General features: G+C 39.8%; 4 protein-coding genes across 5 annotated transcripts; 3 read left to right on the top strand and 1 right to left on the bottom strand.

Moving 5' to 3' along the window:
* The first annotated feature begins 10,294 nt into the window (after positions 1–10,294).
* Positions 10,295–18,611, top strand: LOC140239427 (uncharacterized). The gene is made up of 3 exons (XM_072319265.1): positions 10,295–10,482; positions 13,978–14,242; positions 16,653–18,611. The coding sequence occupies exons 1-3, from the start codon at positions 10,396–10,398 to the stop codon at positions 17,288–17,290; spliced, it is 990 nt and encodes a 329-aa protein (XP_072175366.1). The 5' UTR covers positions 10,295–10,395; the 3' UTR covers positions 17,291–18,611.
* An 18,023-nt stretch (positions 18,612–36,634) lies between these two features.
* LOC140240272 (uncharacterized) lies at positions 36,635–57,642 on the top strand. The gene is made up of 18 exons (XM_072320057.1): positions 36,635–36,998; positions 41,924–42,027; positions 43,088–43,184; positions 43,577–43,718; positions 44,304–44,415; positions 45,066–45,154; positions 45,764–45,943; positions 46,736–46,812; positions 47,424–47,553; positions 48,542–48,592; positions 49,394–49,553; positions 49,960–50,136; positions 50,884–50,963; positions 51,452–51,674; positions 53,204–53,300; positions 53,974–54,157; positions 55,207–55,285; positions 56,131–57,642. The coding sequence occupies exons 2-18, from the start codon at positions 41,979–41,981 to the stop codon at positions 57,618–57,620; spliced, it is 3,417 nt and encodes a 1,138-aa protein (XP_072176158.1). The 5' UTR covers positions 36,635–36,998; positions 41,924–41,978; the 3' UTR covers positions 57,621–57,642.
* Positions 57,643–65,260: 7,618 nt separating this feature from the next.
* On the top strand, positions 65,261–121,574 carry LOC140239638 (uncharacterized). The gene is made up of 45 exons (XM_072319468.1): positions 65,261–65,272; positions 69,175–69,712; positions 77,605–77,717; positions 78,781–78,848; positions 79,636–79,868; positions 80,015–80,089; positions 80,693–80,929; positions 81,874–82,113; positions 82,623–82,862; positions 83,431–83,667; positions 84,067–84,303; positions 85,116–85,343; positions 85,995–86,231; positions 87,626–87,862; positions 88,619–88,857; positions 89,268–89,400; positions 90,214–90,450; positions 91,218–91,457; positions 91,640–91,876; positions 92,725–92,847; positions 93,411–93,606; positions 94,789–95,066; positions 95,805–95,944; positions 97,159–97,336; positions 97,905–98,140; positions 100,091–100,205; positions 100,932–101,291; positions 102,130–102,258; positions 102,990–103,166; positions 103,900–104,019; positions 105,233–105,580; positions 106,247–106,362; positions 107,971–108,032; positions 109,195–109,373; positions 109,821–109,874; positions 111,062–111,418; positions 112,221–112,337; positions 112,621–112,995; positions 113,697–113,792; positions 114,104–114,211; positions 114,768–115,127; positions 115,435–115,624; positions 118,958–119,217; positions 119,992–120,131; positions 121,225–121,574. Exons 1-45 carry the CDS (start codon positions 65,261–65,263, stop codon positions 121,384–121,386), a joined length of 8,994 nt encoding a protein of 2,997 aa, XP_072175569.1. The 3' UTR covers positions 121,387–121,574.
* A 5,999-nt stretch (positions 121,575–127,573) lies between these two features.
* LOC140240009 (uncharacterized) lies at positions 127,574–135,993 on the bottom strand. Of its 2 annotated transcripts, XM_072319819.1 has the most exons (4): positions 135,012–135,989; positions 131,737–131,787; positions 129,270–129,373; positions 127,574–128,280 (listed from the first exon to the last, which is right to left on the bottom strand). In XM_072319819.1, the coding sequence occupies exons 1-4, from the start codon at positions 135,801–135,803 to the stop codon at positions 128,175–128,177; spliced, it is 1,053 nt and encodes a 350-aa protein (XP_072175920.1). In that variant the 5' UTR covers positions 135,804–135,989; the 3' UTR covers positions 127,574–128,174. The 2 variants fall into 2 exon arrangements, with proteins under 2 accessions (XP_072175920.1, XP_072175921.1); XM_072319820.1 differs by lacking the exon at positions 131,737–131,787 and having other exon boundaries at positions 135,012–135,993.
* Positions 135,994–144,179: the final 8,186 nt, after the last annotated feature.

Here is a 144,179-nt window from a genome sequence, read left to right as displayed (position 1 = left end):
CTACAACTTCTATATGTTTATCTTGACATCAATTTAGCTATCTTCAAAGCGGAACGCTTTTTGGGCCTCTGACCCCTATCCGGCTATAACCCCATAGGCTTTGTACACCAAAATGACGGCTTATGACATTTCTCTTGAAATTATGAATTCTACGGACCTGAAACAACTTTATATCTCATGAAATCGATTAGAATGTGTTAAGGAGATATCAGACTACAACTTCTATAGGTTTAACTTGACATCAATTTAGTTATCTTCAAAGCGGAAAGCTTTTTTTTCCTCTGACCCCTCCCCCGTTACAACCCCATAGGCTTTGTACACCAAAATGACGGCTTATGACATTGCCCTTGAAATTATCAGATCTACGGACCTGAAACAACTTTTCGTCTTATGAAATCGATTAGAATGTGTGAAGGAGATATCAGACTACAACTTCTATAGGTTTAACTTGACATCAATTTAGTTATCTTCAAAGCGAAGAGCTTTTTTTGCCTCTGACCCCTCCCTCGTTACAACCCCATAGGCTTTGTACACCAAAATGACGGCTTATGACATTGCTCTTGAAATTATGAATTCTACGGACCTGAAACAACTTTTCATCTCATGAAATCGATTAGAATGTGTGTAGGAGATATCAGACTACAACTTCTATATGTTTATCTTGACATCAATTGAATTATCTTCAAAGCGGAACGCTTTTTTTTGCCTCTGACCCCTCCCCGGCTATAACCCCTTAGGCTTTGTACACAAAAATGACGGCTTATGACATTGCTCTTGAAATTATGAATTCTACGGACCTGAAACAACTTTATATCTTATGAAATCGATTAGAATGTGTGAAGGAGATATCAGACTACAATTTCTAGAGGTTTATCTTGACATCAATTTTGTTATCTTCAAAGCGGAACGCTTTTTTTGCCTCTGACCCCTCCCCCGTTACAACCCCTTAGGCTTTGTACACCAAAATGACGGCTTATGACATTGCCCTTGAAAAATGATCAATTCTACGGACATGAAGCAACTTTTCGTCTTATGATATCGATTAAAATGTGTGAAGGAGATATCAGACTACAACTTCTTTAGGTTTATCTTGACATCAATTTAGTTATCTTCAAAGCGGAACGCTCTTTTTTTGCCTCTGTCCCCTCCCCGACTATAACCCCATAGGCATTGTACACAAAAATGGCGGCTTATGACATTGCTCTTGAAATTATGAATTCTACGGACCTGAAACAACTTTTCATCTTATGAAATTGATTAGAATGTGTGAAGGAGATATCAGACTACAACTTCTATAGGTTTAACTTGACATCAATTTAGTTATCTTCAAAGCGGAAAGCTTTTTCTGCCTCTGACCCCTTCCCCGTTACAAACCCTAAGGCTTTGTACACCAAAATGACGGCTTATGACATTGCTCTTGAAATTATGAATTCTACGGACCTGAAACAACTTTATATCTCATGAAATCGATTAGAATGTGTGAAGGAGATATCAGACTACAACTTCTATAGGTTTAACTTGACATCAATTTAGTTATCTTCAAAGCGGAAAGCTTTTTTTTCCTCTGACCCCTCCCCCGTTACAACCCCATAGGCTTTGTACGCCAAAATGACGGCTTATGACATTGCCCTTGAAATTATCAGATCTACGGACCTGAAACAACTTTTCGTCTTATGAAATCGATTAGAATGTGTGAAGGAGATATCAAACTACAACTTCTATAGGTTTAACTTGACATCAATTTAGTTATCTTCAAAGCGAAGAGCTTTTTTTGCCTCTGACCCCTCCCTCGTTACAACCCCATAGGCTTTGTACACCAAAATGACGGCTTATTACATTGCTCTTGAAATTATGAATTCTACGGACCTGAAACAACTTTTCATCTCATGAAATCGATTAGAATGTGTGTAGGAGATATCAGACTACAACTTCTATATGTTTATCTTGACATCAATTGAGTTATCTTCAAAGCGGAACGCTTTTTTTTTGCCTCTGACCCCTCCCCGGCTATAACCCCTTAGGCTTTGTACACAAAAATGACGGCTTATGACATTGCTCTTGAAATTATGAATTCTACGGACCTGAAACAACTTTATATCTTATGAAATCGATTAGAATGTGTGAAGGAGATATCAGACTACAATTTCTATAGGTTTATCTTGACATCAATTTTGCTATCTTCAAAGCGGAACGCTTTTTTTGCCTCTGACCCCTCCCCCGTTACAACCCCTTAGGCTTTGTACACCAAAATGACGGCTTATGACATTGCCCTTGAAAAATGATCAATTCTACGGACATGAAGCAACTTTTCGTCTTATGATATCGATTAAAATGTGTGAAGGAGATATCAGACTACAACTTCTTTAGGTTTATCTTGACATCAATTTAGTTATCTTCAAAGCGGAACGCTTTTTTTTTGCCTCTGTCCCCTCCCCGACTATAACCCCATAGGCATTGTACACAAAAATGGCGGCTTATGACATTGCTCTTGAAATTATGAATTCTACGGACCTGAAACAACTTTTCATGTTATGAAATCGATTAGAATGTGTGAAGGAGATATCAGACTACAACTTCTATATGTTTATCTTGACATCAATTTAGTTATCTTCAAAGCGGAACGCTTTTTTTTCCTCTGACCCCTCCCCGGCTATAACCCCATAGGCTTTGTACACGAAAATGACGGCTTATGACATTGCCCTTGAAATTATGAATTCTACGGACCTGAAACAACTTTTCGTCTTATGAAATCGATTAGAATATGTTAAGGAGATATCAGACTACAACTTCTATAGGTTTAACTTGACATCAATTTAGTTGTCTTCAAAGTGGAAAGCTTTTTTTGCCTCTGACCCTTCCCTCGTTACAACCCCATAGGCTTTGTACACCAAAATGACGGCTTATTACATTGCTCTTGAAATTATGAATTCTACGGACCTGAAACAACTTTATATCTCATGAAATCGATTAGAATGTGTGAAGGAGATATCAGACTACAACTTCTATAGGTTTATCTTGACATCAATTTAGTTATCTTCAAAGCGGAACGCTTTTTTTTTGCCTCTGACCCCTCCCCGGCTATAACCCCTTAGGCTTTGTACACAAAAATGACGGCTTATGACATTGCTCTTGAAATTATGAATTCTACGGACCTGAAACAACTTTATATCTTATGAAATCGATTAGAATGTGTGAAGGAGATATCAGACTACAATTTCTAGAGGTTTATCTTGACATCAATTTTGTTATCTTCAAAGCGGAACGCTTTTTTTGCCTCTGACCCCTCCCCCGTTACAACCCCTTAGGCTTTGTACACCAAAATGACGGCTTATGACATTGCCCTTGAAAAATGATCAGTTCTACGGACATGAAGCAACTTTTCGTCTTATGATATCGATTAAAATGTGTGAAGGAGATATCAGACTACAACTTCTTTAGGTTTATCTTGACATCAATTTAGTTATCTTCAAAGCGGAACGCTCTTTTTTTGCCTCTGTCCCCTCCCCGACTATAACCCCATAGGCATTGTACACAAAAATGGCGGCTTATGACATTGCTCTTGAAATTATGAATTCTACGGACCTGAAACAACTTTTCATCTTATGAAATTGATTAGAATGTGTGAAGGAGATATCAGACTACAACTTCTATAGGTTTAACTTGACATCAATTTAGTTATCTTCAAAGCGGAAAGCTTTTTCTGCCTCTGACCCCTTCCCCGTTACAAACCCTAAGGCTTTGTACACCAAAATGACGGCTTATGACATTGCTCTTGAAATTATGAATTCTACGGACCTGAAACAACTTTATATCTCATGAAATCGATTAGAATGTGTGAAGGAGATATCAGACTACAACTTCTATAGGTTTAACTTGACATCAATTTAGTTATCTTCAAAGCGGAAAGCTTTTTTTTCCTCTGACCCCTCCCCCGTTACAACCCCATAGGCTTTGTACGCCAAAATGACGGCTTATGACATTGCCCTTGAAATTATCAGATCTACGGACCTGAAACAACTTTTCGTCTTATGAAATCGATTAGAATGTGTGAAGGAGATATCAAACTACAACTTCTATAGGTTTAACTTGACATCAATTTAGTTATCTTCAAAGCGAAGAGCTTTTTTTGCCTCTGACCCCTCCCTCGTTACAACCCCATAGGCTTTGTACACCAAAATGACGGCTTATTACATTGCTCTTGAAATTATGAATTCTACGGACCTGAAACAACTTTTCATCTCATGAAATCGATTAGAATGTGTGTAGGAGATATCAGACTACAACTTCTATATGTTTATCTTGACATCAATTGAGTTATCTTCAAAGCGGAACGCTTTTTTTTTGCCTCTGACCCCTCCCCGGCTATAACCCCTTAGGCTTTGTACACAAAAATGACGGCTTATGACATTGCTCTTGAAATTATGAATTCTACGGACCTGAAACAACTTTATATCTTATGAAATCGATTAGAATGTGTGAAGGAGATATCAGACTACAATTTCTATAGGTTTATCTTGACATCAATTTTGCTATCTTCAAAGCGGAACGCTTTTTTTGCCTCTGACCCCTCCCCCGTTACAACCCCTTAGGCTTTGTACACCAAAATGACGGCTTATGACATTGCCCTTGAAAAATGATCAATTCTACGGACATGAAGCAACTTTTCGTCTTATGATATCGATTAAAATGTGTGAAGGAGATATCAGACTACAACTTCTTTAGGTTTATCTTGACATCAATTTAGTTATCTTCAAAGCGGAACGCTTTTTTTTTTGCCTCTGTCCCCTCCCCGACTATAACCCCATAGGCATTGTACACAAAAATGGCGGCTTATGACATTGCTCTTGAAATTATGAATTCTACGGACCTGAAACAACTTTTCATGTTATGAAATCGATTAGAATGTGTGAAGGAGATATCAGACTACAACTTCTATATGTTTATCTTGACATCAATTTAGTTATCTTCAAAGCGGAACGCTTTTTTTTCCTCTGACCCCTCCCCGGCTATAACCCCATAGGCTTTGTACACGAAAATGACGGCTTATGACATTGCCCTTGAAATTATGAATTCTACGGACCTGAAACAACTTTTCGTCTTATGAAATCGATTAGAATATGTTAAGGAGATATCAGACTACAACTTCTATAGGTTTAACTTGACATCAATTTAGTTGTCTTCAAAGTGGAAAGCTTTTTTTGCCTCTGACCCTTCCCTCGTTACAACCCCATAGGCTTTGTACACCAAAATGACGGCTTATTACATTGCTCTTGAAATTATGAATTCTACGGACCTGAAACAACTTTATATCTCATGAAATCGATTAGAATGTGTGAAGGAGATATCAGACTACAACTTCTATAGGTTTATCTTGACATCAATTTAGTTATCTTCAAAGCGGAACGCTTTTTTTGCCTCTGACCCCTAACCGGCTATAACCCCATAGGCTTTGTACACGAAAATGACGGCTTATGACATTGCCCTTGAAATTATGAATTCTACGGACCTGAAACAACTTTTCGTCTTATGAAATCGATTAGAATGTGTGAAAGAGATATCAGACTACAACTTCTATAGGTTTATCGTGACATCAATTTAGTTATCTTCAAAGCGGAACGCTTTTTTTTTGCCTCTGACCCCTCCCCGGCTACAACCCCATAGGCTTCGTACACCAAAATGACGGCTTATGACATTGCTCTTGAAATTATGAATTCTACGGACCTGAAACAACTTTATATCTCATGAAATCGATTAGAATGTGTTAAGGAGATATCAGACTACAACTTCTATAGGTTTAACTTGACATCAATTTAGTTATCTTCAAAGCGGAAAGCTTTTTTTGCCTCTGACCCCTCCCCCGTTACAACCCCATAGGCTTTGTACACCAAAATGACGGCTTATGACATTGCTCTTGAAATTATGAATTCTACGGACCTGAAACAACTTTTCATCTTATGAAATCGATTAGCACAGTGTCAAAACTAAACGAAGTCACTGGTGTGTTCGCCATCATGCTATGAAATGCACAAGCCGAGTATACTCCAGCGGGAAGCGCGTGCGTTTTGTATAGTGACGTCGGTATGGCAACGTCTGATTGTCAGCCAATAAAAACGTTATTTAAAAACCACGTGATCCATCTCACCACGTGGTGTCCATTCGGCGGGAAAATCAGCATTCTAATTCAGAAGCGTTAAAACAAAATTAGGGAAGAAAAGAAAACGAACGAAAACAGAAAACAAAAAAGCAACAAACAAAATAACTAGAAAATGAAAAAAAAAACAGAAAAAAAGACAGTCAACAGAAAGTTTGGAGAGGGACATTCACAACCCATTCATTTGGGTCTGAAATGGGGTTTCTTAGGGACCTGTTTTTTGTTTGGTTTTCAGCCCATACCTGATTTGGTAAGGCATAATCAATTTTTAATCATCACGGCTAATCACACGCCAATTACGTACAATACAAACTAAAAAAAAAGAATATATACATTTCTAAACGATCCTGTACACCGGGTACATGAGACCTTGTTGCAGGTTAAAATACATGAGGCCGACGAGGTCATGGAAGTTGAACAACGCTATGGTTGGCAACCCCATGATCATCGTCCATGTAGTCAAACCCACTTTGAAAACTGTGTATGACACCCTGATGACATTCATCGACTGTGTCGTACACACAAAATGCAACCGGCATGTCATCAGCCATGAAAGCTCTAAACGTCAATGAAATAACAAGCAAATCTTTTGCCTGAATGTGAGCCAATGAAATCGTGATATGAAAACTTTACTGCATGTAGGAATTCATAGTACGATCCAAAATAAAATGTTGCCCGCGATGTCATTGTTTTAGTCAGTCCTCTCGTCAGAACGTGCTCAGTAAAAAATGCAACACACTCATAGGGACTAGTTCGCCTACAGGCACCACGTGACAAAACCCGATACTTGCGCATGCTTAGGGTTAGAAGTTGGTGAACCCAAAAGTTTATGAGTTTAAGATTAGGTTTCAAGTTAACCGTAAACCCTAACATGGCGTTACACTTATCCAAAAATAACTAGATGCTGGCCAGAACCTGGAATTTTATTATCAATTCAACCTTATAAGGTAACCCTGACTTTGAAAACACCAATGGCGTTAATTAATCTTCACCCTTCTGATTTTAAGGTTAGTTCAGGTTAACCCTAAACTTTAACATCATTTTGCACTTATCCTTAGAGATTAGTTAGATTGTCACCCGAAACTGAAACTTAGCTGAACATTGATCCTTAGCAGTTGACCCTAAAGTCGAAAATACCCAAGAAGTTTGTTAACCCTCAGTTTCTAAGTTTAAGTTGTAACCTACCCTGAGGATTAACTAGATGATGGCCGAAAAACTGGAAACCAACTACAAATTTAATCTCATTCGGTAATGATAACTTTGAAAATGCATAATTATGACTCTAGTTAATCCCTAAATGTAAAATAAAGGTGTATTTAAAACCTTAAATATACTCATTCCCAGAAATTAATTAGATGCTGGCCGAAAACTAGAACTTAACCATAGATTATAATTTTGATTAACGTATTTCGCAAATGCCATTAACACTAACATAACAAATAATTTCAAAATCCACATATTCTGACCTGAATCTCAATCTCGACTTTTTTACTTCTACATTTCACTATTTAACTTTAAAGTGATTGATCTACAATGAATTAGACTCTCCTTATTTACATATTGTGGTTACATTGACTTAAGTCCCACTCTTCAGCTTCCTCTATCCTTACCCCAATTTCTGACCTTATTTCAATCCAAATCTTGACGGGGACATACACCATTATAGTATATCATTGCTATATTGTCTTGTGATCAACACGCAGTAAACGCATGTAACATCATAGTAATTGTTACATTAGCGGTAAATTAAATACAACCACAACGCTTAGTGTAATATTTTTGTATATTTGTATATCTGTGTATCATGGCATATACTCAATCAGTCTCATGGCATATACTCAACCAGTCTCATGGCATATACGCTAGTAGCCTCATGGCATATACTCAATCAGTCTCATGGCATATACTTAACCAGTCTCATGGCATATACGCTAGTAGATTTAGATGCGGTAAAGACTGGATTCGAATCAGGTAAGTTTTATTGGTGAAAAGTGTTTTAAATGCCCATTGCCCATAAACAGTGATAAAACCCCCGCAACAAAAAAGTATATGCCATGAGGCTACTAGCGTATATGCCATGAGACCGGTTGAGTATATGCCATGAAACCGGTTAAGTATATGCCATGAGACTAGTTGAGTATATGCCATGAGACCGATTGAGTATATGCCATGAGACTTCTAGAGTATATGCCATGAGACCGGTTGAGTATATGCCATGAGACCGATTGAGTATATGCCATGAGACCGGTTGAGTATATGCCATGAGACCGATTGAGTACAGTGCACTCCCGTTATAGCGAACACGGTTATAACGAAATTCCGGTTACAACGAAGTAAAATTTAGGGCCGCAACATTGTAAACTCTATGTATTTTCATTGTTTATTCATTCGGTTATAACGAAATTTCGATATAACGAAAGAAAATTGCCGGTCCCGAGGACTTCGTTATAACGGGAGTCCACTGTATATGCCATGAGACTTTTAGAGTATATGCTTTGAGACTGGTTGAGTATATGCCATGAGACTGATTGAGTATATGCCATGAGGCTGATTGAGAATATGCCATGAGACTGATTGAGTATATGTCATGAGAACAGCAAATAAATCTAATAATGTAACTGAGAAGTTATACATTTCGTTGATTTTGAATACATTGACATAAATTTGCAAATTTACAAATTTCCCATTTCGGTAAGTAAAAGCTATTGACGCCTACTCCACGTCCTACCACTTTTATGAAATAAACCAAATCAAAATTGGCAAGAAAATGACAGAGAAATAGCATAATATATCATTGATTTGTCAAATGAAAAAAGAAATAATTTGCATACCGTCATTTGCATACTTAAGTATTTTCAAAGTTCTGTGCAAAAGTTTTGAAGCCCACTCAAGGGCCTATCAGATAACTTTAATAAACTGAATCAAAATCGTCGAAGAAATGACAAATTTAAGTAGCAATTTTCATTGATTTGGAATAAATTTGCATAAATTAGCATTATTAATGAATATCAAAATTCTGTGTAGAAGTCCCGGGTACGGTTTTGACGACTAGCACCAAGCGATCGAGCCATGTCATGAGATAAAACAAACATACGTGAAGAAAATTGACCCCAAAATTACAGAAATGAAGCATTTTCGTTGATTCGGAATAAATTTGCATTAATTTGCATAACATGAATTTCAAAATTCTGTGTAGATGTTCCGGGTAGATGTTTTGAAGCTTGTACCAAACCGGGGCCATATCAGATAAAACAAACATACATGTACTAATAAAAATGACCAAAAAATGACAGAGATGTAGCAGTTTTGTTAATTTTGAATAAATTTGCATAACATAGAATTTGCAAATTCTATGTAGAAGCCTTTGAAGCCCGCGTCACGTCAAAATTGGCAAGGAAATGACATCCTGAGAGACGTTTATTCTTAATTTCAAGTTCTGTGCAGCAGGTTTGAACCCCGCATCAAGCACTGTCAGATATAGCACTGGCGGATACAAGGGGGGGGGGGGGCCGAATACATCCAGAACATTTTTCATTGACGGAGTGGACACACAGACGGACGAACGGGCATGACGGGACGGACATCTATTTGATGACATGTATGTTTTAGTTCGGTGGTATGTCCCACATGCTAAAGGACAATTAAACCGGAGACGTTGGGCGATCTGTAAATAGCGCACTTGATCCTCAAATTGTACGCGTGTGAATGGGATTCCGAACAGTGTTGCCAGATGGTGATTTCGGTAACCAAAAAGGGTAAAATTTGGTGATTTCTGAAGTTGTTTGGTGACAAATTTTTAGCCTGGTAACCAAATCAAAATTTGGTGATTTTTGGTAATTTTTTGGTGATTTTTTAGACCAATGGAAAATAATCACACCAAAGAAAACGAAAATGCATTTTGCCCAAAGTTTTCCCCTTATTTCCCGTAGAAACAGAACATGTGCCCCTTTTTTGTCACTCAGCACCACTGACCACACACAGATATTCATCCATGCACATCGTGCACATTTTGCATTTAGTGTTTGACTACGGCGCGCGCGCCGTAAATTGCACCGAGACTAGCGCAGAGCTGTGTAGAGCAGAGTGTTTGATGAAGGTTTATTGACATCATTTTGTCTTTTAAATTGAAGCCTGACCCAGCGTTTCTGAATTTGGTGATTTTTTATGGCTTTTGGTGATTTTTCACATGCCTTTTGGTGATTTTGCTTTGTTGGGACCTGGCAACGCTGATTCCGAATCGCAGAATGGCCACCGGAAGAAAACGAACACGCTGGGAGTCATCACTAGAACCAGAAGACATGGAAGAAAACCGTTCCATTTTGGATATACGTGTAAGGGAGCGTTCATAATTTAGCGCGTCTATTACCGTATGGTCGCCACTTGTGTGTAATTCTTGTGCACGTCCGCGCTGGCGAACCAATATCGGCACTGAATTAGTTCGCCGCCCGTAGCCTGCCACATATTATTAGCGTGTGTGTTATACATACGCTTCAATGAAGGAGGCATTGTCGGTCACCGCGTTTGAAAATCTCCCTTAATCTGCCACCTGAAATCCATTCTAAATCTGACAGGAGATTTTGGCGCGGCGTGTTTCGCGACATTTTTGCAAGGCATTTTGACTTATTTTGTAACTTTCTACTAGGTATCAGAGCTCAAATATATTACCATAATCTTCTGGTCAAGTATAGTCAGGTATCCTATTATGTTACCGAACGGTATCCTATTACCGAACGCGTACTTTGTCAATGGAGCGCGTACAACAACTTGAATACGCATTCATTGCACTACGCGCTGTTTTCTCACAGCCACAGGGGAAGCCAGTGCCGAAAATTGCTAAACTGCATCAAAAAACAAAACAAAACGCAATTTACATCAAATTTACGTAATAATTGCTAAGATTTCGATATTCGTTGTCCTGCGTTAATAAACATTGACCGAAAATACAATGTATAATTTTCCCCATACAGAGGGCGCACGTTCGGTAATACAATACGATTTGCGTCGGTAAAAAGAGACAACTTTTGTGGAAGGGTTATTTGAAATACGGATTTTTTCTAGAAGTTGGCTTATTTTTCAAGTATTTTCTTTACAGCTAAAGTCATCAGCATTTCAATTATCTATAAGGATATTTTTGGCTGAATTATTGCATAATGTTGCCCGTTTGGAGCAATAAAACAAAAATCGTTCGGTAATAGGATACACCTCCATACATGATACATTAGTCATGAGGAGGGTTGGGTACACAGGGTCTGGGGGGTGTTTCACAAAGATTTAAGTTTGACTTAACTCATGCGTAAATCCCCAAACCCTGCGTAAATCCCAAAGTCCTGCGTAAATTTACGCAGGACTTTAAATCCTGTTTCACAAAGCTTAAGTCATGCGTAAGTCCCACCAAGTCCTGCGTAACTCTACGCATGGCCTGAAGCCATGCGTAAAGTCAGACTTAAATTCCAAAATGGGAAGTTCAAAAGCATAATCAACTCCTAATATTCATTAATCTCTTCCACTTTATCTTATCCTGAGTGAGATGGAAGTATTTTTAACAAACTAGAGAATCACTAGTTTCGTAGAGGGTCTACTCCTACACTATTCACTGAACAATGGTCCAAATTAAAAATAGTCATAAAAATAGATCCCTACCTACAAATGTACTGGTAGTTTGAACTTTTTTTTTTTTTTAGCTCATAAAGAGCTATATAATCTACATGTATCTGGACTTTGGAAATTAATTATATTTCTACTAATCCTTTCTTACCTGTGTTATCTTCTTAGCTGCTTACCCATGAATATTAATGCATGCCTATCCATTATAAATATCATGCATTCACAACAAATTAGAAAAACCCAACAAATTAATTAGACCTATACTTGTTAGAAATATCATACCTCTTGTGTACAGGACGGGGCTGTGTCTATCTACACTAACTGGTTAGACCGATAAATTTGTCTCTTGTTTGGTAGCCTAATTGTATCTGTACAGTCTGAAATACGGTCGACTGCATTAGCGACCGTATAAATACAATTAACAAGAGGCTACCCAACAAGAGGCAGATTTATTGGTCTACAGTACCTCTACACATGACTGCCAATGAAATTAGCCAAGTTCCATTTCTACGGTACCAGTAACATCTTAATGAATGCTTTTTTTTTTTTCCTGGAAGCAAAAAACAAAACAAAATAAGACATAACAACCCCCTCCCCCCCCCCCCAGCATTTTGTGTCAGTTAGAGGAAACGGTTAGCCAATAGACAGTCACCTTTGCCTCGCATCAAAGGCTACAGACACAGTATTAAACGTATACACGGAAAACGTTAGAGGTCTAGTAGTTTCTATGCCTAAACTTGATTGATGCAGTTCTCAAACACATTCCAAAATCCGAAAATGCATAAAGTCATCAATTACTTTCCAATTCAACTCAGGGCCCAGCAATTGGACTTTAAAATTCGACCAATTGATAGCCATAGCCATGATTTATTATGGTTCTAACTAACCTTACACATGCAGTCTAGGGCAATCATGCACTTTGTTTTCTTCAAAATCATGAAGATGTGGCACTGTGCCCCTATCTTGATTAATATCACAATGCACAGACTCTACACTATTACTGTTAGGCATAGCCATCCCATACTAAAACTAGAACTTTTATGCATACATAACTATACACAGCCCAGTTATTCGCACATCGTATTAACAGCGTCTGGTCGGGCTAATGTAGACACTGTCTAATGACATGTCGTAATGACATGAAATGAGCAGACTCTACAAATTTCAATACAAGTATCGGTACAACACACACAGAGTTCATAATATTCAGTCCCTTCCTAACTTTTCGATGAATCATCTCTTGCTCAAATTACATTTAATTTCAAGGACCTACCTAATGACTAACAGATTAAGCTACACTCACTTCTGTAGTTATGACCAACCCTAGCTAGCTGGAAAAGAAAACTTCTCCTCGTGTGCAAGAAGAGGCTAGCCAGAATCCTCTTCTACCAAGGTCCACAGTTACCAATTGTGCAATGTGAATGGTTGTACAGAATTTAGAATGCAGAGATCATATCATCAGTGCCAGCTAGCTGCTGCGAGCTGCGCGAGCAACCCCATTCATCCTAACTTTCACACAGTCCAATACATGTGGGACTGGATTAAAGAGGCCTCATGCACAAAACATCTGTTACATCAAAATAATCATCAAACGAGCGGCTATTCATGTACAAAAGAGAAATAACATGAGTCAGTAAATGAGCACTGTGAATAACGAATGATACAGTAATGTCATATGAATCGTACTTGCAGAAAATCAAAGCAATTTCCCTTCCAGAAATTACTCAAAAATCATCAGCAGACAACAAATGGCTAATTTGCATATTTTTGGCTCGTACATTATTATTCAAATCGAATAAGTCAGTCTTAACCTAAGATTGACTTTGTGAAACAGACTTAAAAAGTCGCACTTAGACTAAGTTTGACTAGCGCTAAGTCTGACTTACTAAGTGCGACCTTTGTGAAACAGGCCCCAGGCATAGCACTTGCCCTACTGCCCTGTGCAAGTTAAAATTACAAAACTCACTTCAGGCAAGTCAAAGGCCTTTGAATCAGATCGGAAAATATATTGAAAATAAATTGTTTACCCATAGCGTGTGTCCGCACTTCGTGAGGCCCCGCATTTCGTGAACCAGTCATGTAAATGAGTAAATACTTAAAATTTAACAAAGTGTTCCATACAGATGTTGTTGGTTGGTTCCATACAGCATGCAGACTCAACTGACAATTCTAGTTTTGTATGACATACACTATAACTTGACCTTACCCATTTTTGTTTTCAGAGAAGTCGATTCCCACTTTGCACAATAAGTGGCAATATTCGAGGCATGCCGGTAGTGTGGACTTGGAAAGACGTGACTCCTAGTTCCATCGAAGGAAACCAATTGGTGTATGATATAGAAGACTGGGTGTGTCTGTCGGCCAGTAAACTCTCAACTGATAGAACTGTTCCTGAAGAAGTTACAGCTAACATTGTGAAACTCGTGAGGCCACTTCAATCCTTGTACTTCGACAGTACTTCACAATTATGGGATTACAAGGAAAATTGTAAGTGTTGTCTTGCATCGTCGTTAGAAAAATTTGTTACTAATTCCGTTACCAAATTTAAAAAAAAAAGTTAATTTGTGAAATATTTATTTGAGTGTGAATAAAACTAACTATATATTCTCTGTCTACTGCCTAATATATAGTGTTCGGAATCGGTGTGAATTTTCAAGTTTGATCATCACTCAATCAGAGTGATCGATGATCGATTAATAATCACAGTTGTGGACATGCGGATTCAAGACCTCTTCTTCTTTGCTTGAATTCCTCCAGTCTGGAGAACTGCTAAAGTTGCAGAGTGAGGTCAAGAATGAACAGTCACAAGGTCACAGGATAACAACAGGCTAACAACGGGATAACAGTTAATAGAACTACAAAGCTGTACGTTTGTTATGTATGTCGAAAAGAAAGCTCAGAGATGCATTATGAAACAGAGAGGGACCATCCGTGTGTGTATACGGCTGTTTTACAATAAATGGTACAAAATTTTTTTTGGGTCGTTACGCAGCTTTTGATGGGTAGATAAAATTAACTGAAGGAAGTTGGTGTTATTTCTAATTGAAATGATGAACAACTTACAAAACGCAACAAGATTTATCCAAATCCGTAGAAATTTGACAGAGATATGACAATTTTTCTAACCCCAAAAAGGGCAATTTTGGTCGTTGCGAAGGGTCACTCACATTTTCACAATAATAAGCATGCGTGTTTCTTGTCTATAAGCATGAAAAATGCTGATGAATGTATATTCATTAGGAAGCAGATTGTGTTTAGCAATGATTCATTGCAATATGCAAGAGGCTTACAAGTTTTTGGACCACGAAACTTCAGATTTTCAAAAATATGCACTCGTTACGGATTTTTGTATTTTGAAGAAGGGTTCTTAATTAAGTGCCATACCTAGTCTGTACAGTGATGAAGTAATTGTTTATATACTTATGTACTTTTGGAAGAAGTATGTTTAATCACATCATATACTGGCATTGGATTCAGATGCTTTATGTTTAGTAAAATACACCCGTGAAATGTTAGTATCTATTTTCCACAAATTTTTGATGTCCGTACCCCCCCCCCTCTTATTTCTGACATGAGCAACCACTGAGAATGAACAGTTGGTACAAACTATAGGGCTACTTACACACTCCCCAGAAAAATGGCCATTAGGTATCGGTCTTTGTTCATGAGGCAGAACTTTACTATTATGTCAATTCAGTGTCCGTACCCTTTTTTAAGTGTCCGTACACCCCCCACAAAATGAATCAGGCCCTTTAACAGCAAAATAAATGTCAGTTTGCCTGTTGTAGCCATTACTGCTAAAATAACTTATCAATTCCAGATTTAGAAGCATAGTGTTTCAACTATTGTTCATATAGGAAATTTGTGCAAAAATCCAACAAAAGATAGCTGTTGTTGCATTGAGAAATTGGGAATTATTTATAATGAAAATTTTTGAAATGTTACTGGCTGAAATAAGGTGCATGTGGTATGAACATTCTTGATAAAGTGATAGGGGTACGGACACTGAATTTTGTGTGGTTGTATTCCAGATGCGCAACATATTCAGAATATATGCCTAATGTGGAATAAAATGTGGAATAAAAAATTTAGGTTTCAACCAAATTTCTAGGTAGGGCAAGGTAACCTGAAACACACTTTTTTGCCTAAACTCAATATTTGTTATATACACCTATTACTGCAGGGCACTAAACATGCCTTTTTCTTTCCATTCTAAAGTTTAATTCTAATATTGAACAGAAAGATCCTGCCTGACATCATAACTGCTGTAAGCAGGTAACTTCCATATAGACTTTCAGTGTCCGTACCTTTAAAGTTGATCTAACTACAACTTGACTCTTCTCAAAATGTTATAACCACTTTTTAAGAAGTTTACCTATGTCAGCATCAATTATTTTACTACACACATTTGACAACACTTTGTAAATTTTACCAAAAGTCTGGCCTAACTGTTTCATACACAACACAAACCTGTCCTCTTGACAGGGGTGTAATTTTTGTCATAAAGGCTAAAATACTGTTAGTATTTCACAGAAAAAAAAAATCTGCAGTTAATTGTTAATTGTTATTTTCCAATTTACTCTATTTATAATTGTTGAAGGAGCAAATTTTGCAGATATATACTTTTTCAGTGTCCGTACCCCTTTGATCTGACTTGTTAAAGGCATTTTTTCTCGGGTCAAAGCAAAGGTCTGGTAACCTTGGGTTTTTCTGATGTACAGAGGATCCATAGGGTTGTATTTATGTTGGTTAAAGCTATCTGTTATTGTTATTGTCAAATAAAATAAAGTGCAATACTCTTAGTATGCTTAGTGTTTTTCAGGAACCCTTCTTGATAATCGGTGTTTTGTTTGATCTTGCCAAATCATGTTTGATCATCTCTTTCTATTCTTTTCAGGTGACTTAACCCCAGAGGAACAAACTATCACACAAGGCTTTGTCGCGGAAATGGCCAGCTCCCGTGGCAGAGGAATGTGCGCAGGACTCATGACAGATCTATTCGCCTCAGAAAGCTCAATGAAAGTGGTGAATATTGGTGGTAACAGTACTGCCAATGAGCCAGCAGTTCGGGATACATTATTTAGAATTACATTTGAGGGAAGTGACAATGAATCCTCGTCATCAGAATCTCCTGCGAAGTTGCCACCAGAATCTCTGCCGCTAAAACGTTCACCTTGCAATCCTGTTCAGAGACAATTAGATATAGCCCCCTGTTCAGACTCAAAAGTCATCAAGTTCGTACCAGACATTGTTCTGGAAAGCGTAAGCAAAGAACACTTGGTAATTGAAGTCAAGAAAGGGAGGGTATTTCATCAGGAATATATATCTCAACTGAGATTTATGCTCATGCCTGCAGCACTCCATCAAAGAACATCTGTGGGTGTCTTGATTTCCGCGAAAAATGCAGTTCTAGAGAAATGCATCGCCAGTAATGGCATTGTGAGTTTTCAGAGAGGTGTCTACAAGTTCGAGCCAGATTCTCTTGTGGCCGGCATGCAAAACCTCTTGAAAGATATCTATTGTAATATTGTATAAGGGTGGGGACCCCCGTCACATTTTCTCTGAGTCACGTTACGTTCTGGAAAGCGTAAGCAAAGAACACTTGGCAATTGAAGTCAAGAAAGGGAGGGTATTTCATCAGGAATATATATCTCAACTGAGATTTATGCTCATGCCTGCAGCACTCCATCAAAGAACATCTGTGGGTGTCTTGATTTCCGCGAAAAATGCAGTTCTAGAGAAATGCATCGCCAGTAATGGCATTGTGAGTTTTCAGAGAGGTGTCTACGAGTTCGAGCCAGATTCTCTTGTGGCCGGCATGCAAAACCTCTTGAAAGATATCTATTGTAATATTGTATAAGGGTGGGGACCCCCGTCACATTTTCTCTGAGTCACGTTACGTTCTGGAAAGCGTAAGCAAAGAACACTTGGTAATTGAAGTCAAGAAAGGGAGGGTATTTCATCAGGAATATATATCTCAACTGAGATTTATGCTCATGCCTGCAGCACTCCATCAAAGAACATCTGTGGGTGTCTTGATTTCCGCGAAAAATGCAGTTCTAGAGAAATGCATCGCCAGTAATGGCATTGTGAGTTTTCAGAGAGGTGTCTACGAGTTCGAGCCAGATTCTCTTGTGGCCGGCATGCAAAACCTCTTGAAAGATATCTATTGTAATATTGTATAAGGGTGGGGACCCCCGTCACATTTTCTCTGAGTCACGTTACGTTCTGGAAAGCGTAAGCAAAGAACACTTGGTAATTGAAGTCAAGAAAGGGAGGGTATTTCATCAGGAATATAATCTCAACTGAGATTTATGCTCATGCCTGCAGCACTCCATCAAAGAACATCTGTGGGTGTCTTGATTTCCGCGAAAAATGCAGTTCTAGAGAAATGCATCGCCAGTAATGGCATTGTGAGTTTTCAGAGAGGTGTCTACGAGTTCGAGCCAGATTCTCTTGTGGCCGGCATGCAAAACCTCTTGAAAGATATCTATTGTAATATTGTATAAGGGTGGGGACCCCCGTCACATTTTCTCTGAGTCACGTTACGTTCTGGAAAGCGTAAGCAAAGAACACTTGGTAATTGAAGTCAAGAAAGGGAGGGTATTTCATCAGGAATATATATCTCAACTGAGATTTATGCTCATGCCTGCAGCACTCCATCAAAGAACATCTGTGGGTGTCTTGATTTCCGCGAAAAATGCAGTTCTAGAGAAATGCATCGCCAGTAATGGCATTGTGAGTTTTCAGAGAGGTGTCTACGAGTTCGAGCCAGATTCTCTTGTGGCCGGCATGCAAAACCTCTTGAAAGATATCTATTGTAATATTGTATAAGGGTGGGGACCCCCGTCACATTTTCTCTAAGTCACGTTACGTTCTGGAAAGCGTAAGCAAAGAACACTTGGTAATTGAAGTCAAGAAAGGGAGGGTATTTCATCAGGAATATATATCTCAACTGAGATTTATGCTCATGCCTGCAGCACTCCATCAAAGAACATCTGTGGGTGTCTTGATTTCCGCGAAAAATGCAGTTCTAGAGAAATGCATCGCCAGTAATGGCATTGTGAGTTTTCAGAGAGGTGTCTACGAGTTCGAGCCAGATTCTCTTGTGGCCGGCATGCAAAACCTCTTGAAAGATATCTATTGTAATATTGTATAAGGGTGGGGACCCCCGTCACATTTTCTCTGAGTCACGTTACGTTCTGGAAAGCGTAAGCAAAGAACACTTGGTAATTGAAGTCAAGAAAGGGAGGGTATTTCATCAGGAATATATATCTCAACTGAGATTTATGCTCATGCCTGCAGCACTCCATCAAAGAACATCTGTGGGTGTCTTGATTTCCGCGAAAAATGCAGTTCTAGAGAAATGCATCGCCAGTAATGGCATTGTGAGTTTTCAGAGAGGTGTCTACGAGTTCGAGCCAGATTCTCTTGTGGCCGGCATGCAAAACCTCTTGAAAGATATCTATTGTAATATTGTATAAGGGTGGGGACCCCCGTCACATTTTCTCTGAGTCACGTTACGTTCTGGAAAGCGTAAGCAAAGAACACTTGGTAATTGAAGTCAAGAAAGGGAGGGTATTTCATCAGGAATATATATCTCAACTGAGATTTATGCTCATGCCTGCAGCACTCCATCAAAGAACATCTGTGGGTGTCTTGATTTCCGCGAAAAATGCAGTTCTAGAGAAATGCATCGCCAGTAATGGCATTGTGAGTTTTCAGAGAGGTGTCTACGAGTTCGAGCCAGATTCTCTTGTGGCCGGCATGCAAAACCTCTTGAAAGATATCTATTGTAATATTGTATAAGGGTGGGGACCCCCGTCACATTTTCTCTGAGTCACGTTACGTTCTGGAAAGCGTAAGCAAAGAACACTTGGTAATTGAAGTCAAGAAAGGGAGGGTATTTCATCAGGAATATATATCTCAACTGAGATTTATGCTCATGCCTGCAGCACTCCATCAAAGAACATCTGTGGGTGTCTTGATTTCCGCGAAAAATGCAGTTCTAGAGAAATGCATCGCCAGTAATGGCATTGTGAGTTTTCAGAGAGGTGTCTACGAGTTCGAGCCAGATTCTCTTGTGGCCGGCATGCAAAACCTCTTGAAAGATATCTATTGTAATATTGTATAAGGGTGGGGACCCCCGTCACATTTTCTCTGAGTCACGTTACGTTCTGGAAAGCGTAAGCAAAGAACACTTGGTAATTGAAGTCAAGAAAGGGAGGGTATTTCATCAGGAATATATATCTCAACTGAGATTTATGCTCATGCCTGCAGCACTCCATCAAAGAACATCTGTGGGTGTCTTGATTTCCGCGAAAAATGCAGTTCTAGAGAAATGCATCGCCAGTAATGGCATTGTGAGTTTTCAGAGAGGTGTCTACGAGTTCGAGCCAGATTCTCTTGTGGCCGGCATGCAAAACCTCTTGAAAGATATCTATTGTAATATTGTATAAGGGTGGGGACCCCCGTCACATTTTCTCTGAGTCACGTTACGTTCTGGAAAGCGTAAGCAAAGAACACTTGGTAATTGAAGTCAAGAAAGGGAGGGTATTTCATCAGGAATATATATCTCAACTGAGATTTATGCTCATGCCTGCAGCACTCCATCAAAGAACATCTGTGGGTGTCTTGATTTCCGCGAAAAATGCAGTTCTAGAGAAATGCATCGCCAGTAATGGCATTGTGAGTTTTCAGAGAGGTGTCTACGAGTTCGAGCCAGATTCTCTTGTGGCCGGCATGCAAAACCTCTTGAAAGATATCTATTGTAATATTGTATAAGGGTGGGGACCCCCGTCACATTTTCTCTGAGTCACGTTACGTTCTGGAAAGCGTAAGCAAAGAACACTTGGTAATTGAAGTCAAGAAAGGGAGGGTATTTCATCAGGAATATATATCTCAACTGAGATTTATGCTCATGCCTGCAGCACTCCATCAAAGAACATCTGTGGGTGTCTTGATTTCCGCGAAAAATGCAGTTCTAGAGAAATGCATCGCCAGTAGAACCCCATTACCCATTTTCACCAAACTTGGCAGGTAGCATCCCTAGGGGGTTAGGAACTCAATTTGTTAAAATGGGCACCGTGCCCCACCCAGGGGGCCCCTAGGGGGCCCAAACCCCCCAAAATTAAGGAATCTGTAAAAATCTTCTTCTCTAGAACCAGAAGTGATAGAGCTAAGTTAATACTATGAGTTAGTTCATTGATGACTGTAGTTTCAAGTTTGTGCATGGCAGAATCAGGGGTGCCCCCCTTGGGACCCAGGGGAGGGGGGTGGGGAGGGGTTCTAATGGGGCCTAAATTGTACATTTTCATCTTCTTCTTGAGAACCCCATTACCCATTTTCACCAAACTTGGCAGGTAGCATCCCTAGGGGGTTAGGAACTCAATTTGTTAAAATGGGCACCGTGCCCCACCCAGGGGGCCCCTAGGGGGCCCAAACCCCCCAAAATTATGGAATCTGTAAAAATCTTCTTCTCTAGAACCAGAAGTGATAGAGCTAAGTTAATACTATGAGTTAGTACATTGATGACTGTAGTTTCAAGTTTGTTCATGGCAGAATCAGAGGTGCCCCCCTTGTGACCCAGGGGAGGGGGGTGAGGAGGGGTCCTAATGGGGCCTAAATTGTACATTTTTATCTTCTTCTTGAGAACCCCATTACCCATTTTCACCAAACTTGGCAGGTAGCATCCCTAAGGGGTTAGGATCTCAATTTGTTAAAATGGGCACCATGCCCCACCCAGGGGGCCCCTAGGGGGGCCCAAACCCCCAAAATGAAGGAATCTTTAAAAATCTTCTATAGAATCAGAAGTTATAGAGCTAAGATAATACTATGAGTGAGTACATTAATGACTGTAGTTTCAAGTTTGTTCATAGGAGATCCAGGGGTGCCCCTTTTGGGGGCAGGGGTGGGGGGTGGTTGGGAAGGTCCAAATGGGGGCCTGAATTGTACATTTTCATCGTCTTCCTGAAAACCTCATAATGGATTTTCGTCAAACTTGGCAGGTAGCATCCCTAGGGGTCAGGATCTCAATTTATCAAAATGGGCACCATGCCCCACCCAGAGGGCCCCAGGGGGCCCCAATCCCCCCAAATTAAGGAATCTTAAAAAAATTTGGGCCCTTATTGTACATTTTCATCTTCTACTTGAGAATGCCTGGTCAAATTTTGGTAGAGCTGTGAATAATTTAGATTAGTGACTGCGTGAAAGGTGAACTTGCGATACTCAGGTGAGCGCTAGACCTGCGGGTCTCTTGTTTCTGTAGTTTCCAGGTTTTAGCCTGATATTATACTCGTGTTACCTCTTATATTGTGCTTACTTACTGTATATACATCAATCCTACTATAGTTTTTCATGTGTATGATTATATACATGTACACATCATGACTTAGTTTTCTCTTTGTTTAGAATTAACACTATTGTATGTGAAAGTATTAAAGGGTGTGTACAGTTCTGGTCGAGGTGAAGATTTAGCTTTTAACGTTTTGTGAGATATTCAGAAACCACTATATGAGATGTCAAAGAGCATGCAGTTCTAAAGGGTATCAAAAGTTTATTTGATGAAAATCGGTTTTGAAATGGCTGAGATATCAAAAAACAAAGTGAAACAAAGAGATACTAATAAAGTTGGGGCATGTCGCCTTTTATTATTAGCACTTTTTTGGATATCTCAGCCATTTGAAAACCAATTTTCATCAAATAAACGTTGAAACCTTCTTAAAATTACATGCTCTTTCATATTTCATAAGAGGCTTTTCATTATCTCACTTAGGAATGTTCAAAACATGAATCCCTACCTCACCCAGTACTGTACAGTCCCTTTAATCTTAAGTCACACTGTCAGTCCTTTTTAGGTATACAGTATGTACATTTACCTATTCTTTTTCATTTTCTTTTGCAAGCACTTGTTCATTGTTTGATGTCATGTCAACTCTCATGTACAATGTAGTACGTACATGATGTGGTCGAAGATATCCATATATCATGATAACTTGTTTGTCTTAACCCCTCCCCCCCCCCATTTTAATATGCTCTAATGCCTTTCTTATTTACATCTTCTATTTTGTTAAAAATGCATTTTACTTGTACTTGGTACATGTACATGACATTAGGTGTGCAACCCTATACATGTTTGGTGGAATCTTTAACAGGAGATGTGTCCTCTTTCTCCAATGCAAATTTTACTCGCCAAGATGCCTGTTGTGTAAAATAGATATGGTCAGTCTACTTCATCCTGTATCAAGTCTACCTCTAAACAATCTTTGTTACATTGCTTGATCTCCAGATATACCCTTGGTCTTTTTCCTCATGCCTATTTGAATGTTTACGATGCATGCTGTGCATAATATGACATGATCAATTGACACATGTACATCTATTTCTATACTAGGCAAAGGCTTAATCTATGTTGTTGTATTACTGGCCATAACTTTAGGCGAGGTTTCACTGTACATGATTTTCTGGAAAAAAACGTGATCTCTTGTGGAAAATCGATTGAAAAATAAATACTTGTGTTTGAGTTTCATGGATATTGGCCATATGAAGTATTATATTATATACCGTTGACATTGGTAGGATCTCTGGAGATGAATACAATTTATTTGAAGAAAATTAGTGCATGCCATGAGACCGGTTGAGTATATGCCATGAGACCGATTGAGTATATGCCATGAGACTTCTAGAGTATATGCCATGAGACCGATTGAAAATATGCCATGATCCTAGTACAGTATATGCCATGAGACCGGTTGAGTATATGCCATGAGACTAATTCAGTATATGTCATGAGACTGGTTGAGTATATGCCATGAGACTGGTTGAGTATATGCCATGAGACTGGTTGAGTATATGCCATGAGACTGATTGAGTATATGCCATGAGGCTACAATTTATAGAGTACAGGGGAAACTCGGTATAACGAACACTGCTATAACGAGATATCGGTTATAACGAGGAAATTTTCTCGGTCCCAAATTTCCTTCCACACAAGTCTACGTAAAATGCTACTCTTATAGCGAGATCGGCTATAACGAAATAACTGCTATAACGAGATGAATTTTGTGACTTCCAAACAAAGAAAAACATAGTAAATCAAATCTGCTATAGCGAGGTAAAGCAAAATGCCTTCGGTAAAGCTTTATGTCGCCTGTGCTATCATCTTCCGAGATTGTAAAGCTTGATGCGCCAAAAACTGTCTTGTACACACATACATGTAATCATTTTCTTCAGTGCACTCCAGCTAGCACTGCATGTTGTACGTGTGAAGTGTGTGTGTGCACGCACACTGATACATGCAGAAAATGTGGTGAGACGGCCATATGTATACATGACATCATCATGATGTTTAGCAGGTGTGAGGCAATCTGATGCTGTGATTGGCCTTCTACTTTAAGGAATTCCCCGTCTTCACACACACGCAGTCATAATGTACATACAGTATGTGTCACATACACACACAGCATTGTGCAGACCATTATTCAAGCTTTCCACACAACACACACCCATACGATAACCACATACCAATCCACAGACGATCTTGATACAATCGCAAGCTATATAAATTTACAAATTCAAACATCTACAATTAATAAGAAACACATTCTTGATATTGGATTTCCTTGTCGAAAAACATCTTCTTACCCATAAAGGTGAGTAATTCCCTCACACACAATATCAAGTTATCAGTATTGATTGAAATATGATGGGTAGTCCCACATGTGCAAATTAATGTCTTTATTTTATGCCTTCTTTTATGCCTACTGATATAACGAGATATCGGCTATAACGAGGAAAATGACTCGGTCCCGACCATCTCGTTATATCGAGTTTCCACTGTATATGCCATGAGACTGGTTGAGTATATGCCAAGAGACCGATTGAGTATATGCCATGAGACCGGTTGAGTATATGCCATGAGACTACTAGAGTATATGCCATGAGACCGATATGCCATGAGACCGATTGAGTATATGCCATGAGGCTACTAGAGTATATGCCATGAGACCGATTGAGTATATGCCATGAGACTGATTGACAATATCCCATGAGACTGAGTATATGCCATGAGACTCGTTGAGTATATGCCATGAGACTACTAGAGTATATGCCATGAGACCGATTCAGTCATGAGACTACTAGAGTATATGCCATGAGACCGATTCAGTCATGAGGCTACTAGAGTACATGCCATGAGACCGATTCAGTACATGCCATGAGACCGATTCAGTACATGCCATGAGACTACTAGAGTATATGCCATGAGACCGATTCAGTACATGTCATGAGGCTACTAGAGTACATGCCATGAGACCGATTGAGTACATGCCATGAGACCGATTTTATGACATTGCCCTTGAAAAATGATCAATTCTACGTACATGAAACAACTTTTCGTCCTATGAAATCGATTAAAATGTGTGAAGGAGATATCAGACTACAACTTCTTTAGGTTTATCTTGACATCAATTTAGTTATCTTCAAAGCGGAACGCTTTTTTTTTTGCCTCTGTCCCCTTGTGGAGCCGGGAAATGTGCAAACGCCGGGAAATGTGCAAACGCCTGGAAATGTGCAAACGTCTCGCCGGGAAATGTGCAAACGCCGGGAAATGTGCAAACGTCGTGCCGGGAAATGTGCAAATCTCTAAATTTCATCAACGGGAAATGTGCAAACGTGACGCCGGGAAATGTGCAAATGTTCAATTTTGCCGGGAAATGTGCAAACCATTCATTTCACCTATATTATGTAGAGATGGAAGAGAAACTCTCAATCAAAGCTGCGCACGAACCATTACCATCTTTACCACCTGTCTTAGCGACCATCTGTCTTGTTTTGTTTTTTTTTTATTATTATTACATTTTCAGCATTTTCTTGCAAACCCTACAACGAATTTTCACCAGATTTGGCAGATAACATCTTAATGGTGATATGATCGTAATTTGTCAAAATAAGCCCCCCCCCCCCACACACACACACACACCAGTCCTAAGGAGGGGGGGGGGGGGGGAGTTGAAGCCTCAGAGTCCCTAAACGCTTGATTTTTTTTTCTTCATCAGTATTCTGTCGAACCGAAAAAGAGAGAGCTAATTAAGTTAGTGCTATGAAGACATTAATGACTAAAATTTCATGTTTGATTATGGCGGACCCAGGGGTGCCCTGATCGGAGGTGAGGGGGAGGGGGGGAGGGGGTTAAAGCTTCACTTTTAACATCCCAAAAATCTGGATTTAAAAAAAATATATATATTTTTCTGTCAAACCGAAAAAGATAGAGCTAAGTTAGTGCTATGAAGACATTAATGTGATTAATGAATGAAATTTCATGTTTGATTATGGCCGATCAAGGGGTACCCAGATCGGGGGGGGGGGGGGGGGGGAGGGGTGATGGTTGGAGGGGGATATTCCACATTTTTAGCATGTTCTTGAAATATCTGTGAGGGATTTTCACCAAACTTGACAGATAGCAAGATTATGGTAATAGTTATGATCTTAATTTGTTCAAATGAGGGGGTGGGGCTGCGGGGCCAGGTTTGAAGTTTCAGCGTCCCCAAAACTCTGGAATTTTTTTTTTAATCTTCTTCTGTCAAACCGATAAAGATAGAGTTTAGTTAGTGCTATGAAGATACAGCGTTAATGAATGAAATTTCATGTTTGGTTATGGCGCGGATCAAGGGGTCTCCAGATCGAGGGGGGTGAGGGCAAGGAGAGGAATTTTCCACATTTTCAGCATCTTCTTGAAAAATCTACGACGGATTTTCACCAAAATTGGCAGATTGCCTCTTTACGGTGATATGCACTTAATTTGTTAAAATGAGCCCCCTCCCATACACACACACACACACACACCGCTTAAGGAGGGGGGAGGGGGGGGGGGGGTGAAGCCTCGGAGTCCCTAAACTCAATTTTTATCTTCTTCTGTCAAACCGGAAAAGAGAGCTTAGTTAGTGCTATGAAGACATTAATGCCTGGAATGTTATTTCACGTTTGATTGTAGCGGATCGAGGGTGTCCGTATGGGGGGGGGGGGGAGGGGTGAGGGGGAGGAGGGGGGATTTTCACATATTCTGCATCCTCTTGAGAAATCTTTGATGGATTTTCACCGAACGTGGGAGGTAGCATCTCTAGTGTGATAGAATCCCACTTTGTTCGAAGGGGCAACAAGTCCCAAGTTGTTCCCCTTCCCCAAATCTAGGGATACGACCAGGGTAGGCCCCACGTCATTTAGTAAGCAGACGTGAAATGTCATCAAAGTATAGATCTACCTTCTAAAAATGTGATAAGAATTGTGTTTCTATTACTCTTGGTTGTATAGAAAATTTCTTTAAAAAGTACGTATTCCGGTTTTTTTTTTTTTCGTATGTATAGGGTTTTCAATAAAATTCTGTATTCCACCCGAACGACCCCACCCCCTCGTCTTGGTCCCTTTCAAGTTCAAGGGGCGGAGATGGGGTGGGGGGGGGGGGTCCATCTCCACCCACCTTAGGGGTTGGGGCAGTGCTCATCTAGACAAATTGGGGTCATTTTACCAGATAAATACGCTACGCTACGTTTCAAGCTTGGCAAATATATATACGGGTTTGAAGAAGACGCTGAATATGTGACAAATCCGCCTCCGCCGCACTTAACATTAATTCATGAATTAACTTACCATAACAGGCACCAGCACTCTATTAGCGCCATCATTTTTGTATAGGCTTTTTTTTTAAGCTGATATATGATTTTACTATCCGAGGGATGCGTCTTGAGTTTTCAGGAAAAAGACAAAAAATGTGAAAATTAAGCCTCCTTCCTACCCACTCCCCTTTTTGGGCATCCCTTCATCTGTCATAGTAAACTTGAACCTACATAATGCACTAACTGTATTTACAGTACTATCACCATAAAGATGCTATCTGCCAAGTTTGGTGAAAATTCGTCATAGATTTTTCAAGAAGATGGAGAAAATTTTGAAAATCCCCCTCCTCCCCCTGGTTACAGCTCGTTATTCCGAAGGTTCGTTATTCCGAAGACTGGTTAATCCGTAATGAGCCTTCGGAATAACGAACATTCGGAATAACGCCACAAATTTTCAGATTAACGTACCCTTTTTTCATTTTCTCATTTTCGGATTAACCCTAACTTACCTGGGCTATTTAGAGAGCTTGAATTCTTGGGGGGGGGGGCATTATGCCCCCCTTCAGAATGATCTCGGCCGTTGATTGCGCGATCGCCGCAAAATTTTGCATGAACATGAAGCCGGATGTAATCTACAAGATTGTTTAGTTAAAGTTTCAAAAAAAATTGCATTTTCTATTTTATATCAATTAATTATGCAAATATATACAAAAAAACCACATTTTCGTCTGTAATTGGCTTATAAAAGCTTATGGAATGCTGATTTTTGGTGTAAATATTCCTAGTGACATTTCAAACATTTGGGCGTTAAAAAAAATCAGTATCAAAATTAATTTCTTATGTTTTTTTATTGTTTTATCAATTCTTTATATATTTCCTCTTTTTTTTTTGAACTTCTGTTTTTGCAGTTTCTTTCAGTAGAATTTGTCATACAAATTTTTTGAAGCATAGTTATATTAAAAGAAATTGATTTCAGCCATTCAAATTAAAAATATGAATTTTTATATGAATTAATTGAAAAAACAATTTGTATTGACTTTGTACGCAAATCACGTTTCTGAGCAATTTTGGGGTTTACAAACATTTTTTGAAGGGGCGTGGCTTCTGAACGGTATGCCCGGGCGCGACAAATTTGGTCTCAAAAGTTGTGCGAGACTTGAAATTAAAAAGTCAGCTAGCGGCGCGGTCAAAAAAATTTGCGCGCCGGAATGGTCGCGGAATTCGTCGGGGGGGGGGGGGCATTATGCCCCCCCCCCCCAGGTAAGTTAGGGTTAACGAACCTCTAGGTATAGGGACTTTGCGTGTTTCAGATTAACGACCCTTCAGAATAACGAACCTTCCCATTAACGAACAGCACCCCCTCACCCTCACCCTCACCTACCCCCGATAAGAGCACCCCAAGACCCGCCATAATCAAACATGAGATTACGGTCATTAATGTCTTTACAGCATTAACTTTTTCGGTTCGACAGAAGTTAAAAAAAAAAAAAAAAATCAAGAGAATAGAGACTCTGAGGGTTCACCCCCCCCCCCTCCTTGTCGGCGGGGGGGGGGGGGGGGATTCAATTTAACAAATTAAGATCGAATCACCATAAATATACTATCTGCCAAGTTTGGTGAAAATCCGTCATAGATTTTACAAGACTATGCAGAAAATGTGGAAAATCCCCTTCCTCCCCCTCACACCCCTTATCAGGGCACTCCTGGACCCGTCATAATCAAACCTGAAATTTTAGTAACGATATTGTCTTCATATAACGTAGTTCCATATGCTTCGGTTCAACAGAGGAAGATTAAAAATTCCAGAGTTTAGGGACCTGAAACTTCAACTCCTCCTCCCCCCCCCCCTTGGCGGTGCGAGGGGGTGGGGCTCATTTTACCATAATTTATAAGATCATATCACCGTAAAGATGGTATCTGCCAAGTTTGGTGAAAATCCTTCTTGAGATTTATCAAGAAGATGCAGTAAATATTGACAATTCCCCTCCTCTCCATTACTTCCCCTCCCCCACCCCCAATCAGGGCACCCCTGGATCCGCCATGATAAAACATGAAATTTCAGTCATTAATGTTCTCAAGGCACTTACTTAGCTCTATCTTTCTTTTTTTTTTTTTTTGTTCGACAGAAAAAGATTTTTTTTTAAAATCCAGAGTTTAAGGACTCTGAGGCTTCAACTCTCCTCCCCCCTTTTCGGCCGGGGTTGGGGGGGGGGGGGGGATTGGGGGCTAATTTCAATTCATAAAGATCATAATATGATCTTTATGAATTCACCGTAATGAGGCTATCTGACAAGTTTAGTGAAAATCTGTCCTAGACTTTTCAAGAAGATACTGACAATGTAGAACATTCCTCTCCTCCCCTCATCCCCCCCCCCCCGCGATCCGGACGCCTCTGGATCCGTCATAATCAAACATGCAATTTCAGTCATTAATGTCTTCATAGCACTAGTTTACTTTAGGGACTCTGATGCTTCAATTTGAAGACTCCTCCCCACGTATGGCCCCGTGCCCTGCATCCCTGGATCTGCCATTAAACGTGAACTCCTGTCATCAATATCTTTAAAGAACCAACCTAGCTCATTCTTATTTGGTTATATAGAAGAATTTTGATAATACCGTAGTTCTGGGACTTTGAGGCCCCCTCCCCTTTTTCGGGGGGGGGGGGGGGTGGCTACTATATAAACAAATTGAGATCCCATTGCCATAATCGTACTACCTACCAATTTTGTTTAAAATCTGTCAAGGATTTCATTAAGAAAATCTAAATGGCGGAAGTTCATGGGCAGTTCTGATGTGGAGTTTATCTACTATCTTTATACACAATATCGCTAAAGTAAATGATTTGCACAATTTCCGGCGACGTTTTGCACATTTCCCGGCAAAATTGAACTTTTGCACATTTCCCGGCGTCACGTTTGCACATTTCCCGTTGATGAAATTTGCACATTTCCCGGCGAGACGTTTGCACATTTCCCGGCGTTTGCACATTTCCTGGTAAGACGTTTGCACATTTCCCGGCGTTTGCACATTTCCCGGCGAGACGTTTGCACAATTCCCGGCGTTTGCACATTTCCCGGCGTTTGCACATTTCCCGGCTCCACAAGATCCCCGCCCTCCCCTCGCTCGGTCAACCTCATATACAACAAGTAATTATTTATACACAGTTAAGACGCACACAGGAAACATGCAGAGAGGACAGATACTATGTGTCAAGACTAAGAAATGTCACATTTTCCGGAATATTCATTTGGTTTACTTTTTTTCTAATCCAAGATATTCTTCCAAAAGTGTGAGCCAGATCCACCAATTCTAAAAACACATTAATGCTCCCTAGCTAGCTCAATTTTTAGTGCGTGTGTGTGTGGGGGGGGGGGGGGGGGGGTAGGAGGGAGGGGGAGGGGGAGGGGGATACGATCTTCCCTCTCCTAGGCCTATATACACTCCCAGTCCCCCCCCCCCCCACACACACACCAGGGTTCAGTCCAGCTTTATAGTCTTCGCAAAAAGAAAGAGAGAGAGAGAGAGAGAGAGAGAGAGAAGAGAGAATATTTTCCGGACCTCTAGAATTATTTTGGGCAAAGAGATATTTTGCACCCAATATGGGAGGCGAGGTCAACTGCCAACAGTTACTACGCCCTTGCAAGCCCTCTATAGGATCAACTCCCTGCATACTAGAGAGCTTTTACATTTTAAGAAATCAAGTGAAAATATCTCGTAAACACATTTTGGGAAAGTGTTTGGGAAATTGTAAATCCCAATGTGTATTTTAAGTCTATAGATGAGAACCGTGCGGGGAAAGAGTCAATTGAAAGAGGATAATTAATTATATCCCCTCCTACACGAGGGACCTTACGCATTTTTTTTTTTTTCGTTGAAGTGATAGATCTAGCGCACACTTTTGATAAAATACTCGGATCAAAAAGTGTATTAAGTCTATAAAAGAAAGGGGGGTTGTGCGATGGTATCCCCCTTCCACGCGGGGGAGATCAATGATTTTGGACTTTCAGAATTGAAATTCAGCAATCTGGGCGCCGTTTTATCAAAAGATAAAATCGATTTTAAATTTCCTTACCACACAGGCTGTCATGTAATACAGTTGAAATCAACTATATAATCAATTTTAACTCTTCATAAAACAGGTCCCAGGTGCAAACTTTGGGCGAAATATTTGGACAGTTTTTCGTCAAAAAAAAACAAAACAACAACAACAACAAGAAAATCTTCCACATCCCAGAAATTATTGGAGGGGGAGTAAAATTATTTCCGATGTTTTTCATTTTTATTGTTGACAGTCTGCTTCCTTGAGCTTGAGGCTTTAACCTTGAAGATTCTTGGAGAACTTGGGTCACAGTTGAACGGGTCAAGCTGGGCCAGGTTTCTTGTAGAACATCACAAGACGGCGGAGATGTTGTATGAACGTGCATCGATGATTATTTTGCGAGATACTGGCCTAATTATCATAAAAGCAAAATATTCGCATGTTTTTATTTTCGTTTGTTTTGTCGCTAATTTCTGGCCGTGCGAAGTTCACACCGCGCGGCGACGAAAGACAGTGGATATGAATATTTATAAAATACGTCAAACGCTAAACGTAACGCACCGGATTCACGCACCAAAAATCCTTCTCTACATCCAAGCGCGCGACGCACGAAATTGTGAGATTACTGACAATGTTTTTGGATTGTGAATTTGTTGTGGAACAGTATTATTTATTTGAAGCATGTAGTAGGTCATAACAATAGACGGATAAGAGGGAGTCAGAGATGCAGACTGTCAGCATACATCAATCGTTCGATGCCGAATTTTCTAAAGGTAGGCCTAAACAAGATGAGCTTTTTCGAAGAGTCTGGTGTAGGTTAGTCCCATTCACTCAAATCTGTGTATGCAAGTAATTATTTTAGTTCTTGTTGCAATCCCAGCAATGCCAATGTGCTGAAATCAGAATGTGAATAAAATTATTTATGATATGAGAGCCAGGCATCTCATATTGAGTGCTAGTTCTACTGGAATTTAAAAGCACTAAAATTTAATGCGGGGAAATTACAGAATACCGGTTTTGCCTCATGTAAATTAGCATATTGGTGCGTATAAGAGCCGCCTCCGGCGGCTCTCCCTTAGAGATGAATTTCAGCCCGAAGGGCTGAAATTCGTCTTTCCCGACGTTTGGGGCCCCCAAAAAGGCCAGAAACGGAACGGCCGTCAAAAAGTAGGTTGACCACACAATTTTCATGAAAATTGAGTGGTTTCGGAGGAAAACTGCTCTAAATTGAGATAACTCGAGTAAATCGACGATAAAGAAAATCGACCCGATTTTGACGGAACTATTTTAATCGTGATGACGTCATCACAGCTGGCAGCCCTTCTTCCTTCATCTCTTTTCGACACAAGTCATCACGATACAATCACACTACACACTAGTTTGGCAAGGCAGCGCGTATACGCGTACTAGTATTGTCAAGAGACATGTGCGCACTCAACTGCTAACGTTATACGTATTGTACACTGTACTACTAAACATGCGCGCGTTCTGCAGACTCAATACGCGCTACCACTGCACACGTACGCATCATAAGCTGTTAATGTTGTGTACGTGTGTAGAGATACTTGTAGATACTGTTGTACGACTGCGCTGCATAGAGTAAACATAGTGGGCTGTCAAGAGCACCCACACAGTAAGCTAGCACCAGCAATTAGATAAGTGATTGTTTTCTAGTCTCACCTAAATTGCTATCAATTTCTAGGATATGGACTATCCTCGACTCCTAAAACCCAACGTGAGTATTAATCGTAAATTCGGGTGAATTTTAACGGCTAGTGCTAGACTAGCATCGTCAGGATCTAGAACTACATTTATTCGGGGGACACCCCCGAAACCCCCGAGAACAACGTAAGATACCACACTTCTCACCGCACAGAGCAAAGAAAACACACGTAAACAAATGCAATCGTCGACAGCCGAATCACGGACCGTATCGCAGATCGGATTAATATTTCAGATGGTTGCTATCGGCAAGCGTAATTACGCTCTTTTCAGAGCGATTTGCGCTCTCCGTGATTGGTTGCCAGTATTCTGTAATTTACCCTTTAATGCTCCTTAGCTAGCTTGGTAGGGCTTGTGCCGAAAGGGTGGGTTGGGTGGTGGCGCGTCGCGTTGACTGGAACCCCACCCTTCGTCCAAAGCCCCCCCCCCCCCCCCCCCGGTTTTGCCGAAAGGGTGCGTTGGTACTTTTTCTCATGTAATATTAAAAGACGAGTTTTGAATTCATATTTAACCTTCAAACAACCATTTCAAAGAGGCTATCGTCCGGATCCAATATTTAGTTCGTCCAATGTTCATTTGGTCCAATATCCATTTGGTCTTATATCCGTTTCTGTTTTACATTACAGGGCATGGATCATGTGGATAATCAGTGGCTTATCTATAGTCCAGCTGCTGGGGGTGCTGGCCTGGCACCATGGGGGAGGGGCGAGGGACCCTAAACTTTACCCTAATCTTATTTCATGTGTATGAGCATTTTTTTTTTTCTCCCTCAATGAAGGGTCAGAGGGTAGTCCGTAGTCGTAGAAAAAGGCCCCCCCCCCCCAAAAAAAAATAAATAAATAATAATAATAATAACCCAGTTGGTCATATAGACGAAACGATGATTGGACCAAATGGTACCTGATTAGAACAGGAGGCTGGCTTTAAACAACCTATTGTTAGACCAAATGACAATAAGATCAATGGTTATGAGACTAAATGGGTGTAGACTAAATGATGATAGACAGACTAAGGCTAGACCAACTGGGCAATGTACCAAAATTAATGATGTGTACACCAAATTTATAATTGGACAAATTTGGTTTTATTTTAGACCATTTGATGATTAGACGAAATGGAATTAGACCAACTCATAATAGACCAAATCGGTATTTGATGATGTAAATTGGTGTTAGACCAAAAATAGACCAAATGGCTATTATTAGACGAATTGACTGTAGACCAAATAGTAATTAAACCAAATAACAATTAGACCAAACAGTAATTGGACGAAATGATGACCAGACCAACTGGTTATTAGACCAACTGATATTAAACATTGCAACTGATTGACAAATTGCCCTACATCGACGTAAATAAGCACTGAATTGATCAGTGTCTTAGTAGTAGCCATGATAAAAAAATCATGGGCGTACATACTCGAGCAGGATTCGAACCTACGACCTCCTGATCACCGGACAGGCGTCATCTCCACTAGACCACCGAGCTTTCGCCCGACAGCAAGTGTTGGTTCTAATCCTTATAGCATGCAGCGGGTACTGCTTTGTTATTCAAATTTATGAAATTCTTCCGTCGAGATGTTTTCATTGCAACTGATTGACAAATTGCCCTACATCGACGTAAATAAGCACTGAATTGATCAGTGTCTTAGTAGTAGCCATGATAAAAAAAAAATCATGGGCGTACATACTCGAGCAGGATTCGAACCTACGACCTCCTGATCACCGGACAGGCGTCATCTCCACTAGACCACCGAGCTTTCGCCCGACAGCAAGTGTTGGTTCTAATCCTTATAGCATGCAGCGGGTACTGCTTTGTTATTCAAATTTATGAAATTCTTCCGTCGAGATGTTTTCATTGCAACTGATTGACAAATTGCCCTACATCGACGTAAATAAGCACTGAATTGATCAGTGTCTTAGTAGTAGCCATGATAAAAAAATCATGGGCGTACATACTCGAGCAGGATTCGAACCTACGACCTCCTGATCACCGGACAGGCGTCATCTCCACTAGACCACCGAGCTTTCGCCCGACAGCAAGTGTTGGTTCTAATCCTTATAGCATGCAGCGGGTACTGCTTTGTTATTCAAATTTATGAAATTCTTCCGTCGAGATGTTTTCATTGCAACTGATTGACAAATTGCCCTACATCGACGTAAATAAGCACTGAATTGATCAGTGTCTTAGTAGTAGCCATGATAAAAAAATCATGGGCGTACATACTCGAGCAGGATTCGAACCTACGACCTCCTGATCACCGGACAGGCGTCATCTCCACTAGACCACCGAGCTTTCGCCCGACAGCAAGTGTTGTTGAAGAATTTCATAAATTTGAATAACAAAGCAGTACCCGCTGCATGCTATAAGGATTAGAACCAACACTTGCTGTCGGGCTGTGTGTGGGGGGGGGGGGGGGGGGGAGGGGGTAGGAGGGAGGGGGAGGGGGAGGGGGATACGATCTTCCCTCTCCTAGGCCTATATACACTCCCAGTCCCCCCCCCCCCACACACACACCAGGGTTCAGTCCAGCTTTATAATCTTCGCAAAAAGAAAGAGAGAGAGAGAGAGAGAGAGAGAGAGAGAGAGAGAGAGAGAAGAGAGAATATTTTCCGGACCTCTAGAATTATTTTGGGCAAAGAGATATTTTGCACCCAATATGGGAGGCGAGGTCAACTGCCAACAGTTACTACGCCCTTGCAAGCCCTCTATAGGATCAACTCCCTGCATACTAGAGAGCTTTTACATTTTAAGAAATCAAGTGAAAATATCTCGTAAACACATTTTGGGAAAGTGTTTGGGAAATTGTAAATCCCAATGTGTATTTTAAGTCTATAGATGAGAACCGTGCGGGGAAAGAGTCAATTGAAAGAGGATAATTAATTATATCCCTTCCTACACGAGGGACCTTACGCATTTTTTTTTTTTTTCGTTGAAGTGATAGATCTAGCGCACACTTTTGATAAAATACTCGGATCAAAAAGTGTATTAAGTCTATAAAAGAAAGGGGGGTTGTGCGATGGTATCCCCCTTCCACGCGGGGGAGATCAATGATTTTGGACTTTCAGAATTGAAATTCAGCAATCTGGGCGCCGTTTTATCAAAAGATAAAATCGATTTTAAATTTCCTTACCACACAGGCTGTCATGTAATACAGTTGAAATCAACTATATAATCAATTTTAACTCTTCATAAAACAGGTCCCAGGTGCAAACTTTGGGCGAAATATTTGGACAGTTTTTCGTCAAAAAAAAAACAAAACAACAACAACAACAAGAAAATCTTCCACATCCCAGAAATTATTGGAGGGGGAGTAAAATTATTTCCGATGTTTTTCATTTTTATTGTTGACAGTCTGCTTCCTTGAGCTTGAGGCTTTAACCTTGAAGATTCTTGGAGAACTTGGGTCACAGTTGAACGGGTCAAGCTGGGCCAGGTTTCTTGTAGAACATCACAAGACGGCGGAGATGTTGTATGAACGTGCATCGATGATTATTTTGCGAGATACTGGCCTAATTATCATAAAAGCAAAATATTCGCATGTTTTTATTTTCGTTTGTTTTGTCGCTAATTTCTGGCCGTGCGAAGTTCACACCGCGCGGCGACGAAAGACAGTGGATATGAATATTTATAAAATACGTCAAACGCTAAACGTAACGCACCGGATTCACGCACCAAAAATCCTTCTCTACATCCAAGCGCGCGACGCACGAAATTGTGAGATTACTGACAATGTTTTTGGATTGTGAATTTGTTGTGGAACAGTATTATTTATTTGAAGCATGTAGTAGGTCATAACAATAGACGGATAAGAGGGAGTCAGAGATGCAGACTGTCAGCATACATCAATCGTTCGATGCCGAATTTTCTAAAGGTAGGCCTAAACAAGATGAGCTTTTTCGAAGAGTCTGGTGTAGGTTAGTCCCATTCACTCAAATCTGTGTATGCAAGTAATTATTTTAGTTCTTGTTGCAATCCCAGCAATGCCAATGTGCTGAAATCAGAATGTGAATAAAATTATTTATGATATGAGAGCCAGGCATCTCATATTGAGTGCTAGTTCTACTGGAATTTAAAAGCACTAAAATTTAATGCGGGGAAATTACAGAATACCGGTTTTGCCTCATGTAAATTAGCATATTGGTGCGTATAAGAGCCGCCTCCGGCGGCTCTCCCTTAGAGATGAATTTCAGCCCGAAGGGCTGAAATTCGTCTTTCCCGACGTTTGGGGCCCCCAAAAAGGCCAGAAACGGAACGGCCGTCAAAAAGTAGGTTGACCACACAATTTTCATGAAAATTGAGTGGTTTCGGAGGAAAACTGCTCTAAATTGAGATAACTCGAGTAAATCGACGATAAAGAAAATCGACCCGATTTTGACGGAACTATTTTAATCGTGATGACGTCATCACAGCTGGCAGCCCTTCTTCCTTCATCTCTTTTCGACACAAGTCATCACGATACAATCACACTACACACTAGTTTGGCAAGGCAGCGCGTATACGCGTACTAGTATTGTCAAGAGACATGTGCGCACTCAACTGCTAACGTTATACGTATTGTACACTGTACTACTAAACATGCGCGCGTTCTGCAGACTCAATACGCGCTACCACTGCACACGTACGCATCATAAGCTGTTAATGTTGTGTACGTGTGTAGAGATACTTGTAGATACTGTTGTACGACTGCGCTGCATAGAGTAAACATAGTGGGCTGTCAAGAGCACCCACACAGTAAGCTAGCACCAGCAATTAGATAAGTGATTGTTTTCTAGTCTCACCTAAATTGCTATCAATTTCTAGGATATGGACTATCCTCGACTCCTAAAACCCAACGTGAGTATTAATCGTAAATTCGGGTGAATTTTAACGGCTAGTGCTAGACTAGCATCGTCAGGATCTAGAACTACATTTATTCGGGGGACACCCCCGAAACCCCCGAGAACAACGTAAGATACCACACTTCTCACCGCACAGAGCAAAGAAAACACACGTAAACAAATGCAATCGTCGACAGCCGAATCACGGACCGTATCGCAGATCGGATTAATATTTCAGATGGTTGCTATCGGCAAGCGTAATTACGCTCTTTTCAGAGCGATTTGCGCTCTCCGTGATTGGTTGCCAGTATTCTGTAATTTACCCTTTAATGCTCCTTAGCTAGCTTGGTAGGGCTTGTGCCGAAAGGGTGGGTTGGGTGGTGGCGCGTCGCGTTGACTGGAACCCCACCCTTCGTCCAAAGCCCCCCCCCCCCCCGGTTTTGCCGAAAGGGTGCGTTGGTACTTTTTCTCATGTAATATTAAAAGACGAGTTTTGAATTCATATTTAACCTTCAAACAACCATTTCAAAGAGGCTATCGTCCGGATCCAATATTTAGTTCGTCCAATGTTCATTTGGTCCAATATCCATTTGGTCTTATATCCGTTTCTGTTTTACATTACAGGGCATGGATCATGTGGATAATCAGTGGCTTATCTATAGTCCAGCTGCTGGGGGTGCTGGCCTGGCACCATGGGGGAGGGGCGAGGGACCCTAAACTTTACCCTAATCTTATTTCATGTGTATGAGCATTTTTTTTTTCTCCCTCAATGAAGGGTCAGAGGGTAGTCCGTAGTCGTAGAAAAAGGCCCCCCCCCCCAAAAAAAAAAAAAAAAATAATAATAATAATAACCCAGTTGGTCATATAGACGAAACGATGATTGGACCAAATGGTACCTGATTAGAACAGGAGGCTGGCTTTAAACAACCTATTGTTAGACCAAATGACAATAAGATCAATGGTTATGAGACTAAATGGGTGTAGACTAAATGATGATAGACAGACTAAGGCTAGACCAACTGGGCAATGTACCAAAATTAATGATGTGTACACCAAATTTATAATTGGACAAATTTGGTTTTATTTTAGACCATTTGATGATTAGACGAAATGGAATTAGACCAACTCATAATAGACCAAATCGGTATTTGATGATGTAAATTGGTGTTAGACCAAAAATAGACCAAATGGCTATTATTAGACGAATTGACTGTAGACCAAATAGTAATTAAACCAAATAACAATTAGACCAAACAGTAATTGGACGAAATGATGACCAGACCAACTGGTTATTAGACCAACTGATATTAAACATTGCAACTGATTGACAAATTGCCCTACATCGACGTAAATAAGCACTGAATTGATCAGTGTCTTAGTAGTAGCCATGATAAAAAAATCATGGGCGTACATACTCGAGCAGGATTCGAACCTACGACCTCCTGATCACCGGACAGGCGTCATCTCCACTAGACCACCGAGCTTTCGCCCGACAGCAAGTGTTGGTTCTAATCCTTATAGCATGCAGCGGGTACTGCTTTGTTATTCAAATTTATGAAATTCTTCCGTCGAGATGTTTTCATTGCAACTGATTGACAAATTGCCCTACATCGACGTAAATAAGCACTGAATTGATCAGTGTCTTAGTAGTAGCCATGATAAAAAAAAAATCATGGGCGTACATACTCGAGCAGGATTCGAACCTACGACCTCCTGATCACCGGACAGGCGTCATCTCCACTAGACCACCGAGCTTTCGCCCGACAGCAAGTGTTGGTTCTAATCCTTATAGCATGCAGCGGGTACTGCTTTGTTATTCAAATTTATGAAATTCTTCCGTCGAGATGTTTTCATTGCAACTGATTGACAAATTGCCCTACATCGACGTAAATAAGCACTGAATTGATCAGTGTCTTAGTAGTAGCCATGATAAAAAAATCATGGGCGTACATACTCGAGCAGGATTCGAACCTACGACCTCCTGATCACCGGACAGGCGTCATCTCCACTAGACCACCGAGCTTTCGCCCGACAGCAAGTGTTGGTTCTAATCCTTATAGCATGCAGCGGGTACTGCTTTGTTATTCAAATTTATGAAATTCTTCCGTCGAGATGTTTTCATTGCAACTGATTGACAAATTGCCCTACATCGACGTAAATAAGCACTGAATTGATCAGTGTCTTAGTAGTAGCCATGATAAAAAAATCATGGGCGTACATACTCGAGCAGGATTCGAACCTACGACCTCCTGATCACCGGACAGGCGTCATCTCCACTAGACCACCGAGCTTTCGCCCGACAGCAAGTGTTGTTGAAGAATTTCATAAATTTGAATAACAAAGCAGTACCCGCTGCATGCTATAAGGATTAGAACCAACACTTGCTGTCGGGCGAAAGCTCGGTGGTCTAGTGGAGATGACGCCTGTCCGGTGATCAGGAGGTCGTAGGTTCGAAACCTGCTCGAGTATGTACGCCCATGATTTTTTTATCATGGCTACTACTAAGACACTGATCAATTCAGTGCTTATTTACGTCGATGTAGGGCAATTTGTCAATCAGTTGCAATGAAAACATCTCGACGGAAGAATTTCATAAATTTGAATAACAAAGCAGTACCCGCTGCATGCTATAAGGATTAGAACCAACACTTGCTGTCGGGCGAAAGCTCGGTGGTCTAGTGGAGATGACGCCTGTCCGGTGATCAGGAGGTCGTAGGTTCGAATCCTGCTCGAGTATGTACGCCCATGATTTTTTTATCATGGCTACTACTAAGACACTGATCAATTCAGTGCTTATTTACGTCGATGTAGGGCAATTTGTCAATCAGTTGCAATGAAAACATCTCGACGGAAGAATTTCATAAATTTGAATGATATTAAACAGTCTATTAGACCAACTGGCTGTAGACCAAGTCGTCGGTTGAGAATGATAAGGGCGTTAAGTTGCCACTAAACCCATAGTGTTCACGACCACTTAATGCCCTTCTCATTCTCAACAGACGAAGTGGTAATAGAGTGTAAACCGATCCGGACGATAGCCTCTTTGAAATGGTTGTTTGAAGGTTAAATATAAATTCAAAACTCGTCTTTTAATATTACATGAGAAAAAGTACCAACGCACCCTTTCGGCAAAACTGGGGGGGGGGGGGGGGCTTTGGACGAAGGGTGGGGTTCCAGTCAACGCGACGCGACCCAACGCTCCCAACGCACCCTTTCGGCAAAACCAGGGGGGCTTTGGACGAAGGGTGGTGTTCCCATTAACGCGACGCGCCACCACCCAACCCACCCTTTCGGCACAAGCCGTTTGGTAGAGAGAGAGAGTGTGTGTGTGTGTGGGGGGGGGGATATGATCCCCTCCCCTAGTCTATACCCTCCCTGTTCCCCCCCCCCCCCCCCCCCCCCCCCCCCCCCCCCCCCGGGGCCTGGGCCTGGCTCATAATCATATATTGAGTCCTAGGCCTACTCCTATAATAGTTCTACTGGAATCTAAAAACACAAATGCTCCATAGCTAGCATGATAGAGTGTGTGTGTGTGTGTGGGGGGGGGGGGGGATTACACTTGTGTACAGCGACGGCAGGGCTGTACGTGTGTAAAGTTGATCAGTGAATGTGATCATATAGTGACTGAATATTGCTAGCCTAATATTGCATATAATCAGTTGATGATTGTTGTACTTGTAGTTCTAAACATGGTTGGCAAACATGTCCTTTTTGGGAGGAAGGGGGCTTGGGTTATTATTAGAGGTCTACTTTCTTTTATGTAAAGAAAAATCAGTTGTCAATGAATTAAATATGCCTTTGTACTCAATTCATTTATCCTTCAGGTTCAGTAGTCAAAAACCTTGCTTGTATAAATCTGAGAGATCACTGCACTGGGACTGTGCATTTCAAAGAATTCCTGCCTAGCATACAGTACACCTTCTATGTTCTTTTAAGCTATTAGGTACAGTTGTAATACAAATATCACAACTGCCAACAGGTCTTACTACTGCAGATGGACTGTACTAGCCCCTGATAAAGAAAACAAAGTCAAGATGGGGGCGAATGAGGAATTTACATCAGGTGAAAAAGAGGAGTACACAAGTAAGTATACTGTAATTTTTTCCTGCCTCCAAAATGTTGTTTGCCCTATAATATTGGTAACTCAAATCAGATCAAAAAGTTTGTCTATTTAGCTTTTTCTTCTAGAAATTACTTTTAAATACCACCTACGTAGTAATGCTTCAATCTGACAGTTGCATGTACAATGTATTGATTAAATACTATTCCCAAACCAAAATGTGAGACTGGGTTGTCATTTTGCTTCACAGAGAAATAAGACAAAGGAAAGGTAAAGGAAAGGTAACAGAAAGGCAAAAATTTGCAGATTTGACAGTAAATTGTACTCCTTGTGTTTTATCAAATGAGAAATAATGCTGTCATGAATTTCCATTCACTAGAGGAGACTCTTGCATCCAGTTATAATAACCTCACTTTCGATCATAGAACTCGCTGACATACTGTACATGTATGATTTTATGTGTAATAAGTACTTCCGCCAAGGAAGGAGGTTAAGTAATCATTGGCATTGGTTTATCTGTTTGCAAAAAACTCAAAAAGTTGTCAACGGATTTGAATGAAACTTGCAGGAAAAGTGGATAATGACACATTCACAAGGAACAGATGACTCAGTTTTGGTAGTGATCTGGGAATTGTTACGGATTTTTAAAGGATTTTTTATCTTTATGTTTTTATGCACATTACAGTGGGTGCTCTGCTCAGGCAAGGCGGCGTGCAGCTGGAAGCTGATGACGTATACAAAAGGCTTCTATATTGGGAAATTGCATGCATGTACATTGTATGGGTGGAAATGAATTGCTGGCTTGGCGGAGGTCTACACTCTCTGAGTGCTTTTCTAGTTTGTTAAAGTGTCAGTCAGTTTGGCTAAGCATTGTAAAGCTTAAACAAAAATACTATGGCTAATCAGGGTATCTCCCACAGGTGCCTTAGGTATAATCATATCATTCTGTCCTTTGCCTCATTTTATAAGTACTGCAGGAGCATTACCTGGGAATTTTGGTGTTTGTTTGTTTGTTGTTGTTGTTTCCAGACATACATGTATATTTCCTGTTCTTACTTTCGTTGGGTTTCCATCCTTTTGCAGCCATATTTGAGAGTTACATCAGGGAGCAGCATCGAGCCGAACTAGAAGGCATTCTACTGAAGGAGGATGATTGTGAGCATTACAGTGTGGAGATAGAGTAAGTAAATCATGACAAAGCTTCATTAGGATGGTTGAAATTACTAGACTGAAAATTCACATGATGTCACATCCAAGTCAGACACAATTTGTATATAATATAGTTGTGATGTTTCAAGTTCAGACATCTTTCTCAGACATGGCTAGACAGACAATAATGAGCCACCATCTTCCCATCCAGTTTGACAGTTCCAAGTGAAAATTTGCTCTCCTACAGTGCTTGACAAGCTAGGACATATTGATGATACACACATCACAATTAACAGTAACTAAGTTGCATAGACTGCATCACAGACGTTATACTGCATTGATACTCTTCTGTTTGTAAAATAACACAGTATTAATTGTATGTGATGGTTGGCCTATCTTTTATTTTTTATTTTTTTTGTATAGTGCGATGACCCTTTTTGAGACCAACATGGAAGTGAGTGACCACATCCTGAGCAGCCCCCTGATGACACTGCCCCTTCTGGACGTTGCCCTGTCCAGAGTAGCCATGGAGGTGTACAGGAACCACCCAGACAAGCATAACATGGTAGGAGTCTGTGCATTTATACATCTGTGTCTCTTTCTCTGCTGAGATGTTGGCTTTAGGTTGCATAAACTTGATTCATGCTGAAAAATAAAAGAAAATAAGAAAGAACAGAAAGCATGACAGAAGCACTTGAAGGTGTTAAACCTTCCTTCTTGCTGGCACGAAGGGATTGTGTTAAAACTTCAATTGTGGTTACTCTTTAATATATCTCATTTGAAAGCTGAAGAAATCATGATTTATCAGATACCATGCAGTTGCTTTTATTCAAGACTGTGGTGACTTGCAAATAGATTATTACTGCCATTTTATTATGTCCAATTCCCTGCTGGCATATTAGATGTAAGAAAATTATTGATTAAAATCTATGGTCATTACAAAATCATAATCCATCAGTATCTCTGTTTTCCTGCAACCACAAAGTATAGAGAACTTAAGAGGATTTTTACTCTGTTACTACATGTATGTTTTACTCATTTTTATTTAGCTATGATGAAGCATTGTTTTGCCGCTTTATGGAGAGGTATTCTTGTAATGTATGTGTAATATGTATTTGAATTTGCTTCTTATTGGTTTTGTGGATGACAGAGCATGAAGACCAACATCCATGGCAGACTCATTGGGCTACCAGCTTGCCCTGAGCTGGTGCGTGAGCAGCTTCCTCGGAACACAGACATCGGACGCTTCCTGTCTGTGTCAGGTGAGGTTGATGTCCATCTATCGTCCTTTTTCTTCACTTTTTATATCTTTTTGGCCCATTAGTATATAGAGTGCTAGTAAAGGCAAGATGCTTGTTCTGTAAGTTAGTAATATGATCAATTTGAGGTAGTCATCCTTTTCATTTTGGGCCAGATTTGATGAGAGTCAAAAGCCAACACCCCATTCTAAATTTCTCAACTTTTTGAAACATTCAAATATAATCTGAGACAATTTGACTGAAATTGGTCTGCTCAGAAGTTGTGGCAGATGGATCATTTGAGATGATTAATGGTTTGGTGTGCTAAAGGTCAGGGCAAAAATCAAAGACGAGTTGAAAACGCACCTTGTCAGAAGATACCCCCCCCCCCCCCATACTTGAATGAACTTTTATCACACATGACTCAAGGATAAACTTGATAGAAAACTTGAAACGCTGGTTGCAAAGTCCACTGTTTCAAAGGTCACACAGGTGACTTTGCAGCATTTTTACTGAACTTCATCAGCTGAGGAAAAAAAAAAAACACTGAGAGGTTAAAAAAAAAATGAGGGGATTGAAAAGAAGAGAGGCATGCAGAAGACTGCATCCAATTGCCAACATGCGGATGTCATAATCTTTAAAGCTTTTGATGTGACTGATTTTCCTCAAACCAGGAACAGTGATCAGGACCACCCTGGTGAAGATGCTTGAGTTTGAGAAAGACTTCATGTGCTCCAGGTGCAAGCATGTCTTCTCTCAGCAGGTAAGATTGCAGTTCAAGTCTTCCTCCTCCCACCTGGCTGAGGTAATTTTCTTCTTTGTCATGAAAGGGAAACTCCAATCTGATTTTATGTTAATGTTTATGAAAAATATGATAATCTAACAAATGAAACTTACGAACTGTTTCAATAAACTTGGATGAGATGATAAAAAAGTCCTTGAAGTTTGTAAGTTTGGCTCATTTTTTTTTTTTTTTTGCAAAACTACGTGAAAGCATTGCCTATTTCCTAATGCCCTTTTCAATACCTTGATATCAGATGTTCAAAAATTTATTAAATTCTAATTTTTTTAATTTGAATTTTGCCTAAATTTTCACTCAGCTGTCACTTTTATTTTACTGTTTTTTATATGAAGTGACATTTATTATTTGTATATTTTTTGGTTTTGTTTACATTATTTTTTTAAAACTCCATCCTTGCCCTATATGCACTACTGATCTTGAGTACAGTGTCACAGAAATTTTCATTCTCAGGATATAGTGTTGAAAATATGGAATGAGTGCTTTAGTGATTAACCGTAACTTAAAAAGATAAATAAATAAATAAATTAAAGCATCGTCAAATGTGTGTCGGAATTCTGATGTCGTTGACAGGCCAGTGTTGAGAAGTACTACAGCGAGTGCAAACCCGAGCGCTGTCCCAATCCCGAGGGCTGTGGCTCAACCAAGTTTGCCTGCCTCTCCGGTGTGGATGCCAGTGGGGCCCCCTCTAGCTGCAGGGACTACCAGGAGATCAAAATCCAGGAACAGGTTCACAAACTCACCATGGGAACCGTATCCTTGATGAAAACAACAAAGATAATTATTTTGTTATTTGTGTTTGTGAGGATAGGTACACCCTGTATCTTCAATTTTGTTAAAGAGAACCACACTCATGGAATGAAAAGGAAGTATTCTCACTTTTCAGTAGAAAAGGTTATGGTGTCTACTTAGGGACAGCATACAAAGCAGTTGTGTTACAGGAGACAATATTTAGGGAAGTTGCCAATTTCATGGATGAACAATTGTCAACACGTGGACTTTGTAAGATATGCCCTGTTTAACAGTAAACTGTGAGCTATGTTTTAATGTATCCATATTTTACTTGCAGTGGTGAAGCAGCAATGATGCAAAATGGAAGGCAGGTTCTTGAGATGAGATGGCAGCTGTTCTGCTGTTTCCAGAGCTGTGAATCAGCTGCATCATATACTATATTCCACATCATCTGTTGCTTGAGGAGCTGTTGTGATTCAGTGGTTAAGACCTCAGACCATTAATCACAAGGTCCCTGGTTCAAGTCCCCTTGCAGCAGTTGTGCCCTTACACAAAGTTTTTTGTCTACATTGCCTAGTCCTTTGGAAGGGGTGGGGGAAGAGGTTACCTTGCCCATAAGCATACGTTGCTTCCTTAGTGGCCTCATGAAACAAATCATGATTCAAAATGAATTGAGTGTGTAATATTACAAAACAGAACCAAAGAAGAGCGACAAATGGTGGCTGGATATCAAGAAAGATAGGACCCATTTTTGTCTGTGGTTGTGATATAGTTTGACAGCATTTTTCCTTGACAGTGACCTTTGACCTGTAGATCCCGAGATCAATGTGGGTCATTTTGGAGGATGACTTAGTGGATTCCTGTAAAGCTGGTGACGACATCACTGTGACGTGAGTTTGAGCACATTTCTCCTCCTATTTGTTTCAATTTATCTGTGCCTTTCGATCTTGAAAGAAGTTGCTGTGTAGGACAGTGTCTGAATATGTTCAACCTGCGAGTATTCATCTATTAGCTAGTTAAAATCTGCTGTGTGTGGCAGCAACATGTCTTGCAAATGTTGACAACAGTTTTCTATTTTTGCCATTTTGCCAGGTTATCAATAAGTATGCTTTGTCATAATTAGATTTATCAATCTTTCTGAAATTTATATTTGTCTAGTCCAGAGTTTACTGGAATGATTGTCAGGTGAAAAAGAGCAAAGCAAACTGTTTTCCAAATGCATTCAAACTTCAATCTAGTTGGTGCACTAACAAGTCATTCCTATGCTACATTAGAGCTACCAGGCAAAGTTGCAGACATCATAGACATAGCTTGCCTTCAAGGCAAATTCTTTACTATAATTTGTGAAAAGCTGAACTGAAATTGAGATGAAACTATGCCCGTAGGTGCTTTTTTCAGGAAAATATTTCTTCTTCAGTTAGTGAAAATGCCACACCAAACTTCACTGACCAAAATTTGGTCTATCCCTTGCTGCATTCCCCTTTCTTTCCTCGCACCTCAGGGGGACGGTGATGCGACGCTGGCAGTCGGTCTATGTGGACTCCAAGTGTGAGATTGACATGGCGCTGCGAGCCAATCACATCCAGGTCAAGAACGAACAGAGGGAGGTCCTGACCATCACTGAGGAGATGGTAAGCCAGTGCATTTTCAAGATCAAACATGACTCGTCAACTTCAGCTTGAAATTCAAATTGAGCTATTGACCTGTTGAAGACCTGTTGCAAGTATACTGGGGCAGGTGTCAATGAAAGATGTACTGTAAAACATGATATTTTCGAGTCATGAAATTCTTTCGAATTGGAGCCAACAGCCTTCTTCGCAGCACAAAATTTTCACTGCATGAAATTTTCGGAAGTTGCCTCTAACATTCAGTGCGTATAGTGGAGACAAGAACTTTCACATGCATTTTAATTTCGCAAATCTTGGCTCGCAAAATTAAAATTCACACGAACATTTCTCATTTTACAGTGTGTGAGAGCCAATTGAGGTAGTACTCGACTCTAAAAGTTTTATTATTTTTCTTTTGTTTGTTTTAATTCATTGCTGGTTATCTAGATTTATCATTATTGAATCCAATACATGTGACCATTTGAAAGCATTATTGGTGTTTGGCAGAAAACAAAAAAAAAAAAAAAAACCTACTAGATCTATGTATCTGTATCATCACCAGGCTGGTATACCAGTCTATTCAGGGAGGTGGAAGAAAGATCTTTCTTCCACCTCCATGGTCTATTCAAGTTCATGGATATATATTTCTTTGGGATAATGTGATGAGCCATGCAACTACCTTCTTCCTATTTACTGCACTGCTTTGCAGTAAATGAGATTTTTGTTCCGTAATCAACTTTGCTATCTAGCTTCCATGCTTTAGTTGTAGCTGTTGAGCAAGTCCTGGGCCCCATTTTATCAAAAGGTATAATCGATTATAAAATTCCTAGCCACACAGGCTGCCATAGACTTATGACAGAAATCAACTATATAATCAATTATAACTCTTCATAAAACAGGGCCCTGGTCAAGCATTGTGCTTCTCAAAGACAATTGATGTTTTGAAGGTATACCTGCATTTTAAGCTTTTGCATTTATCTCATTTGTATACCCGCTGCTTTCATCTTTATAGAGACAAGAATTTGAAGCATTCTGGGACAAGCACCGTTTCAAGCCACTGACAGTGAGTGAACTTCATCTATCTTTATGGTATATGGCATTGATGTTCCGCTTTATCATCTACCTAAAAAGACTGGCCTAACTAGGGTTATGAAAGTGTCTGTTGAGACACAGAAAGTCGTTACTCCACAGACTTTAAAGCTCATCTGCCACTCTGTGTTTGAATGTTTCCAATGAGTCACATACCTGTATGACAGTGACTCAGTGCTTGGTTTCAATTGTCTGGGGTGCTTGTTTAGGGCTTGTTAGGTGTATTTTATTATCCTTTTGTAGTTTGTGTGGTTTGTTCTTGCAATTCCACGTATCATGTGATAGCATTTCCATTATGCAATTTGTATTGTTACAGTTGAGGAAATGCACCCTATAAGTATTGCTTCTTTAGCTCTTCTCCCCATTTCCAGCATTTTCACATACTAATGACATTTTGGTTTTTTTTTTTCTTCCTTTTTAATTTCATACCTAAACGTTTTGTTCTTATTACATTCTAAAGATAACACTTGTTTATGCACTGATTTACTCTGAAGTTTCATATTTATGTGATTTTGTCAGTGATGGAAAACTGAATGAATGAATGAATGAATGAATGAATGAATGAATGAATGAATGAATGAATGAATGAATGAATGAATGAATGAATGAATGAATGAATGAATGAATGAATGAATGAATGAATGAATGAATGAATGAATGAATGAATGAATGAATGAATGAATGAATGAATGAATGAATGAAAGAAAACTAGGCTGTACTATGAAGTTATTTGATAGTATCAATTGAAAGCCTGCTCTCGCCATTTCCTCGCCAGGGTCGTAACACCATCCTAGCCAGCCTGTGCCCACAGGTGTATGGACTCTACGTGGTCAAGTTGGCAGTTGCTATGGTGTTGGCAGGGGGCGTGGCCAGGGAGGACCAATCAGGGACCAGGACCAGGGGGGAGTCCCACCTGCTGTTGGTGGGGGACCCAGGTGAGACAAAAATACAGCGTACTCCCGTTAAAACAGACACAGTTATAACGAAATTCCAGTTACAACGAAGTAAAAATTGAGGCCACAACATTATCTGCTCTATGTATTTTCATTATTTATTTGTTTGGTTATAAAACAAAAGAAAGCTGCCGGTCCCAAGGACTTTGTTGTAGCAGGAGTCGCTGTATTACCTCCGCCAAGGAGGTTATCATTTTGATGGAATTGGTTTGCTTGTCTGTTTGCAGAAAATGACATGTCTGTTCTGTAATTACCATAAATTGGGTTTTAAAACAATTCTCTCGTCTGCAGGTACAATTGTAGGTGATGTAAAGTTGTCTATTGTGTTACAATTTAAGAAAAGCAAAGTTCTCTGTTTTCATGGTGTGTTTAACAAATATAAATGCAGGCACGGGGAAGTCCCAGTTTCTGAAGTATGCGGCCAAGGTGGTTCCCCGGTCAGTCTTGACCACAGGCATAGGGTCAACCAGTGCTGGCTTGACGGTCACTGCTGTCAGAGACTCTGGAGAGTGGACGTTGGAAGCAGGGGCCTTGGTCCTGGCCGATGGTGGACTGTGCTGCATAGGTCAGTGAGGAAGTGACCATTACCCTATATTGGTCAGGGTGATGGAAGGGGGGGGGGGGCATGGGAGTAGAAGTTTTCCTTTGTGGGTGCTATAATTTGCCATGCTTAAACCAAAGATTATGTTATGTGTACACACTCAATGGTTAAAATGTCAGCTCAAACAACCACCTTTGCTTGTGTAGTGTGCATTGGAGCATACATTCAATTTATCTGTGTATGGGTCAAAGTTTAGATCAGGCAACTCTAATGGTGTAGCAGCAAGAAATAAAGATATTGTTTGAAATTTCCATTTCTGTTTTAGTGTCAGTATAAGACGTGTTAATTTTCCATCAGTAAAAAACAGGAATAGATGTGACAATATACGAGTAAGTTACAGGTGCATGAGGATATTTCATCAAATGAAGTTATCATTGAAATCTTTTGTCACATGGGTCATCACTTCAAGCCACAGTAAGCTTGATATTACCTAACACCACCACATTTTGTGATCAAGGGCTTAAAGCTCGATGAGGAGCTCAGAAGTGTGATTTCAGTAGTACCAGCAAATTTTCATTGAGATCAAAACCAGTTATAGTAATTTACTCTCAAATAAGAAACAGGATGTTTGATGCGAAACACATTGGCTGCACATTTGGAAAATGGTCAGCACATCCTCTTATTGTCAGCTATGCAGTCTTGCAACTGCAGAAACAGTTGCCACTCATTTTATTTCATTATTTAAATGTTTTTCTATTTCCTTGCTTGCAGATGAGTTTAACAGTATAAGAGAGCACGACAGAGGAAGTATACATGAAGCCATGGAGCAGCAGACAATTAGTGTTGCCAAGGTAACAGCTCATCCCACCACTCCCACCCCTGTACCAGATTTAAGAACCATTGCCAGCTTTGTGTAGACAAAAAACTTCTGTATGCAGTCTACTTTTGCAAATCTTGGCTCCTCGCTCGCGAAGTTCGCAAAAGTTTAATGCATGCAAAAATCTATAGTTTTACAGTGTTCTGACTCGGTTTGAAAGATGTAGAACTTGACTTTTTCTAAACCTGGCATGTTATGGTTAGTATTAGCCAGTTGAAGACTAGTCCAGAGTAATCTTGGGCTGGGGTAGATGGGAAATGCATGTGATAAGAAAATCAAACCAACTTCAACAGGTTAATGAGAATCTTTCCATGTTCTCACCCCTTCACCCCCTCAATCTCTCCCCTCAACCCCTCCCTTCGATCCCTCCCTCTGACCCTTTCACCTACATCCCCCTCTCATGATTACCCCATCACTCCTCTCAACTAACCACCTCCTCCAACCCCACCCTCCACTCCAAAGGCTGGTCTCGTGTGCAAGCTCAACACCCGCACCACCATCCTGGCCGCCACCAACCCCAAGGGCAAGTACGACCCCGACCAGTCCATCAGCGTCAACATCGCCCTCGCCAGTCCGCTCCTGAGCCGCTTTGACATCGTCCTGGTGCTGCTGGATTCGCAGAACGAGGAGTGGGACCGTGTCGTCTCTTCCTACATCTTGGAAGGGAGTGCCCCAGGACCACAGGGTACAAAGCTGCACCTCTCTCCATCTCACTTTCATGTTGGTGGTGGTGGTAGTGTTTTTTATGCCTCCGCCAACGAAGTGGCTGGAGGCATTATGTTTTCGGGTCGTCTGTCCGTCCGTCCGTCCGTACGTACGTCCGTCCCGTTTTGTTTTTGTCGATATCTCAAGAACCGTGTGGTGGTTTTACATCAAACTTGGTATGAGGGTATATCCTGGGGGATAATACTTTGTTTGGATTTTAGGGTCACGGGGTCAAAGGTCAAAGGTCACAGGTTATTTTGTGGAAAAAAAAGGTTGAAAATTCATGTTTTTCTCCATATCTCGCAAATGGTTCAAGGTATCTTCATGGAACTTAGTATATATGCTTGTTCCAATGGGCAGTGATTATCTAGGGAAGTTGGGGGTCATGGTTCAAAGGTCAGGGGGTCAAAGGTCAAGGTCAACTCCTCAAAATATCACTACTTTCCTTATATTTATGCAATGCCTGAAGGTTTTGGGTTGTTTTTTTTAAACTTGATGTATGCATGTATTACCCAATATATATTCTCTAGGAAGTTTCTTGCCAAAAGGTCAAAGGTCAAAAGGTCAAAGGTCAAGTGAAAGTGCTGAATTGCACTGTTTCCTCCATATCTCAAAAGTAACTCAAGGTATCATCATGAAACTTACATATTTATGCATGTTCAACCTAGCAGTGATTCTCTTTGGAACTGTGAGGTCAAAGGTCAAAGGCCAGGTTTAGATAATGCTAGTTTCCCATTTGATACTGAAATTATACTTTTTCTCAATACCTTGAAAATTATTCAATGCATAAACTTATTAAAAGTAAAAATCATCAGTTCCCCAAATACCTGCTCTCTGACATTTTAATCATTCATTCAATTGAACCTAGTTCTAGGAAAGTGAACATTCAGCACATTTGTGGCAAACCTGTCATTTTGATATTTTGCCAATTGTGTGAAACTGTCATCACACATTGTCAAGACATTGTACTATAGACCTATTAGGAGAACCATGCATTATGGCGGAGGCATATCAGTCGCCGTAGCGATATATCTAGTTTTTTTTTCTCAATTTTCATCATATCATCGTGTTACTTTATTCTGTAGAAGGGGTGGCAGAGGTAATGGCTTTCTTGTCCTTTGATAGAGCCGGGGTTTGGGATTGGGAGGGAAATGTTAATTAAAGCGGCTGTAGAGTGTAGCACTGAAAGCTACACTGTAGAAAGATGTGATAATGCAATCTGCAATAATTGATGATTGGAGACTACACCATTGGCAAAGCATGCGTGACTCACATATTGTATTTGATGGCACCAAATTACTAGAGAGCTGTTTAGAGCAACACAGACTGTATGTGCCCCTCAGAATGCTAATCTTTTAAATGTTTTAAACGTCTCAAGTGTGTGTTGGTTTCTCACCTTTGCTGCATCAGGAGACAAACAAACCACAACAATAGCAAAAGCCATTTGTATCAGAAAGTTTAGAAACTAATGTCTGTTTGGGCGTGGCTTTCTCCCCTCCACCGCATCAGGAGCCCCGCCCGATGAGCTGTGGAGCATCGAGAAGATGCAGACTTACCTGAGCATCATCAAAACCATCGACCCCGTCATGACCCCCCAGGCCAACATGTGAGTGAAACGCTGGCTCTTGTGGTGTCGTTTCATTGCTCAGACTCTCTCTGCGTGCGCACTTTGAAAACGCATCTTCACACAACACCATGTTTACTGCAAGACATGACACACCTGCTGATGAATTCTTAAATAAGCCTGCCCCCATCCCCTGTCTGCCTAAGACCTGTCTGCTCTTTATCTATTACATTTTGTTTTCTGTGAACTCTCCAGCCATCTTTAAACTGCCACAGGAGAGCAAGGGTCAACTTGTACATGCCATCCTTATACTTGGACTCTCATACACTTTGTTGTGTTCCATTTTAATATCTAATAGTAATAATAATAATAGTAATGATAATAATAAGAGTAATAATGATATTCTTCTTTTACTTTTCACATACTTATCTGAAAGACACTCTGTACACTTTACAAAAATTTCTAACTATCAGGAAAAAAACTAAAAAATTTTTCAAAATGCAAATTTGCAAAATGAGCTTATTAGCATTGATTCCCTCATGTTTAGATGCGTGACTACTCATGGGAAGCTAAAAACAGAGTCACGCGTGAAAGTCTCGAGGGATTATAAATGCCAATGTTAACTGTATTTATATTGCATCACGCAATAATTCAATCGAATACCATGTTGCCATGACATTCACATCCCATAATCCTTTACTGATGCCTCCAACAGGGTGCTGAGTCGGTACTACCAGGCCCAGCGGCGGGCGGACCTGAGAAACGCGGCCCGGACCACCATCCGCCTGCTGGAGAGTTTGGTCCGCCTGGCCCAGGCCCACGCCCGGCTCATGTGCCAGTCAGAGGTCAGAGTTCAGGATGCCGTGGTGGCGGTCAGTGTCGTGGAGTCCTCCATGCAGGTGTGTTCCTAGGAGACGGAAAGATGGAAGCATTCTCTTGTCTGCCAGCCTTTTCATCTTGCTCTTGATTACACCATTAAATGCAAAGTTCTGTTTAACACACATCTTCAAAAAGTTTTATCCACAAGGTGGAAATGGTCCAGAGAGGAGCTGCGAGGTTTACTCTGAATTGCTACCATAATACCTGAAGTGTCACTTTTAAAAATGCTGCAAAAACTTGATGGGACCACTCTGGAACAGTGCAGAGAAAATGACAGGCTAACCATGAAGTACAAAATACACCCAAACACATAACTATCAGATACCATACATGAGAACTGTATCACATCGCCATTCGTTCTTTCAGCAAGGAACAACAAGGAGCTTGAATTCCTTGTCCTTGGAAATTAGGGCAGTGCCATCTGTGGGAGCATTCTGAAACCGACTTACGGTTGATCACAATGGCTAGTCTTTGTTCTTCATATTTGCTATATGCTTGTAAATATCCGTAAATGAACTGTATTATAATGTAGGTAGACAGGCAGACTCAACCAGAAGAAGGAGATGAAAGTTCATCTTGACGTCACATTGCGTTGTATGAAAACAGAAATATCAGAAAAAGGTGATCAATGAACATTTTAGGGAAATATTCTGTCACACAAAGAAAATTATGAACTGGTAGAGTTTAGAGAGTGAGACAAATTGGCCACTCTGTGTGACGTAAGTGTTGAATGCCTCTCCATTTGGTTCGTACACAGAAATTCACTAATTTTTGTATTTCTCAAATATTTCTGCATAGACGGAACTTATCCGCTGGTGAGGACCTGACAAAACATAATTATAACTTTCAGTGCATATTAAGAACAGGTCTAACAAACAATTTTCTGTGGAGAAAAATGATAGTTTGGTTAATTTCTGCGTACAATCTGAATGGAGAGCTGCTCAACAACTCAATAACTTCTGCCAAATCGATGTATTTCAATTAGATAATCTTCCAGTGCTCCTCAAAATGGTTCATTGCTGTCTTTGATAATCATGCATCCTTGCTGTGACCTTTGACACATTTGTAGGGGGCAGCTCTGCTTGGAGGGGTCAATGCACTTCACACCTCCTTCCCTGAGGATCCAGAGGACGAGTACAAAAAGCAAGGTGAGAAGAATGGGAAGTGAAACCTTTGACCAGTCTACTTTAAAGAGAGTAGCATTATATTTATCTCTCTTTTTTCTTTTTTTTTTTTTGGTATTTGTTGTTTTTAATGGTTACAATGTCTGATAGTTGACAAAATTGTAGTGACATTTTTTTCCCTTCATAGCTAAATACAAGTGTGGAAAAGAAAAATAAGGAAGTGATGTAGCATTTTTTTTTCTCAGTCTTTTGTTTCACATTGTCATGTCTACACATCAGGATGAAAATTATTCCCAATCTAGAATGATGGTGTGGAAGAAAGTGAAATGCATGAAAAGGAATCAACTGGGGAATTAGTCTTTTGGATACATTCACAAATGACTTGGTTGCATTAACATTCAAAGCATTAAGTGTCAGAAGTACTGTAATACAAACTTGTATTGTACTGGTTACCAGTACCAATCAAGAAGAGCTGAATAGAGCATTACAACCTGCATTGTGCATAGATCAAAACTGTAACGAATATCAATATTTTTTTTCATGTTTAGAGTTTGGATGGATTGGTAATAAATGTTGCATATGCTATTTTGAACAAGTCTGATTGTGTGTAGGTCTTGTACATACGGTGCATTTCTGTTTAAACAAACAGTTTTTACAATATTGAGGATACAACAAAGCACCAGGTAAGGTCCCTAAATAATCATCTATAGATCTTTATACACTATTTGTTTGGCTGTGACAAAATTTTGATATAATGAAAGAATATTGCCGGTCCCAAGGACTTTGTCATTACTGGAGTCGCCTGTTGTAAGGAAAAAAAGAGTACACACACAAACAGCTTCGATTTTCATCTCCTCATCTCTCTCCAGCATCCCTCATCCTGAGTCATCTCGGGTTGGAACATCTTCTCCTAGAGGAGCAAGATCACCTGGATCACCTCGCCAAGGAGCGGCAGTCCTCTGAAGAGGAGGAGGAGCGGAGGAGGAGGGGCGAGGATCCCGCCGACCAGACCATGGACCCTTTCGACGGATCGCAGGAACCCGGAAACGAAGGGCCGCAGGCAGTCGATCCCGGGAGTTCCCCTGTTGATGATGGATGTGTGATGGTAGTGCCGGATTCACAAGTCAGCCTAGAGGAAAGCGGAGACCACTTGGGGAAGTCTGATCAGGTCACAGTGGATGAAGGAACGGTCGAAAGAAAAGACTCTGAGCATGATTTGGGAAGGGCGGAGAATGAGACAGGGTTTGGAGATGGATTGCCGGATGACAGCAACTATCCCAAGCAGCACAGAACAGTCAATACTCATGCACCAGTGGCAGGAAATCATAGTAAAACTAATAAGCAGCAAACGTCCACTGGTGCAGCAAATGGGAATGCTGTACTAACTGATGATGAAGATGACGATGGGGATGTTGTCATGGCAACCGTTTCCAGTCAGGGAAGCGCCGTTGACAGTAGGAATCATACAGCACACAAACCGAACCTACAGGTTGTTAAAGATGCAGCTCAGGGTGAGATGAAAAACTCGGGAACTGGAAGGAAATCTAATGCAGTGAAGAAGGTAAATGACAAGAGGGTGTCTTCTATGCCAAATGGAGATAAAGGACAAAATTGTAGTAGTATAGGCAAGGACAAACTATTAGAAAGCAGGACCTTGGAAGATGAAACTGATGTGTCTCAGCAGAAGGAGAACCCAGAAGAAAGTGGGAGGAGTTCATCACTGCTGGAGAGCTTTCGCAAGCAGTGTGGCCAGTTTGGTTGGAAGCGCCAGACAGGTGGAAGAAAGCTACCCTCTAAATCCTCAGCAAGCGATTCAGATGGTGTTGAAAATTCAGCTCCTCCAGGAAGAGAAAACCGAGTGCCCGAAGAGACACGGCCATCAGATGCAGAGGGCAAGAGTGGGCGTAAACGAACCCTAGAAAAGCCAGGCCAGGACACCAGTTCCAAGAAGAAGCAGAAAGTGGCATCATCATCCAGAGACATAGAGGAGGTCACACCTCGGAGATCATCATCAACATCATCATCATCATCTTCATCTGCATCCTCATCATCTCTCTCTGGTGGCAGAAGACCTGCCCTTTCAACACTGAAGAAGCTCCAAGGTTTCACATTTTCTCCGCCCCCTCCCAAGGAGAACGGTGGCCCGCCCCTTACAAATGGGGCGGCAAACAAAGTCAGCACCTCTCCAGCTGTGTCCCATGCAAAGCATGCAACATCAAAAGCAAAAGAAATGTCAGTGAGTGGAGCCAAAGCAGCCAAAACAATTCCTAAAGCTGTCACAGACGATTTTGATGGCTCCATCTTTACCACAGGTGATGACTTAGATGAGCTAGACTTTGATCTGGATGGATCACTGTGAAATAAAAACAGAAAGATGTGCCTAAAAATTTTGCATCATGGATGAAAGCTTGAACCCTTTCAGTGCCAGGGACTTTGAACAGTGTGTACAGTGTTACTTGGGGTTTCTGTGCCAACCAGCACTCAAAGTGCACAAATTGCTATTTAAAGGGTGTCAAGTCCTTCTTATGTACTCTCACTATACTCTCACATCCCTTACAGTTTGATCACAGGTGACAGTATGGAACAAGATAACACTTGTCCAATGTCCAGTGAAACTGACTTTAAAGGGACATTCCAGACAATATGTAGAATATCACGAGTTAGGTAGGTAAACTGAATTTAAAGGGTTATTCTAGACAATGTATAGAATTTCACATCAGGTAGGACATAAATCGATAATGCCATGTACAGATTTATGGAACTTATTGCGGTCCTTGAGCAGATAAACTAATGCTCTGAAAAACAAAACAAAATACAACGTACACTAAATGAGCATGATGACATACGAGGCTCACACATTCTAGCAATGTAGCAACGTATTTTTATTACCATACCACTTGCTTGACAAGTTCACCTCTGTAGAATTTATGAATGCTTTCTTCTTTAGAGGTTCTCCTTCAGTGAGCATCCAATTATGAGTTCTTATGTGAAGCTACATGTACTATCTCATCATCCTTGTTCACTATGATTTTTTTTTTAATATGAATTTTGAAAATATTATTATACGTCATCCCAATTACCATAAATTCTGAAAATTTGTATCCAGTATAACCTAGTGATAGATGCTGAAATGTGCAAGTGTAAAAATTCATCTGAAGGTCTCCTTTAAGTAATGGAGTGAATTTTCTGAAGTACAGGAAAACTAAAGGACAGAAGGACAGTATTCCTGAAGCTCACTGTTGGTGCAGGAGGTGTAAGAATGTACTGTATCAGAAGTGCAGTAAATACATGTAGAAGTAACATGTTTATACTTTCCCATGAGACTTTTACAATTTTAACATAGCACAGGGAAACTCTGTTATTACGAAGTTGCTGGTGTTGCCAATTGTGCCTTTTTATGACCAATACCTTGTAAATGTGCCCCCCCCCCAAAAAAAAAAAAAAAAAGAAAGACCAGCTAAATACAGAAATAGAAAATTGGGAATACACATGTACTGATTTCACCTCATCAACAGTGGTACCATGTAAACAGGTTCATTATAAAAAGCTTTCCCAGTAACCATAGTGAAATGTCATGATATTAAGCAGGTCATATTTAACAAAACCCTGCTACAAATCAAAAACGTCATTTTGTTGGTCCCAACATTGTGTATTTTTTCTAGGTTTGTTCATTTGTTTGTTTGTCTGTTTTTATGCCTCCGCCACGAAGTGGTGCCGGAGGCATTATGTTTTCGGGTTGTCCGTCTGTCCGTCCTTCCGTCCGTCCGTCCGTCCGTAATGAATTTTGTGGCAAGCGTAACTAAAAAACCTTTTGAGGCATCCTAATGAAACTTGGCATGTATGTGTATTAGGGGGTGAAGTTGTGCCTATCAACTTTTGGGTGCACATGCTCAAGGTCAAAGGTCATAAGGTCAAGGTCAAATATGTAAAATTTCACTATTTCCTCCATATCTATGCATTGGCTGAAGATATTTTCTTGAAACTTAGTGTATGCATGTATTACCCAATTAAGATTCTCTGGTGAAAGTTTGGGGTCATGAGGTCCAAGGTCAAAGGTCAAGTAAAAATATTAAAATTTCACTTTTTTTTTGCGATCGCCCTTCGTCCAGCGTCCGTCGTGCGTCGTCCGTCGTCCGTCGTCCGTTGTCCGTCGTGCATCGTGCGTAAACTTTTTACATTTTCATCTTCTTCTTGAGAACCCCATGACCAATTTTCACCAAACTTGGCAGGTAGCATCCCTAGGGGGATAAGATCTCAATTTGTTCAAATGGGCACCATGGCCCACCTGGGGGCCCCAGGGGGGCCCAAACCCCCTAAAATTAAGGAATCTTTAAAAATCTCCTTCTCTAGAACCAGAAGTGATAGGGCTTAGTTAATACTATGAGTTAGTACATTGATGACTGTAGTTTCAAGTTTGTTCATGGGGGAATCAGGAGTGCCCCCCTTGGGACCCAGGGGAGGTGGCTTGGGAGGGGTCCTAATGGGGCCTAAATTGTACTTTTTCATCTTCACTTTGAGATCCTCATGTCTGATTTTCACCAAACTTGGTAGGTAGCATCCCTAGGGGGATAGGATCTCAATTTGTTCAAATGGGCACCATGGCCCACCTGGGGGCCACCAGGGGGCCCAAACCCCCTAAAATTAAGGAATCTTTAAAAATCTTCTCTAGAACCAGAAGTGACAGGGCTTAGATAATACTATGAGTTAGTACATTGATGACTGTAGTTTGTTCATGGGATTGGCGGAATGAGAGGTGCCCCCCCCCCCCCCCCCCCCCTTTGGGACCCAGGAGAGGGGATGGGGATGGGTCCTAATGGGACCTGAATTGTACATGTTCATCTTCTTTTTGAAAACCTCATGATGAATTTTGACCAAACTTAGCAGGTAGCATCCCCAGGGGGATAGAATCTCAATTCCTTCAAATGGGCACCATGTCCCTCTTGGGGGCCCCTAGCCCCCCCCCCCCCCCCCCCACACACACACACACACACACATTAAGGAATATTTAAAATCTACTACTCTAGAACCAGAAATGGTAAAGCAAAGTTAATACCATGAGTTTGTACATTGATGACTTTAGTTCCAAGTTTGTTCATTGCAGATCCATCAGGGCTGCCTGCCCCCCACCCTGGAGTTGAGGAGGGGGGATCCATAAATGCAGACCTAAGTTTTCAATGTTCTCAGGTATGAGTGTGCAAGAATGCATGGAAGGTGAAATTGCGATACTCGGGTGAGCGCGTGACCCCCGGGTCTCTTGTTCTCTGTACCTTGGAAATTGTTCAAGGTATCTTCATGGAACATAGTATATATACATGTACTGACTGGCAGTGATTATCTAGAGAATTTAGGGTTCATGGGGTCAAAGGTCAGGGGTCAAAGGTCAAGGGCAACACTTCAAAATGTTACTATTTCCCTCATATTTATGCAGTGCCAGCAGGATTATTTTTTTTTACACTTGGTGTATGCATGTATAACCCAATAGAGATTCTCTGTTAAGTTTTTTTTCTTTATTTTGCCTCAAAGGTCAAAAGGTCAAAGATCAAGTGAAAGTGCTGAACTAACTGTTTCCTCCATATCTAGGAAAGGGTTCAAGTTATCTTGAAACTTACTACATATTTCTGCATGTTCTGCCTGACAGTGATTATCTTAATATGAATTTTTGGGTCATATCCCAGATGAAAATGGCAACAATTTACTATTCAATACAGAAATTGCACTTTTTCTCCATACCTTGAAAATTACTCAGTGCATAAACTTATGAATGGATCAAAGTCAAGTTAAAGTTCTTAAATCTCCAAGTACATGCTCTCCTATTCATCCAATTAAACCTAGGTCAAGGAAGGTGAACATTCAACACATTTGTGACAAACTTGTCATTTTAATATTTTGCCAATTTTGTGAAAATGTAATCACACATTGTCCACATGTACTGTAGACCTATTAGAAGAACCATGCATTATGGCGGAGGCATACCAGTCGCCATAGCAACATTTCTAGTTTGTGTTTGATGTGTGTGTGTGTTTTTGTTTTTGTTTTTTTTACCCTGAAATGATTAGAAACCTAATATGACTGGTTTATTTTCTTGGCCCCAAGGTCATTGTAATCCTGGGGTTCGACGGTTCTAATTAAGTGTCATGTCAACCCAGTGTATCTACTGCTCGATTACCTCGTAGTAAAGTCATAGTTTCTATCATGTGAATATCGAGTGTCAGTTTTGTCAAATTCAGAAATAATCATGTGTAGTCTACCGGTAAAGGTAAGCTGTTTTGCAGTGTAGCTTGTAGTAATTGCAGCATGTGTAGCGTAAATGTTAGGCAGCTGTTCAGCTTGATAAGGTAAATACATTGTACACTGTATTCATATCAGTGCTTACTTGTGCAATATCAAATCTACTCTAAATTTGAAGTTAGTAAAGTTTTGCATAAAACATGAAGGGAAATGACTGTCTTTTGTGCTTTCTTGACTCCATTGTGTGGTCATGCATGTGTGTTTGTGTGTTGGTAGTGTGTGTTCGTGCTTGTAAATGTTTATGAAGGGTGAGGCTGAAAATTGCATAGTTTTACAAGTTAGATATATTCATGGCCTTTATTGTCCGCGCCGAACGAGTTCGAGCAGGGGACTATGAAACGGGCTCCGTACGTGTGTGTGTCCGTCCGTCTGTCCGTCCGTCTGTGCGTCCGTGTGTGATCAAAATGTTCAATTTGCTACTTCTCTGTCATTTATGAGCCATTTTTGATTCTGTTTGCTTTATATGATAGCACTACATGGGAGCTTTGAAACTTCTACACAGAATTTCAGTTGTGACCTTTGACCTTGACCTTTGACCTATATTGTACATTTTGCTTCAAAATGCTACTCTTCCGCCATTTCTAACCCGATTTCGATTCCGTTTGCTTTATGTGATGGCACTAGGTGAGGGCTTCAAAACTTCTACACAGAATTTTGACCTTTGACTTCTTTGACCTTTGACCTTGATTTTTGACCTATATTGTACATTGGCTACAAAATGCTACTCCTTCGCCATTTCTAACCCAATTTCGATTCCGTTTGCTTTATGTGATGGCACTAGGTGAGGGCTTCAAAACTTCTACACAGAATTTTGACCTTTGACTTCTTTGACCTTTGACCTTGATTTTTGACCTATATTGTACATTTTGCTACAATAATGCTACTCCTTCGCCATTTCTAACCTGATTTCGATTCCGTTTGCTTTATGTGATGGCACTAGGTGAGGCCTTCAAAACTGCTACACAGAATTTTGACCTTTGACTTCTTTGACCTTTGACCTTGATTTTTGACCTGCATTGTACATTTTGCTACAAAATGCTACTCCTTTGCCATTTCTAACCCAATTTCACTTCCGTTTGCTTTATGTGATGGCACTAGGTGAGGGCTTCAAAACTTCTACACAGAATTTTGACCCTTGACTTCTTTGACCTTTGACCTTGATTTTTGACCTATATTGTACATTGGCTACAAAATGCTACTCCTTTGCCATTTCTAACCCGATTTCGATTCTGTTTTCTTTATATGATGGCACTAGGTGAGGGCTTCAAGACTTCTACACAGAATTTTGACCTTTGACTTCTTTGACCTTTGACCTTGATTTTTGACCTATATTGTACATTGGCTACAAAATGCTACTCCTTTGCCATTTCTAACCCGATTTTGATTCCGTTTGCTTTTTGTGATGGCACTAGGTGAGGGCTTCATCGAAAACTCCTACACAGAATTTTGACCTTTGACTTCTTTGACCTTTGACCTTGATTTTTTACCGATATTGTACATTTTGCTACTAAATGCTACTTCCGGCGGGGACATATTTTACGCACCACGTAATTTCTACTTTTCCTTGTTCTAATTAAAATGCATTGTATATAAAGAGTTTGATTTCTACCGATATGAATAGATGTACAATGTATGTTAATCTTCATGAACCATAGATGAGAACATACTTTTATATAGACATACATAGGCCCTAAACTGAAACAAAATACAATGTACATGTATAATCCCTTGTAATTGCATCAAGGAGCATAAATACTGCTATGGCTTCGAATCTTCATGGGGTATTCTGATACAGAAAATAATCACATAATACTAGCGTGTACCGCAGACATGGGAGGAGCTCTTGTAATACAAATATACTTAAGTGCAGTATTAATTTGGAAAAGGTCGTAGAAAGGGGAGTATCTATTAGAAAGTGGATCTGATGTGAGTGCAATGCAAAATGATGATAATAATAGCGAGCGTCAAAGGCATAATTTACCATTTGCAGATTAAACAAAAAACCCAGCTTTAGTGCTTCAAAATACATCTGTACATTGGAGTTCTAAAATGTGAGTCGGGGATAGAAACAGCCAATGTGAAAATTTGGATCAGTATGATTAATGTTAAGTATTGTTAAAGATAAACAAATTGTTAACAACAGCTGTGATAAAAATATTACTAGACTAAACCGTCTACAGTTATAGTTAGCTGAGGAAAATATTGATATCTTCTAATATTTTTGGTTTATTGTGAAATTTTTACATACTGTACATGTAGTAGGATGTTTTGTAATAATTGAGCTACACATATGCATCAAATGTGATATCTCGAATATTTTTTTAAACCACTGCTCCCAATGATAAACAGTACCTTTAAATCAGCGACGCGAACGCAAAAACGACGCTAAAAGTAGGTCGAAAAAAAAAAATGTGTTCGCACATGCGCGAGACAGCTACGTATATTTCCAGCATTGTCCAACCCCAGAGTCTGCTTCGTCTTAAATAGCGTTCGCGTCGCAGATTTAAAGGGTGTGTACAGTTCTGGTCGAGGTGAGGACTTAGCTTTTAACATTTTGCGAGATATTCAGAAACCACTCTATGAGATGTCAAAGAGCATGCAATTCTAAGGGGTAGGCCTATCAACAGTTTATTTGATGAAAATCGGTTTTGAAATGGCTGAGATATCCAAAACAAGGTGAAACAAAGAGATCCTGATAACTAAGGCGTGGCCTGTCGCCTTTTATTATTATCACTTTTTTGGATATATCAGCCATTTGAAAACCAATTTCCATCAAATAAACGTTGAATAGCTCACTAATAACACAGTGAAGGAGGAGAAGAAGAGAAGAGGATTTTAGAAAGAGAGAGAAAGAGAGAATTTTTGAGAAATTCAAGGGAGCAACTTTCAACGAATGAACATTCTGCCTTAATGATTTAAAGCTGAAATTACACTTGTTGTGCCTGTCTTGACAGAAGGACGACTCGAGTGTGTTCAGAGAAACATCATTAATTCCAATGTCCGCAAGTTTTGAACTGAATCCTTGATGGCAATCATGCTCGATCCATCATCTTAACTCGGGCTGCTGGGGACTATTCATAGCAACTTCGAGATTTCTTTCACACTTTGAGTCATAATTGTCCCAATTAAAAGAGATAGCGCCTTTGATAGGCCTCGATTGTTGGGAACATGCCTTCAACAAGGAATGCATCAATATTTCACGTGTTACATCGTTCATGGTGACAATGATGAGGGTTAAATTGAGCGTGACCAGTCCACCATGACTGACTGACAGACGTCTTGGAAGTAAATTCAGAAGTGTGTCGAACAAGTCTCAAGTCTCTTTCCCTTTTTTTGTGTCCGATTACGTAACATTGTATCGCGGCCCTCCTCTCGCTCCGGTACACACGGCTATTTGGCACAATGGGCCCTGTCCCCACTTCTGTTGTTGTTTACGGGCGTTGTATGCAACTATTGTTCTGGAGCGATGTCTGTCTTACCTTTTTCCAAAGAAGCCTACATGCTCGCAGAATGATTCAAAGGGTGCGATTATCGCGTGAGGAGGAAGTAAAAGCTGAGAGACTTCTGTAGTTGCTGTCCTCGCCTCCACATACACTCTCTCTTCCGCCAAATATTTGCTTACATGAGGATACCATGAAAGGGTGGAACTTATTTGGACCGGCGTGACGAACATAAATTGTGAAGAAAGTTGGACGCCAGGCATATATCCCAATGGCTAAACAGGTGAGAGCAAAATGGACATTACCTTTGCACGTGATGATATTTCTTCTGTTGTTCTTATTCAAGTAGCCTTGTGTCCTTCGAAGCTGAATATTCCTACAGGCGAACTTGTGTACGTGTTATAATTGCATGATGGTGTCGACACACATCACTATATCATGAGGTTGAACTATCCCATAAAATACAACAACAGGGTGCATCAAGTTAAAATTCAGTTGGATGTTGTTTCATACCTTGTCTGGATAATCATCAACCTCCGTTTGAAGGTTTCGACTGCTCAGTGATGGATCACGCTGATATATTTTTATCTGGAGAAAGGAGTTTTCCTTGTCATATTTTTCTTACGCCATAATGATTTAATAACTTTTTAAAATTTGTTATTCTGCATTATGTTTTTAAATGTTTCCATTTCTGTAATTTTGAAAACGTTTCGAGTCTCATGGTCCGTAGAAAGAGGGAACAAGTATTAAACATTAATTTTATCACACTGTATAATGAATACACTTTATTGAAATAATATTGACGTGTTGTAGACCTATGAATACCCGTGTACAGCACAACTGTAAGGGTAGGAACTAGACGGGAGGCATGTACTACATAGCGAAGATGAAGAAGGAGAAGTAGAATTTATAATAATGATAATAATAATGATAATGATAATAATAATAACAATAATAATGATAAGAAGATGAGGAATTAACGGACTCCCAGGTTATGAGAAGATTTTTAAAGTGTTAATAATAATATTGATAATAATAATAATAATAATAATAATAATAATAATAATAACAAGAAGAAGAAGAAGAAGAATTAACGGACCCCCAGTTTATGAGAAGATCTTTAAGTGTTTCGCTGTTAAAGCGATTTGAAGGAAAACGGATATCGAGTAAAATAAAACATTGTCCAGTAAGCCTCCTTTTTAAAAGATTTTTGTTTATGATACTTTGATAAGCATCATTAGCATAATCTGGTTTAAAGATTCCTCCACATGTTGTAGGTATGTACAGAATTATAGCAAGTCCTTAGACAGATGTTATCACCCAGGGTCCAACAATCAGATTTGGAACTGTAGTCCCATTAATATAAAAGAATTAGCATCTTTTCGGAGTCGTCTTTTGAAATGTAAGGGAGACTATGTCTAGTTCTTACACATGGTTAAGTTGTTGCATTAGCATTTTCTCAAAATCTGAGCAAGAGATGACATTAAAATCAAGACCTATATCCAACAGTGCGTGCGAAATCTGGTCATGCCCAAATATCCTTTTAAAAAAGCTTTTCCACCTCTCTGAGGTAATCTTGAAATATTCGTGTTTTCTTTTATTTCATTAAAAAAACACAACAACAACATTCATTTCCTGTTAAGGATTTTGCACTAATTTTGCAAGTGCTGGGGTATTATTGGGATGGGGGGGGGGGTAACATAAGGAAATCTTCACACGCTTGCAATGTTGGGAAGAGTAAACTTGTGTATCCGCTTTGTTCATGATCAATGTTATTAATGTGATTTACGCTATATTCATCCATGTTTTACTGTAGACATAGCATGGAGTAAATACATAATGCACAAGTTTGCAGCTACAGTCAGACAGACGCACACCCACAGACAGACATGCAGACGGACGGATCTGACAGAAAGACAGACAACACACATATACACACGCGCATGCACGAACATTCACATACAGACAGGTACACAATAATATTGTTAATCATTAACATAAAATCATATTCATTATCAGATCTGCTTTTACCCGATTTATGCATACTCTCTATAAAGTGTGACAAAATACTTCATGATAAATGCTTTCATTATACTTCACCCAAACAGCGGGGGAGGTTGTTATAAATTCTTATGATTACTGATTCCGTAAATATGTTCTTTAAAGTGTTTGCTTCCGTAAATATGTTCCTTACAGTGTTTGCTTGGCTGCTAATCAGTGTATAATGAGTATTAACTCATCCGAATCGGTGGGAAAACTAGGGCCTACTCTTTCCAATTAATATACAGGATACAGCTTATTATCTCAGAGGAAAAATGAAATGAAATGTTGGTTTGTTTGATAGACCTTGAAATGTACAAATTGTAACAACTACGAGACCGAGACCCAGTCTCTCTACTCATCTACATGAATTCATGCGAAGGCTCCACATTACAAAAGACGACCTCCACAATAATGATAGATTGGTGTAGATATTCATTGTCCCGCAATGTTAGCGTAGGAGTATCAACTCATCCGAACCGGTGGGAAAATATTAGGAAAACCTTGTACCTTGTAGTTGTTATCCCCGAAGACCTCCGCTAGGAAGGGTAACTCAGGGCTGACGAGAGTGGTAGCACAAGTTTCTTTTATTTTATGAGAGCTTTGACTTTTTTAGTTTGGTTTTGAAGACTTCTGTGCTCTTGGATAATATTATTTCTTTTGGGAGGTTGTTCCAAAGGGAAATTACATCTGGGAAGAATGAGTGTGCTAGCTGGCTTGTGGAGATGAAGGGTCGATACGGGGTCATACTGCTTGTCGTGTGTCCGCCGTAGCCTGGTTACTTTCTTTGAGGCGTATTTGTGGAGATCTAGGTCAAGTTCACCATGGATGAGCTTGTAAAAGCTGATGAGGCATAGATGTTGTCTTCTGTCCTCCAGACGATGTTCTTGAATACACCCCACACATTTGCTTCTTTATCGATAAGTATGATCCCCCCCCCCCGACCGATAGAGCGATTTGAAGACTAAACAAAGTAAATATGGAATTTGATTGAGAATTATTACATTTTACCTACCGAAGGTATAAATCATGATTATTCAGATGTATATAGGTGTGGGATTTGTCGTAAAAATACACCGAAGCCATTGTACATCTCAAGGAATTAAAGATTATACAGCATTAACTCCTATTAGTGTATATTTCAAGCGACAGATTAACACCTTTCGCTGACGATAACTTTTACACAAGTGCTTTCAGTTACCCTTCTTTTTTAATAAACAGTGTCGGTTTGTTTTGTTTTTTTTTTTCTAGTGAAGGAAGATCGAGGTTTATGCCACTATTGTAAAGTGACTGGCTAGAACTATAGTTCCGTGTCTGATTATGTGCTTATGTGACGTAATGATTTTGTGGTCAGCCGATGACTTACTTTCCCGCGGAATGTGACCTCGTATCAAGGAATCTGTGTTGATTTGGAATAATCATGTTTCGTGAGTACAGCGCTAGATTGCGGTGGGCGAAGGAGGGATTTGTCCCAGAAGTGCGTACATATATAGGTAGAATACCGTATTATTCAGTCACTTAGTCCAAGAAACAAAACACCAAAACAACAACAACAACAAGAACAACACTGAACAAAAACCAGGCATAAGTAGCCTATATTATGTGTTAGGACGTCACAAAGAAAGTCCACGTAACCACGAACTGGTGAGAGGATTAGAGTCTGGTATGGAATAGAATAGAATGGACGATCTTTCGAATTCAAGTGATACGCATCGTACTTTTTCCCCCTTACTGTGCCGACACTAAACACTCCCTAGCTGCCTGCCAACAAGTAAGTGTACATATTGCATGCGCTCCGTTGGTGTATACGCATATTCACTTCTATACCATTGTTATGATATGCCAGAAGAGTGTTTAAGTGGATTTTGCATAAATTGAGAACATGGAATAGGAATCTAGCATGGAAATGTGACGTTTGTAGGGAAACTATTCAAACTGATGTGGTAATGGTGCACATAGTTGTCGCGATAGTAACAGTAAATTAGTTTTGGTTGTAATTTATGGTGGCAGAAGTAGTAATATAGTCACAAACATAGTAGTAGTAGTAGTAGCAGACATATAATAGTAGAAATAACGATGAAATATGATACATAATATATTCTCTGTTTATGTAACAATCTGTATTTGTGTTTTATATTTTCCCAGAATATGCTACATTATTACGGAGATCCCACGTCTGGTGGACCCGTCTTCTCCGTTCACAATGGATATCATGCCGCATCGTTTTACCCCGCTCCGCAGCGAGAGTCGCGCAGGGCTCGCGAATTCAACGAGCCGGTGTACCGTGCCAATTGGGAATTCGACAGGAAGAAAACTCGACATAACAGTAAGCAGCACGTAGTCCGAGCGGATCCCGCCGAACTGTTCGACAGACGTGGCGCCCGCGAAGGAGGCGATTGGAATGCGCGCCATCAGTCACGGACAGCCGCGGCGCCAAAGAAGCGCAGGGCGCAGAGCGACGCGCTGCCGGACACACCAGCCGGACCCCGAGCGGGCTTCGACGCCACCGACATGGGGGTCACGAGGAAAAAGGACCCCGTCCTAGGGAAAAAATATAAAATCAAAGAGGATAAGGAAGAGAACAGGACTCGGAAGTTGGCAATAAATGCAATTATAGCCCTGGTGGTTCTCTCATTATTGCTAATTATTGGAACGGGTATCTACCTCATTCTCATCTTCTTCGGTAAGTTGTTCTCTCCTTTAATCTCAGTATAAGGTAGCTAGCTCATTAGCATAAGTCCAGCAGAGTTTTATCATTCTTATAATATATTTCGACTACCATTTACTATACGGATGCTGTTGACGACAAGAGATATGTTGAGGATGTTCGACTCGAGTGTAGGTGTGGGGATACATCATATAATCATTTCCATTTGTTTTGATATCAAAATAATAATGACATAAATGAAGTACTTTACCACTTTACAATACCAAGCCAAGATGACTTCATTATGCCCTTTTAAGCTTAAAGAATTATGCATAACATAATTTTCTCACTCCTTACTCTCTCTCTTTTTTTTTTCTCTGTTGCATGAGACCAAGAAGTCCCTATTTCTATTGCTAAGTATTTGTGAAAAGCAACACAAATACAGACAAATTATATTTCATTACTCTAAGCATTTGATGTGGTATCAAGATCTTCTTCTTCTCTCCCCTCCCCCCCCCCTATTTTTTTATAGCCGTGAAATGACCTTTTGGCATGAAAACTTAATCCTTACCAGTTCAGACTACAGAACGTTTGCGAACCCCTTTTGAATATATAAAGTATATCTCTCCGATATAGATTGTGAGTAATTTTATCGAGTTGAGGTATGTTTGGATTACCTCGTTCTTATTTCATTATTTTCTTCTATATTGACCCGCTACCAATGGAAAATAAGACTGAGTGATTTCCAGCACGATTGGTATGGATGCCACTTGAGACATCAATGTTTTAGGAATGGGTTGATATGACCCGCACATTATTTCATCCACCATGCAGTCTTAAATGTCCAAAAAGTAACGTCGTCATACTACTCTACTATCAGCTATAATACCACTGTTTATGAAAGGCGTGGATTTTATATCTCTGACAATTTCTTAGTAGTTCTTCTGTCCTCTGATAGCTGATGTAACGCATGCTGAGTTAATACAAATTCAGATATTTCTTATGGGAAAAAAAAGAGAGAAAAAACACGCTACTGTTCAATCTTATTAAAGCAAGAATCTGTAAAGGCAATTGAATTTGTATGGGAGGAAATCTGTTGCAATCATAATCGTGATGCATGGTGCAACAAATTAATTGGTCTTTCCTCCGAAGCATTCTGTAGTTAAAATCATTTCACTATGCATGAGATATTGATGAAGCTAACATTTTTCTAGAGAATTAATCATGCCAAATGAAAAATTAAGAATACATGCAATACCATTCATGTAGAATCTTTACAGCAACCATAACTTCATTATGTTTATATCAACAGTCACTGTACGAAAAATGACCAAGCCTTCGTGATAACATCCCACATTAGTATCAATTTATTGGTGTTTGTTAATCCCCTGTGAAACCCTGAATCAAAAATAAAAGAGAATGACCAAGCACATATGCTAGAATAATGATTTATCATGTTCATTTTGATCGTTTACATCCTGAAAGCATCATTAATGTACAATCTCATAATATTTGGTAAAGGTTTTATAATGTTGCTTGAAGGTTTCATAATAGCACACCTAGGCAATCATGTTCAAATTGTTTCTTTAGTTTTGGCCTGAATCTCAAGTATACAACTGCACATGTATGAATCATTTTGAATTCGCATTACTCCATACAGAATCACAATATGTCTGAGAAAGTTGGCAAGAGAGAAAAGGCGAATTCCCCTCTATGCTGAAGTGCACAAACTACACACTATTGCATTATTATAGTTGACGCTATGTCATTTTTCGTTATTGGGTGTGTGTGTGTGTTTTGTGTTCCATATTTTTGTTTACGTTTGCTTTCAAAACTTTTTTTTTTTTTTGCCATGATCCATAAGCACACTCGTTTTATATTGCACTTCTGGAAGTAAGAAAATCTGAGTTTGGATGATTCGTGTAGTGGAAGCGACGATTATTGGTTGTTTTTTTCCCTTTAGTATATGGTTTATCTAGTATCCTTGTCTTGCAAGAACAGATGAAAATGCATACTAAAAATGAACACTGCTGACGTAGGTTTTGAATTAAAACGCAAACAACTCAATCGCATTGCGTTATTTTTGCCTCCTCCTTTTCACGCTGGACTTGCCACACATGCTATACACGCAAACATCCTGACACACAAATACGCATTCCTAAAGAACTTGCAGAAACTGGACCGACTTACGGAATGCGGAATGTCCAAAACATAACAATGACGTCAGAGATTCGAGGTCGACCAATGACTATTCAAGACTCATCAAATGCGACCATCGCGTTACACCCAGACCTTCTACAAAACCTCGCTTTAAATGTTCGTCCTTTTGCCTCCGTAGGGTGTGTGATTTATGCACAATGGAAAAATACAAAGAACAGTGATCCGCTTTGTGCTTTCCACAAAGTGGATCAAGCATGTCTGAAGAATTAATATGTAACTTGATAGCATAGTATATGCCATCTTCAGCAGACATATTGAAGCTCTGAATGTTGTGGATCTGGAAAGAGACTGTTTATGTGCACATTTTATAGAGAAATACATCGTACCTTTTTCCTATGTCATTGCACTACATTTCATGTTTGACGAACGATGTACATTTACAGAGAAGTTAAACTTTGTCTTATTAGACAAACAAATTTAAATCAGATCTGTGTTTTAACTCGCATTATGATGTCGGCAAAAGTGTGGATCAAATCTTTATTTAATGATTTTATATACTTGGATCGCGTTAAGATAATGAACAACCTGCGCATGCTATGGAGATTCCCAGCCACTTGATGACGAATCGTACTCATGAAGCATGAAATATAGTGACATTGTGATAACCATTTAGGTACGTCATTTTATGTTGCACATAACTCTTTAACCTACTGAGAGCCAATACTAGGTTTTGTATTCAGACTTTATCTTCGAAGCGATCACCAAGACTCCTGTACCTATTGATCGATATTGACTATAATAAATCTGTGCAGCATTTTGTCTGATTTTGGCGTTCTTCGCAGTAGATCTTCGACGGTCGAAAAGACGTGCGCGAGCTTAGCATGTTTTGTTTGATTTGTTGTTACGCTTTACATCCCAGTAAGCCAATTACTTTCCCTAAAATTCCTCGTTTCGTGGAACAATTGACAACAATGTTTGTGATTAGGTCTGTAAAAAAATCCAAAGTAATACTGTACAAATTGTACACACCTTCGCGGCTGTCTATTCCCACTTCCGAAAGCTAATTAGTTTATGGCTTAACCCTATTTTACAGCCAGAGGTAAGACTGCCGCCTACAGTATTGGACAGTATTAGTAAGCTCTAGGGGTCAGTGGTCGTGTAAGGGTTAAACGATTGATTTAGAGTGTACCAGAGCGACAAATAGACCGCTATCCTTCGATTCACTTGAGCACACACCACCAGGAAGAAAGGCGTTCGCTCATCGCAGTTTAAAGAAACACTTATACAATCTGGTCATGAGCTGACAGCAACCTGCAGTTGCTGGTTATGAAATAGATGGAGGTGTTGTATAATGAGCTATTTCACAAATATTTGAAAATCATTTGAACGCAGTACATTGGAGCGGGTTTAGAACATTATATAGGAAAAATAAATGATACCTATTATTTCTTACCTTTGTTTGAAAGGTTGAGGTTTATAGGTATGAGAATTAATGTAAGAAGTTAGAACAGACCTATTGCATGTTAGACCAGGCGTCCACTAGGGAGCGGACAAGACGCGGACAAGCTCCGGAATGCAAATTTGGTATTCCGCACTCCTTCGGGAACCTGTCCGCACGTTCCTGAACGTGTCCGCTCACTGTCCTAAACATGTCCGGGCGTTTCCGCGCCTTCGGGAGAGAGAAAAATTTCCGCGTCCAAATTTTGATCGAGACCAAAATTTGGAAGCGGAAATGAACTCCTGACACCTTCGGCGACTTGTCCTGACGATGTCCTGAGGATGTCCCGCTTGTCCGGAACCCTTCCGCTCCTTCCGCACACGCTCCGGAAAGAATCCCGCGGTGTGGGGAAGCTTCGCGAATGAAAGCGGAAGACATCAGGAATGTTTTAGGACAGCGCGGAGCCGATGCGGATCTATATATGCAAGTGTCCGGAACCGATGCGGAAATGTTGTGATCCAGACACGAAAATGTCGACAGTTTCCGCGAGCGTCATGCCAATGAAACGCAAAATGAGCAAGAAGGGAGGCGAGGCCCCCATGCAAATATCCCCATCACAGGCACACCTTTCATCTAGTGATGAAGAACAGGTAAATCTAAGGAATTTCCGGTCCCAGAAGGCAAAGAAGAAGGTAGTATAGAGACTGTGCCAAAAGCAACCAGAAAGAAGTGAAATCAGCCCCCTAACTTCCTAGTAAGTTTGTGTTGATTTGATCTTTTCAGAAATTATTTTTCATCTGAGTGACTCTCCTGGTTCCTATTACTTACTATGGTACATTTTCCTTTATGTTGTTTTCGTATTTTATTTGCAAACAAACTAGGTTGTCCCATGTGACAGCCCAGCTGAAAAATCACAAAAGTAGGTGGAAGTACACTCAGAAAAAAAGCCTAGAATTTTTGGCTAAATATTAATGTATTATATAAACATGAACAAGTTGTCATTCATACGTAAATGCTTTCTAATGATACAACATATTAGAACAAAAGACAAATTCATCACACTAAAAAGCATGAATTCAATTGCAAAGATATACCTGTGGTTTCATTACAATGTAATATCTTTGAAGCCCAGAATAACAATGAAAGCTAAAGATGATGGAGGACAATGAAGAATTTTCTGTCACTTCAAAATTCAAGTGAAATGAGAGAAAAAGCAATAAATCATGAACTCGAAAAAGTGTTAAATTTCTGTCTTTCTTTCGTTTTTTGCTGAGTGTATATATTTAAGTACGCACATTAAGCATCACAAATCATTTCAGAAATATTCATTACCTGAATAATTTTTGTAGTTGTTATTACCTAATATTTTTTCTTCTCTTTTTGTTTTAGTTGCAAATAAACTCGATTGTCCAATTTGACAGCCCAGCTGAACCCCCCCCCCCAAAAAAAAAGGAAATTAAAGCAGGTTGAAAATATTTCCCCATTTTTACACTTCATTGACAATAGGCTAGTAAGCTCTAAGCATGAAAAAAAAATTCTCGGACTTGAAAATGTTCAAAAGTGATCAAAATAAGAGAGGGTTAGAGATGCACAAGGGTAAAAATGAGAGAAAGAAAAACAAAATAAATGATTAGGATCATTTTGGCATGCTCTACAGAAGTATCAGACAAAACATGTATATACTTCACGATGGATAAAGCACAGGTCAAAAAAAAAGGGAATAAAGAATATATATATATATATATATATATATATATATACATGTAAGTAACAAAACTGCAACAAAGTTCATGCTGTATTCACCAACAGTTTATTTCTTGTGAAGAAATAAGCCGTTGGTGAATAAACTTGCAGTTTTGTTACTTATCTTTTAATCTTGCCAACACGTGGACTACCTTATCAACATGATATATATATATACATATATATATACATACATTTACATTTACATATATATATATATATATATGGTTCAAAAAGTTTGCGAATATCATCCATGTGACTGTAGGCAGAGAAAAAATTGTTCTCCCAGATGAGACAAATTAAAAAGAAAAAAAATGAGTCGTCAGCCGACATGCAGACAATCCTATTCTTCGACTTTTGGTGGTCACATTTGTAAAATAATATTGACCAATCATATCAATATAATACCAGCAGCTACTGAGGAAGCACAACAAGGAGCATCAATGACGGCTAGCAGTCAAATGAGGAAAAGCCAAAGTCAGCGCCAAATTTATACCTTTCTATTTTCCTGGTATTGTCCGCAGTTTGTCCGCATGCCTAACTTGTGTTGTCCGGAAGGCATCCTGATTGTCCGCGTTCATTCCTGGTGTAATCCTAGATGTTTCCGCGCTGCTCGGCTACAATTAGCATATTCCGAGGTATTTCGTGCTCTTCCGGAGTGATTCCTAGGAATGTCCGCAGTCAGTCCGCGGACAGTCCGCGGACAGTCCTAGGAATGTCCCAGGACAAGCCGATTCACAAAGTTATTCCGCGTCTGTCGCGGACAGAATGCCGAAATGACAAAATTTGCTTCCGCAACCCTTCCGGGGCTTGTCCGCGCCCAAGTGGACGTCCGCCCAAATGCCGAAATGACAAAATTTGCTTCCGCAACCCTTCCGGGGCTTGTCCGCGCCCAAGTGGACGTCCACCCTTTAGATTCTACCATTTTTATCGTCGGTATTCACTGTTGTATTTCCTTCTCCTACATTTTACCTAGGACCATTTGCTGCCACAATTATACAATCGACAACTGGTATGTATTTTACATTTTTGTCTCTCACATGCTGCCTTTCTTTGAATATCTGTCATGTACACTAGCAGCAATTAATTTTGCAAAGTCAATTATAAAACAGAATCAAAGTTACGGGTAGGTATATTAACAAATTTATGATTCCTTATACACCTTTACTAGAATTCATAGGTTCGAAGGTATTCATTTGCGGTAACAACTCCGTACCGCTGTAATATACGACGTGGCCCATTTACATCGGTATTCACAAAGATGAACCATATTGTTTGTCGCCACGTAATTCAATGATTTTGCGGATATTTGACAAAGTATATGTTTTTTATGTTAAATGTTCAGTTTGTAATATGATATATTGCAAGATAACAATGTTGAAGTATATATGTATACATATATATATATATATATATATGCTATATGATATACACACACAAATATATATATATATATTATATATATATACAATAATAATGATAATGTATGTACAATATATATAAATTTGCGTGGATATATACAAGAATAAGTACGTATTCACGAAAATATTTTGAGTTACATTGTATCAACAACAAAGTAACTAAATATATAAATACGTAAAGACATGCACAGTGTTATACACTGTAATGATTCACTTTTTCGTCTGTTTATTCACAAAAAAAAAGTGCAACCGACGAATCAGGCGACTCTTGGAGCCAGCGCAATAGTGATTGGTAAGCAACAATGACAGCATTCTTGTGATTGGCATGTATAATCAACATTTAATGTTACCATTTGCTGTAAAGTTCAACAGTTACCAACGCATAGTTACTGGTATTAGATAGAATGTATCGAGACTCGAACGTTGATGGCTGCATTTCAGTTGGCGTTCTTCCTTGGTCAATTTGACCTAAATGAAAGATAATGAGGATGAAAATTATCGATACTGATGGCAGGGTACATTACAGTACAGGTTTAAAATTCGTCGATGTTCCTAATAAAATAGCTATGACTTTGATTTAATGTTTGAAATGACATTTGTTCGTTTTGCTTTTTGTGTATGCTTCTGAAACCAATCCTGGGAGAACAAGCTACACAGTTAAAGTATATACCTCTAAGTTTTCAAATAATTTCAGTGATCAAGAATGGACATGATGGAATGAATTCAGTGATTTGATTCAGACAACAACACACTAAATTCTGATTTCAGACTCACACTTCTCAAGTTATGTTCTGAATTCAAAGTTTCACTCGTTGTTTGACCCGTATAAAAGTACAAATAACCACGAGAAAATAACATGTGCATTTTTTTTTATTTTAGCAAGGCCTGTCTTGTTAGATAAGTATTATGTCTCTGAGATTCTTGTCAAGAAAACAATGCAGCCCGTGCATAACATGATACTTAATGTTTCTGGTAAACGTCCTGGTATTGTGTCATTTTAGTTGCAATTTAGACATAATGAGTGTGCTGTGATGACTGAAAACAGAGGGAAAAATATATATTCCTTACCTTTGTGACTGTGAGGAAAAAAATGTACCATAAAAAGAAAAAAATCATTTTTAATGTTATCAGTTAGAAAATTTTTTTTTCTCTCATCTGTTCCACAGTTGGTGTGGAGTTGGATGCCGTTGTGCGTCTTTCCAATAGAGCGTTTATTCCTGCGTACAATAATGACCTCTCACCGCAGTACATGGAATTATCACAAAATTTTACAAATACCGTAAGTTGGTGCTTATACTTCTTGTATGTTTTCTTTCTAAATTGATGATCAATGTTACCAACCATGTAATTTCATAGTGGCTTGCGATCCACTCCCGTTCATCAACCTTAGAGCAAGGCAACTAACTGTAAATGTCGTTACATGATTGGTCGACTTTGCCGTTTGCCCATGATGACACCATTTAATGAAAATGTTTTTTGTTTTGTGAGTGTGGGGGGGATGTGCATGTGTCAATAATTGATAAATTCAAAAGAATTACCAGTATTTTCAGTTTGCATCAAGCAAATTAACAATCTCTTGATCTCATTTGTCACACCTCCATTCCATGCATGTATACCCACCCCTCTGCCATTCAATTTGAGCTGCAGCAGGAATGCAGTTCTATCTGTTGAAATAAGTTCATAAAATTGGTTGATAAATACAGATAAAGAGTTCTCTAGACACATCCAAAAGTTGTATTTAACTGTGACAGTTTCGACGCCGGGCTGTCGTTTGAGAAAGATGACAGCCCGTCGTCGAAACCGTCACAAGTAAATACAACTTTTGGATGTCTATCGTGTCTATAGAACTCTTTATCTACGCAGGTCTATCTGCTTCACGGCTTAGAGTATTCAGAAGCCACTTAGACTAACATAGGGTGAAGCATTAAATCATTTATGAAATTCGTAGTAACGTGAAACTATTCATACAAGTCAGGTTTTTACAGCCTTTTCACTTTTGCAATCGAGGATGACTTGTATATTCACCGCCATCTTTAAACGGACTGGTATTTGAAAGCTGGTTATATAAAGCAGAGTCCTTCTAGAAGTAAAAATAATTTCTGGTGAGGTTTAATTGATTTTCTATATTTTTTTTTGTCCTGAGTGCAATTGAGCTAGAGGAAATATACAGAACTCCACATGTTGGTTCATCGATAGCAATTGTTCTCAATTTTAACTTATTATTGATTTCCAAACAGTGAAATGTATCTTTTAATTTTTATCTCTCTTGTTGGCTTTCAAAGGAGATTAATTTAGAATGTAAAGAATTCATATATATCTTTTCTCTTTCACTTTTCGTTCAGATGGATGCTGTGTTTTACAATAGCGATCTTCGCGATGTCTACAACGGTACACTCGTTAATGGTTTCAGGTAAAGCTAGTTGGATTGGTTCAACGTAAACCATTCACTGTACCTACGATTTAAAGGAGGAATGCACCTGTAAACATAACTCTGGACTATTGATTTACTGAATGTAGAAATATTAATGGAGCACATCCTTGAGTAGGCGAAAGTTTGAGGAGAATTGAATAAAACGTTCTGAAGTGAATTTTTAAGGTTCGGATGAAATCCATACGCCGTCATGGCTGGATAAGAATGTTATAACATTTCGTGATGTCACAGTAGAAAACGAAACAATATCAAAGAATATTAAGACAATTCTAAATATTCCCAATATTCTAGCACAATTTAAGAGCACTTGACATACCTCGGTCAGAATGCAGGGAGAGTAATATTACCCTTGTCCTGTTGTCAGTCAGTAACATGACGAGTGACTGTGCAGTTTTTATTATAAAAACATAAAGAGAGAGAGAAGGGGGGATACATTATGTATGTATGTATCTGAAGAACTTGCTTCCAAAAGGCGCTAAATCCATCATCTTTCAATGGATGTAGCGCCTTTTGGTTGCAAGTTCTTCATATATGTATATATATATATATATATATATATATATATATATATATATATATATATATATATATATATCATATGTATATGATTATGATATACCACAGATTGGAAGATGTACAGATAGATATAGATAAAGAGATAGGGAGGGAGATGTGTAGGCCCACTTATAATATATATATATATATATATATATATATATATATATATATGTATATATATATACTCAATAAATAAACATACTTTCAGAGCCGGCAGTGTCATCGTCAACTTTACCATCAAGCTGATATCAGTACCCACGCCACCGACCCCCAGCCCGGGAGCAACGGAGGCGATGACGACGGTGGGTTCGGCTGCAGACCGAATCCGACAGGTGCAGGGCCAGGTGGAGATCGCCATCAAGGATATAATCCGGGTGGCCGACGACAACGGTGACCTCGACGATCTCGGCATGGAGTCCACGACTTTGGAAGTCACTGACGGTGAATCTAGAGAGATCCAATATTTTCAATTTTCCCTTTATGATATTGCATTATGATTAGAAGGTTGAATTAAGGAGAACGACACGTACATTTAGAGTATAGAGTTTATCTGAATAACTTGTTTTTGTTCCTCTGATATTCTGTAGTTGGTGTGGATGTAACTGTTCTCACGACAACCTCCGCTCCTGCAACAACGTTACCTCAATCTACAACGCCACCGGGTAAGTTAACATGAAAAGCGCCCTTCGATTTCATCCTTGTATCCGTCTTTAGTAGAGCTGTACTTGGCTGTTTCTTACTTCACTATGTTTGGCGAGGGTCATTTATCTTTCTTTATATTTATCTTTCTTTATATGAATAAAATTTCTTTGTGAAAAAAATAACTTTCGGGGAATCAAAACTCGTCTTGCCCTCGAAAAATGAAATTGCACTCGCCATTTTTAGTGCAGTATCTCTGCGGATATAAAGTCCACAATCTCTCAATACTGAAGCTAACGCTTCTGGTCTGGTCCGCTGAAAGCCGCGATGATCTCTTTCACGCGAGGAACTTTATCCTTATTTCCTGCTTCAAATGTTGTTCAATAGTCGAAAAATTCACCTTTTTTATGTGCATGGGAAATACTTCTCAAAACGATTGCATATTGTATAGATCCAATATGATAAGCAGGAGTGTAAGTGTAAATATGATTAAGCTAAATGAAATGCATCATGCTGGAAATTTACAACTTTATACTATTTCGCTTGAGTCCTGGTGCAGGTTACAACTGACAAAGGAAGGGGATTAGTAATCTCCAATAATCTATTATCTCATTTCTGTCGTCAAGACAATGAGCCTCCCACTATCACATGCCCGGATGATGTTACCGTGGAGACGGAGCCCGGCGAGGCTTTCGGGACCGCATCTTGGAGCAATCCCACGGCCGTGGACAACTCTGGCCAGGTCACCGTCGAAACGGACTTCCTGCCCGGCGAGCTGCCCATCGGCACTCGGACAATCACTGCTACGGCCACTGATGCCGCGGGGAACACTGCTCAGTGTACCTTCTTGGTTACTGTTGTTGGTAAGTCGATTTTTTTTTCCCAGCGAGTATTGCAACACTCATGGTATAGTTTTTTCCTTGTGTTATGGTCACTTATACACAGTTAGATGAATAGAGATGTGACCCGTTAAAACTTTCCATGGTGACTATCGCAGACGGAGAATTCGACAGCAAAACCATGCGGTATAGTCTTTTAAAAGACAGATAGGCGTGGGAAAGGATAGGTGAGTGGAGAGAAAACGGGCATTCTTCTGCCATGAATCAGTTCAGAGAGTAACTGGTATAGAGATAGAGGTAGAGAAAATATGAGTAAACCCTGCTGGAAAGAACACAGTGTCACATAATGTGAAACACGGTGTGAAACATAGTGTGAACACATTTTGAACACAGTGTGATTTTTTTTTTCATATTGCTAAATTCGACCTTTTAAACATTGTGAACACATTTTGAACTATCAATTCACAGCGGGAAACGGAACATTACTATGTGAACTCTCTGTGAAAGAATCACACCACAGTGTGAAATCATCTTCACATTGTTAAATCCGAACGTTTTCACAAAGTCGACTATGTGAACACATTATGAACACACTGTGGGACACTGTGTTCTCTTAACTTTACAGAATGGATGTGAGGATGCATCATGTTGCTAATCACTTCTGCTCTCGGTGTCACTTGTATGGGAAAAGAGGATGCAATGATCAGCGGATAATCTGGAAATCATGAAAACAACTGCATTTACTTATACTTATAAACAAAGGAACAAACTCAACGGGCGGGGAGGGGCAGGGATAGCTGATGTTAGGGAAAGAATGATGCGGATGACGAAATGAATGAGTTGATGTGGACTGATTGAAAAGAGAAAAGGAAGCTTAAGAAATGAACAACAGCAAAGTGAAGCCATGTAGGATCCCTGCAGGAACATTCCTAATATTTAATTCCGTCCTCGACCTTTATCTTAACCAGATGCCGAACCTCCGACGGCGATCTGCCCGAATGACGTCACATCCGGCACCGATGTCGGCAAGGACTACGCTACGGTCTCCTGGACGAATCCGCAGGGCAGCGACAACTCGGGCTCAGTCGAGAGCGTCTCCACGGACACGGCGGAAGGACAGTTTGCCATCGGCAGTCACGTGATCACCGTGACAGTCGTGGACAGTGCGGGTCTTGAGGGGCAATGCACTTTTACTGTTACTGTGCAAGGTAAAGGCAGCCTTACCTTATACACCTACCGAAACTTATCCGTGCTGCGAAAAGGCGTTTTGACTTAAGCTATCCAAGGCGTCTCTGTCTTTCCTAGTTTAAGGTAGACCTATGAATAAGAGCACGTATTAACCAATTAAGAACCTGTAATAATTGTCCTAGTAATTGGATGTCCGGTCTTGAATTCAGTCAGGATTTTGTGACCCTCTCAGCATTATTTCTTCCAACATCAGATCCAGTGCGTTGTTCAGTAATTCGCATTTTAATGTCGTACCATATCCGTTCTTATTTATCCTTTTCCATTGTAATCTACATCGTATTGATTGTTGTACATTCTAATGAAAAGAAGTATAAGTGAACTGATAATACAATCATATAGAGTATTCATGTTTGTTGTGGTTTTGTGAGTTTCTTTATCATAATGTTTGGTAGCCGGTGTTTATCGGGAAAAATGGCAAAAGAAAAAGTGTAGCAAATCTAAGATTACCAACAACTCTCATCTGATATAGACGACGAAGCTCCGGTCTTGACGTGTCCGGACACCATCCAAGCGACCACGGATGCCGACGCCCCGACATCGGTCGTGACGTGGACGGTAACCGTGGACGACAACTCCGGCGAGACTCCGACCGTGACCTCCTTGCCTCCGTCGGGCGGAAGCTTCGCCATCGGTTCACACACGGTGTTCGCTAGTGCCACGGACTCCAGCGGGAACACGGGCCAATGCACTTTCAATGTTGAAGTCTCAGGTGTGTAACATGCGATTAATTACTTCCGACTGTGATCTTTGCGTTGTTCACTAGACTGTAGCTCCACCAACTTATTCGTTTATCCTACTCCCCTGTTAATGTTCATCCTGTGGTATTTGAAATTTTACAGAAAATCGAGTAATCTCAAAATATTTCCCCAAGTCCCCTGAGGCATTTACCACACTGTATCTGAAGCGGTATGGTCACTATTGGTCAGGTATTGTCGGCTCCATTATGACGTATGTCACGGTGTATTTTCGGCTCGCGAATGTTTTTCACTATGGTAATTATTCTTACGATTTGCAGTATGCTCTTGGTTTCCTGGCGGAAACTCTGTCAACTGTGATTAATAATTAATCACAAGTGACTAATAAATATGGAGCTGATTTGAGGGAGGATATCCCCATTGTTTGCAAATGACGTAAGTTACATTATGGATAGTGGCGAGAGAGTTTTCTTCTTTTTTTGTGTGGACCGATCGAGTGTTCATTCATGATGAGCCATGAAGTCTTTTCGGCAGCAATGTGATGTCGCCATGTTGTTACCTTGCTCGCTTCACCCATCACAGATGCACAGGCTCCTACCCTCTCCTGTCCGTCGGACATCACACAGCCGGCAGACCAGGGGGCAGTGACCACCACTGTCACCTGGTCCATCACGGCCACCGACAACTCCGGGGAATCCCCGACCATCACGTCATCCCACCAGCCCGGCCTCTACAGTCTGGGAAGCGTCAGTGTGGTTGCCACGGCAACGGACTCTGCCGGCAATGCGGCAACTTGCACTTTCGGCCTCCAGGTGACAGGTGAGCATGCCTACACACCGTCAAGGTTGAATGGATGTATGATTGTGCTACCGCTTCACACTAAACACGCTGAAAGAACTCTGTAACATACAACCAATGACGCTGACATGACACCGTTGGAGAGCACATCGATGTTGTCAAGTTATCAACACGCTCTTACTTTCTTCATTTGAAATTAGTTGATTGTACCGAAATACTTCTGGAAACCATTTTTTTTTTTTACTTTCCGTTAATTCCCAAGCAAGTACATTTATTACCATAAGATATAACTCAATATATATCTGTGATTTGATAAGTAAAAACACATTTTCATTCTTCCACATAAACAAAGTGTGCTTGGACTTTTATTCAAAAGAAAGATGCGTTTTAATGATGGATGATAACTGAAATCTTTGACAGACGAAGAGGCACCAACCATCACTTGCCCCGATAACATAGTGACCGAAGCAGACGCTGGTCAGCCGTCCACCATCGTCTCCTGGCTGGGACCATTCGGTCAGGACAACTCCGGCCAAGTGACCGTCTCATCGGACAACTCTCCCGGCCTGATGACCATTGGTGTCGTAACGGTCACTGGCACGGCGGTGGACGGGTCGGGCAACACAGCGCAGTGTTCGTTTACCATCACGGTCCAAGGTTAGATTAATGGGGGTTCACATAAAACAAAAAAGATGACATAAATGGTTTAATTAAGCACTTAAATCTGTGAGTGCCTTCTTGATGTTGCTCATCATAGTATAAATTAGGTAGGACTGTCGAATGGAAAGACATTGGCATAATGCATAAAATCATGGTTTTCAAAAGAATGTCTTGGGTTGGAATCTTGCGGAGTGCATTTACCCTTGGACAAGCTGTATCCCCCCCCCCCTTCTGCAGATACGTATTTGGTACGTGACGAAAAATCATTTAAAGACAGAGTCTTTTGATAATAGCAACACTGAAGAGATTACGTGTACATTTACTCAATGAGACCATATTTTACTTTGATAGTGATGATAGTCATTATCATGATCATTATCATTGTCCTTAAAATACAACATATTGGAAAAAAGGTCTTTGTCTTCAAAGATAGAATCAATGTCTTAATTACTTGCATATTTAACCCCTGATATTTCTGCGTTAATCTCTGTTTTGCTGGCCACAAACTAAAGTTTTGTCAATCTCTGTTTTGCTGTATTTGCTGGTCACAAACTACAGTCCTGTTCATCTCTGTTTTGCTCTGTTTTGCTGGTCACAAACTACAGTCCTGTGTAACCATTTGGCTTCCATTAGACAGATATGAAAGTAGAGAGGGAGAGAGTGGGAAGGGCGGGGGAGGGGAGGGGGAGGAGTGAGAAGTGTGAGAGGGAGTGAGAGGGTGAATGGGGTGGGGAATACCTGTGTGTAGATATTTGAAGTTATAACATCTCACCCCAGAATGTTGACAATGGTACTCTCGTACATTACAGACTTGGAGGATCCAGTGCTCCAGTGCCCAGATGACGTCACAGCAGTCTTGTCTTCAGACCCTGTTACCTGGGACGACCCACAAGCCACGGACAACTCGGGGTCCATTGATAGTCTCGTCACCAGTCCCTCTGCTTCTGACCTGACCCTGGGAACTACCACCGTCACCGTAGTCGCCACAGATCCCTCGGGAAACTCGGCCGAGTGTCGCTTTAACGTGACTTTGACAGGTTTGTGGCTAGGCTGGAATTGCTGAAACGAGTAATGACATCAACATCATGAACAGTTGGCAGTACCCAAATTATGAAAGGAAGAAAATGTATGATTTTATTAATTGTCTCATGCAAAGGAAGTAAGTCAGTTTGATATTCCGATGGCAGGGATGCTGATGATGGTTAAAGTACAGTATTATGATATTGTGTGATTTGAGTTCAAAAGAGGAAGTCCATTCAACAACTACAACATTACGTAATACTCACATACTTGGATCTTAGACAAGGATATAATACAAATTGTTAGGTTGAAGTATGATTGTGAACCACATAAAATGATGCACCGACAAAACAATGTGGAACAGACCATACTCAATCGCATGGAGACCTAACTTCGAGAGTCAAATTATCCACTGTTTATCACTACACCAGTGTTGTAATCACTTTTGTGGTTGATTTTCATCACATAAAATTTACGTCTTTAACAACATTATATAACCTAGAATTAATGTCAAATAGCGTTCCAACATGAACATGCACAGAGGATATATATATATTTTTAAATGGCAGATGGATCAAATTATTTCCTCCAAGCGAACATTTGTCTTTGAAATTGTTATGCTTAATATGCTATGATGAGTTTGGTTCTGATATATTTTTTTTTTTCAGACGGAGAGGCTCCGATTATCCAATGCCCCGATAACGTGACGGTCACTGTTGCCGATGGTCAATCCACTGCCCCTGTAACGTGGTCAGAGCCGACGGCCACGGATAATTCCGGCCAAGTGACCATCTCCACTGACCTGTCACCTGGCACGTATCCGATCGGCCAGCAGACGGTCACCGCCACTGCCACGGACACGGAGGGTAACCAGGCAACGTGCACTTTTGAGGTCACGGTCATCGGTAGGTATAAAATGTGTCCGATGCCGTCTGACAAAATAGTGTGGACGATTCATGCAGATGTAGGCCGATTGATTTCTCGCTCGCTGTATTGGTGGTATCATTTCCAGTGCACATCACGAGTTCGACACCCACGAATCGTACAGCCCATTAATCATACAGCCAACGAGATATACAGCCCACGAGTCGTACAGATCATGAGTCCGACACTGGGCAAAAAAAGGCACTCGAGTTCGAAATAAGCAAACAAGACCCAAGAGACCGACACATTAAGCCCCACAATGTATGTCGAACTCATGGGCCTTATTTGCCTAGTGTCAAACTCGTGGGTTGTATGACTCATGGACCTTTATTTCATGTCGTATGACTCGTGGGTGTCGGTCCCGTGGGACGAACCCATTTCTTTCTAATACTTGTGACGGCCTCTCATTGCTTCACTAAGGTGACTTGAAATGAGAGATGGAACGGAACCCAAAGTATATGTTTATCGAGGGAATGCAGCAATATTAGTAGAATTAACACATCAGCAAAGTTTCAGAAAAACAGGACAATCCATTGAAAAGCTTTGAATGATAAAGATTCTGTGCTGCCATCGCTTGATTAGAAGACTACTACAATTTATTATGTTATGGATGTACAACGATATAAAGAAAATACAAATGCAATTCAATATATCGTCACCTTCTTAGTAAAATAAAACGACGCTTCACTTACTTTTTCAGAGGCGGGGGAATCGGCTGTAACATATGTCAGTAAAAAGTCAAGGGAATGTGTACCGTTCACAAAAATTAAATTTTGTGGGAGAGAATAAAACCGTAATATGTCACTTATGTCAACCTCATCATAGATTAAAGGGTGTGTACAGTTCTGGTTGAGGTGAAGATATAGCTTTTAACGTTTTGTGAGATATTCAGAAACCACTCTATGAGATGTGAAAGAGCATGCAGTTCTAAGGGGTATCAAAAGTTTATTTGATGAAAATCGTTTTTGAAATGGCTGATATATCCAAAAACAAGGTGAAACAAAGAGATACTGATAAAGTTGGGGCATGTCGCCTTTTATTATTAACACTTTTTTTTAATATCTCAGCCATTTGAAAACCAATTTTCATCAAATAAATGTTGAATCCTTCTTAAAATTACACGCTCTTTCATATTTCATAAGAGGCTTTTCATTATATCACTTAGGAATGTTCAAAACATGAATCCCTACCTCAACCACTACTGTACAGTCCCTTTAAAATCATCACACGGAAATTGACTTAAATCAGAGGTACAAGATTATACGTGTTACTGTATCTCCCGATATATACTTCCGAGTTAGATATGGTGACTTAGGTCATACGGCCTAACCGTATATTCTGTGAGAGATTCCTTACTAGGTTTGCCTATTTTCAGATGCCGAACCGCCAGTCATTACGTGCCCCGATGACGTAGTTGTAACGGTCAGCGAAGGTCAGTCATCTGCCAGTGTGTCGTGGACAGAGCCGACAGCAAGTGACAACTCTGGCCAAGTCACCGTCACCTCTGACATCTCACCGGGCGACTTCCCCATTGGTCAGCAAGTGGTCACCTCCACTGCCGTTGATCCGTCGGGCAATATGGCGACGTGCTCCTTCGACGTCACAATACAGGGTGCGATTTGATTGGCTCTTGCTGGAGTAGTTTTTTTTTTTCTTTGTGCTGGAATTGTTTAGTCAAGATCATCACAAATATAATTCATTTCTTGCTCTTTGTTGCTTCACCTTTTGAGGCACCGTATTTGTTATATCCATGCAAATGATTTTGACTGTCGTTGGATGTTTGATGTGTGAGAAGACAAAACGTTGCATCTAGTAGCCTGAATGATATTGTGATCAACAGGGTAGTAAGTTGCACATCTCGTTTCCATGAAACTAGTGATGGCTCCATTAATATTCAATGTATTCTTTATTATGTCTGTTCAGGAGTGATTTTAGTTGGAAATTAAGTGCATGGTACAATGTATCATAGTCGCATATTATGTAGGTTATACCCCTAGTCCACAAAGATTTTCTGTCATCGGTCACTCATCGGAATTTGAATCATTGGAATTGTTTAGTCAAGATCATCACAAATATAATTCATTTCTTGCTCTTTGTTGCTTCACCTTTTGAGGCACCGTATTTGTTATATCCATGCAAATGATTTTAACTGTCGTTGGATGTTTGATGTGTGAGAAGACAAAACGTTGCATCTAGTAGCCTGAATGATATTGTGATCAACAGGGTAGGAAGTTGCACATCTCGTTTCCATGGAAACTAGTGATGGCTCCATTAATATTCAATGTATTCTTTATTACGTCTGTTCAGGAGTGATTTTAGTTGGAAATTAAGTGCATGGTACAATGTATCATAGTCGCATATTATGTAGGTTATACCCCTAGTCCACAGAGATTTTCTGTCATCGGTCACTCATCGGAAGCAAAGTTAATCGCTTCCGGCCACCCACTGGAGAAGTGTATCGAATCGCAGGCCAATGGATCCGACTGGTGTTGGTCGACTACCAGGTCAGTGTCAGACATGTCGGGGCGTGATCAGATGAGGCAATATCGGATCACGAGCGACATGTCTGACACTCATCTGAAAGTCGAATATCCTTTTGGCGCACTGGTATCCGTCTAGCATAGTGGGTATGATCTAGTGCGTGGAACCAGGGGCCCAGCTCTGTCAGAGCATCGAGGTACACCATCAACGATTCCTGCCTGAGAGAACGCACATACACTAGAACCAACAGTTCTAGTTCCAGCACAGTTGCCCAGTAGCGAAACTGGGGGATGTTGTCTCATCTGTGGCGACACCAGTCTTCAAACGCGGGAAGGTCCTCTGCATCCCTGGTTTCTCCCGGACAGTAGTGGTTGTAGGCATGGTGTTGCAGGATGTAGGGCCTACAGTGCTGCTGCAGTCACTTGATGTGCTCTTCTTGTGCGCAAGACATGAGATGCTCGCAGGAATGAGTCTGCTGTCCCTGCTGTCGCAATCTCAGCTTGCACAAGTGCTTGCACCAAACCATTCCCTTGCAGTCAGTCCCCCAGTGTTTTCAGTGCCGCCATCTCTATGTGGAGACCACCAAACATCACTACTATGTCGTCTTCATAACTCTCCGGCCGCTTCCACTGTATCTGCTTGGCCAAAGCAAACAGTGGCTGATCAAAGGTGACCAGTGGTGTCTGTCCAGGATTCAGGTGTTCTACAGCATTAGATCCTAAGATAACGACAAATGTAGATCGAGAAGCGGCCATGTAATATAAAGCAGCCATTTTGAAATCCAATATGGCGGCCATTGGTGAAAATACGCAACGCAGATTGTTACCATTGGATTCCTTGACCCCGAAAACATACATTTAGAAACCAGAATCGAGTCAATAATTAGACCCAGAGATAATCGCAAATGTAGTTTTCAAATGGCGGCCATTTTGAAATCCAATATGGCGGCCCATTGGTGAAAATACGCAATGCAGATTGTTACCACTGGATTCCTTGCCACCCCCCCCCCCAAAAAAAAAAAATATATATATATATACATTTAGACATCAGAATCGAGTCAATAGCAGCATTAGACCCAGAGATAATCGCAAATGTAGATTTCAAATGGCGGCCATTTTGAAATCCAATATGGCGGGCATAAAGAGAGAATTCCAAGTAGCCCAATATCTGAAAATGTTAGCAATATGTTAATGTACATTTGTGCCAAATTTGGTGCTTGTATCACAAAATGCACAATAGGTTTGGTATGCTGCTCCACTATAATCCATATATAGAGGGGAAAAAAATAAAATCGATCATAGGAGTGTAATGTATGAAATTATAATCTCGGTCGCAAATGGGAAAATGCTGTGTCCTGAGTGGGTGATATACTAATCGGCTATTTCAAACGCCAAAATGATTATCTGTTTTACAGATAACGAAGTCATGATTATATCTCTTTTACAACTAACGAAGCAATGTATGGTTATATCTCTTTTACAGATAACGAAGCACCCACGATATTCTGCCCAGACGATATCAACGTTGTTGTCGCGACCGGCGCGTCGACGGCGAATGTTTCCTGGTCCCAACCGACCGCCACTGACAATTCGGGCGAGGTGTCTGTCACTACTGACCTTTCACCCGGAACTTACCCCATCAGCCACCAGACTGTGACCGCCACGGCAACGGACTCGTCCGGGAACCAGATTACTTGCAGCTTTGATGTAGCTGTCATAGGTGTGGTAATCATTTTGTTTTTGAACAAATTTGCTGTGTAGCACAGTTATCTTTTTTTTTTTCATCTTCAGAGACATTACATACCATGCAAGATTTGACATTACCTGTGGACCGGTGGACCGAGACCAGTAAAAATCTATGTAGGGCCTCCTGATGTCGAATAAGGCCCATCGGGCACTCAGTATTCAACATGGATTGCTATGTTTCCGTTTGTTTTGGAGCTCCAAAGTTCCAGATTTAAAGACTTAGTGGCCCCAACTGGCCACCAGAGAAAAAAAGTTAGTGTTGAGCCCTATTTTATGTTTTTACCAGACGTGATAACTATTTACCGTACAGTTGACATGATAAAACCGACTGTGTATTTGAAATTGAACCATGGAACTAATGAGAAAATACAATTTGGTAAAATGGCCCAAAATGGTTTTGGATTTGGAAAAAAAAAAAAGATGCCCGGTTCCTCGCGAATACAACTTTTATTGTAAGAAAGTGTATACACAATATAACATAAACTAACTAAACTAACACGACTCTTACACGATGTGAAAATGTTTCAAAATAGCATTTCAGTAAATATTGTAGGCAGGTATGTAACAATATATTTTCATCATACCTTAATAGAGGAGCATTATCATTGCAAGGTTTGCATTACGAGCCTTTCAGACAATCTGCTCTGTACAATACTTAAATAAGTGTCCCACTGTTGCCAAGATAATTAACATGAATTAATTCTCGGAAAAGTACTCACTTAATTCCACCTGTTCTCACAGATATGGAGCCGCCGGTGGTCAGTTGTCCAGCTAACAGGACACGCGAACTCAGCCCCGGCGCTAGTGACGTCACGGTATCCTGGAGTGACCCCGTTGCCACGGACAACTCGGGGTCAATCTTCCAGATCAGCACCGACCCTGTATCCAATGTATTCACGGTGGGAACTCATACGGTCACAGTGACGGCCTACGATCCGTCCGGCAACCCATCCTCGTGTGTTTTCTACGTCACAGTCTATGGTGAGTTTACTCACACCCACCTCCTTTAAGTGCTGCTACTGATGTACGTGAGATGATCATGATAATGATTATGATAGTAACCATGGTGTGTGATGATAACAATGATGACAAATATAAAAGTTTGATTGAAAAAAAATGATAAAGAGAAGATAACTATGAAAATGTCCATCTTGTTCTTATAGCTGCTACGCCTCCCGAGGTCACGTGTCCAGACGTCATACTGCGGCAGTTGGTGGAGGGGAGAATTGTTGTCATGGTGACGTGGAGCGTGACAGCCTATGACAACCTTGACGGTCCGGTGGCGGTGTCGTCATCACTACATCAGGGGAATTTCCCGGTGGGGACGTACCTGGTCGTTCACACAGCGGTAGACGCGGTCGGCAACGTCGGCCAGTGTAGCACAACTATCATTGTCATCGGTAAGTGCTTTACACGTGTATGTGTCTGTGTGAACCTTGGGTTATAGGAATCACAAAGTGTCGAGCGAATGAGATGTGAAGGCATCTTAACTCTTTCTATGCCAGTGAGTCAAATATGGACAAATTTCACAGGCATACCCATGGACAGGAAGCAAACGTGGCGCATAGAGGGTTAAGAAGCTTGGAGACGAGCGGAAGTGGCCAGGTTGTTGTAAATAAATATGAACTTGAACTTGAACTTGAAATACAATCTACATTTATCTACCGCATGACTATCTCTCTGTTTCTCTCCCCGTACACACACAGACACAGACACAGAAAAGACGGACAGACAGACAGACAGACACACATGTCACACACACACACACACACACACACACATATATATATATATATATATATATATATATATATATATATATATATAAACAAAGAGAGGGAAAACTGCAAAGAAAATGGGTTTTCATCGGGATTCGAACCCGAGACCTCCGGATTACTAGACCGGTGCTCTACCGACTGAGCTATTGAAAGCCCTTGTTCGGTGTTCGTCCCAAACCCTCAATTCTCTTTATATATCAGCAACTATTACCGTCTTTTGCACATCCTGTAAAGGAGATATTGTCTGCTGATATATCCAGTGCTGAAAGTTTTCAACATATCAGAGGTTGCGTTGCGAGGCCCAGAATGTGTTTGTTAAAAAAACAGGATATAATGGCACAAAGCAGATAACATTTACACTACATCATTATGATTCCATGATTTGTTCTAAGCCTTTATACATTTTTATTTTAGCATACGTCACGTGATCAAATCATGTGATTGCTCACTCTGATGATCTCCTTCCCCAGAAAACTGTGGATCGCTGTACTTTGCTTGTGACCAGGGGGTGTGTCTGCCCAATGAGTGGCTGTGCGACGGCGTACCGGACTGCACGGACGGGACGGACGAAGGGAACTGTACCAGCACTCCAGGTAAACATGTTCAACCTTGCCTAGTCCTAGACACCTTATCACAACCCTAATTCTAACCCTAACCTTATCCCTAACCTTAAGTCCTTGGGGAAAATAAGACTCGAGCAATTGTCGCAGGAGCAAATGTCGAACGTGTTACCGGTGTATGTGTAATAAAATGCTTGTGATAAGACAGCGGTGCAATTTTAATTTCAAACATCAGCCAGCAAGTTTATGGCAGAGATTATGAAATAAGGGATGCATCATCATCCTCCGAAGCTGTCCGTTGGCTAGTGTCACTTTTTGGCAAAGAGAAAAGACAGTGACATGTACTCAGTATCATGAAAATCTGGCCCGAAATCTCTTTAAGATACACGCCACACCCATCAGTAATGTATTTCTCATTGCGTAATTTGTGTGGATGTGAGCTATGACATCATAATTGATATCACAATCATGAGAGGTTGTTAAGGCAGACAACCCCCCCCCCATGAAAAAAAAAAATGTAAAATGATGATGAGCCATGTACTGCCTATGATGTTTGTGTGAGTTATGATACACTCGTCCCAACTTTACACCAACAGTGGAGGTAAATCCAGCCTCCTGTGGACTCACCCCCGCCATCACTCCCCGAATCGTGGGCGGGACCAGTGCGCTGACGGGGGCGTGGCCGTGGAGTGCCTCCCTGTCTCTGCGGGTGCTCACCCTTCCCTTCTACCACTCCTGCGGGGCCTCTCTCGTCGCGAGCCGCTGGGCAATCACAGCTGCCCACTGCCTCCAGTAAGAATTCTATCCAGACTATGTGATAAGCCTTGTTGAGATGGACAGGCAGTTTCTTTAGCAGTGCTAGATTACACCCTTGTACATTATCATTACACTTATCCATTGTCTCTGAATACGGTTTGTAGATTGTTTATTCAAACTTTTGAATTATCGAATAAATTTCCCATAAGTCGCTAACTATCTTTCGCGTTTATGTAAATATTGAAGGGTGTAATAAGATGCATAAATATCATAATAATTGGTCAGCGTAAAAGTGAATGGTCAAAAATTAATGAGTGTTGGAAAAAAGTCTTTACCTGATTTATGTAGTGTTACAGCTGTGAGGAAATAGTTCGTTCTTTCAGTTTAATACACAAATGATTCAGAAGTTTATGCAAACGATGGAAAGACCTTTTCCCCATGGTTCTCTTGAACATCTTATCATGTTGAGTCAAGTAGCTTCTTATTCTCCCTTTGAGGTAAATGGATCACACGCCCACTTTCTGTCGTTCAATGACTAATACTAATAAGAGATGACTATTCCTTACTCAAGAAGTTTCTTTTATGGAGTGCCAAAGTGTGATGTCATAGCCATTCATCGCCATGGAAACTGGTTCTAAGGCTGCTTTCACATAGAAGTATTCGGTATTCGGTATTCCCTATTCGCTATTCGCTATTCGAGCACCGAATACACCATCACCCGCACCGTCAACTCACCATCCCATGTAGTGAGGATTTCTTCCTCCTACATCGCAGCAAATCTTATTAACAATTTCTAAACTGCATCAGAATATCGGTCTACATGCTTATATTTGCTAACGGGCAAATCCAGACCAAAAGTGTCATTATTTCATAAACGAGAGACGGTATACGCTGCAAGAAAATCGAACAAGCTCGATTCCCACTCTGCTATACTTTTCGCAGGTATTCGGTACTTTCGAATAGTGCCCTCTTATGTGAACCGGTGTGAGGAAATCCTATCGTTCGATTCAAGCTATTCGCGTGCCCTCGAAAAACGAGCCCGAATACCCGAAAAGTATACTTCTATGTGAAAGCAGCCTAAACAATCTCACCTGGCCATGCGTGCACCTGGTTCCCAACCAAACTATGACAAAAAAGTTTGACGTCATCACTTAGGTACTGTGTTGTATTGTTGACAATACCCTAAATATTTCCGGGCACGTTCCATTGTCTGTGTAGACCAACGGCTGTAGGTCTCATAGCAGACCGACTCGTCCTCGGTGATAACCAACTGAACGGTCAGGCCGCCACGCGTCTCTCCGTCGACATCGAGAGCGTCTACGTCCACCCCGGCTCCAACTCCTTCACGCTAGACTTCGACGTCGCTCTCCTACGACTGGCCGAGCCCGTGGAGTTCAACGACTTCGTCCGTCCAGTCTGCTTGGAAACCACGCAGGAGGAACTGAATGTCTACGACGAATGCGTCGCCGTGGGGTGGGGCCGAACGGGGACAAATGGTGAGTGCTGTTACCCCCTTTAGCTAGAAACCGGAACTATTTGGTTCCCCCTTCTTTCGTTATGGAGCACCTTTAAGTGTTTCACCGAGATTATCAACTCCGTGGACAATGCACGTATTCTTTTTATATTTATCTATTTATTTATTCATTCCTTTGTTTATTTAAGTATTCATTTTTTGTTTATTTACCATTAAAATGCGCCAACAGAAGTTTCGATAAACCTTATCATCACTGTTGGCCTTTCCCTAAAAAAAAAACAAAAAAAAAAACGAATAGATGTACGAATCTTATCGTGGAGGGACATACTGCGTGTTTGTTGTTGTTTTTTTTTTCTTGCTGGAATGTCGTAAAGGGAAGGAGATAAGATAAGATTAACGCAATAGATATAATGAGTCGATGATAATAATCCAGATACTGATTAGCTCTCGATTTAGCGGGATAAGATGGATCAGTTTATCTGTAATTCACCAAATGTATATCAATTTCCAGTTTGGTAAGTACGTACATTAATCGTGTTATGCTATGACAGCGCTATGAGTATGATTTGCATTGCATACATATAATGTTCGAGTACACTGTGACAGTTATCTTGTCTAAATGGCCAATTCCTTGCAACATTTGATTTAACCCGTCTTTTTGGGCAAATTTGTCCTTGCAAACGGAAATATATGTTACTGTGACAAGTAACTACGATGCTAAGACTGGCCTTGGTCTTCTTTCCCTTTTCTGCTCACATAGATGCAATATCTAATGATTTGCTGGAGGCAACCTTTAACCTGACTGGCGTTGCCGATTGCAGGGAGGCCATCGGGGACCCTCTTGTCACGGACAACCAGATCTGTGCTTGGTACCAGGATGGGGGCGTCTCCATATGTGGGGTAAGCTCTAATCAAGTATCATGCAGAAAAGACGCGCAATAGATATGTAGATTGAATTCCAAGCGCTTCAAAAATTAGATAAGATGAAATGAAATGACATGAATATAGAAGTGGAAAATCTATATCTACCTATGTCTCTGTCTATCTATCTATAATCTATCTATCTATCTATCTATCTATCTATCTATCTATCTATCTATCTATTAGTGTGTCTGTCTGTCCAGAAAGCCCTCTCTTGATATATTGCCAATACACACAAAGCCACGCCTTCTTTTCGTGATCTTTTGTGGTGCTCTTAATGGTAAAATTGACGTTTAGGCCTATTTTTTTTTTCACAAAGAAAATTTATTCATATAAACATTCAGGTACAAAATAAAATAATGTCACATGCAGTACATAAAGACAAGTGATCGAAATTTGACAGGTAACTGCAAAACAATTAAATAATGTAGATACGATTCCAATTAATATTAGATACAAAACCTTTGATTTTCTTAGACATATATTCGTCTACTTTCTTTGCTTGTTTTAAGAATTGACAAAATGTAACGATTTCTTTTTATTTCTTACAGAAAATATGAAGTATTTTGCGTACAAATAAACCACGTTGTAACATTTTGGATTTTCTGTCGAACCAAGTATATAGGAACTTTTAGTAATTTGAATTTTATTCTGTAACATATTTCTTGTATTTGAGCAATAAATCTTTGGGTAGCGTCACATTCCCAAAATAGATGTGCGATTGTTTCTGTGGAGCTCGAACAAAACGTACAGAGGTGTGTGTCAGATAGCCCCATTGCAAAAAGTAATTTGTTAACATCAATATTTCTATGTAAAATTTTGTACTGAAAATAACGAAGTCTTTGATTCAAAGTAATTGTATAAGGAACATTATATATTTTAGTCTAATCTAAGTTTTGATTAAAAATTTCTTCCCATTTCCTTTCTGATTTAGGTGGTTGAAATATCCTCTCACGTAATATTCAATGTATATATCGACATATCTTAATTCTTTTAAACAAATTATATATCGTTTCTTCTTGTTGCGTCTTTATTTCATTATCATTTACTGATTTCTCTTCAATATATCTCATGATCCATTGGATTAAAGAGGATGTCCATAATGCAGTCAATATTGTGTGACAGGTGCACGGTACATCAGTGAAAGATGAGGTTTACAGACAAAAGGGCATACCTCCAATTTTATCTCGCAGGGGGACTCGGGAAGCTCTCTGGTGTGCAAAGAGTACAGTGGGGCGTGGCGTATGGTGGGTGTAACCAGTGGCAACCTGGGGTGCGCTGATGCCAACAATCCCTCCGTCAACAACTACCCAAACATCTTCGCTCGCGTCTCCGTCTTCAAAGATTGGATCAACTCCGTCATCAGTGGAGGTGTGCTTTGCTTTGTATTGTTTTAGATTTACGTTATGGTGTTTGTGTCCTTTTTTATGATTTTCTTTTAAAGGAATGCGACCGACATACCACCTGGTTCCGTGTAGTGGTGAAGTCTGTACTCTCTTCATCTTTGCTCATCATAATGTGGTCCGTGCTAATGATATAAGTCTTTCCCGCTTTTGAGCGTAAGCCTTTAATTCGGTGCTTTCTCTGCCTTAACCTGTGGCAAGCGTAGTTCTACAGTGCATACGATTTATTGCCACTCAGTACACGCAGCCAGACTTTTGAAAATTCCCTCCCGTTACCAATTATCTTCTACCTTAAATTATTTGACCTACCAATAGGAAACCAACAGCAAAGCTTTCCTGTAGGTACATTGTGTATGTAATTACATCTTCCAATAGCCTGTAAGAATAATTCATTTGAATTATTAGTTGCCAGTGATTGTGATTCTTCTGTGATGGTGTGACGAGGTCCTTTCACGCCACTCCATATATTCTGCATAATTTTGACCGCGTTGAAATGATATACCGCCATACCTTGTAATTTCCACGATCTCGTGCAGACCCACAGTACGCCTGCGAGCCCATCGAGCTCACCCCTTGCGCCGGTGTCCTTCCTTACTCCGAGACCTACGCCACCTCTCAGATGCCCTCCTACGAGCTCTTCACCAGCACCCTTGCAAGGATCGGCAACACAACCTGCCACGCCCTTCTGCGACAGGTGGTCTGCGCCTCCATCCTGAAGGAATGTCTACCGGGAGAAGAGGGGAGACTCCCCTGTCTGCAGCCCTGTCAGGAGGTACGGATATGGTCATGGAAAGTGTGTTTGGTCCTTAGAGAGAAGACCAATTATTAATGGACCAATTGTTGATGTCTAGGTTCGGGGGTGAAGGGGAATTATCTAAGGGCTTGGGTGTGGTCCGGAGAAGAGGGGAGACTTCCCTGTCAACAGCCGTGCCAAGAGGTATGGATAGTACCATGGAAAGAGTGTTTAGTCCGTAGAGAGAAGGCCAATTTATTGTTGATGTCCAGGTTCGGGAATTAAGGGGAATTGTTTAAGGGCTTGGGTGTGGTCGTGAGAGGAGGGTAGGCTTTCCTGCCGACGTATTCTGTACAAAGGATGTATGGGGAGGGGGTATGGAAGAGTGTTGAAAATGTTGTGTTCTGAGGATTAAGGTTATACATTAAGGGTGAAGTATTTTGGAAGCAGTATAATGATAGCAGCTACTTATATAGGGCACAGGTGCACCTCTCGGTGCTAATGGCGCTTCAAGAAAATGCATATACATACATGAGAAAGCAAGGAAGAAAATAACAAACAAATATGTGAGATAAGAAATGGTCTCGGTGGAAAATTTTAAAGGTAACCAAGTCGTGGGCAGTAACAAATATCATAACAGTAGTCTTTGTAAGTGTCAGAGCTCATGTAACAAAATCTGACTCCTAATTTAATAATTCTCGACACAGTCAAATTAACCTAATTTTCATTCTGAACAGGCAAAAGATCAGGTACATATGCGTGTTCTGCAATGAGAGTGCGACCGTGTGTGTGTGTGTGTGTGTGTGCGCGCGCGCGTGTGTGTGTAGAGTGTGCGAGTGCATGCGTGTGTGTGTTTGTGTGTGTGTGTGTGTGTGTATATATATAATATGAAACGTGTACTTGCAGCAAGCATTGCACGAGATCACCGACATGTTCATATCTACTGTAGATGACGTACCCGTCAAAGGTTGGCGAGCTTTAGATCTGCGACGCGAACGCTAAGACGACGGTTGCATTGGTGCTCTTCTCTCTCCCTGCATGCGTCGAGTTGCAAAGTAGCTTTAGATTTCGTGAAGAGGCAGCATATAAAAAGTAAAATAGCGCCCTCTGATGTTCGTGACTTGTGAAGTGAAGTAAGTTTATTGACTCAATTACTCTCGTGGTGCGTGGTATCAAAATATCAGTTCTAAATTATCATATACTTATTAGAACAATTTCAAAAAAAAAATGTTAAACATGTATACATGTATAACACAATTATATATAATATGTGAAACTTCTCCAAATCAAACAAGCTAGCTGACGTCATTAATGAAATCAACTATCTCTGTGCGTCACAAAACTTGAGCGGACGCTAAATGGCCCAAAACCGTTGTGAAAACTCGAACGAGATCGCTTTTGATAAGCGGTCTTGCGCATGCAATTTTTTTTTTTAATTTACTCTCAACATTCGTATCGCAAATCTAAAGCTCCCTATGATAATCTCTCGAAATATCGTTACAAATCCCTTCCTTAGAGCTGTCCACACATCAAGTACTACAGAAAAACACTGTCTTCTATAAGATATTGGCTAATCAAAGCTCCATGAGAATAACTACGTTCAACTTCAGTATCGCCTTTACAATCTACACCATTTTGCGCAGAATCCAATATTGCTCCCGGCGGCTTCCTGGAGTCATAATTATTTCCATAATTATGCTTATGCTACATAATTATTTTGAGTCTTCTGTCTTGTTCCGCAGTAGGTAAAGAAATTCAAAAGTCTTGATTTCGATCGCATTGATATCTAGTTATTTTGTTTGGTATTGTTGACCCTATTTCTTGTTTTTACAGTCTTCCCCCATAAGACAATGTGACAAAGTGTTCTGCCCAAGGGCAAAAATAAGAACACAATTTCCTGCAATCAGGAATTCATGTTTAGCAAGTCACTAGCTTCTATCCAACTCACCCCGTAGTGTTGATACAATTATTACTTTGTTGATGTTACAGGTAAAAACTGCTTGTGCTGACGAACTAAGTATCTATGGTAGTTTCCTCGATACAGTCTTACCGTGTGAAACGTTCCCGGCTGGTCCCGACAATGAAACTCTTCTGTGTGAAAGAGGTATGTACATCGGATGACAGAACAACTTTATGAAAGAATCATAGATTTCGTCTATTTCTGTTGGCGTTTTCTTACTCAACTTAGTTTTTATCAGGCAGTGTAAAGTATGTGTATGTCATTTGTCAACTTTCTTACAATAAGTGCAAGGGAATCATTACTATTGTAACCATTATTTTATTTTCGTAATTACCATAATTTGTGTCTTTTTTCTGGTACCTATTTTAACCAATACAGGAGAAATGATTTCTCTGTATAGAATATATTGAATTCAGAATCATTAAGATTAACCACCGCCGTTGGTTTTGTCACTTTTTAAAGCAAGCAAAGAAAGAGATAAATATAATGTATCTGTAAAAAAAAACAAAAAAAAAAAACACTATAGGTTTTGTATCCAATATCAAGTGGAATCGTATACATATTATTTAGACTGTTTGTAGCTGCCTGTCAAATTGTTTTTTTTTTTCTTTATGTAACATATGTGGCATTTATTTGTACCTGAATGTTAATGAATAAAATTTCTTTGAGAAAAAAACAACAACCCGAAAGCCACGGCATGGTTGTCAGGATTGTAATTTGATATTGAAATTTAGTTTTCAATCTCAATTGATTTGGAGTCATCCCTAAAACATATTGATTATCATATATCATTCCTTGAACACCGTAATGTGTCTTGCTGTCATGGCTTATTAGTGTTAATGTTTATTACCTCATCTTTGCTTGATACAGGAAGGGATTATTCGTGCGGCGAAGTCAATCTTGTCGTTGATTCTGGCAGCTCAGTTGTCTTATCCAATCCGGTCTTCCCCGATTACGGCGTGGACACCCACGGCTGCACCTGGTTCGTGTCCGCAGCCGACCCCGCGGCCACCATCGTCGTCAAATTCCGCGTCCTGAGCGTCGATGCCGTTGTCGGCACGCTCTTGATCGGGGCCGGCCACGACAGCACGAACCGGTCCACGCTCCTCCGCGAGGTGCGGACCGACCCCTCGGCCATAGAGACCGGGCAGCGTCTGATCTGGCTATCGTACGCCTCGCTCCTCGCTAGCCGGGGCTGGGAGTTGGAACTATGGGCTATTGGCAGCAGTGGTAAATAAGAGCGAGTCACTGACTAAGTTAAAGTAATGTACTAGGAATCAAGTATTTGCTGTCCGTAATATACTGATAAATTTGGAAGCAATATGGCCGGATACACATCAGTGTTTTCATGCAACTTTTGGAAAATCACAATGTACTCATTTGTCATGTATTTCATTTCCCTTTAATACCTTTTTAAAGATATTAAAGTTAAACTAAACCCGCTATACAAAATAATATTTGACATGTAAATCAATACGACTACAGAGTGATAACGATAATACCTGCACAGTTTCTACATCAAAGTGAAGCCAAACACACGTAGCCGTAGCCGCGCCTACTCTTCGTAAGCATATGCAGTTACTCTTCATCGCAAAATTAATGGAAATGAAGTGATACTTCTTTTTTTTTTTAAATGTCCAGTCTAGTAAAGCGATTTTTTTCATCCCTCTACAAAGTATCCATCTTTCATTTATCCATTTATTCAATCTATCTAGATATCAGTTTATACATCTGTCATTTGTCAAAATATACATCTTTTTATCTATCTATTTCATATCTGTCTGTCCCTCTCTCGCTCTGTCCATCCATCCATAAATCTAACTATCAATCAATCTATCTCTACATATATATTTCTCTATCTACCTCCGTATATCTATCAATCAATCTACCTATCTATCTATCTATCTATCTATCTATCTATCTATCTATCTATCTATCTATCTATCTATCTAATTAATCAGTCTACCTATCTCTATATCTATCCTATAGTAATCTATAAAACTACCCAAATGTCAATCTATGTATTCATTATGTATTCATATATCACTCCAAACTTTTTATTAACCAGGTTCTTCAGAGTTTTGCTCCGAATCTGACTCAGTATCTTGTTCCTCTGGCTTGACGTGTGTTCCCTCTGATTGGGTCTGTGATGGCATAGCTGACTGCCAAGATTCGGCCGATGAATCTTCGTGTACAGGTGGGTCAGACTAAACTGTGTTTTTTTTATGTAAGGCAGGACCACTTCACCGGGTTAGACAACCCTGGCTCTTGAATGGCGATGAATAAATGAAGCGGGACCTTTTCGTAATCTATAAGTACAAGTTGATGTCCAGCATTATCCAGAGGCTTTTTTTTTTTTTTTTTTTTTTTTTTACAGAGCAATGTCGGATATCATGACACGCGGAATCATTTTCAGGTCTTTAAAAATCAGCAGTTTTTGTTTTCTGCACATGACGGTTTAACCGTATAATAGCAAGTAAAATTGAGCAGACATCATAGGAGAAAATAAATGCATTGGTAAACGATGGTTAACTGAACAGGGGTAGAATATCTATCGGGTTCATTCCTGAATGTATGAGAGGTTTCATCAAGCTACCATTAGTAGGATTCACATGTAGGCAAATTAGCGGGATACAAATCTCGAGATTTTGATCGCGTTCGTTATCCCGCTACTTTGTATCTTTTCTGTTCGTGTGAACGCTTGTAAAAATAGTCCGGAGATAATTATGATGGATCGCGATCTTATTCCTACTATTTTGTATGTTTTTTGTCCATGTGAGTGCTTGCAAAAAAAAAAAAAAAAATCTCGAGATATGGATCGCGATCGTCATCCCGCTATTTTGTAAGTGTGAATGCGGCTAATGAAGGCCTCAGAAACCTCGAGTTTCGCTCCTGATATAACCAGCACACATGCATTCATCTCCCCAGTGCCACTGGACTGCAGAGATGGCTACGCCAGCTGCCAGACTGTTGCGACCTGCATCCCGTTGCCATGGCAATGTGATGGCATCACCGACTGCAGCGACCAGACAGACGAGCTGGAAATGTACTGCAATCCGACGGGTGGGTCCATGGCGGCTGGTCCTGATGGAAACTTGACCCTCCGTAAACCGTCACCTTAAATCAATCAAGCTAGGAAGGAATAAACAGAGTTTATTAAAATCTTTGGAAAATATTCAGTGCAATGTACAATTCTTCAAAGTCATTTATCAGAAGTATTTGTTACTAATTTCAACTACAACGACAATAACTTGTGATTTTTTAGCAGTAATATGGTTATCACACGACGTTTATGGTGCAGTGAGTAAAAAAAAAAATGTCTATGTTAGTTTTGCTTCTTTGACTTTGTCAGACATTATCAGCGGGATGACTAAAACAGACCGAATTTGACGCAGATGCTTGGCAAAACCTGCATGACTGCATCTAAGTTCAGACAAGGTTCTACATTGCTCACACATTTTATCTGACTTCGAAATGGTGTAAAAATTTAGCAATTTCTTTGTGTATGACATTCATCACTTCATATAGTGTAGTCACTTTTGTTTATCAGATTTCGACTTTAATTCCTGTGGTTCTTATTTATCACTGTAAGTTTGGGACTACGAAAATATTTCCTCTCGCTATGTGGAGAATCACGAGTTATAAACCAATCATCCATAAGCATTCGTACAATCGTTTGTGTGCCCGCTCAGATCTAGGTACAATTAAACACTGCGGTACAGCGAAGTGTACTGTTATACCAGTTATACTCTGATGCATCGAATACACAAGAACAGTAACTTATAGTCAAGCTCATCTTTCTCTCTTTATGCCTGACACTGCAACAATAATGGATTAGTTGAGTGTGGCAGCAACTTCACCTGTGCCTCTGAAACTCAGTGTGTGTCCCAGAGTGTGGTATGCGACTTCTTTCCAGACTGCGACGATGGTAGCGACGAGGCCTCCTGCAACTACACAAGTAAGACTTTTCGATTCGATCCCGACTTCGGCAGCGAAAAAAAAAAAATCATTCTTACAATATAGGAGATTCAGACATCTACCAACATTTAATAGTCTGCTGACTAGCTTTCGTCCACTTGGCCTGAAGAAGTCCACAGGAGTGGACAAAATCTAGCCAGCAAACTGCTCAAGTTTTCTGCATCATGTTTCATTCTTATTTTCGTTGATATTGGGAGAAGTCAGTGATTAGAATATGACATACATAACATGGAAAATAATGTGCTAATATACGTGTGAGTACCATGCACCATTTCCCCTTTACATAGCCATCGCACTTCCTGGATCTATATTCACTACTTTGAATCCAATTGAATTTGAAAGAGCACGATTTTTTTAATCATTTTGATTCGTGTACACCTAAGTATACAATTTGATTGTGTGAGGAGATATTCATACCTGAAAACAAAATAAGACCTCAGATGCTTTTACGTAAAGTGAAAACTCAAAGGAAAGATATCACGTATGTCTACATAAGCGACAGTTTACAATAATCACTGCATGCTATTAGCTTGACATCGGAATTTGACAATCGAAAGTGGAAGAGGAAGAAGAACGGAGAACTAGGATGATGACAGAGAGTAGACCTGGTGACGGCTAGCATAAAGCAGTTACCAGTACCAAGTTATTCGTTGCACAATTGTTTTTGGAATGCGATTTATTTCTCAAATTATACAGGAAATCATGTTACAGAAGCAAACTCAAATTACTAGAAGCACTTTTATACTTGGCTCTACAGAAAACCTACAGTGTTACAATGTAGTTTATTTGTATATGTAAAGTACTTTATATTTTCTGCCAGAAATAAAAATAAATCAAAAAAGATTTTCGCCAATTTTGTCAATGTTTCAAGCAAGCGAAAAAAGTAGATGAATAATTATGCCTGTGTATCCAATATTAACTGAAATCGTATTCATATTGTTTAAAGTGTTTGTAGCTGCCTGTCAGATTGATTTAGTCGTCTTTATGTATCATATGTAACATTATTGCTTGTACCTGAAAGTTAAGTGAATAAATTTTCTTTGTGAAAAAAAAAGTTATTCAAGGCTCCGAGTGATATTCCATAGAAAAAAAAAACATCCTTTGAATGTTCTCGTTGCGTGCATAACAAGCCGACAATGTTGTTAGTCGTAAATATCCTCGTAAATCAATACGGCGACTTCTCTGATTTGCAGCATTTGAGGATATCTTCCTTGAGGCCGGGACACCCCGTCTGATATTCTCTCCGGGATACCCGGCGCCCTATCCCACCGACCTGGAGTACGTCTGGCGCGTCACTGCCCCGCCGGCCCACACGATCCTTCTCGTCTTCATCGTGTTCGACACGGAGGCGGGAGTCGATATCCTTGAGTTGTGGGACGGCGAGCGCTACATCAGCACAAGCACGCTACTGCTGGAGTGGTCGGGGAGCGACTTGCCAGGGAACGTCACGACCTCCACCGACGACTTGTGGATCTACTTCAACTCCAGTGCCTCCATTACCGGCGATGGCTTCCTAGTAGAACTGCATGTCCTGGCTCCTTGTAAATACACGTTTCCTCATTTCCGTTATTTGACAATTGAATAAGCAAACAAATCAGCATATAAGTACCTCGAGTTAACACCATCCCAGTTTAGTTCGGAAAGAGCTGCTTCAGGGATTATCTCGTCAAGCTCAAGCGGATACCTAGCCTTTCTCGTCATATGCCTGAAGTGGAGCTAATTATTTTATCAACATTCTCTTCACCCCCCCCCCACAAAACTGATAACTTTAACATTACGACACGCGCAGGTCTTTCCATTTTCAATGTTGGCCACCTTTTGTCAAGTCAATTATTATTATTATTATTATTATTATTATTATTATTATTATTATTATTATTATTATTATTATTATTATTATCATTATTATTATTATCATTATTATTATTATTATTATTATTGTTGTTGTTACTATTATTATTACTATACTATTATTATCATCATCATCATAACTGTTATTATTATTATTGTTATTATTATTATCATTATTATTATTATTGTTATTACTATTATTATTACTATTACTATTATTATCATCATCATCATAACTGTTATTATTATTATTATTATTATTATTATTATTCTTACTATTATTATTATTATTATTATTATCATTATTATTATTATTATTATTATTATTATTATTGTCTCCTTTCCGACCCAAATAGCTGCCGATCCTTTTGTAGCTGTGGGATCGTTTGCCATAGCAGGGACTTTTACCCGAGACCTCGAGGACCCCAATTCGGCTGCCTATCGGACCTTTGTCAGGGGGCTTCTTGATGGGGTAATCACGTGACTACCTTGTACCTCCCGTTTTCTATTTGTGTTTTGTGTTGTCGTTGTTTTTGTTTTGTTGTTGTTGTTGCTTAGCTTCTTTCGAAATCTATGCAGCAGAATAGACACGATTCGAAGGGAACTTCAGCCGTCAGCCTAATTTAGATTCTGGACTCCTTTGTATGATATCTCTATTCGAGCTGCGTAATGCTGGAGTCACACACGGCCGGATTTCGTACCGGGTCCGTAAGGAATTAAAACCGTATCGACCCGGTTCGAGGCGTAGAGACCCGCATTGACCCGCATCGTAACCCGTGTCAATTCCTGATGGATTCCGGGGGCTACGATACGGCGGTGAAAAATTTTTGGTCATGTTCAAAATTTTCTCACGGATTTCAATTCCGTATTGATATCCGAATTTACCCGCTTATAAACGTATTGACTCGCATCGACCCGCTGCAACGCGCAGCGTAAAACCGTATTGACCCTTGCCGTATACCGCATTGCCTTCATGCAACGGATGATGACAAGGTTTACATCCGGGTCGGTACGGGTCGAAGCGGGTTGACACGGGTCGATATAGGGGTCGAAAAGGATTTAGTTAAGGATTTAAAGCGGATGTTTATACGGTTCGATACGGGTCAATACGGCCGTGTGTGACTGTAGCATAACTTACCGTCCGTTCCGGGACTAATCCAACTCATTTTCAACCGGATCAAATCCGTTTTGTGACCCGGCCGTGTGTGATTCTAGCATAACCTATATGCTTCAAATCACGTGACCGCGCGATCCCGAGAACCTTTCGGGATCACGCCATCACTCGACTTGACTCGTACAGGTTTAGCAGCTCGAATAAGGATCTGGACTGCCATCGGTCTGTAGCTGCTTGGTATGCTATGACTAACCAGAACGTGAAACCCTGCAATACTTGACTCTTTGTTTGCTTTGTGCACCTATTGGTACAGAAAATCCTGTAGCATTGTACACAATATCCAAAGCCCCGGACAATATGAAGGATTAAAAGAGATGACACTTTCACATCACATGAATGAAAAGATCGAGTTTTCATGTCAAGATGTGGCAAGTTTGCTCATTCTCTTTTCTCACGAAAATTCTCCATTCCTATACCTTCATGGACATCGACCTCAATAAGATTTGGAATTTTCCCTTTTGCAGTCTTAATTGTGACGTTTAAAACAAAACGATATCCATGAAGAAGTCGTCATGAAGCATATAATAAAGGAGACGAACCTAAGTGTTTTGGCTTTCTCATAATACCACAATATATAAGTATGTGACAACTGTGTAAAAAAGCGATTTCGTCAACTTATATTTCTCTTTATGTTATTCATTCAGAAATTCAATAAAATCAAATCATAATCATTTAATTGGTCTGTTTTGATTTCACTCTTCGTTTGATTTATTATCTTTAGTACCATGTGTCATTCTCACATTTCTTTTCGTTGAAAATGTATAGTATTATTTTGGTCACAAAGGCTTATCATATGCAGGAGAACACATTATAAATCACATTACTACACATACTGCTAGTGTATTATGAATCATGTTTGTCTTGTTTTATTCACTTTTGTGTTGTTGTTCTATTCTTATCTCACAGTTTGACAATGGCCTTGCTGTTTTGGGCAGCGCCTATCTTGGGACTACCGTGAATGGCTTCAGGTAAGACGAAACTTGATCTTTTCCCAAGGAATTTTCAGAAATTATTGTCTGTATTATATAGAAAGGACGTGGTGATGAATGTTTTTTTTTTAATTGGTTGAGGCATCGGCGCTCTTCGGCCCAAATGTTTTATTTTCTTTCTTTTTTTTTTTCAAACTGATCGAACATCGTCATTGACTAGAATTTCGTTTTGCTCTCCTCAGTCACCTTCTACTAAAAATGGATTGCCTCAGAGGTTATCTCATTCAGATGCCTCAGAAGGCTTCCCCTTGAGAGATATCAAATTTGTTTGAGTGGCTTGGGGAGGGTATTGGGCAAATGTACCGAATAAAATAGCTTGGAAAATTCCATACGTGTGTCTGGAATTATAAACGATTGCAAAATGGTATAATGATTTGTTGTGCAACGTTTTCTCTATCACAATTATGTATGTGGAAATTTTCACAATAAACAAATAAAACGTAAAAGACGCAATAGATACAGCAAAAATATCAATGTAAGTTCTGATTCACCAAGGTAGCATTCAACATTCAAACAGTGAACGGAAGTCCAGATGCAGTGTTTAATTCTTGTTTCTTAATTGAAAAAAAAAAGAGAAGATATGGGTCCTGTTTTATTAAGAGTTAAATTTGTTATATAGTTGGTTTCTATCATAAGTCTATGGCAGCCTGTGTGGTAAGGGAATTTACAATCGATTCTATCTTTTGATAAAACGGGGCCATAGCGATACAAAATCCATGTTGTAGATGTTCATTATACTTGACGGGGTCTCAACTTGTGTTCGCTTGAACATCATGTACGTCTATGTTGCAATTTCCCACTATCACCAGTTGATCTATTTTTGTTTTCTCATAGATACTTTTCCTGAAACATGATTTGTCTTCCAAGTATACATGACAGGTGAAAATGTGTAGGTTGAATATGACGTTAATTCAACTTTTTGGGATCTTTACTCTAGCATTATAGTATAATCCTTTACTAGCTGACTATCTATTAATCCTGAAAACTCACCGACTTCTTCCGTGAAAAAAAGATACTAGTGAAATACTATCTTGAGTTTACTTGCGATACAACGTTTTATCTTTTTTGCCGCTGTAATTATCTATCAGCTAATAATAGAGCCATGCTCTCTTCCCGATTCGTCCCCCCCCCCCCCCCGTAGGAATGGCAGCATCATCGGCGATTTCGGTGTCTTTCTGGGGAGCCTCCTGGCGACCAATGACAGCACGGATCCACTGGCGACCACTAGGGACATGGTTACCAGTGCCATAGATACGGCCATCCAGGACGGGTCGTTTGCCGGCGTGCCGGTCATACCCGGGTCTACCACTGTGAAAGGAGGTGAGGAACTCTGCGCGTGGTTTTATTTTTCAGTTTTGTTGTCTATAAAGGGCTGCTAGTATTTTATGAAGAAATTTATGATGATTGTCAATTGAAGTAATTGGTATTTACCCCTCTTCTACAGCAATAAAGGGCCTTTTACACCGAGCACGGTATTGGCAACGGTCCGATTTTTTTTTTTTTTTTTTTTTGCTATGGTGCGCCAAAAGGAACCATGTCTGGATCTCTTACAATATCACTTCCCCGCTAATAATTTTGTTACAAAAATAATTTTTAACTGGTGATTTTGTTACTCTTGATTGTTTGTACCGAATTACTATTTTTTTTTTTTGTGTAACATAACCAGACATGATTTTTGATATGAAATATACCTCTGCGTGATGGTCTATGGAACTGATGTCTAACAAAAGCCACTGTTTTTCATCCTTTGATTTCTGGTCATTCCAGTTACTGGAGGAAATATATTAACCACCAAACCTCCCGCTACCACAAATCCACCAGGTGAGAACAACTGTATTTCATTCTGCTAGGACTTCAACTATTTATTAATCGATGTTGTCATCATTACTGTATTTTGCAAATACATGAATTGGTAATCATGCATTAGGCATTGTTTGTATTAGCAACAACATTTTGAACATGTACATATAAGAATCATAACACAATTGTATCTACATACATATCTGAAAAAAAAAAATATACTTATCTGTTATTCCTTTACAATAACATGATTAAATGATGATATTTGAGAGTTAAATATGATACATGTAGCATAATTCTACAAAGTTGCTGTTGTTAACAAGGAAACCAAAAGTTAACACAAGTGCTAGTCGAGATTGGTCACCTTGATCTTCATACTAAAAGCTAAATACAAAAGAAAAATTACTACATGGTTAGTTGAAATGACTGTGAATATTTATACGTCATTCATTTTCTGACATAGAAAACTAATAATACTTGATACAGTATAATATCTATTAGAGTAGGAAATCTGCAAGGCATTTACGAAATGTAGATCTTTTGCTTTGTTCACGCATTTCTCGTGGCAATGTGTTCATAAGTTTTGGTCCTTAGTAAGAAATCGAAAATTGTCCCTGTGTGGTTCTAAATTTTGGTAAGTACAACATTCTTTTTTTCATTTGTTCTTGTCCTGTAAGTATGATGCACAATTTGGCAATAGTCAAACAGAGGGTGCGGAATAGTTCCACTGCAGAGATCGTACATAAATGTAAGAACTGAGAACTTATGTAACCTAACAACATCTAGAAGTAGTTAACGATAGTTACGTGCACCATTGTAATTGCTAATTCTGACGTAAAAAATACCTGCAATCATGTTTTGATCAAAAACGTTAATAGAAACTTTTTACTTGAGTTCTTAGGCCTTTTTCCTAATGAGATAGCTAAGTTTTCAAAAGTTTCAAAAGTTGAAAGTTGATACTATCTAAATTTCAAACATTTAATGATCTATATATTTTTTTCCACAAAAATATGATCTATGATCACGAAAAAAGGTCACAAAAATGATATATATTGATACTGGTCGGTGATTGGTCATTATGTAATCTCGTGAATAATGCGCGCTTTGAGAAATGTAATCTTTTGGAGAAAATTGGATTGAAGTACCGCGGGGATGTCAAGTGTAATATTGCACCTCTAAAAAGGCAATATATGTTTGATATTGTACAGATGTCGCAGCAGATATCATGCTGACACCGAACACCCCCTATGTACTCACCTCACCCAACTACACAACATCACCTGTCTACGCGACGGACCTCAGTATCCGGTGGACAGTTTCGGCACCGGTCGGTTACGGGATCATGGTGCGAACCCTCAACTTCAGCACCGAAGACTTTTACGACTACCTGCGATTCGGCGAGGGGACTGCCTTCATCACCGAGAGCCTCGTTGCTGCATTTACTGGGAATTTTCAACCGCCCGACCTACTCTTACCAGGCCGGTACATGTGGGTGTGGTTCTTCAGCGATTACTCCGTCACGGACCGGGGTTTCAGAGTACAGCTTTCAGCCGTACAGGTTGAAGGTAAAAAGAATTTATATCATTTACATATATATATATATATATATATATATATATATATATATATATATAACATGAAGAGTCTAATTGCCTTCTTGCTAACTTAAGGTATTTACAATTATAGCAGCTATTAAAAAAAATGATAAGGAAAACGGGATATTCTTAATGATAAATTCAAAAATATTCCCTGATATGTTACCAGTAAGGAATCACTGGAAAGGTTTGAATTTTATCTATCTGATGATTGACTTACTTTGAAATGCTCTAATATGGCACTCGGCCGATTTTTCGATGAAACACTTCATGTTCTCTCTCCCCTTTCTTCCATAAAACAGAGCTGTTAAATGGTCTGTTCCTATTCATTCGCAACGCCAGTCTTAACAGTTTACTGCTCACATGTTCAGAGATATCTACCACACAGACGATTTTGGGCTAGCATTCATCTGTACTCTTTCTCAGAAATTTGTTGTGTATGTCGTTTTTCGGCAATGCTGATACTTAGGGCCTAAAGCAACGAAAGTATAATAACTTGCAAACGTATTACTTTGAATAAACCCACAAACAAAAACTCTAACTTCCTTACACCTTTTCTCCAAACATCACTAATACACAGACCAGAGGAGTTTTCACGTGTTTAGCACATTCATGACATCAACATTACTTTTATCATCCACAGGCCTTTGTACGTGAACTATGCATATGACTGTTAATGTGTATAAAGATTCTACAGTGACATTTAATACAATTATTCTGCACCAACCAGATTTAGTTATTCATTTACTTATGTTTGTCCGACATTTTTCAGATGGTGATTGTGGCGCCGATTTCACGTCCTGCTATACGACAGACGTCTGCTACTCCAGCCGGGGTTTGTGTGATGGGAATGGAACGTGTTACCATGGAGACGATGAAATCAATTGCCGTAGGTCCCAAGATTTATTTCCGATTACCTTTAATCACCATCGCCTGTGAGCTAACTTTTTTTTTTTTGTAACACATATACTAAGTAAACGACTGTCTTTGGTTAACTATGTGTTGTGCATCAGTGTGTAGAATGTTGGACGTATCCATTCCAGTGCTTAGAAAAGGGGCCGGAATACCCTTCTCACAAAAAACATTCGCATGCCTTATCCTTAGTGTAATATTATCCTGAATAGGACCATAGCTGTAATATGAGTGTGTGATTGTCGATTAAATTCGAGCAGATTCTAGTTGCCCTCCGACTGAGGCAATGGTCATCAGCGCCGAATCGCCGCTGAACATCACATCGGACAACTACCCAGATGGCTACGGTGATCGCATCCACTGCGTGTGGATCCTTCAGGCTGAGCCGTCGCACTCGCTGGTCATCGATATCGTCGACTTCGACCTCGAGTCAGGGTACGACTTTCTCTACGTGGGTTCGGGCAGCAACCGGTTGCAGACCGACTGCGAGGACGATTGCCTGTACGTTGAGTTGAGTGGAACATTGGCGCCGACCCGCTACTATTTGGGCGAGGCGGCTTGGCTAGATTTCCAGAGCGATTTCTCTGTTTCCTCGACTGGCTTTGTCCTAACAGTGAGGGCGCTCCCCTTTAATGGTAAGTTGAAACAGACACATTTTTACTAAATCTTTTTTTATGATTTCTCGGTCTGGATCACATTTAGCTAAAAAAAAAAAAAAAAAAGGGATATATGCATAAAGTCCAAAAATTCCTATGTAAATGTGCCAAATAAATTGGACAAAATAGAATATCGTTGATGTTGGCGACTTATATTGCGACATCTTAGTCACTCTTAAGTAGGCCATATCACGCAAGTTTTAACTCCTGTTGTGTCATTCTTGTACATTATGGAGTATTTGATACATTTGACGACATGCTATGCTTGGATCATCGACAAACTCGTCTTTACACCATGGTGTCTGAACAGATTTTATGAGAAACACATTTTGCAAAAATATCGACGTTAAAGTTTTGACGCAGTCAAGTGATTGAAATGATAATTACTATTGGTCAATAACAAGACCTGAAGATTGAGAGGATGTATGTACGCTGTCACACTGAATTAATTTTGAATTTTCATCATTAACAAATATGACACATTCTAATTTTCACCCATACTGCCGTTCCCCGTTTTCATATTACAAGGGTAACTAAGCGACAAGTTGTATGAAAAGAAATGGGTGCGAACTTGTAGAACAAGCGTCGGATTGTAATCTGTTTGTTTGTTTGTTTTTTTGATTTGTTTGTTTGTTTTGAGCCGGACCAAGTTTATTGGTTATGTTCTTTTTCCTGTTCAGACACCGTGCCATGTGGCGCGGACCAGAGGGTGCCGGTCGAAAGCGAGTGTGACGGGGTGATCGACTGCTTCGACAACTCGGACGAGACCGGCTGTGGTGAGTTTATCATCCCCTAGATTTTAAGAATTGCTGGAGTCTTAAATAACCTAGACTGAAGCTGCGTAAACCGTGCAGAATCAAACATTTACTGTGCTAATTGATGCAGAAGACACATCTATTGAGTCTGAGGAACACGAGAAGACCAAAACGATTTAGAATGATAGTGTGTGTGCAGTGCGACAGGAAGTAGGCTGGATGTATTTTGGGATTATAATCATTTGCACTAACAAGCAGGTTAACTAAGTAATTACCATTATAATGGTAATGATCCTTGTTTATTGCATGAACTCTTTGCGCCAATCACCCAGTTTGCACAAGGGACCAGTTCCAGTGCACCAACGGTATCTGCGTCTCGAGCTCGGCCCGCTGCGACGGTGTCATGGACTGCGAGGACTTCTCTGATGAAGACGACTGCCGTAAGTTGTCTTAACATTGATTTTACTGATTCAGACTTTCACAGTGGTTGTTTCTATCCCTAACTCACATTTTAGAACTATTTCAAAGCACTAATGCTGGGGGTTTTGTTTCATCTGCAAATGGTAAATTATGCCTTTAACTTCTTCATGGTCCCAACTAGATTGGACTTTTGTTTTAGTTTGTGGAGACATTGGAAACAATAATTTGATATTTGTGTTCGATCGGTTTTCAATGACTTATTAGCTCTTGAATAACACCTGGTATTTCTACCACTGTGGAAATAGGCCTACACTATCTCTAAGGATTAAAAGTGGGCTACTCAATTTAAATGAGAGCAACGTAAGGTTGCTTGATCCTCCTCGCTTGAGCTGCCAAGTGGGATTTCTGTCTTTGTTGTACGCAACTTTGTTCTTAGAGGTGTATCTGTGACGTATTACTATGTATAGAACCCTAATGTGAAGAGAATGTCTATCTAACTAAGTCATTAGCGGTTTTCCAATTTCATATTTTGTTGCGATACACCACAACTTCATCCTCTGCCGAATTCCTTTGCAGCGCAATGCCGACCGATTCCCGAGAACACGTGTCAAGAGTTGCTGAGCTACGGCAGGACCTACTACCCGAACCTCGCGGCGTCCGACGAGGACCAGGCCCTGGCGACTTACGGCGCCGTTGCCAACGCGTCCGCCTCTTGCCACGAGTGGGCCGATCGCTTCTTCTGCGCCGTCTACTTCCCGCAGTGCTTTCACAACGGGCCCACGCAGCGGCCCTGCCGCCGCGCCTGCGAGGCGATCAGAGAAGCGTGCACCGGCGTCCTTGCGAGCTCCGAAGAGACGGAGTGGGACATCTCTTGTGATCAGTTCTCGAACGAGCAGCCGATAGGAGATACGCTCTTCTGCCGGGGACCCGAAGGAGGTGAGACGGGCGGCTGGGGCTGTGGTGTCATGGTAGTGCCATGTAGAGAGTTGTTCCCAGGCACCAACAGTTCTATAGAGTAGAGTTTGCTTTTTCGAAGTAAAGTGTTTCCGTAACATTGTTTCCCTAATTTCAACGATTAGGTGATGATACTCGACTCTGCTCTAGAATATTTAATGTTGCAATTCCAGCCAACCATCAATCCCTAGATGTACACTATAATTGTGCAAGACAGAGAAACACACTTATTGCTCATTCACTATAGCTAGAAACAAGAGAGATATATTTCTATACCTCCATATCACAGACATTACCAACTCGTCCATCTGCGGCACGCGACCCGTTTTCACCCAGCGACAAGACAGAATTGTTGGCGGGGTGGACTCTAGCTTGGGCGAGTGGCCTTGGATCGGTTCGCTGCGGCGTGGCACCAGCATCCACCAGTGTGGTGCATCTCTGATCAATGAAGAATGGGCAATCACCGCCGCCCACTGTGTGTAAGTACACCGGCGGCATCGGGGGGGGGGGGGGGGCATTTCATGAAGCGTTTTGTCAGATATTCCTTTGTTCTGACAAACTGTTATAAGCTATTGAAATCTGTTATAAGCTACTGAAATCCTTGCCTCTGATTGACTGAGAGCAAGTTTGTCAGACAAATTTGTCGGACAAAACGACAAATGAAATGCTCCCTGGTGTTGGAAAAATGTCTTGATTTTGTGATAAAAGAGGAAAAGTTTTTCTGTCACTTCACAGAAAGCAAGCACTTCAAAATTCAGTGATTCAGGTAGTGTGTTCTGACATTATCGTTTCGTAGAGGTGGATGAACATTTTAGTGTTTGACTGCGCTCATAGACTCTATTAAGAGATGTCTGACCCTACAGATTTGTGGTGATTAATGTGAACATCTTTGTGTGGAAAATGATTGCTTAAACTCACAACCAAGGAGTAATAACTTTTTGCTTAAAGAGTATCCCCTTTCCCCGTCACATGATTCTGTATTGAGTAAAATCTTCCCTCCGTTGGGGACTGCTGCAGCTGGACTAAAAAAAAAAATTGTCATGGTGTCATTACCCTCTCGTTATACGAAATGCCGCCCGATCTACTTGAACATCCGGGCAACGAAGTGACACACCCTGTCCCACTGTTGTAGCTTGTTTTGCCTACATCGATGTTTCCTCAATTTGTTGGCTAAATTATCCTTCAGCGATTTAATTAGGTGATCCGAGTATCCTCTCGGATCACCTTCTGTTTCTGTACGGATTCTTTCTTCTTCTTTTTCTTATTTCTCCCCAAAAGTTGTGCATCGATTAGCTCAGAAAGTCCTCTTCCTATCAATTTCAAACTTATACCATGTATGTATCGTCTCCCAAAGACGGCAATCGAACTAAAATCAAAGTGATCAGTCGACCGTGACGTCACTATGACGTCATTATATGAAAACACATTCTCAATCATATCTCATTAATGGAATGGAATTTTTCAATGAAATTTACGTCACATATATTTCAAGTCAAGCGCATTCTACTCATATTCTCAAAATTCATCTATACCTTAAAACGTGCGCGTACGCGCGCGTTGAAATATTTGTATGCTCAAATCGAGCTCAAAATCTTTTTGCACACGTTTCAGACGATTTGGAGCATTTTTTGAAAAATTGAAAAAAATTTACGGACGCGTACGCGCGCGCGCATATACGCACGCACAGCCCATATGCAATGGAAATTTCCCGTTTTTTCACACTTATCGCCTGCCTGAAATGTCAGGGAATATTTCTAATAAGTTTCAAGTCAATCCGACTCAATATGACGTCATACGGGCACGTCAAATTTGAAATTCCGCGCGCGCGTCAATGGCGATATACAGTGCAACAATGCCAAAAAACCGCCAATTTTAAATCCGATTTTACTCCTCAGGATGGACGGTGACCCCCCATTTTCTTTACATATTCTGAAAGCTGATGACTTGTACATGTCATTTCATGGGTTGGCGATGCTGGAAAAATTATTAAAAGATATCAAATTTCTTAATAAAATAAAAAGAGTAAATTTTCAAAATGACGTCATCAAATTACAAGTTCACTCGAGCGTATCTCACTTATCCTTTGCCCATTTTCACCCAGATTTCAGTATGTTGTAGCTTACTAAATGCTCTTTCATTAGTATAATAACAACATTTTGATTAGATGACGGCATCACCTCGAAATATTGGATTGAAAGTAATCTTGTTAAATTTGACCAGTTTACGTGTTATATCTATGGGAGTGCTGTTTTTCTGGAAATGAAAATTGACATGACTATCTTTTTCGAGCACTAGCTCACCTATGCTTTAGTGAATTTCTCTAAGATTTTAATATGTTGTAGCTGAGACTTTGGGCTATCGTAAGTGTGCCCTTCATTTTTTCATACGGTATCGGGATCACGTCCAAAAATTGGTTGAAATCAAAGCCTATCTTCGATGTATTTTCATATTTCTTTCTTTTTCCAACTTCCTTTGCAATAACTCAAGAAAAACATACTCTATCACCACCATATTTTGCACATGTTTAGTTCATGTCACGTACATTATTTTATAAAATAACAACTACTTCATTAGACGCCATCTTGGGTATGTAAATTAGGGTCAAAGGTCATAAATGTTTCATCCTGTATCTTGGTGAATACATGTTCTATCTTCCCCATATTTTGCACACGTAAAGACCGTGTTACAAGGATCATTTCACAAAATAACCACTTTTTGCTCAGATGCCATCTTGTCTGTGCAGATCGGGGTCAAAGGTCATATGTACTTTTTTCTTTATCTTCGTTATGACGTGTTATCTGTATGGGAGGGAATTTTTCTAGATGTGAAAATTGACATGATTGTCTTTATCGAGCACTAGCTCACTTACCCTTCGGTGAATTTCTCCCAGATTTTAATACGTTGTAGCTGAGACTTTGCGCTATCGTACGTGTCCCCTTTGTTTTTCATATGGTGTCGGGATCATGTCCAAAAACGTGGTTGAAATTAAAGGTTATCTTCGATGTATTTTCATCTTTCTTTTTCCAATTTTCTTTGCAATAACGCAAGAAAAATAGCCCCTATCAACCCCATATTTTGCACATGTTTAGCTAATGTTACGTACATTATTTCATAAAATAACAACTACTTGATCAGACACCATGTTGGGTATGTAAATTATGGTCAAAGGTCATAAATGTTTCATCCTGTATCTTGGTGAATACATGTCTTATCTTTCCCATATTTTGCACACGCAAAGACCATGTTACAAGAATCATTTCACAAAATAACCACTTTTTGCTCAGATGCCATCTTGGGGGTGCAAAGTGGGGTCAAAGGTCAAATATACTTCATTCTGCATCTTTGATAGTGTATACGGAATTCGGTACCCAAGATGGCAGGTCTGACTCCCTTTTCAAAATGAGAATCCAAACATCACACGACCAATGTCCCTAATCTCATGTGAAAGCTTGAATCATTGATTTTAAAAAAATCGGATCACCTAATTTGTCAGTCTTGACAAATTCCGAGTCTAGTTCATTATTATCGTCATCAGCACTCAACTAGGGACAACCCAAGTTTTTCTTGAAAACCGGAATGGCAAAGATTGTAATACTCTCTGGTGCTTCAAAAGAATGGACATTAAATCCAGTCTCAATCGTAAAACTGACTTTTCATTGTGAAATACGATGAGAGGGTTCTGGTATAGACCTTTTATGTTGCTTGACTTGGAGAGGCTGTGAGTCATAATAATTCAAATGTCGTTCTGAAACCATTTTAATTCTGCGACGGCCGCATAATATAGCTTACTTGCACTTCCTATACCTTACCAGTGGAGCCTTTGACACGTTGACGGTGGGAGACATCGAAATCTCCATAGAAACCGCGTACCATCACGTGACATCAATTGAGATCATCTCACACCCCGACTTCACCAACGTTGCCGGGGGCGACGACATCGCTCTCCTCCGACTTATCGACCCCGTGCCGGAGTTCGACGACTACGTGAGACCCATCTGCCTGGCGACGATCGGTGATGAGATCGAGAACTACAAGACCTGCTACGTGGCTGGTTGGGGTGCAGTGATAGAAGGTGGGTAGGAGAGAGCGACTGGTGGTGGTGGTGATGGGTGCACGGGTGGGAGCCGGGGGGGGGGGGTTCTGGTGGGGGCGTTGAGTGGTAGTTCACCTGTACAATATTTCCCCGTGTATGGATGAAATGTAGTAGGAAAGAGGTTGGTATGAACGAAAATCTGCGGACTCATCATGTACTCTCGTAGCTCCACATAAAAACAAACAAACAAACAAACAAAAAACAAAGAAAACAAAGAAACTTGAATGTGGCTTCATTATTCTTATCGTCAAGAAAATCAGTAGTTCTCGTTTCATGATGATTCGAAACAAATACATTATATACATGGCGCGAACTTTTGTCAATTTGAAAACAAAACCAAAATATGTTATAAGATGAGGAAATTCTTGAAATATGATTTATGAGTCGAAATATTACATCTTATTTCTTTATCATCTATTGTTTTCCTGAACGTGTGCACTGCCGGACTCGGGTGATATCAGAAATCTTGTATACAATTTAGTCAACAAAATGCCTCTTGAACAACAAGAGCAATATTATTTACCAAACATTGAGGATGAGTAAGTGGTGGGATTTTGTTGTTGTTGACTGTTGTTGTTGTTGTCCATTGCCGATCATTTTGTTATAAGGAGGTTTGTTTACATGATTATGTCATACTTTGTCAACCAAACATGGTGGATGTAAGGGAAAAATTGGGGCATACATCAATGATTATGGTTGCGGTGCTATCAGGACCGGCTTTTTGGTTTTATCGTTTCGTGCACGCTCTTTTAGGAGGCAGTACTGTGGACGCTCTCCAACAAGCCGTGGTTGGGTTGATCCCCGACAGCGACTGCGCCATCGCCTACCCAGAGTTCCGGGCAGACTCCATGATATGTGCCGGCTACCAGGCTGGAGAAGTCGATACTTGCAGTGTGAGTCATTTTTGTTATTAACCCTTTTCTGTGCCAATGAGTCCAATTTGCTCAAATTTCACACACGTATCATTGGACAGGAAAGTTATGTGGTATGCAGAGGGTTAATTTGTTTAGTTGCTTGTTTGTGTGTGTGTGTGTGTGTGTGTGTGTGTGTGTGTGTGTGTGTGTGCATGAGTTTAATCTATGGGCGAGTTTCTCAGTAGTGTGTGGAATCTCCCTTTTCTTTTCTCTCTATGGCTCTCTTCGTCTGCCTCTACTATCTTTGGTCTGCACGTGTTACTAGGGAGCTTTAGATTTTAGACGCGCGGACGTTCAAAGGAAAAAAACATGTTCTGAGCTTGCGCAGTAGCACGCGTAAAGTCAATCTCTTTTTAGCTTGCGTCGCCTGAGCTGAGTTGTTTACTACGCGCACTGGGCTATTTTCACGTCCGCACAGTTTGCGACGTAGAGAGCTTCTTCATGCACTGATCAATGGAGGCGCGATTTTATTTTTTATACGTTGCGTCCACCGAACTAAATTCGGTGGTTGCGTCCCAGCGTAATCTAAAGCTACTTTTCCACACGACGCAGGGAGAGGAGAACGTCCAGCGCAAGCGTCGGCTCAAACGTCCGCGCGTCAAAATCTAAAGCTCCCTATTTATGTTTGTCGGCAACAGATTATAATCTGTCAAGGTGTATTACTGTGTGCAGCCAAGTCGTCTTGAATACGTTGTTCCCATCTCCCAGTCTGTGCCTGTCTGTCTGTCTGTTTGTCTGTCTGTCTCTCCGTCTTATATTATGACTTAGGCCATATACAATGCAGGTTCTCTTCACTCATTCATTGCTCTCAGCATCTGTTCATACAGCCTGATTTGATTATCGCTCTCTTTCTCGTACTATCTTTTTATCTTCATGATAGCAAGATTGTATACCTCAGCAAAAGTTGATTATGATATAATATGAATTGCATAATATTATGTAATGTATAGAATATGATAATATATGAAATATATCATATAATAATACATAAAATATATCATATACAATATATAATATATAATATGTATCTTTCTCTCTTTGTATATTCATATCTTTTCTCTTTCTCTCACAGGGTGACAGCGGAGGACCGCTGATGTGCGAGGGAACAGACGGCAGGTGGCATCTCGTCGGGATCACCAGCTACGGCAACGGCTGCGCCCGTCCCAGCTTCCCCGGGGTCTACACCCGCGTGTCTCCCTTCATCGACTGGATCAACTCCCACATCCAGATTTGAGAGGGTCCTCCTCGGCTGCTGTGACTAACCCTAGAGCTGGTGGCTGGGTTCCACCACCTCAACTTAATACTAGAATACTCTGCTTATCAAAAGTGGAGACGATTTAAAATCAAGGGAAACTCTTTTTTGTTTTTTTCAACAATTTTCTTCTCTAGAGCAAGATTTCGTCCATTCTGAGCTTATTTTGTTTCAGTTTTTTTTTTTATAGAAAATCATTCAAGTGTCAACTCGTAGCAATAACGTTTGCGTGGAGTGGAGAGGAGAGGCAGAGAGTAGTAAGTACCAGCAAGTTTTTTTTTTTAAAAATATGTATTTGTAATTATTATATCGTCTGCTCGTCAGGGAGGCATTATTCAACCCGTTAAGGTTGATTTTAGCACACTTCACCTCTCACTGAAATCATTCTAATCCCCACATCATAAAATGGAAGCTGGACACAGAAGCTTTCTCACAGAGAAGTACTTAGTAAGTTCTATGTCATATTTCGCCACCTTTATTTTTGCATCTCAGCGAGAATTTTTGCTGCAATATGTGTTACATGTTTTATATGTTATATATGTTTTATGAACTTTCTATGTAATTTATTACATTTTCCAATGTTCTCATTACAAAGCTCTTCTGTCTTCGGTGCGTGTCTTTATGCGTATGAGCCTACTTCAGCCGAGGAAAACAGCGTGTCTCGTGAAAACTGGTGCATTATATAGGACTATAATTATAATTATATGTATGTATATGATATACGTAAATATATATACATTTAATGTTTAAAAAGCTTTATTTTTTTCGTATCCAACAGAGATTCTAAACAACACGATCATTGTCAAAATATTAAGAATAACTTGTTACATTTATTTTGTGTGATATGTGTAATTCAAAATCCTCAACGAATTTTTGTCAGAGAAGAGCAGATAAAACTGGGAAGAAGAATTCCACGCTGTTTCTATCTTTACTTTGAAAATTTGTCTTGAAATTTGTCTTGAAGTTTCTTCTCAGAAGGTTTTCTTCAGTAATTTTTCATTTTTGATTAGGTGATATTTGTCGCATGTTAATAAGATAATTTACTGCAATGTAGGTACATGTATTTCAAAGCCGTTTTATTTCCAAGCTATGATGCTGTAGACAAATGAATGTATGAAAACGATCACCCAAGTAGTAGTAATTCAGTGAGAGAAAACCAACAACTCTGCACGATAATGCGTTCATATCAGGTCCTTGTTGCAGAATTGAGAATATGGATGCCAAGTTGCAAGAGAGACAAGACTAGTTTTAATCTATTCATCTATTTTACAGTACAAATTGAACCTGGAATTTACCCATTGTCTCTGATACGTGGTGTTGTAAATATACCTATAGTAGGCCTATATGCACGTATAACTCATCTATTTTTGAATAATGTGAACGCTGCACTTATATTTTTTTCTACAATTTGTATTTACACGATGCATTCTATGTTTAATAAATGGTGTAAAAATCAATTTTACATCGAAATCGTATTTTTTGTCACTCGTCGCAGTGTTCTTCATCTTAGAAGTTATTCTTAACCCTTAATATCTCTCTTGGGGGTGATGTCTCAAACAATGGATGTCTATTCGGGTACACGTCACGAGACCGGCCCTCACGAGTCATACAGACCATGAGTCGTACAGTCCAAGAGTTATACAGCCAACGAGTCATACAGCCCATGAGTTCGACACTAAGCAAACAAGGCCCACAAGACCGACATAATATTAAGCCCGTGCTGTAATGTCAAACTCATGGTTGTTGTTGTTGTTGTCTTAATACTCAGTGTCGAACTCGATCATGGCCCACATTTGCTTAGTGTCGAACTCATGGGCTGTATGACTCGTGGACCTTATTCTTGTTCAATGTCAAACTCGTGGGCCGTATGACTCTTGGGTCTCGGTCTCGTTGGATGACCCCATCTGTTCAGCCATACATGTGATAACTTCACTCATTATGACGCAATGTCTCAGAAATGTCGGTCAAAGCTTGTGACCGATGCGACACTTAAATTAACATTGTGGTGCCTCGCATTACTTGCAGAAAAGAAAATGTTGAACTTTACTGACTGGATCGTATGATTATGTTCAAAATGTATGAAGAAACCAAATAAAACACCCGAGCGTATCAAAAGCGCTTTGAGAATGACTCTGTCTATACTGAGGTCTATTTACAAATTTCACCATGCAATAAGGCGTTCACTGATATTCTCTGTTTTGAAGCATTCAGCAATTATTTACTATCACATTATTTTCATAACTTCATATTTCACAATGAAGGATATATCTGGTAGAGTGTATGCACAGTGTGTATATTTTGGTCCGCAGAGTTACTTGCAATGTGCTCCTATGTAGATAACACAGGAATCAAGTGTAACAAAAAGCATACACAAGTATGCGCACATAATATGCACACACACACACACAAAAAAAAACCCACCACTGTAAACAATATCACGATATGTATTTGAGGGTGAATGATAAAGCAATTTTAAAATCCGCCAGAAACAAATTTTTTTCAAATTTGGATTTCACAGACACTCCAGTATGACTCCTGTAACTTCTGTAAAGTTACCGTCTTGTTTTTCAATGTGTGCTTACTCATGCGTGTCTTAACACATGATTCTCATTTTCATACAAAAGTTACCCAATAAGTGTAGAAAAAACGCCTGCCTAATCATTTTGTTCAAAATCTACTAAAAAGTGGCACCAGTTTAATGGGAGGGGGACGAATGTTTTTGTGTATGTATATTGACAAAAAAAAAGAATAGCTGGAAAACAAAAAGACTTTTTTAAATCATTTGTGGCGAAGTGACGATTATATAATTCTATGATGACGTCATGTTTTAGATTTCACGCTTCTCTATATACTCGTTTCTAATTCCTTCTTTGCTTCTTTTTAATAATTTCAGTGCATTTCGCATGTGTATGGCAAAGGCGTTTTGGCAGAAAAGATCGTAAGCCGGGTGACAGCAGCCGGCTGTGGTTTCTTGATAAAATACCCGGCCCGAGGTATTCTCAAAATCTGCAACGAATAATGACAAAGCCGCCAAGTCTGCTTCGAGCATTATACTGGCTGAATACCAGCTACAACCAGCTTGAGAAAATAACTTCTCTCGTACAGTTCAACGTAACCCTGCCTTTTCATCCCACCACAGCGACACTTTTTCAAAGGCAGCTCGCTGTAATTTCAGCACACGCGCACAGAAAGACTAATTGGCTCGCACACACAGCGCGCGACCGGCGAGCTGTGAGTTCCGATCAGATCGGTAGTGCGTGCGAGCCCACTGCTTGCTGTTCGCGAGTCCATTGCGAGCTGCCTTTGCAAAAGGCTACCGATCGCCATGTTTCCGAGCTTTTCATGGAGTACCAAAGAGTTAATTATGAGTAGTGAGAAAAATGTCTTTGTGGAATACATGCAGTGCCATTACAACGGCATCCTCTTATGGTGCTCCTTATGTGCGTCGCTTTAAGTACAGCGAGCCTGCGTGAAATGTGTCAAGTGTGGCGATTGTATATCGCATATTGTGTAATCTAATGTTTATGGGGGAGACCTAGTCTATTCGTCAGAAATTTCGTATTTTTAAGTCTATTAAACGAACAAACAGAGAAATATACATGTATTTGGTTGGGTTTTTTCCCCAGTGAGAATACCGCATACCCTCCATTAATTCAAAACAGTAAAAACTTTGTCAGTCAAGCAATATTGTACGATTAAAATGATTATTACGGAATTTATGAGCATACAATTTTGTAACAACTTCCCACGCTGTTGGAATAAGTTGTGACAGCATATGGACGGGATACTTGTAACAATAAAAAATTATTTAGAAAGTATGCACAAATCGGGTATGGGCAGATCTGATAGTGAATAGTACGTATAAATGAATATTGTGTGCCTGTCTGTGTGTGCATATTCTTGCATTGTGTGTGTATGTGCAGGTGTGTGTGTGTGTGTGTGTGTGTGTATGTGTGTGTGTATGTGTGTGTGTGTGTGTATGTGTGTGTGTGTGTGTGTGTGTGTGTGTATGTGTATGTGTATGTGTCAGAGTAAGTGTATGTTTGTTTGTCTGATAGTGTGCGTGCACGCTCATTCATTTTATATTTACTCGGGTTACAGCTCGTTATTCCGAAGGTTCGTTATTCCTAAGGCTCTTCAGTCCGAAGATTCGTTATTCGGAAGGTTCGTTTTTCCGAATTTCATTTTCGGATGAACAAATCTTCGGAATAACGAACCTTCGGAATAACGCCACAACAGTTAATGTTCGGATTAACGAACCCTTTTTCATTTTCGGATTAACGAACCTCTAGGTATAGGGAATTTGTGTGTTTCGGATTAACGAACCTTCGGAATAACGAACCTTCGGAATATCGAACCTTCGGAATAACGAACAGCACCCATTTACTCGTACTCTGACGGGGTGCTGTATAAAAGGACAGACAATGATGTAACGTACAATCACATTAGAATAAAATGGATAAGTTAAGTTTATTCTTCACTACAATGGAATGTTATACCTCTCATCGAAGTAACCAGAAATTAAGTACCGAATAGCGATACATATATGTAAATTATGCAACATAACAGCTTTTCTCGTAGCTAAATGCTAAAGTGCAAGTCACTGGTTTAATTGATTAAAGAGTGAATGTTTTAACATCTATATATGCTTGATCACATAGGCCCGAATTCACGAAGGTGGTACAAATGAAACCATGGTTTAAACCATGGACAAAAGTATGGAGCGCCAAGTGTCGAATGGAATATTTCGTTACGAAATCAGTCATTTCGTCGATGAAATGATTATTTTGTAACTAAATGAAAAATTCGTCCACGAAATGATAATTTTGTTAACGAGTCGACGAAATGACCAATTTCGTAACGAAATATTCCGTGCGACACTTGGCGCTCCATGGTTTTTGTCCATGGTTTAAACCATCATTTCATTTGTACCACCTTCGTGAATTCGGGCCATAATGTCTGCAACAACAACAACAACAACAAAAACCCTCAAAAAAAAAACCCAACCACTTGGCATTACTAAACAGACAGTATGTATAGATCTACGAAAACATAATTAAATTGAAAATTCATTGGAATGAGATATTACAACTCAATAATGTTCAACAGACGTGGCAAGTTCTTGACCCAGTACGTATTTCAATATCTTTAGCGTGCTCAATAAACTTTTAAACATCACAGGGTGCTACTCCTACCGAAAAAAAATCCAAACAAAACAAAGCCCAAGACACACTTTTCACCCGGTTCTTAGGGCAATCACCCCGAGCAATTGCCCCTTCCCCTTCCCCTTCCCCTAACCCAAACTCTATACCATTAACCTAAACCTAACCAAAATCTTTACTCTAACCTTATCACCAACCAATATTTAGCCGGGGAGTAATTGCCCTGGTACGTTTCCACCCACATACTCATCATTTACTGGAGATAAACGGTTTTGGTGAAAATAAAAGATTATCGATTATTTTACAATATTTTACTCAGAGAAGTGAAAAGCGTTTTGTGTGTGTGTTTGTTTGTTTTTTGTTTTTTGCCAAACTTTTCCAAAGGATGTTGAGGCATGACTAAATTTCGCACACAGGGATCGTCTGAGATATATTATTTTGATATGACAATAGCTTTAAACACCGTCTCTTGTTTAGATTTTGCGAAGATGATCTTGTAACAACTTTCCCCGCGTAAGAACTAAACCTAGTCTCCCCTACTCAATGCCCGGCTCCCTTTTCTCAACGACCTTCCCACACAATTTATTTACTCCACGCGAATTACATAAGTTATTCTCTACTACGTTTGGCATATTTGAACATAAATATTTAGTGTTATGCTTTAAACAAAGAATCAATTCAGACCAAGCCTGATCAGGCCACCAAAAATCGATTTTAATGTAATTTTGATATACTTGTACTTTCCCATACTCTGAGCTTGGCACTGACAGATAATGTCCTAACTTTTTATTTAAGAAAATACAAAGTCAAAGAAAGGGTTCCTTTTAACAATACACCTTTCTTGTGTGTGTGTGTGTGTGTGTGTGTGTGCCTACTTTTTTTTTTTAACATAAGGGATTCATTCCATCTCGAGCTAATATACAATGATAAATGATTAAACATTTGATTTGTAGTTTATTCCAGTAACCATTCACATCATTTCACACATGAGACATCGAACTCAGAGCTAAATTGGAAATTGATTTATTCTCATTCTACAGACAGATCGTTGCCAGCCGTTCTAGAAACAGATTTAAGTATTTCTTCGTTTCAAGGCCATCTTAGACGTTGAAACTTTGTCATATTACGATCATGTAAGAATCACTTCAACTTTTTATCACGATAACATTGAATTAATACAATATAGATTTTGGTACCCTTTGTCTCTAGCAACAGGGTCTCTCGCAACAGGGTCCTAACGCAGGAGTTTTTGCTGTGCTGGTATAGTACTACAAGATACTGAAATAACACCGAAGCAATATTACACACAAGCCCCTTCAAAACACATCTGATGGTTAAATTTAATGCACAATAGCTAGCTCTCTTCGTGAGAAATATTGGCATATGATACAGATTTAGAAAACGCTAAATTCCTCTTCAAGATGACCTATTTCGAGATGATTGACGTCAGTAATGTAAGAAGATTTTCGGTTTTGTTGCTGATTTTAAATCTAAGTTGGCATATTCAAAACAGGCACCGAATTCGGTGCATATTACGTGGTCAAGAATCTTACATCAAAGAAAAAAAAAAGCAGGTTTGAGAAGGGCGCCGCTGGCGATGAAAAGCAGTCAGATTAATTCTCTCTCAATGCTATTCAGCAACGCCTCTTCGGATTCGTCGTACGTGACCGTCTTCGGGGATGGACGTCCCTCAGATGACCCCGGAAGTAGTATACTGGACGGGAGGAAGAATGGAGGTCAACAAGCCTGAGAAAGCTATACAGTACTTAGTATACTAGTACTGCAGGATACTTTGGGTCAGTCATATACAATACTAGAATGTGAGTGTGTGTGTGTGCGTGCGTGTGTGTGTGTGTGTGTGTGTGTGTTGTGTTGTGTGCGTTGTGTGTGTTGTGTGTGTGTGTAAGTACATGACAGTGTGTACAATCCGCACTGTAATTCCAAAGAGTATGGTTAGATATTTTTCTAAAGATTGATAACACTTGTATGAGGAAAATAAACCCTGACTGTATTATTAGGATTGACAGTCCACAAGGGCGTGGCTCTTTGGTGTATTATTGGGGACAGTATTATGCATGAACTTTGCACTAAAAATGTTAAAAGGGATGGTATAGCGTTGGTTGAGATGAGGATTCAGCTTTTAATTTTTTTGCAAGATACTTTGAAATCAATTTATAAAATGTAAAAAAGCATACAATTCTAAGAGGAATTCAAAGCTTGTCCAACAAAAATTGGTTTTAAAATGGCTGAGATATGAAAAAACAAAGTAAAACAAAATATTTCTATTAATAATAAAAGGTGGGTCCCACCTTTTAATAGAATTGCTTTGATTTGGATATCTCAGCCATTTCAATCCCAATTTTCATCAAATGAACCTTAAATTCGTCTTAGAATATTATGCTCTCTCATATTTCATAAGTGGTTGCCATTGCAAACCCAATTTTCATCTAATGAACTTTGAATTCGTTTTAGAATAATATGCTCTCTCATATTTCAAAAGAGGTTTCGCATTATCTCAAAAGTCAAAGATAATTATCAAGAAAAGGTTGGAAACCTGAAGCCCTATCTCAACCAGAACTGAATCATCTTTAACCCTTTGTGTGCCATATTGGTCATCGGTCCATAGGTCTGTCTGTGACATTTGTGTGCACATTATGACTCAATAGCACAGAAGGGGTTAAAGGGTTGACTGTGATGTTTTACCTATTTTCCGACTCCTTTCGCTTCGTCGCCTCCTCCTCCTTCACAGCTGAGGAATAATTCTTGTATGTTGCCTGTTTGTAGATATCCAGACTCTCCGTTTTACTCTGCATGGATGGGGTGCACATGGGGGTTGGGGTTGGGGTGGGTGGGTGGGTAAGGGGGCCAATAAATAGGCGGACAAAACAAAAACACATTTCGATTACTCGAGGTAAACAGGGAAACTCAATTCGGCAGATACCAAGGAAAATGTGGCGTGTGATATTGCCACGTGAATGAGTAAAATGTGACAATGTACCTAATTACCTGTTCGGCCTGTATGATAGATATTGCTACAGTTGCATGCACATGATATTACATATAATATCATATGGTATACACATATTCATTCATTTATGTATATGAAAAGTTCCTTTCGAAAATGTGCGATATCAATTTTCATAAGATTAGAATTTTTGAGAGAACAGCATTCATCTTTTTGTAGTCCCATTGCAGTAAACTCTTCAAAGTCTTAATTAAATTTCTCGTGAGAAAATAGAAAAACCAGGTAATGAAAAAGGTTTCATTTTTAAGCATGTTATTCTATAGAAAGACGGAGGAAACAAGAGAAATATCGTAGAGAAAACAAATCATCTCATAAAACTAGACAAAATCACAGAAACTATTCACTAAAGCAATGTTTACGTGTTATATATATCACGGTGCTGTTTTTTTTTTTCCTCTAAAGGTGATAAATCTACAAAATCCAAAAAAGTACGTATTCTTTAAAAAAAATAATGCATACACGTAAATTCGTCTAGGGCACATTTTTCTTTATGCTATATCGGGCACCGTAGACTTTTCCACTCAATTTCATCAGATTCGCATTCAAATCAATGAAAATGCGTTCAAATTCAAGCGATTTTGGTCACTGCTCTACTCTCGCCAACTCATGGTTCATGTTAACTCTTTGAGTATTCAATTTCGTTTATGTCACTCTCTATTTCATTCAGTTCAGAAAGAAATTCATTCACTTTGACAACTCAAAGTTCGCGCCAGTTGGGTAGACATTCAGTTTTGTCCCAAGTACCGATTTCAATTTTATTTTAGAAACACAACTTCGAGCGTTCGAATTCAATGAAAATAAACAAGTTATTATGCATTTCTATATGTGTCCTTTCCCCCACTATTATCATTTCAAAGATTCATCTAATCAGTTAATTTCAGTTGTATTGTATGTATTTCTTTTCTGTCAACCTTTCTTCCACTTTCAATTTATCTCCTGACAGCATGGATGTAAGATTTAGGTAATGGCGATATCAGATTTTCTTTTTATGTCCGCAACCAAATTTACATCTTGATTCCATTCCTACCTTCCCCGTGTTAATTTCATAAGTTGCCACAATCAGCTCAGCTGTAGACATTTTCGTTCAGGAATATCGCCAATCATAATTATAGTCTTGCTAGTTGTCAAATGCATCATCCATTAATTCGGTCCGAATTCGAATTATTCATGTATACTTTAGTCTAGCAGCCGCTACAGTTGCGTATATAAAAAACGTACATGTAGTAGAAAGTGGAGATATACGAGCTAATTTGTAGCTACTTTGTAAAACGAGGAATGTTCGCTTGCATTTTAATTTCGCGAATTTCGAGAGAGACGAGTTTCGCGAAATTAAAATGCACGCTAAAGATCTTGTCTACACTATATGTGTATTGAATGTTAGAGGCAACTCGCGAAAATGTCATGCTGCGAATAAGGCCGTCGGCTCCCATTCGCGAAAATTTCAGGCCGCGAAAATGTCGTGTTTTACAGCATAAGTACGAGGCAAAAGTCGCATGTCAAGGTGCATAAAGTTTGCATATTCAAAGAGATGAGTAACTATACGAAGAACATGAGCAACAAAGCAAAATTTCTCCCCATCGTGTTGTAAATATTTGCCACGCTCTTCACGGGGTGCCGATGCGGATTTGATCGGGTTGCGAATGCATTGTAAACGCCCTTTTCTTTTGTTTACTTTTATTTGAGAAACTCATTAAATTTCATGCCGATAAAAATCAAATTGAATGGACTTGTCACCTTTTTGAATGTTGATCCCGGTGTTCATTCAAATTCACTCGAACTTGAATGATCGCATCTTTATAAATCGAATGCAAATCTGACGAAATTGGGCGGGAATACCTTTATTATGGGACATTAAGTCATCGCATGAAAACATTAAAGAAGCATGTGAAATAAAGATCCAGGTGGGTTTTTTTCTTCAATGGTATATAGGTCCTTTTGGAAAGAAACTCTTCATATATATACATATATTTGGTGTTCATGAAGTACCGCATGGAAATAAAAATCGTGTGAACAATCAAGCATGCTTCATCGAGGATGTTCTCGTGGCTGTTTAAGTCACACAAAAGGGGCAAGAATATCATGCTATTTTTTTTTTTCGGGCAGGGGATGATGATTAAGAAGCGATCGTGTTTCCACCCATCTCACCTTGTCCACATTGACAGCCCTGAATTTGACCACGTCAAAGTCGCCCCTGTTCTGTGAGTGCGAGTGAACAAACGAGACATGACGATGAAAGTGAAATGAACTCCGTGCTCCTCACTAACAGAGTGACGGGAAGTGATTGGGGGAAGTGAAGGGGAAACGCACAATATAACACACGTATCCAAAGCAAGCATAATAATAAGGGGAGATGAGGCGGGTAGAAATTTCGGTGGAATGAATCTGAACTATCTCATTGAGCATTTGCACTTTAATATGTATGGCACGCTGTATAATACTGAGTATACGTGCGACCCTGTGATGGGAAAGAAAATTGCGTGATGAATAAAGCATTTAACTTTTATTTTTAATAATAGCAGGGCCCTCTGGTAGAGCAGTGGTAACACTGAAGAGGCTACCCTGGGTAAATAAGATCTTATTATTATTATATTATTGTTATAACTCAATGAATTTTCCCCTTTTTGCTGTATATGCACAAGAGCTTTTTTCAGTAGGCCTATTGTAGTTAAAACAGGATTCCAAACACACGATGTACCAACGCAAGGCAGCACGCGTGCACGTTTTCGACTTTTCTGCACTATACCGCCGCGAGATGGTTTTTCGTGAAGCTATTAAAGCCTCACATCATTTTTTGTTATCATATCACGATTTCAACCATTCCCACTTTAATGGACATTCTGATTGCGGGCTACTGACTCGTCACTTTCTTCTGCCTCAGTAATGTGCCATGGGGGTGGGGGTTGATTAACAAAGAAGCAAAAACGAACAAACAAACATGCATACTACCAATACATGTGTGGATGAGGCAACAAACGGCACTGTCATGCTTTTCGGTGTCATTCCACATCGGGTCCATGACATTTATTTTTTCTCCTGCGACATTTGCTCCCATGAAGTAGGACCTTGGCCTATCTGCAGGCTAGGCCAAACAAAAATTTTACCCACAAACACTGCCTAAACCCTAATCCTAATCCTGAAATCAAATGTATAACGTTAAGCCCTGAATCACAACCCTACCCTCACCCATTAGCCTATAAAGTCCTTGGAAAAAAACTTAAGACCGGAGTAATTGTCGCAGAAGCAAATATTGTGACACCAGCATGTTTTCGTTGGCTCTGATAAAAGAGATGGGATGAAGAGATTTGTACACATTTTATCAACATGCTAGGGACCTAAATTAAGACATATGGAAGTTGAAGGTCCTGTTTATCTTTGGGAGCAGTGATTTAAAGATGTTCAAGATATCACTTTTGATGCATAATATGCGTAGGTCAGTTGTATCACAAAACATCCTACCATATATATATATATATATATATATATATATATATATATATATATATATATACATACATACATATATTTGCAATAAAGCCTAAAATATAAGGAGATATCACCATTTTTCTCGATTAACCATAACTGTAGACGGTTTAGTCTGGAAACAATTATTTCATTATAACTATGGTTCACATTTTGTATATTTAACAACACTTGACATCGATTACACTGGTTCAAATTTTTACATTGGTTGCTTCTATCCCTAACTCACATTTTAGAACTATTTTGAAGCACTAATGCTGGGTTTTTGTTTCATCTGCAAATGGTAGATAACGCTTTTAAGCGTTTAGAATGGTGACACAGTGTATACATTGGGCCTGCTATACCCAAGACTAGAAACAACCTCATGCGTTTCTTTGAAGGAGGTAGTGACGTAATCACGTTCGTGACTAGTCTCCCTTCTACCTGTCCATATGTAATCGTCCCTAATTTTCTTTCCTTCTCTTTGTATGTACTAAATAAGAGCAATCCTTAGTATCAAAGTGATTTATTGTCATGTAATAGTCCGAGAAAACTAGAATGACCAAAACATTTTCTCTTTACATTTTTTTTTTAAACAAACAGAAAGGGTGAGTTAGATTGTGAAGTAGATGATCATATCATTATCACCGCTGCTATTTGGGTGATGTGTAGTTGCCACGATTATCACTATTTGGTTAAACATATTATGAAATTCCACAAAATGTTATATTTCCTGTTCAATTATCTTCAAATATTCTATTTATCTGGTTTGATTCTAATAAAGTCAGCGTTATAAATGTAGTATCAGTTATACTTAAATCAAAGCAAGTAATATGGAATGAAATTAGCTTTTCTTATTCTCATTACATGTTGGTTCGGCCACGCTTGATGACACAAGCCAACATTCTAACAGATTATTCCAAAGTTATACCCTGACATTATCTAGCTGCGTATTTCGTGCTGAAAAACAAGAAGATATTTCAACAACCAAATTTTAAAAAAGGCTGCAACAGCCCAACTTCCTATGACTGACCACCCTCCCCCTCCCCCGATTGCTTATTGTTTGCTGTTTGTGTCTTTTCTTTGTCATTGCGACATCTGCGTAGTCATGGCAACAACAGACGAAGGAAGACATACAATATCACAAAGTAAGGGCATCTCAGCTCATGCACTTCGATCTGGTGTTATACAGATCACACACTGTGCATTCACTGTTTACGCCGTTGATGAGAATCAAAATGGTGGACCCAAGCACATGCCTTTTACGTATATGAACTGATTCACAGAATCACGACATAAAGATGCTGTGAGAATCTGATCGACTTTTATATTATCATGATTTTCTTTTCATCCAGTCAGACCTAAGGGCTAACATCCTGCCCAATGCACTTACACACACACACACACACACACACACACACACACACACACACACACACACACATACACACACACACACACACACACACACACACACAGGTTATTATATGATTGTGCAAATATAATGTTTTTAGTTTCACTCAAAGTCAGAGCAGGAATATTTCCCGATATCAACGAAATATAAGACAGTGTCAAGAAAAGCCTGCGAGGTTCTTGTTTTTAGGCGAAAATGTCTTACCGATTGCGAGAAAATCGATCAGAGAAAATCGATCAGAGCAAATAACTGACACTTCTTCGTTAATCCAAAACAAAACAAAACAAAACAAAACAAAACAAAACAATAGAATGGAATATGAATTTGAACCTGTGCATTCATTCTGTACATAGATGACAAAACAAAGACATATATATATATATATATATATATATATATATATATATATATATATATATATATATATATATATATATATATATATATATATATATATATATATATATATATATATATATATATATATATATATATATATATATATATATATATATATTTATGTCTACATAAAATGAAATGAAAATACCTGATCATCGTCATATTCAAGGTCGCATACTGCCATGGTCGAAGGATTACTTGAAGTCTTGTCTTCACCCTGCTTGCCATGTGTAGTCTTTTGTGATCGCTTACCCGTCTCAGCTTCTGTCTTCACCCCGTGCTCCTTCGTCATTTTCTGCAGAAGTTCCTTCTCTTGCCGAATTAAGTCCTCTGGTCGGACCCACTTGCTAGGACCTGGTATCATATCCGGGTTACCAACGGGAGGCTGGTAGTCGAGAGGGAGAGGTTTTAGCTGGTTGTGCCGTTCTAGGACGGCTATCTCGGCATTGCGCAGCACGCCCGAGGCCGGTTTGGTCATGGCGTAGTAGTGACCAATCAGGACCTGGTCCAGCTCGGTCCTGAGGTTGTCCAGTTCGTCGGACACGCTCTTGGAGCTGTTCTGCGAAGACACAGAACTCAGCGAAGGACTAGCGGCATCTCGGTTGGTCAGCATCGGGTCTTCCTCTGACGTGGCCGGCTGCACCGTGATGGACTGTACGTTGGGCGGGAACATGGATGTGGTGGGAAAGATGGCGGTGCTTGGTGTGGTTGGAGTAGAATCGGGGCGACCGCTTCCCCGATGAGTGGGGGACTTGGAGGAGATTCTCTGGGCACGTCCAATGTTGCGATTATCGAAAACGGTGGTGTTGTTGTCGTTCTTGACGTTTATCAGCGTAGATCTTCTTCCCTTTGATGCACCAGAGCCCATTTTTGGGTCGACAGAACTATCAGTGAACGAGATCGCACTATTTGCGGTGTACTTTAGAGGCACCTCCAACATGAAGTAAACTCCTTATTGAGGAAGCCGTATATTTGAATTCAATGCCGCATGTAATATGGCTGCCTCATTCTAGCCTTATTATAAGCAATTCCTGTAATATTCCCCACTGTTACAGAATGTAAATTAAGAAAGTGGCTACTGGTATTTTCAACCACACGTCAACAGTAGGGAGAGAGAGGAGAGAGAAAGATACAACGAGTTAAATATCTAAGATAAGAGTTCTGCATCTGGGCGCGGCGGGTACCTGAACTTTCCTATTCCACATCAGAATCGAGGGGTCTGTAACCAAGTAAGATGTTCCATAAACACAGCTCGGACAAGTTAACAATAAACCACTGTGACGTATGGGAAGAATCGATTGTTAAAGCGCGTCTTCCTGCTCACCATGTGCGCAATAAAATAGAGCGCGCCCAATATTTATGTTACGAGTACTAGTAATGTGCTAACGCCCAAGTTTGAAGGGAGGAAACATAGGCCTATTACGTCATAATTACTTCATCATCATCATCACCTTCTTCTTCTTCTTCTTTTTCTTCTATTTCTGGTTAAGTCTGCTTCCTTCAATAATCTGAAGATTCTTGCCGACTGTGTTATTTACATTAATACAGTTTATTAACAGATATTTGCAAGCACATAAATATTATGACGAACAAGACTAGCCACTGTGATCAACCGTTAGTCGGTTACGGAATGCTCCCACAGATGGCGCTGAAACAATTTCCGACGACAGGGAATTCCAGCTCCTTACTGTTCTCGGATAGAACGAATGGCGATGCCATTCAGTTCTAGAGTATGGTATCTGATTGCAAAATAATACAAATTTCATCATGACAACCTAAATTCCACATTGTCAATATTACGAATGAAAAGAAAAGAATTTTGTATATAAAAAAAAGGATAAAGAAAAGGTAAACATATCAAACAGAAGGGAACAAGGCATCCTTCCCAAGGCACACACACACACACACACACACACACACATACACACACTCACATTGTTGGAGAACCCCGCATACAGCGCATGCGTACACAAGCAACAAGTCTCCACACGTGAACAGCAAAAGCAAATTGCTACACTCTCTAAATCTATACTGATATTGCTGTTTGGATGTGTAGACCTATGTACATACATAATCTGTACGTGCTTCACTTCTTATATTTCAAGGTTAGACATGCATGCGATAGATGATATCTAAACAAACAAGACTTACTTTTGATTTCCTGACTCAGCTTCTGAAGTCTTCAACTTCTTCATAAATTGGTTACCTCTGTTCTCTAACAGTATTCTATATTTTTCCACCGAGTGGACACAATAACTATTAACGAGCAATATTCAGGTTTTCTCTACTTGTATTCTAAAGCTTAATTACTTTAAATTGATACGTGATATGAATTAAATGTATATGACATTTATTGACAAATGAATTGTTATCGACAAAAAACAAACAAACAATTAACTGAAATAAATGACATAAATCAAAGGAAATCCATGTTTGTGGCGTATGTACATCGATGTGTAAGAGTTCGTGGCCACCCTGGAATTCTATATGCACATTCATCAATACAAATTGATATTCAGATTATTCTATAAAATATTGCAACAGACGACATGGAATTGTAATAAACTATCTAAACTCTCTGAGTTGCTTTAACAAAAAGAGTGGGCTCAGGGCTAATGCAAGAAGAAATTTTATCAAATGGTTGCGTTGTTGATTTGTATAGGAAAGCTTTTCACATCGAAAGTAGATATCCAACGCTACGTATAATATAAGCGCCAACACAAAGAAAACACACGAGGTGGACACCACAACGAAGTATCTCGTATTCGACTATTCATCATGTAGGCCATATTTTTCGCTACACTCTCATTTAGATTTTCATTAAAACCGATGCTGGTAACAACAAAAACAATTGTTATAACACTGCAGTATTAAAGGAGGATATCTTTTATTCAGTAGCAGTAAATCCTAGTGATATCAATTCTTCAAACATTAAAATGTTTTCCGTGCGAGAGTCTACGGTTGGTGCGACAGATACGAGTAATCAACAGTTTTTACGAGCAGTACCTCGTCTCAAGAAACTCTCCTTTATGATATTAAACGTATACCTATGCCATTGTATGCTGTGCAGAAACCTTCCAGATATTATACGCGTACAAAATTTTGCACTCGTTAATGTCAATATTCCTCTCATCTTCGATTCGTACAATATTGGCCCTAACTCGTGCAATATTCCGTGGTATATATCCCATTCATAGCCATCCCATGCAATTAATCGATTGTCATGTATTGACAGGTATCGACTGTTGAAGAGCGTCTTCCTTCTTACCATGTGTGCGCAATGAAAAGCTAACTTGTCCAAGGGTTGAGGTAAAACATAGTTCTGGTCCGCCCGCAGAATTGTCGAATTTCGCTCCAAAATGTACATGCATGCCTAACAATGTATGGAATAACGCTGTAATAACAAGATATTCGTTGGGTAACAACGAAAATGCGAAATATTAACCAAAAAGGTTTGCAGGAGTCGCAATCTCAGAACGGGGTCAAGCTATTAAAAAATCGGAATCGGGGACAACAGCGCGTCGCTTTGACAGCAGGGCCGAGCTGTCTCTCTGAATTGTACAGTGTTGTACAATATTTATGGGAGCGCTTCGCATTCTGGCTGGTCGCAGTTAAGGGCCGAGTTGATACAACGCGCGCATCAAAGAACCTCTTTGGCGCGCATAATGAACGTGCGCCTATGTATAAAATATGGCGATCACGAACTGCGTGTAAATTGTCTGAAATAGGGCCGAGTTAATTGTCCCTGAGACGGAGTTAGCCTGGATCATTCTGGAATAAAATGAAAGTCGGTACATTGACTTTTATTTTTGATCTCAAAATACTCCAAAACAACTTATCATTCCCGCAAACCGCGTCAGCCAGGTAAGTTTCTTGGTAGACTCTTTCGATATGTTGCAAGCAAATATGAAATGATGCAAGACGGGTTCTCAAACCCTTACGAGAACTGTGTTTTCACTTTAAGAGTAATGGGCGTACGCACAGGTTTAGAAGAAAGTAACACATTACGTCATTGATACCCTATCATTCTTCTTTATTTGTAATTATTATTAGTATGTATTATTTTGTATATACATTGTAAATATTCTTCTAAATAAGAATGAGTTTTATAAAATCCCTGAAATTGATATCTGTATTTCAATCTCACTCTATTATTCGGGTATTCCATTATAGCCTATAAAAGGTGACCTATATGGAATCATAATACACTGTCTAAATTGTCAAAGTAAAGTAAGTGCGTCCAGTGGGTTACAGGAAAAAGGAATTTTATCAATGATTGTGTTGCTGATTTATATCAGAAAGCTTTTCACGTCAATAATATGTGTACATAACCACAACGTACGTATACCTAACTTCGTTAGCATGGTTAGGTTATTATTTTCCTTTGGTTAAAAGACGTGCAATTCTTCTTCTTTTCTATTTCTTCTTCTTCTTCTTCTTCTTCTTCTTCTTCTTCTTCTTCTTCTTCTTCCTCCTCCTCCTCCTCCTCCTCCTCTTCTTCTTCTTCTACATTATCACCATCATCATCATTTTATGCTGCTTAGAACCCCCCTATAGTAGTATACTCACGCGAGGTTTTGTGGTTTGAATTTAAAATCAAACGTAGGCCTTTCTACCACATTACTTGCATTTAAAACAGCATAGGGGAAAAGGTTACACAATCATGTGCCATTATTTATTGAGGAGACTGTAATCAATATGTTCAATAAACAATATTCGGATAATTTGACAATAGGCGATTGTGACGTGTTGACACGCATTGTTACGAGTAATGCACGTACGCGCAAGTTTAGAAGGAGGTTACACATTGCGTCATGAATACGTCCTCATTCTTAGTCATTTTGAATTGTTATTAATTCTAATCATTTCATTAATTCTAAACATTCTTGTAAATAGGGATGGATTCTATAGCATAACCTAAGTATTTCCAATATTATTAGGGTATTCCCAATACGCTGTAAGGGTGACATAGGAATCATGAAAAACTGTGTTAGTTATCTAGATTGTGTGAACAAAGAAAATCGACCCAGCAATACCGGAAAAAGGATTTTCATCAGTGGTTGCGTTTTTTATTTGTATCGGAAAGCTTTTCACGTAGGTAATGCTGCTGCTGTTGTTGCTTTATTGCCATAGTCCTAATGGAACCGTCCGGCATTCTCTTCTGTACATTTTATTTTGCTCTTGCCACGGTCATTCTTCATTCCCCTCCACTTCCTGATGTTGTCAATCCATCTCGTTTTCCTACGTCCTGGCCTGGCCTTCCCTTCTACTTCTCCTTCTACTGTCATCTGAACAAGGATAGAGTACGTAAGCACTATGTAACATTATACGAAGAACAGGCAATACAATAATGGGTATTCGAATATATATCAAGGTGCTACTTTCTGCTACGCTCTTCATTATTTCCATTAACCGGATAATAGTACTGCCGGAAATACCCCACATGTGTCACAGCAGTACAGTAAGGAGGACATCTTTTATCCGGTAGCAATGAAATGGAAAAAAAAAACCACCTCAAATATTAAAATATTTTCCTTTGAGAGTACCAGGTGCGCTGGATAAACCGTTTCACAAGGAGGGCCCTGTGACAACAAAAAATCGCCTTTCATTACAAATTGGCTGCCAAGGAGAATATACAACCCTATACCTTTTATAGTGCAGAAGCAGAACGTGATGCAGATTCATTCATTCATTCATTTATTCATTCATTCATTCATTCATTCATTCATTCATTCATTCATTCATTCATTCATTCATTCATTCATTCATTCTTTCATTCATTCTTTCATTCATTCATTCATTCATTCATCCAGTCACTCATTCATTCATCCATTCACTCATTCATTCATTCATGTTTTATTTTTATTTCCAAACAATTTGTACATGGGTAAGACAAGCGTCAAAATGATAGTGTATTCTTGTAACATATAATACATTAGATTGTTTCATTAAGGGCTTGATGGAAATGAAAATTGAGGTGCTGTTAAAAACGAACTTGTATAGTGTAGTCCCCTCACTTACTTGCGAAACATTACTCGATTACAATACGTTTATACCGTACAAAACTTACAAAACTACAATACATGTACCGAACAAATTAATCAGTGCAAGTACACACTTTTCATTACATCGATGGTAAGATGAGGCATACGCATGCACAAACACGCACACACACACACACATACACCCACGCACACTCACACTCTGACGCTAGACAACGTAAGCATGCGCAAAACAAAGTCACCTGGGTGCAGGTGTGCGATCAACCAGTGCCGTATATAAGATATATATACGGCACTGCGGTCAACCAATGAAGAACAGAAAAGAATGAGGGAGTAGAAGAGAGTAGGGAAAGAAGGGGAGGGAGAGAGAGAGAGAGAGAGAGGGGGGGGGGGGTAGAGGGAGAGAGCGAAGGGCAAGTCAGTATATTCTCGATGTAGGGCGAAGAAAAACAACAGCAGCAACAACAACAACTATTCCAAATCGGGTAAACTAATCATGGGGTACATAATTATAAACTAACAAGATATTTCTTTAAATTAATAGAAAATGATTTCAAGCTAATCTTTTATATTCTTTTTCGAGGGAATTCCATAATTTGGGGCCACTGTGAATAAACGTAAATTTTGTAAAAAGAGTTCGAGTAAGGGGCAGACGGTACTCATGTGTTTGACGAAAGGGGTATTTATGAATATTTTTATTCTTATCAAACATATTTTCCTGAACTAAAGGAGGTGAATTGTTAAGTAACTATAAATTGACCAAGATAATAATAATAGGATAGGACAGGAGTTTATCTACATCATCTTCCAATATCAACTGACATGATGCGGTAGATGGGAACCCTAGTGTAGTCTTCATTCTGCTCCGAGAGTAGATTGCAAACGTTTAATCACCCATCGGTATCAAGACCTCTAATTACATTCATGCAATTTTGAGTACAAAAATATAGCCCGCAATTTGCGTTTGATCCTATGAATTATAATAATAATAATTAGACAAATTTGTATGGCGCAGCTACTATGCAAATATACTCTACTGCGCTGTGATGTAACAGAGCTCCTGTCACTGATTAGACACACGAAAAATAAATAACAATTTAATCAAAGGCTTCTGAAAAAAGATAAGTCTTCAATAAAGATTTGAAGACAACAAGTGATGATGCCTTCCTCAGTTTCTCAGGTAATTTATTCCAAAGTTTTGGAGCAGCACAGCTGAAGGCACAATCCCCTTAAGTTACTTTCGTTTTTAAGTGAGATTGCTTTAGAAGCAACTTATCCTGTGTACTTCGTAAATTATGAGAATATGAGTGTGATTTCGTTGATATCAATTCTGATAAATAACCAGGTGCCTGGCAATGCAATACTTTATGAACGAGTATCAAAATTTTAAATACAGTTCTCTGTCTTACTGGCAACCAATGTAACTTCTTCAAAACAGGTGTAATATGTGAAAATTTTGACGAACTGGACACAAGTCTCGCACATGCATTCTGCACACGCTGAATCTTGGTTATCTGTGAATCTGATAAACCAAACAATAGCCCATTACAATAATCAAGCATATTGCTAATGAATGCGTGAACAATTATGTTCTGTTGCTTAAAAGACTTGCGATTCTTCTTCTTCTTCTTCTTCTTCTTCTTCTTCTTCTTCTTCTTCTTCTTCCTCTCCTTCATCATCATCATAATCATTATCATCATCATCTTCCTATATTGCACAGAAACCCTCCTAATAGTTTAATCACACAAGATTTTGTGGTTTGTGTTAAAAAAATCTTTAAGATTTTAACGAGCAGGGCCCGCCTCGTCGTGCATATATTGTCCGAAACAGCGTTCGATCCCAATGTATTGTTACGGAGGTTAACTTGGCCTAGCGAACCATCATAACCACCAAAAATACCCAGACTCTCAAACAAGGTGTTTGGTCGATCTCGGTCATCTTGTCGAACTCTTTATTTACATATTCCTCCGCGGAACGATAAAGTGCCCAGAAATGACAATACAATGCACATGTATCCATAACACTTCCCCCCTAAAAGAGTGCATTTAACGTTTTAACACAAATGGACTCTATGTACGTTGGCACAATATTTTGGAACAGCATTGTACATTCCTCTTCCAATTCACACTTATAAATCCATGAATTTACCATGGTTGCATTATTATAAGAACACATAAACGAAGTATGCTATGGTTATATCATCATCATAACCTGTGATAAAACATGTACGACTTTAGTACCATTCAACGTGTACCAAACTAACACTCTCGTGAGTTAATGCTGCTTGTGAGTTACAGCATACTAGAATTGCATGTAATTGTGCAACACTGAATACTGCAATGTTAATTTTCTCAACACCTTAACCTTTATGCAATCATGTCATGCATACAAACAATACACGTTGTACCAAAATCAGATGGTTTCCTCATTAGAACATACATATAAGTCAATTTTACACTGTCATAATGATTAACCTGTGTACGAAGATCATAAACACGTCATCTCTTCCACAAACAATTGCATATAATCCAACTGATGTAATCATATACGTATTACCTACAACCAAAACATCATATTCCATGATATGTGACTTTATACATATACCTGTACACGTTGTGTCAGCATCTATTGAAATGTCAAGATATCAACAAATGTCATATATCCTACTTATGTTTCTGAAAACTTTCCTGTCAACATACAAAACACCAAGAGTATGACCTGCCTGACAAAACATCAAATGAACCTGAATGAGATATACTTGATGATAACCTGTGTATACACCTAAACTTAATAAGTGAGTGTATACCTGCCTGTATACATCCTGGTATAACACAGTCAGCTTAAATACATGCCTGTTGGTATGTTGGATACACTGTGAAATACTGAACACCTTTGCCAAGGCAATGATTAAGCTATAATAATGAGCAAAAGCTATGTACATGTATTACTACATTGTATATAATTTCTGTACCTAATACAGTATACATGCTAATTAAATCCAAAAAGCAACATCCAATAAACTTAGGGTGTATGCCACAACAAATTTAACCAATACCTGTACATGTACAAGTTTGAAACTTCAAATACCGGAACGGTACCTACATTACTCGATACATAAAATTCTCTATCCAAACAGCAACACTACCTGTTTGAAGTTATTTTACCAACAACTCACATTCTTGACAACTGTCGATGGCTAGTGTAACTTAAAACAGCCTTCATAATGTCTTCTTTTGGTGAGTGACTCAAAGCACAAATATAGTTTGCTGTGTTTCCTTATTAACACAAACATGTCTGAAGATACTTCCATGTTG

The sequence above is a fragment of the Diadema setosum genome, chromosome 16, assembly GCF_964275005.1.
Source record: "Diadema setosum chromosome 16, eeDiaSeto1, whole genome shotgun sequence".
Classification (NCBI taxonomy): domain Eukaryota; kingdom Metazoa; phylum Echinodermata; class Echinoidea; order Diadematoida; family Diadematidae; genus Diadema; species Diadema setosum.
The sequence above is the reverse complement of the archived record's forward strand: the minus strand, read 5'-3'. Positions and strand labels throughout refer to the sequence as shown.

What these genes read in the sequence shown, in the direction of transcription:
- LOC140239427 (XM_072319265.1), top strand. Translation starts at nt 10,396, where the DNA reads ATGGCCACCGGAAGAAAACGAACACGCTGGGAGTCATCACTAGAACCA. An exon ending in GTTCCATTTTGGATATACGT is followed by an intron (nt 10,483 to 13,977) that starts GTAAGGGAGCGT and finishes TTTTGTTTTCAG; the next exon opens with AGAAGTCGATTCCCACTTTG. An exon ending in ATGGGATTACAAGGAAAATT is followed by an intron (nt 14,243 to 16,652) that starts GTAAGTGTTGTC and finishes TATTCTTTTCAG; the next exon opens with GTGACTTAACCCCAGAGGAA.
- LOC140240272 (XM_072320057.1), top strand. Translation starts at nt 41,979, where the DNA reads ATGGGGGCGAATGAGGAATTTACATCAGGTGAAAAAGAGGAGTACACA. An exon ending in ACGCTTCCTGTCTGTGTCAG is followed by an intron (nt 44,416 to 45,065) that starts GTGAGGTTGATG and finishes TCCTCAAACCAG; the next exon opens with GAACAGTGATCAGGACCACC. An exon ending in AGACAATTAGTGTTGCCAAG is followed by an intron (nt 50,964 to 51,451) that starts GTAACAGCTCAT and finishes TCCACTCCAAAG; the next exon opens with GCTGGTCTCGTGTGCAAGCT.
- LOC140239638 (XM_072319468.1), top strand. An exon ending in TTTTGAGGTCACGGTCATCG is followed by an intron (nt 86,232 to 87,625) that starts GTAGGTATAAAA and finishes GCCTATTTTCAG; the next exon opens with ATGCCGAACCGCCAGTCATT. An exon ending in GTCTACCACTGTGAAAGGAG is followed by an intron (nt 109,374 to 109,820) that starts GTGAGGAACTCT and finishes TGGTCATTCCAG; the next exon opens with TTACTGGAGGAAATATATTA.
- LOC140240009 (XM_072319819.1), bottom strand. Translation starts at nt 135,803, where the DNA reads ATGTTGGAGGTGCCTCTAAAGTACACCGCAAATAGTGCGATCTCGTTC. An exon ending in TTGAATATGACGATGATCAG is followed by an intron (nt 131,788 to 135,011) that starts GTATTTTCATTT and finishes TCGCACTCACAG; the next exon opens with AACAGGGGCGACTTTGACGT. An exon ending in GGGCTGTCAATGTGGACAAG is followed by an intron (nt 129,374 to 131,736) that starts GTGAGATGGGTG and finishes CCATCCATGCAG; the next exon opens with AGTAAAACGGAGAGTCTGGA.